We start from the raw sequence: 144,179 nt of genomic DNA, 5'->3' as shown, positions 1-144,179 counted from the left end.
CGGCCTTGGTGTTGTCAGGTTTCGGCTGTGTATGGAGCAGATTCCCCGGCCTTGGTGTTGTCAGGTTTTGGCTGTGTATGGAGCAGATTCCCCAGTCTTGGAGTTGTCAGGTTTCGGCTGTGTATGGAGCAGATTCCCCGGTCTCGGTGTTGTCAGGTTTGGTCTGTGTATGGAGCAGATTCCCCGGTCTCGGTGTTGTCAGGTTTCGGCTGTGTATGGAGCAGATTCACCGGCTTCGGTGTTGTCAGGTTTCGGCTGTTCATGGAGAAGATTCCCCGGTCTTGGTGTTGTCAGGTTTCGGCTGTGTATGGAGCAGATTCCCCGGTCTCGGCGTTGTCAGGTTTCGGCTGTGTATGGAGCAGATTCCCCGGTCTTGGTGTTGTCAGGTTTTGTCTGTGTATGGAGCAGATTCCCCGGTCTCGGTGTTGTCAGGTATCGGCAGTGTATGGAACAGATTCCCCGGTCTTGGTGTTGTCAGGTTTCGGCTGTGTATGGAGCAGATTCCCCGGCTTCGGTGTTGTCAGGTTTTGGCTGTGCATGGAGAAGATTCCCCGGTCTTGGTGATGTCAGGTTTCGGCTGTGTATGGAGCAGATTCCCCGGTCTCGGTGTTGTCAGGTTTCGGCTGTGTATGGAGCAGATTCCCCGGTCTCGGTGTTGTCAGGTTTCGGCTGTGCATGGAGAAGATTCCCCGGTCTTGGTGTTGTCAGGTTTCGGATGTGTATGTTGCAGATTCCCGGTCTCGGTGTTGTCAGGTTTGGTCTGTGTATGGAGCAGATTCCCCGGTTTCGGTGTTGTCAGTTTTCGGCTGTGTATGGAGCAGATTCCCCGGCTTCGGTGTTGTCAGGTTTCGGCTGTGTATGGAGCAGATTCCCCGGCCTCGGTGTTGTCAGGTTTCGGCTGTGTATGTTGCAGATTCCCCGGTCTCGGTGTTGTCAGGTTTTGGCCGTGTATGGAGCAGATTCCCCGGCCTTGGTTTTGTCAAGTTTCGGCTGTGTATGTTGCAGATTCCCCGGCCTCGGTGTTGTCAGGTTTCGGCTGTGTATGGAGCAGATTCCCCGGCCTCGGTGTTGTCAGGTTTTGGCTGTGTATGGAGTAGATTCCCCGGTCTCGGTGTTGTCAGGTTTCGGCTATGTATGGAGCAGATTCCCCGGCCTTGGTGTTGTCAGGTTTCGGCTGTTTTTGGAGCAGATTCCCCGGTCTCGGTGTTGTCAGGTATCGTCTGTGTATGGAGCAGATTCCCCGGTCTCGGTGTTGTCAGGTTTCGGCTGTGTATGGAGCAGATTCCCCGGCCTCGGTGTTGTCAGGTTTTGGCTGTGTATGGAGTAGATTCCCCGGTCTCGGTGTTGTCAGGTTTCGGCTATGTATGGAGCAGATTCCCCGGCCTTGGTGTTGTCAGGTTTCGGCTGTTTTTGGAGCAGATTCCCCGGTCTCGGTGTTGTCAGGTATCGTCTGTGTATGGAGCAGATTCCCCGGTCTCGGTGTTGTCAGGTTTCGGCTATGTATGGAGCAGATTCCCCGGCCTTGGTGTTGTCAGGTTTCGGCTGTGTATGGAGCAGATTCCCCGGCCTTGGTGTTGTCAGGTTTCGGCTGTGTATGGAGCAGATTCCCCAGTCTTGGTGTTGTCAGGTTTCGGCTGTGTATGGAGCAGATTCCCCGGTCTCGGTGTTGTCAGGTTTGCTCTGTGTATGGAGCAGATTCCCCAGTCTCGGTGTTGTCAGGTTTCGGCTGTGTATGGAGCAGATTCCCCGGCTTCGGTGTTGTTAGGTTTCGGCTGTGCATGGAAAAGATTCCCCGGTCTTGGTGTTGTCAGGTTTCGGCTGTGTATGTAGCAGATTCCCCGGTCTCGGCGTTGTCAGGTTTTGGCTGTGTATGGAGCAGATTCCCCGGTCTTGGTGTTGTCAGGTTTTGTCTGTGTATGGAGCAGATTCCCCGGTCTCGGTGTTGTCAGGTTTCGTCTGTGTATGGAGCAGAGTCCCCGGCCTTGGTGTTGTCAGGTTTCGGCTGTGTATGGAGCAGATTCCCTGGCCTCAGTGTTGTCAGGTTTCGGCTATATATGGAGCAGATTCCCTGGCATTGGTGTTGTCAGGTTTCGGCTGTGTATGGAGCAGATTCCCCGGTCTCGGTCTTGTCAGGTTTCGGCTATGTATGGAGCAGATTCCCTGGCTTTGGTGTTGTCAGGTTTCGGCTGTGTATGGAGCAGATTCCCCGGTCTCGGTGTTGTCAGGTTTCGGCTATGTATTGAGCAGATTCCCTGGCTTTGGTGTTGTCAGGTTTCGGCTGTGTATGGAGCAGATTCCCCGGTCTCGGTGTTGTCAGGTTTCGGCTATGTATGGAGCAGATTCCCCGGCCTTGGTGTTGTCAGGTTTCGGCTGTGTATGGAGCAGATTCCCCGGCCTTGGTGTTGTCAGGTTTCGGCTGTGTATGGAGCAGATTCCCTGGCCTCAGTGTTGTCAGGTTTCGGCTATATATGGAGCAGATTCCCTGGCATTGGTGTTGTCAGGTTTCGGCTGTGTATGGAGCAGATTCCCCGGTCTCGGTCTTGTCAGGTTTCGGCTATGTATGGAGCAGATTCCCTGGCTTTGGTGTTGTCAGGTTTCGGCTGTGTATGGAGCAGATTCCCCGGTCTCGGTGTTGTCAGGTTTCGGCTATGTATGGAGCAGATTCCCTGGCTTTGGTGTTGTCAGGTTTCGGCTGTGTATGGAGCAGATTCCCCGGTCTCGGTGTTGTCAGGTTTCGGCTATGTATGGAGCAGATTCCCCGGCCTTGGTGTTGTCAGGTTTCGGCTGTGTATGGAGCAGATTCCCCGGCCTTGGTGTTGTCAGGTTTCGGCTGTGTATGGAGCAGATTCCCCAGTCTTGGTGTTGTCAGGTTTCGGCTGTGTATGGAGCAGATTCCCCGGTCTCGGTGTTGTCAGGTTTGCTCTGTGTATGGAGCAGATTCCCCAGTCTCGGTGTTGTCAGGTTTCGGCTGTGTATGGAGCAGATTCCCCGGCTTCGGTGTTGTCAGGTTTCGGCTGTGCATGGAAAAGATTCCCCGGTCTTGGTGTTGTCAGGTTTCGGCTGTGTATGTAGCAAATTCCCCGGTCTCGGCGTTGTCAGGTTTTGGCTGTGTATGGAGCAGATTCCCCGGTCTTGGTGTTGTCAGGTTTTGTCTGTGTATGGAGCAGATTCCCCGGTCTCGGCGTTGTCAGGTTTCGGCTGTGTATGGAGCAGATTCCCCGGTCTCGGTGTTGTCAGGTTTGGCTGCGTATGGAGCAGATTCCCCGGTCTCGGTGTTGTCAGGTTTGCTCTGTGTATGGAGCAGATTCCCCGGCCTCGGTGTTGTCAGGCTTCGGGTGTGTATGTTGCAGATTCCCCGGCCTCGGTGTTGTCAGGTTTCGGCTGTGTATGGAGCAGATTCCCCGGTCTCGGTGTTGTCAGGTTTCGGCTGTGTATGGAGCAGATTCCCCGGTCTCGGTGTTGTCAGGTGTGGTCTGTGTATGGAGCAGATTCCCCGGTCTCGGTGTTGTCAGGTTTCGGCTGTGTATGGAGCAGATTCCCCGGTCTCGGTGTTGTCAGGTTTCGGCTGTGCATGGAGAAGATTCCCCGGTCTTGGTGTTGTCAGGTTTCGGCTGTGTATGGAGCAGATTCCCCGGTCTCGGTGTTGTCAGGTTTGCTCTGTGTATGGAGCAGATTCCCCAGTCTCGGTGTTGTCAGGTTTCGGCTGTGTATGGAGCAGATTCCCCGGCTTCGGTGTTGTCAGGTTTTGGCTGTGCATGGAGAAGATTCCCCGGTCTTGGTGTTGTCAGGTTTTGTCTGTGTATGGAGCAGATTCCCCGGTCTCGGCGTTGTCAGGTTTCGGCTGTGTATGGAGCAGATTCCCCGGTCTCGGTGTTGTCAGGTTTTGGCTGCGTATGGAGCAGATTCCCCGGTCTCGGTGTTGTCAGGTTTTGGCTGCGTATGGAGCAGATTCCCCGGTCTCGGTGTTGTCAGGTTTGCTCTGTGTATGGAGCAGATTCCCCGGCCTCGGTGTTGTCAGGTTTCGGCTGTGTATGGAGCAGATTCCCCGGTCTCGGTGTTGTCAGGTTTCGGCTGTGTATGGAGCAGATTCCCCGGTCTCGGTGTTGTCAGGTGTGGTCTGTGTATGGAGCAGATTCCCCGGTCTCGGTGTTGTCAGGTTTCGGCTATGTATGGAGCAGATTCCCCGGTCTCGGTGTTGTCAGGTTTCGTCTGTGTATGGAGCAGATTCCCCGGCCTCAGTGTTGTCAGGTTTCGGCTATGTATGGAGCAGATTACCCGGCCTTGGTGTTGTCAGGATTCGGCTGTGTATGGAGCAGATTCCCCGGCCTCGGTGTTGTCAGGTTTTGGCTGTGTATGGAGCAGATTCCCCGGTCTCGGTGTTGTCAGGTTTCGGCTGTGTATGGAGCAGATTCCCCGGTCTCGGTGTTGTCAGGTTTCGTCTGTGTATGGAGCAGATTGCCCGGCCTCAGTGTTGTCAGGTTTCGGCTATGTATGGAGCAGATTACCCGGCCTTGGTGTTGTCAGGATTCGGCTGTGTATGGAGCAGATTCCCCGGCCTCGGTGTTGTCAGGTTTTGGCTGTGTATGGAGCAGATTCCGCGGTCTCGGTGTTGTCAGGTTTCGGCTATGTATGGAGCAGATTCCCCGGCCTTGGTGTTGTCAGGTTTCGGCTGTGTAAGGAGCAGATTCCCCGGCCTCGGTGTTGTCAGGTTTTGGCTGTGTATGGAGCAGATTCCCCGGTCTCGGTGTTGTCAGGTTTCGGCTATGTATGGAGCAGATTCCCCGGTCTCGGTGTTGTCAGGTTTCGTCTGTGTATGGAGCAGATTCCCCGGCCTCAGTATTGTCAGGTTTCGGCTATGTATGGAGCAGATTACCCGGCCTTGGTGTTGTCAGGATTCGGCTGTGTATGGAGCAGATTCCCCGGCCTCGGTGTTGTCAGGTTTTGGCTGTGTATGGAGCAGATTCCCCGGTCTCGGTGTTGTCAGGTTTCGGCTGTGTATGGAGCAGATTCCCCGGTCTCGGTGTTGTCAGGTTTCGTCTGTGTATGGAGCAGATTGCCCGGCCTCAGTGTTGTCAGGTTTCGGCTATGTATGGAGCAGATTCCCCGGCCTCGGTGTTGTCAGGTTTTGTCTGTGTATGGAGCAGAGTCCCCGGCCTTGGTTTTGTCAGGTTTCGGCTGTGTATGGAGCAGATTCCCCGGCCTAGGTGTTGTCAGGTTTTGTCTGTGTATGGAGCAGAGTCTCCGGCCTTGGTGTTTTCAGGTTTCGGCTGTGTATGGAGCAGATTCCCTGGCCTCAGTGTTGTCAGGTTTCGGCTATGTATGGAGCAGATTCCCTGGCTTTGGTGTTGTCAGGTTTCGGCTGTGTATGGAGCAGATTCCCCGGTCTCGGTGTTGTCAGGTTTCGGCTATGTATGGAGCAGATTCCCCGGCCTTGGTGTTGTCAGGTTTCGGCTGTGTATGGAGCAGATTCCCCGGCCTTGGTGTTGTCAGGTTTTGGCTGTGTATGGAGCAGATTCCCCAGTCTTGGAGTTGTCAGGTTTCGGCTGTGTATGGAGCAGATTCCCCGGTCTCGGTGTTGTCAGGTTTGGTCTGTGTATGGAGCAGATTCCCCGGTCTCGGTGTTGTCAGGTTTCGGCTGTGTATGGAGCAGATTCCCCGGCTTCGGTGTTGTCAGGTTTCGGCTGTGCATGGAGAAGATTCCCCGGTCTTGGTGTTGTCAGGTTTCGGCTGTGTATGGAGCAGATTCCCCGGTCTCGGCGTTGTCAGGTTTCGGCTGTGTATGGAGCAGATTCCCCGGTCTTGGTGTTGTCAGGTTTTGTCTGTGTATGGAGCAGATTCCCCGGTCTCGGTGTTGTCAGGTATCGGCAGTGTATGGAACAGATTCCCCGGTCTTGGTGTTGTCAGGTTTCGGCTGTGTATGGAGCAGATTCCCCGGCTTCGGTGTTGTCAGGTTTTGGCTGTGCATGGAGAAGATTCCCCGGTCTTGGTGATGTCAGGTTTCGGCTGTGTATGGAGCAGATTCCCCGGTCTCGGTGTTGTCAGGTTTCGGCTGTGTATGGAGCAGATTCCCCGGTCTCGGTGTTGTCAGGTTTCGGCTGTGCATGGAGAAGATTCCCCGGTCTTGATGTTGTCAGGTTTCGGATGTGTATGTTGCAGATTCCCGGTCTCGGTGTTGTCAGGTTTGGTCTGTGTATGGAGCAGATTCCCCGGTTTCGGTGTTGTCAGTTTTCGGCTGTGTATGGAGCAGATTCCCCGGCTTCGGTGTTGTCAGGTTTCGGCTGTGTATGGAGCAGATTCCCCGGCCTCGGTGTTGTCAGGTTTCGGCTGTGTATGTTGCAGATTCCCCGGTCTCGGTGTTGTCAGGTTTTGGCCGTGTATGGAGCAGATTCCCCGGCCTTGGTTTTGTCAAGTTTCGGCTGTGTATGTTGCAGATTCCCCGGCCTCGGTGTTGTCAGGTTTCGGCTGTGTATGGAGCAGATTCCCCGGCCTCGGTGTTGTCAGGTTTTGGCTGTGTATGGAGTAGATTCCCCGGTCTCGGTGTTGTCAGGTTTCGGCTATGTATGGAGCAGATTCCCCGGCCTTGGTGTTGTCAGGTTTCGGCTGTTTTTGGAGCAGATTCCCCGGTCTCGGTGTTGTCAGGTATCGTCTGTGTATGGAGCAGATTCCCCGGTCTCGGTGTTGTCAGGTTTCGGCTGTGTATGGAGCAGATTCCCCGGCCTCGGTGTTGTCAGGTTTTGGCTGTGTATGGAGTAGATTCCCCGGTCTCGGTGTTGTCAGGTTTCGGCTATGTATGGAGCAGATTCCCCGGCCTTGGTGTTGTCAGGTTTTGGCTGTTTTTGGAGCAGATTCCCCGGTCTCGGTGTTGTCAGGTATCGTCTGTGTATGGAGCAGATTCCCCGGTCTCGGTGTTGTCAGGTTTCGGCTATGTATGGAGCAGATTCCCCGGCCTTGGTGTTGTCAGGTTTCGGCTGTGTATGGAGCAGATTCCCCGGCCTTGGTGTTGTCAGGTTTCGGCTGTGTATGGAGCAGATTCCCCAGTCTTGGTGTTGTCAGGTTTCGGCTGTGTATGGAGCAGATTCCCCGGTCTCGGTGTTGTCAGGTTTGCTCTGTGTATGGAGCAGATTCCCCAGTCTCGGTGTTGTCAGGTTTCGGCTGTGTATGGAGCAGATTCCCCGGCTTCGGTGTTGTCAGGTTTCGGCTGTGCATGGAAAAGATTCCCCGGTCTTGGTGTTGTCAGGTTTCGGCTGTGTATGTAGCAGATTCCCCGGTCTCGGCGTTGTCAGGTTTTGGCTGTGTATGGAGCAGATTCCCCGGTCTTGGTGTTGTCAGGTTTTGTCTGTGTATGGAGCAGATTCCCCGGTCTCGGCGTTGTCAGGTTTCGGCTGTGTATGGAGCAGATTCCCCGGTCTCGGTGTTGTCAGGTTTTGGCTGCGTATGGAGCAGATTCCCCGGTCTCGGTGTTGTCAGGTTTGCTCTGTGTATGGAGCAGATTCCCCGGCCTCGGTGTTGTCAGGCTTCGGGTGTGTATGTTGCAGATTCTCCGGCCTCGGTGTTGTCAGGTTTCGGCTGTGTATGGAGCAGATTCCCCGGTCTCGGTGTTGTCAGGTTTCGGCTGTGTATGGAGCAGATTCCCCGGTCTCGGTGTTGTCAGGTGTGGTCTGTGTATGGAGCAGATTCCCCGGTCTCGGTGTTGTCAGGTTTCGGCTGTGTATGGAGCAGATTCCCCGGTCTCGGTGTTGTTAGGTTTCGGCTGTGCATGGAGAAGATTCCCCGGTCTTGGTGTTGTCAGGTTTCGGCTGTGTATGGAGCAGATTCCCCGGTCTCGGTGTTGTCAGGTTTGCTCTGTGTATGGAGCAGATTCCCCAGTCTCGGTGTTGTCAGGTTTCGGCTGTGTATGGAGCAGATTCCCCGGCTTCGGTGTTGTCAGGTTTCGGCTGTGCATGGAGAAGATTCCCCGGTCTTGGTGTTGTCAGGTTTCGGCTGTGTATGGAGCAGATTCCCCGGTCTCGGCGTTGTCAGGTTTCGGCTGTGTATGGAGCAGATTCCCCGGTCTTGGTGTTGTCAGGTTTTGTCTGTGTATGGAGCAGATTCCCCGGTCTCGGTGTTGTCAGGTTTCGGCTGTGTATGGAGCAGATTCCCCGGTCTCGGTGTTGTCAGGTTTTGGCTGCGTATGGAGCAGATTCCCCGGTCTCGGTGTTGTCAGGTTTGCTCTGTGTATGGAGCAGATTCCCCGGCCTCGGTGTTGTCAGGCTTCGGGTGTGTATGTTGCAGATTCCCCGGCCTCGGTGTTGTCAGGTTTCGGCTGTGTATGGAGCAGATTCCCCGGTCTCGGTGTTGTCAGGTTTCGGCTGTGTATGGAGCAGATTCCCCGGTCTCGGTGTTGTCAGGTGTGGTCTGTGTATGGAGCAGATTCCCCGGTCTCGGTGTTGTCAGGTTTCGGCTGTGTATGGAGCAGATTCCCCGGTCTCGGTGTTGTCAGGTGTGGTCTGTGTATGGAGCAGATTCCCCGGTCTCGGTGTTGTTAGGTTTCGGCTGTGCATGGAGAAGATTCCCCGGTCTTGGTGTTGTCAGGTTTCGGCTGTGTATGGAGCAGATTCCCCGGTCTTGGTGTTGTCAGGTTTTGTCTGTGTATGGAGCAAATTCCCGGTCTCAGTGTTGTCAGGTTTGGTCTGTGTATGGAGCAGATTCCCCAGTCTCGGTGTTGTCAGGTTTCGGCTATGTATGGAGCAGATTCCCCGGGCTCGGTGTTGTCAGGTTTCGGTTGTTTATGGAGCAGATTCCCCGGCCTATGTGTTGTCAGGTTTCGGCTGTGTATGGAGCAGATTCCTCGGTCTCGGTGTTGTCAGGTTTTGTCTGTGTATGGAGAAGAGTCCCCGGCCTCGGTGTTGTCAGGTTTTGTCTGTGTATGGAGCAGATTCCCCGGTCTCGGTGTTGTCAGGTTTCGGCTGTGTATGGAGCAGATTCCCCGGTCTCGGTGTTGTCAGGTTTTGGCTGCGTATTTAGCAGATTCCCCGGTCTCGGTGTTGTCAGGTTTCGTCTGTGTATGGAGCAGATTGCCCGGCCTCAGTGTTGTCAGGTTTCGGCTATGTATGGAGCAGATTCCCCGGCCTCGGTGTTGTCAGGTTTTGTCTGTGTATGGAGCAGAGTCCCCGGCCTTGGTTTTGTCAGGTTTCGGCTGTGTATGGAGCAGATTCCCCGGCCTAGGTGTTGTCAGGTTTTGTCTGTGTATGGAGCAGAGTCTCCGGCCTTGGTGTTTTCAGGTTTCGGCTGTGTATGGAGCAGATTCCCTGGCCTCAGTGTTGTCAGGTTTCGGCTATGTATGGAGCAGATTCCCTGGCTTTGGTGTTGTCAGGTTTCGGCTGTGTATGGAGCAGATTCCCCGGTCTCGGTGTTGTCAGGTTTCGGCTATGTATGGAGCAGATTCCCCGGCCTTGGTGTTGTCAGGTTTCGGCTGTGTATGGAGCAGATTCCCCGGCCTTGGTGTTGTCAGGTTTTGGCTGTGTATGGAGCAGATTCCCCAGTCTTGGAGTTGTCAGGTTTCGGCTGTGTATGGAGCAGATTCCCCGGTCTCGGTGTTGTCAGGTTTGGTCTGTGTATGGAGCAGATTCCCCGGTCTCGGTGTTGTCAGGTTTCGGCTGTGTATGGAGCAGATTCCCCGGCTTCGGTGTTGTCAGGTTTCGGCTGTGCATGGAGAAGATTCCCCGGTCTTGGTGTTGTCAGGTTTCGGCTGTGTATGGAGCAGATTCCCCGGTCTCGGCGTTGTCAGGTTTCGGCTGTGTATGGAGCAGATTCCCCGGTCTTGGTGTTGTCAGGTTTTGTCTGTGTATGGAGCAGATTCCCTGTCCTCGGTGTTGTCAGGTATCGGCAGTGTATGGAACAGATTCCCCGGTCTTGGTGTTGTCAGGTTTGGTCTGTGTATGGAGCAGATTCCCCGGTCTCGGTGTTGTCAGGTTTCGGCTGTGTATGGAGCAGATTCCCCGGCTTCGTTGTTGTCAGGTTTTGGCTGTGCATGGAGAAGATTCCCCGGTCTTGGTGATGTCAGGTTTCGGCTGTGTATGGAGCAGATTCCCCGGTCTCGGTGTTGTCAGGTTTCGGCTGTGTATGGAGCAGATTCCCCGGTCTCGGTGTTGTCAGGTTTCGGCTGTGCATGGAGAAGATTCCCCGGTCTTGGTGTTGTCAGGTTTCGGATGTGTATGTTGCAGATTCCCGGTCTCGGTGTTGTCAGGTTTGGTCTGTGTATGGAGCAGATTCCCCGGTTTCGGTGTTGTCAGTTTTCGGCTGTGTATGGAGCAGATTCCCCGGCTTCGGTGTTGTCAGGTTTCGGCTGTGTATGGAGCAGATTCCCCGGCCTCGGTGTTGTCAGGTTTCGGCTGTGTATGTTGCAGATTCCCCGGTCTCGGTGTTGTCAGGTTTTGGCTGTGTATGGAGCAGATTCCCCGGCCTCGGTTTTGTCAAGTTTCGGCTGTGTATGTTGCAGATTCCCCGGCCTCGGTGTTGTCAGGTTTCGGCTGTGTATGGAGCAGATTCCCCGGCCTCGGTGTTGTCAGGTTTTGGCTGTGTATGGAGTAGATTCCCCGGTCTCGGTGTTGTCAGGTTTCGGCTATGTATGGAGCAGATTCCCCGGCCTTGGTGTTGTCAGGTTTCGGCTGTTTTTGGAGCAGATTCCCCGGTCTCGGTGTTGTAAGGTATCGTCTGTGTATGGAGCAGATTCCCCGGCCTCAGTGTTGTCAGGTTTCGGCTATGTATGGAGCAGATTCCCTGGCCTCGGTGTTGTCAGGTTTTGTCTGTGTATGGAGCAGAGTCTCCGGCCTTGGTGTTGTCAAGTTTCGTCTGTGTATGGAGCAGATTCCCTGGCCTCAGTGTTGTCAGGTTTCGGCTATGTATGGAGCAGATTCCCTGGCCTTGGTGTTGTCAGGTTTCGGCTGTGTATGGAGCAGATTCCCCGGTCTCGGTGTTGTCAGGTTTCGGCTATGTATGGAGCAGATTCCCCGGGCTCGGTGTTGTCAGGTTTCGGCTATGTATGGAGCAGATTCCCTGGCCTCGGTGTTGTCAGGTTTTTGTCTTTGTATGGAGCAGATTCCCCGGCCTCAGTGTTGTCAGGTTTCGGCTGTGTATGGAGCAGACTCCCTGGCCTTGGTGTTGTCAGGTTTTGTCTGTGTATGGAGCAGATTCCCCGGCCTTGGTGTTGTCAGGTTTTGGTTGTGTATGGAGCAGATTCCCCGGTCTCGGTGTTGTCAGGTTTTGTCTGTGTATGGAGCAGATTCCCCAGTCTCGGTGTTGTCAAGTTTTGTCTGTGTATGGAGCAGATTCCCTGGCCTCGGTGTTGTCAGGTTTCGGCTGTGTATGGAGCAGGTTCCCCGGCCTCGGTGTTGTCAGGTTTTGGCTGTGTATGCTGCAGATTCCCCAGTCTCGGTGTTGTCAGGTTTCGGCTGTGTATGGAGCAGATTCCCCGGCCTCGGTGTTGTCAGGTTTCGGCTGTGTATGGAGCAGGTTCCCCGGCCTCGGTGTTGTCAGGTTTTGGCTGTGTATGTTGCAGATTCCCCAGTCTCGGTGTTGTCAGGTTTCGGCTGTGTATGGAGCAGATTCCCCGGCCTCGGTGTTGTCAGGTTTCGGCTGTGTATGGAGCAGGTTCCCCGGCCTCGGTGTTGTCAGGTTTCGGCTGTGTATGGAGCAGATTCCCCGGCCTCGGTGTTGTCAGGTTTCGGCTGTGTATGGAGCAGATTCCCCGGCCTCGGTGTTGTCAGGTTTCGGCTGTGTATGGAGCAGGTTCCCCGGCCTCGGTGTTGTCAGGTTTTGGCTGTGTATGTTGCAGATTCCCCAGTCTCGGTGTTGTCAGGTTTCGGCTGTGTATGGAGCAGATTCCCCGGCCTCGGTGTTGTCAGGTTTCGGCTGTGTATGGAGCAGGTTCCCCGGCCTCGGTGTTGTCAGGTTTCGGCTGTGTATGGAGCAGATTCCCCGGCCTCGGTGTTGTCAGGTTTCGGCTGTGTATGGAGCAGATTCCCCGGCCTCGGTGTTGTCAGGTTTCGGCTGTGTATGGAGCAGGTTCCCCGGCCTCGGTGTTGTCAGGTTTCGGCTGTGTATGGAGCAGATTCCCCGGCCTCGGTGTTGTCAGGTTTCGGCTGTGTATGGAGCAGGTTCCCCGGCCTCGGAGTTGTCAGGTTTCGGCTGTGTATGTTGCAGATTCCCCAGTCTCGGTGTTGTCAGGTTTCGGCTGTGTATGGAGCAGATTCCCCGGCCTCGGTGTTGTCAGGTTTTGGCTGTGTATGGAGCAGATTCCCCGGTCTCGGTGTTGTCAGGTTTCGTCTGTGTATGGAGCAGATTGCCCGGCCTCAGTGTTGTCAGGTTTCGGCTATGTATGGAGCAGATTCCTTGGCCTCGGTGTTGTCAGGTTTTGTCTGTGTATGGAGCAGAGTCCCCGGCCTTGGTTTTGTCAGGTTTCGGCTGTGTATGGAGCAGATTCCCCGGCCTAGGTGTTGTCAGGTTTTGTCTGTGTATGGAGCAGAGTCTCCGGCCTTGGTGTTTTCAGGTTTCGGCTGTGTATGGAGCAGATTCCCTGGCCTCAGTGTTGTCAGGTTTCGGCTATGTATGGAGCAGATTCCCTGGCTTTGGTGTTGTCAGGTTTCGGCTGTGTATGGAGCAGATTCCCCGGTCTCGGTGTTGTCAGGTTTCGGCTATGTATGGAGCAGATTCCCCGGCCTTGGTGTTGTCAGGTTTCGGCTGTGTATGGAGCAGATTCCCCGGCCTAGGTGTTGTCAGGTTTTGGCTGTGTATGGAGCAGATTCCCCAGTCTTGGAGTTGTCAGGTTTCGGCTGTGTATGGAGCAGATTCCCCGGTCTCGGTGTTGTCAGGTTTGGTCTGTGTATGGAGCAGATTCCCCGGTCTCGGTGTTGTCAGGTTTCGGCTGTGTATGGAGCAGATTCCCCGGCTTCGGTGTTGTCAGGTTTCGGCTGTGCATGGAGAAGATTCCCCGGTCTTGGTGTTGTCAGGTTTCGGCTGTGTATGGAGCAGATTCCCCGGTCTCGGCGTTGTCAGGTTTCGGCTGTGTATGGAGCAGATTCCCCGGTCTTGGTGTTGTCAGGTTTTGTCTGTGTATGGAGCAGATTCCCCGGCCTCGGTGTTGTCAGGTATCGGCAGTGTATGGAACAGATTCCCCGGTCTTGGTGTTGTCAGGTTTCGGCTGTGTATGGAGCAGATTCCCCGGCTTCGGTGTTGTCAGGTTTTGGCTGTGCATGGAGAAGATTCCCCGGTCTTGGTGATGTCAGGTTTCGGCTGTGTATGGAGCAGATTCCCCGGTCTCGGTGTTGTCAGGTTTCGGCTGTGTATGGAGCAGATTCCCCGGTCTCGGTGTTGTCAGGTTTCGGCTGTGCATGGAGAAGATTCCCCGGTCTTGGTGTTGTCAGGTTTCGGATGTGTATGTTGCAGATTCCCGGTCTCGGTGTTGTCAGGTTTGGTCTGTGTATGGAGCAGATTCCCCGGTTTCGGTGTTGTCAGTTTTCGGCTGTGTATGGAGCAGATTCCCCGGCTTCGGTGTTGTCAGGTTTCGGCTGTGTATGGAGCAGATTCCCCGGCCTCGGTGTTGTCAGGTTTCGGCTGTGTATGTTGCAGATTCCCCGGTCTCGGTGTTGTCAGGTTTTGGCTGTGTATGGAGCAGATTCCCCGGCCTCGGTTTTGTCAAGTTTCGGCTGTGTATGTTGCAGATTCCCCGGCCTCGGTGTTGTCAGGTTTCGGCTGTGTATGGAGCAGATTCCCCGGCCTCGGTGTTGTCAGGTTTTGGCTGTGTATGGAGTAGATTCCCCGGTCTCGGTGTTGTCAGGTTTCGGCTATGTATGGAGCAGATTCCCCGGCCTTGGTGTTGTCAGGTTTCGGCTGTTTTTGGAGCAGATTCCCCGGTCTCGGTGTTGTAAGGTATCGTCTGTGTATGGAGCAGATTCCCCGGCCTCAGTGTTGTCAGGTTTCGGCTATGTATGGAGCAGATTCCCTGGATTCGGTGTTGTCAGGTTTTGTCTGTGTATGGAGCAGAGTCCCCGGCCTTGGTGTTGTCAAGTTTCGTCTGTGTATGGAGCAGATTCCCTGGCCTCAGTGTTGTCAGGTTTCGGCTATGTATGGAGCAGATTCCCTGGCCTTGGTGTTGTCAGGTTTCGGCTGTGTATGGAGCAGATTCCCCGGTCTCGGTGTTGTCAGGTTTCGGCTATGTATGGAGCAGATTCCCCGGGCTCGGTGTTGTCAGGTTTCGGCTATGTATGGAGCAGATTCCCTGGCCTCGGTGTTGTCAGGTTTTTGTCTGTGTATGGAGCAGATTCCCCGGCCTCAGTGTTGTCAGGTTTCGGCTGTGTATGGAGCAGACTCCCTGGCCTCGGTGTTGTCAGGTTTTGTCTGTGTATGGAGCAGATTCCCCGGCCTTGGTGTTGTCAGGTTTTGGTTGTGTATGGAGCAGATTCCCCGGTCTCGGCGTTGTCAGGTTTTGTCTGTGTATGGAGCAGATTCCCCAGTCTCGGTGTTGTCAATTTTTGTCTGTGTATGGAGCAGATTCCCTGGCCTCGGTGTTGTCAGGTTTCGGCTGTGTATGGAGCAGGTTCCCCGGCCTCGGTGTTGTCAGGTTTTGGCTGTGTATGTTGCAGATTCCCCAGTCTCGGTGTTGTTAGGTTTCGGCTGTGTATGGAGCAGATTCCCCGGCCATGGTGTTGTCAGGTTTTGGCTGTGTATGTTGCAGATTCCCCAGTCTCGGTGTTGTCAGGTTTCGGCTGTGTATGGAGCAGATTCCCCGGCCTCGGTGTTGTCAGGTTTCGGCTGTGTATGGAGCAGGTTCCCCGGCCTCGGTGTTGTCAGGTTTCGGCTGTGTATGGAGCAGATTCCCCGGCCTCGGTGTTGTCAGGTTTCGGCTGTGTATGGAGCAGATTCCCCGGCCTCGGTGTTGTCAGGTTTTGGCTGTGTATGGAGCAGGTTCCCCGGCCTCGGTGTTGTCAGGTTTCGGCTGTGTATGGAGCAGATTCCCCGGCCTCGGTGTTGTCAGGTTTCGGCTGTGTATGGAGCAGGTTCCCCGGCCTCGGAGTTGTCAGGTTTCGGCTGTGTATGTTGCAGATTCCCCAGTCTCGGTGTTGTCAGGTTTCGGCTGTGTATGGAGCAGATTCCCCGGCCTCGGTGTTGTCAGGTTTTGGCTGTGTATGGAGCAGATTCCCCGGTCTCGGTGTTGTCAGGTTTTGGCTGTGTATGGAGCAGATTCCTCGGTCTCGGTGTTGTCAGGTTTCGGCTGTGTATGGAGCAGATTCCCCAGTCTCGGTGTTGTCAGGTTTCGGCTGTGTATGGAGCAGATTCCCCGGCCTCAGTGTTGTCAGGTTTCGGCTGTGTATGGAGCGGATTCCCCGGCCTCGGTGTTGTCAGGTTTCGGCTGTGTATGGAGCAGGTTCCCCGGCCTCGGTGTTGTCAGGTTTCGGCTGTGTATGGAGCAGATTCCCCGGCCTCGGTGTTGTCAGGTTTCGGCTGTGTATGGAGCAGATTCCCCGGCCTCGGTGTTGTCAGGTTTCGGCTGTGTATGGAGCAGATTCCCCGGCCTCGGTGTTGTCAGGTTTTGGCTGTGTATGGAGCAGGTTCCCCGGCCTCGGTGTTGTCAGGTTTCGGCTGTGTATGGAGCAGATTCCCCGGCCTCGGTGTTGTCAGGTTTCGGCTGTGTATGGATCAGGTTCCCCGGCCTCGGAGTTGTCAGGTTTCGGCTGTGTATGTTGCAGATTCCCCAGTCTCGGTGTTGTCAGGTTTTGGCTGTGTATGGAGCAGATTCCTCGGTCTCGGTGTTGTCAGGTTTCGGCTGTGTATGGAGCAGATTCCCCAGTCTCGGTGTTGTCAGGTTTCGGCTGTGTATGGAGCAGATTCCCCGGCCTCAGTGTTGTCAGGTTTCGGCTGTGTATGGAGCGGATTCCCCGGCCTCGGTGTTGTCAGGTTTCGGCTGTGTATGGAGCAGGTTCCCCGGCCTCGGTGTTGTCAGGTTTCGGCTGTGTATGGAGCAGGTTCCCCGGCCTCGGTGTTGTCAGGTTTTGGCTGTGTATGGAGCAGATTCCCCGGCCTCGGTGTTGTCAGATTTTGGCTGTGTATGTTGCAGATTCCCCGGTCTCGGTGTTGTCAGGTTTCGGCTGTGTATGGAGCAGATTCCCCGGCCTCAGTGTTGTCAGGTTTCGGCTGTGTATGTTGCAGATTCCCCGGTCTCGGTGTTGTCAGGTTTCGGCTGTGTATGTTGCAGATTCCCCGGCCTCAGTGTTGTCAGGTTTCGGCTGTGTATGTTGCAGATTCCCCGGCCTCAGTGTTGTCAGGTTTCGGCTGTGTATGGAGCAGATTCCCTGGCCTCGGTGTTGTCAGGTTTCGGCTGTGTATGGAGCAGGTTCCCCGGCCTCGGAGTTGTCAGGTTTCGGCTGTGTATGTTGCAGATTCCCCAGTCTCGGTGTTGTCAGGTTTCGGCTGTGTATGGAGCAGATTCCCCGGCCTCGGTGTTGTCAGGTTTTGGCTGTGTATGGAGCAGATTCCCCGGTCTCGGTGTTGTCAGGTTTTGGCTGTGTATGGAGCAGATTCCTCGGTCTCGGTGTTGTCAGGTTTCGGCTGTGTATGGAGCAGATTCCCCAGTCTCGGTGTTGTCAGGTTTCGGCTGTGTATGGAGCAGATTCCCCGGCCTCAGTGTTGTCAGGTTTCGGCTGTGTATGGAGCGGATTCCCCGGCCTCGGTGTTGTCAGGTTTCGGCTGTGTATGGAGCAGGTTCCCCGGCCTCGGTGTTGTCAGGTTTCGGCTGTGTATGGAGCAGGTTCCCCGGCCTCGGTGTTGTCAGGTTTTGGCTGTGTATGGAGCAGATTCCCCGGCCTCGGTGTTGTCAGGTTTTGGCTGTGTATGTTGCAGATTCCCCGGTCTCGGTGTTGTCAGGTTTCGGCTGTGTATGGAGCAGATTCCCCGGCCTCAGTGTTGTCAGGTTTCGGCTGTGTATGGAGCAGGTTCCCCGGCCTCGGTGTTGTCAGGTTTCGGCTGTGTATGTTGCAGATTCCCCGGTCTCGGTGTTGTCAGGTTTCGGCTGTGTATGGAGCAGATTCCCCGGCCTCAGTGTTGTCAGGTTTCGGCTGTGTATGGAGCAGATTCCCCGGCCTCAGTGTTGTCAGGTTTCGGCTGTGTATGGAGCAGATTCCCCGGCCTCAGTGTTGTCAGGTTTCGGCTGTGTATGGAGCAGATTCCCCGGCCTCAGTGTTGTCAGGTTTCGGCTGTGTATGCTGCAGATTCCCCGGTCTCGGTGTTGTCAGGTTTTGGCTGTGTATGTTGCAGATTCCCCGGCCTCGGTGTTGTCAGGTTTCGGCTGTGTATGGAGCAGGTTCCCCGGCCTCGGTGTTGTCAGGTTTCGGCTGTGTATGGAGCAGATTCCCCGGCCTCGGTGTTGTCAGGTTTCGGCTGTGTATGGAGCAGATTCCCCGGCCTCGGTGTTGTCAGGTTTCGGCTGTGTATGGAGCAGGTTCCCCGGCCTCGGTGTTGTCAGGTTTCGGCTGTGTATGGAGCAGATTCCCCGGCCTCGGTGTTGTCAGGTTTCGGCTGTGTATGGAGCAGGTTCCCCGGCCTCGGAGTTGTCAGGTTTCGGCTGTGTATGTTGCAGATTCCCCAGTCTCGGTGTTGTCAGGTTTCGGCTGTGTATGGAGCAGATTCCCCGGCCTCGGTGTTGTCAGGTTTTGGCTGTGTATGGAGCAGATTCCCCGGTCTCGGTGTTGTCAGGTTTCGTCTGTGTATGGAGCAGATTGCCCGGCCTCAGTGTTGTCAGGTTTCGGCTATGTATGGAGCAGATTCCTTGGCCTCGGTGTTGTCAGGTTTTGTCTGTGTATGGAGCAGAGTCCCCGGCCTTGGTTTTGTCAGGTTTCGGCTGTGTATGGAGCAGATTCCCCGGCCTAGGTGTTGTCAGGTTTTGTCTGTGTATGGAGCAGAGTCTCCGGCCTTGGTGTTTTCAGGTTTCGGCTGTGTATGGAGCAGATTCCCTGGCCTCAGTGTTGTCAGGTTTCGGCTATGTATGGAGCAGATTCCCTGGCTTTGGTGTTGTCAGGTTTCGGCTGTGTATGGAGCAGATTCCCCGGTCTCGGTGTTGTCAGGTTTCGGCTATGTATGGAGCAGATTCCCCGGCCTTGGTGTTGTCAGGTTTCGGCTGTGTATGGAGCAGATTCCCCGGCCTAGGTGTTGTCAGGTTTTGGCTGTGTATGGAGCAGATTCCCCAGTCTTGGAGTTGTCAGGTTTCGGCTGTGTATGGAGCAGATTCCCCGGTCTCGGTGTTGTCAGGTTTGGTCTGTGTATGGAGCAGATTCCCCGGTCTCGGTGTTGTCAGGTTTCGGCTGTGTATGGAGCAGATTCCCCGGCTTCGGTGTTGTCAGGTTTCGGCTGTGCATGGAGAAGATTCCCCGGTCTTGGTGTTGTCAGGTTTCGGCTGTGTATGGAGCAGATTCCCCGGTCTCGGCGTTGTCAGGTTTCGGCTGTGTATGGAGCAGATTCCCCGGTCTTGGTGTTGTCAGGTTTTGTCTGTGTATGGAGCAGATTCCCCGGCCTCGGTGTTGTCAGGTATCGGCAGTGTATGGAACAGATTCCCCGGTCTTGGTGTTGTCAGGTTTCGGCTGTGTATGGAGCAGATTCCCCGGCTTCGGTGTTGTCAGGTTTTGGCTGTGCATGGAGAAGATTCCCCGGTCTTGGTGATGTCAGGTTTCGGCTGTGTATGGAGCAGATTCCCCGGTCTCGGTGTTGTCAGGTTTCGGCTGTGTATGGAGCAGATTCCCCGGTCTCGGTGTTGTCAGGTTTCGGCTGTGCATGGAGAAGATTCCCCGGTCTTGGTGTTGTCAGGTTTCGGATGTGTATGTTGCAGATTCCCGGTCTCGGTGTTGTCAGGTTTGGTCTGTGTATGGAGCAGATTCCCCGGTTTCGGTGTTGTCAGTTTTCGGCTGTGTATGGAGCAGATTCCCCGGCTTCGGTGTTGTCAGGTTTCGGCTGTGTATGGAGCAGATTCCCCGGCCTCGGTGTTGTCAGGTTTCGGCTGTGTATGTTGCAGATTCCCCGGTCTCGGTGTTGTCAGGTTTTGGCTGTGTATGGAGCAGATTCCCCGGCCTCGGTTTTGTCAAGTTTCGGCTGTGTATGTTGCAGATTCCCCGGCCTCGGTGTTGTCAGGTTTCGGCTGTGTATGGAGCAGATTCCCCGGCCTCGGTGTTGTCAGGTTTTGGCTGTGTATGGAGTAGATTCCCCGGTCTCGGTGTTGTCAGGTTTCGGCTATGTATGGAGCAGATTCCCCGGCCTTGGTGTTGTCAGGTTTCGGCTGTTTTTGGAGCAGATTCCCCGGTCTCGGTGTTGTAAGGTATCGTCTGTGTATGGAGCAGATTCCCCGGCCTCAGTGTTGTCAGGTTTCGGCTATGTATGGAGCAGATTCCCTGGATTCGGTGTTGTCAGGTTTTGTCTGTGTATGGAGCAGAGTCCCCGGCCTTGGTGTTGTCAAGTTTCGTCTGTGTATGGAGCAGATTCCCTGGCCTCAGTGTTGTCAGGTTTCGGCTATGTATGGAGCAGATTCCCTGGCCTTGGTGTTGTCAGGTTTCGGCTGTGTATGGAGCAGATTCCCCGGTCTCGGTGTTGTCAGGTTTTGGCTATGTATGGAGCAGATTCCCCGGGCTCGGTGTTGTCAGGTTTCGGCTATGTATGGAGCAGATTCCCTGGCCTCGGTGTTGTCAGGTTTTTGTCTGTGTATGGAGCAGATTCCCCGGCCTCAGTGTTGTCAGGTTTCGGCTGTGTATGGAGCAGACTCCCTGGCCTCGGTGTTGTCAGGTTTTGTCTGTGTATGGAGCAGATTCCCCGGCCTTGGTGTTGTCAGGTTTTGGTTGTGTATGGAGCAGATTCCCCGGTCTCGGCGTTGTCAGGTTTTGTCTGTGTATGGAGCAGATTCCCCGGTCTCGGCGTTGTCAGGTTTTGTCTGTGTATGGAGCAGATTCCCCAGTCTCGGTGTTGTCAATTTTTGTCTGTGTATGGAGCAGATTCCCTGGCCTCGGTGTTGTCAGGTTTCGGCTGTGTATGGAGCAGGTTCCCCGGCCTCGGTGTTGTCAGGTTTTGGCTGTGTATGTTGCAGATTCCCCAGTCTCGGTGTTGTTAGGTTTCGGCTGTGTATGGAGCAGATTCCCCGGCCATGGTGTTGTCAGGTTTTGGCTGTGTATGTTGCAGATTCCCCAGTCTCGGTGTTGTCAGGTTTCGGCTGTGTATGGAGCAGATTCCCCGGCCTCGGTGTTGTCAGGTTTCGGCTGTGTATGGAGCAGGTTCCCCGGCCTCGGTGTTGTCAGGTTTCGGCTGTGTATGGAGCAGATTCCCCGGCCTCGGTGTTGTCAGGTTTCGGCTGTGTATGGAGCAGATTCCCCGGCCTCGGTGTTGTCAGGTTTTGGCTGTGTATGGAGCAGGTTCCCCGGCCTCGGTGTTGTCAGGTTTCGGCTGTGTATGGAGCAGATTCCCCGGCCTCGGTGTTGTCAGGTTTCGGCTGTGTATGGAGCAGGTTCCCCGGCCTCGGAGTTGTCAGGTTTCGGCTGTGTATGTTGCAGATTCCCCAGTCTCGGTGTTGTCAGGTTTCGGCTGTGTATGGAGCAGATTCCCCGGCCTCGGTGTTGTCAGGTTTTGGCTGTGTATGGAGCAGATTCCCCGGTCTCGGTGTTGTCAGGTTTTGGCTGTGTATGGAGCAGATTCCTCGGTCTCGGTGTTGTCAGGTTTCGGCTGTGTATGGAGCAGATTCCCCAGTCTCGGTGTTGTCAGGTTTCGGCTGTGTATGGAGCAGATTCCCCGGCCTCAGTGTTGTCAGGTTTCGGCTGTGTATGGAGCGGATTCCCCGGCCTCGGTGTTGTCAGGTTTCGGCTGTGTATGGAGCAGGTTCCCCGGCCTCGGTGTTGTCAGGTTTCGGCTGTGTATGGAGCAGATTCCCCGGCCTCGGTGTTGTCAGGTTTCGGCTGTGTATGGAGCAGATTCCCCGGCCTCGGTGTTGTCAGGTTTCGGCTGTGTATGGAGCAGATTCCCCGGCCTCGGTGTTGTCAGGTTTTGGCTGTGTATGGAGCAGGTTCCCCGGCCTCGGTGTTGTCAGGTTTCGGCTGTGTATGGAGCAGATTCCCCGGCCTCGGTGTTGTCAGGTTTCGGCTGTGTATGGATCAGGTTCCCCGGCCTCGGAGTTGTCAGGTTTCGGCTGTGTATGTTGCAGATTCCCCAGTCTCGGTGTTGTCAGGTTTTGGCTGTGTATGGAGCAGATTCCTCGGTCTCGGTGTTGTCAGGTTTCGGCTGTGTATGGAGCAGATTCCCCAGTCTCGGTGTTGTCAGGTTTCGGCTGTGTATGGAGCAGATTCCCCGGCCTCAGTGTTGTCAGGTTTCGGCTGTGTATGGAGCGGATTCCCCGGCCTCGGTGTTGTCAGGTTTCGGCTGTGTATGGAGCAGGTTCCCCGGCCTCGGTGTTGTCAGGTTTCGGCTGTGTATGGAGCAGGTTCCCCGGCCTCGGTGTTGTCAGGTTTTGGCTGTGTATGGAGCAGATTCCCCGGCCTCGGTGTTGTCAGGTTTTGGCTGTGTATGTTGCAGATTCCCCGGTCTCGGTGTTGTCAGGTTTCGGCTGTGTATGGAGCAGATTCCCCGGCCTCAGTGTTGTCAGGTTTCGGCTGTGTATGTTGCAGATTCCCCGGTCTCGGTGTTGTCAGGTTTCGGCTGTGTATGTTGCAGATTCCCCGGCCTCAGTGTTGTCAGGTTTCGGCTGTGTATGTTGCAGATTCCCCGGCCTCAGTGTTGTCAGGTTTCGGCTGTGTATGGAGCAGATTCCCTGGCCTCGGTGTTGTCAGGTTTCGGCTGTGTATGGAGCAGGTTCCCCGGCCTCGGAGTTGTCAGGTTTCGGCTGTGTATGTTGCAGATTCCCCAGTCTCGGTGTTGTCAGGTTTCGGCTGTGTATGGAGCAGATTCCCCGGCCTCGGTGTTGTCAGGTTTTGGCTGTGTATGGAGCAGATTCCCCGGTCTCGGTGTTGTCAGGTTTTGGCTGTGTATGGAGCAGATTCCTCGGTCTCGGTGTTGTCAGGTTTCGGCTGTGTATGGAGCAGATTCCCCAGTCTCGGTGTTGTCAGGTTTCGGCTGTGTATGGAGCAGATTCCCCGGCCTCAGTGTTGTCAGGTTTCGGCTGTGTATGGAGCGGATTCCCCGGCCTCGGTGTTGTCAGGTTTCGGCTGTGTATGGAGCAGGTTCCCCGGCCTCGGTGTTGTCAGGTTTCGGCTGTGTATGGAGCAGGTTCCCCGGCCTCGGTGTTGTCAGGTTTTGGCTGTGTATGGAGCAGATTCCCCGGCCTCGGTGTTGTCAGGTTTTGGCTGTGTATGTTGCAGATTCCCCGGTCTCGGTGTTGTCAGGTTTCGGCTGTGTATGGAGCAGATTCCCCGGCCTCAGTGTTGTCAGGTTTCGGCTGTGTATGGAGCAGGTTCCCCGGCCTCGGTGTTGTCAGGTTTCGGCTGTGTATGTTGCAGATTCCCCGGTCTCGGTGTTGTCAGGTTTCGGCTGTGTATGGAGCAGATTCCCCGGCCTCAGTGTTGTAAGGTTTCGGCTGTGTATGGAGCAGATTCCCCGGCCTCAGTGTTGTCAGGTTTCGGCTGTGTATGGAGCAGATTCCCCGGCCTCAGTGTTGTCAGGTTTCGGCTGTGTATGGAGCAGATTCCCCGGCCTCAGTGTTGTCAGGTTTCGGCTGTGTATGCTGCAGATTCCCCGGTCTCGGTGTTGTCAGGTTTTGGCTGTGTATGTTGCAGATTCCTCGGTCTCGGTGTTGTCAGGCATATTGTAATGACTTTCCCCAGCACCATCATTAGTCGCCGCTCTCTCCGAGCCCTGAATATCTGCTGCTCTCTGCTCTGCATCCATTGATTTTCCACTCTGGACAGACTTAGTTGCTGGTAATGAAAACTGAGAAGAAAATTGGACATTACAGGGAAAAAAACTTTGAAATGAAAATAAAATAGAGTAATTTGCTTAGACAGAAGCAGAATGGAAAGAAATAAGTGTTTCTGTGCCTGAGTGAACAGCGATTCCCTGTCTAAGATAAATGTTACCGGCAGTCAGGGTGACCCCAAGGCTCCCGTCGCAGGGGGGGCTGTACATGGGAGGGCGCCTCCTGCTGTTAGGAATCAGGAGAGGTGACTTGTAGTGTCTTTCCTAGCATATAAACCTCATTAACCCCTTCCCACCACTGCATTTTTTTATTTTCAAACCCCATAACTTTTTATTTTTCCATTCATAGAGCCATATGAGGGCTTAATTTTTGCAGGACAAATCGTACTTTATAATGGTACCATTTAGTATTCAGTTCAATGTACTGGGAAGGTAGAAAGAAAATTCAGAACAGGGTAAAATTGGAGGAAAACTGCATGTGTGCGACTTTCTTACGGGCTTCATTTCTATGACATTTATTGTGCAGCCAAAATAACATGTCACCTGTATTCTATGGGCCGGTACGATTCCAGGGCCAGGCCGGATGTAATTTTTAGTTATATTTTGGGTTTTCCCTATTGCTTTGATCACTTTTTATTAAAATTTTTAATAAGGGCAAAACTCACGTTTGGCTAATTTTTTTCCCCCACTGTGTTCACCACATGGGAACACAGAGATACCTAATTTTACGTGTTTCACTGTATTTTTTATAGGAGGGGGGGGTGAATAAATTTTTTAATTATTTATTTTTTAATGTAATTATTAGACCCCCTAGGAGGTCTTGAACCCCAGAGGTCTGATCACTAATGCAATGCATTGCAAGTTTAATGCATTACAAATGACAGGCACTTCTATTACAAGCTGCTTAGAGCAGCCTGTAATACATGTAAATGCCAGATAAGCCTAAAAGCCTTCAATAGGCTCCCAGATGTCATAGCAATGGACTGCGGGCCCCTGATTTAATTCCAGGCTTGTCGATCCTCCCCAAAATTTCAGTGCCTCAAAATTCTTTTGTTCTTACATGTCAGACTTCTCTGTATTCCTAAATCAATATTCACTAGGAAATCTTTACTGAAGTCCATCTTGGCTCACTAAAGTGTCAAATTACATCTCACAATAGAAGTCTATGGAGAAGAGAGTTGTGGAGGAAGGCTGAAGTGAAAGATAAAAAGAGAAGTTTGCTAAAACTAATAGTACATTTTGGATCTTTGTTCGTAGCTGTCCAGTACGTCTCTATCATTTCCTACATGTTTTTTTTCTTTAAATGTAGACTGTGAGCCCCATATAGGGATCACAATGTATATATTCTTTTTCCTATCAGTATGTCTTTGTAGAGTGGGAGGAGATCCAAACACGGGGAGAACATACAAACTCCTTGCAGATGTTGTTCCTGGCGGGATTCGAACGCAGGACTCCAGCGCTGCAGTGCTAACCACTGAGCCACCGTGTTTCCCCGCTCCCTCTATGATGTTTTTGAGTGATAATTAGGGAGCCAGATCTGCTGGTTTCTCCATGTGCGTCTATGGGAGACCTCATATCTCCACCCACCAGCTCTGGGACAACTGATACTTAATAAATGTTTCCTGCAGAGGGGAAAACTGCTAAAAAAAATCTGAATATAATGGCCATAACTAGTGTTACCCTTCATGTACACGTGAGAAGTTATTGGAGAGGTTCGCTACGCTCTAACTTTCCTGAGTTTTATCCCTTTGTCTGGATTTCCCAGCATTTAACCCCATCCTGCCTGCACCGTCTCTCATCCACATGTGGAGACAATTTCCTCCCCAGCAGGGTAAAATCTGTTTTCCTTGCTGTAATTTGCATGAAATGATGGGACTGAATGTCGTGCAGCTAATAATCGTCCCGCCGTCCTCCCTTCATTTGTTTAATCTGATCACACGGCGAGAGTTTACTTATCATCCGATAATCATCAGGCTCATGCCGAGACGCGGGAAACGTGGTCACTGAGATCTGCAAATTACTCTCCCCCAAGGAGGGACCCGGGATAATCAGGCTCCAGGAACGTCGCTGATACATTCTCGGAACGCTGGATGCCACCAAGTATGGCTGATATCTGCTGCTTCTGACCGACAATCAGGTTCATGGTTCACAGAAGATTTTACAGTTCTTTTGTTTTGTGCCTAAGCGAGAAATTTGTCTGGAAGGCAGAGCAATATCTGTAACTCTACAAAGGCACCGAAGAATTCATGGCCATAAGCCACAAACACAGACTATCCTGGGCTCCAGGCCTGGCAGTAAGTGCGGTCCACCGGCATAACATTGGGTCCATCAGTCGGTCCAAGCTCTAGCACAATAATGGTAGTAGACACCCAAATTTCCTATTCCTATCTTCTAGGAGTTGTTGAAGGGTGGGCCCCTAGAATCTGGTGGTCTCAAGGAACCTCAGTCTGACACCGGTCCTATGTATAGATAGACCCATCAACATGCTACTGGCAAAGCTCGGCCATAGTTGCTTCATCCAAGCAATACATCCTGTATTATACTCCAGAGCTGCGCTCACTATTCTGCTGGTACAGTCACTGTGTACATACATTACATTACTTATCCTGTACTGATCCTGAGTTACATCCTGTATTATACTCCAGAGCTGCGCTCACTATTCTGCTGGTACAGTCACTGTGTACATACATTACATTACTTATCCTGTATTATACTCCAGAGCTGCACTCACTATTCTGCTGGTACAGTCACTGTGTACATACATTACATTACTTATCTTGTACTGATCCTGAGTTACATCCTGTATTATACTCCAGAGCTGCACTCACTATTCTGCTGGTGCAGTCACTGTGTACATACATTACATTACTTATCCTGTATTATACTCCAGAGCTGCACTCACTATTCTGCTGGTACAGTCACTGTGTACATACATTACATTACTTATCCTGTACTGATCCTGAGTTACATCCTGTATTATACTCCAGAGCTGCACTCACTATTCTGCTGGTACAGTCACTGTGTACATACATTACATTACTTATCCTGTACTGATCCTGAGTTACATCCTGTATTATACTCCAGAGCTGCGCTCACTATTCTGCTGGTACAGTCACTGTGTACATACATTACATTACTTATCCTGTACTGATCTTGAGTTACATGTATTATACTCCAGAGCTGCACTCACTATTCTGCTGGTGCAGTCACTGTGTACATACATTACATTACTTATCCTGTACTGATCCTGAGTTACATCCTTTATTATACTCCAGAGCTGTGCTCACTATTCTGCTGGTGCAGTCACTGTGTACATACATTACATTACTTATCCTATATTGATCCTGAGTTACATCCTGTATTATACTCCAGAGCTGCACTCACTATTCTGCAGGCACATTCACTGTGTACATACATTACATTACTTATCCTGTACTGATCCTGAGTTACATCCTGTATTATACTCCAGAGCTGCGCTCACTATTCTGCTGGTGCAGTCACTGTGTACATACATTACATTACTTATCCTGTATTATACTCCAGAGCTGCGCTCACTATTCTGCTGGTACAGTCACTGTGTACATACATTACATTACTTATCCTGTACTGATCCTGAGTTACATCCTGTATTATACTCCAGAGCTGCGCTCACTATTCTGCTTGTACAGTCACTGTGTACATACATTACATTACTTATCCTGTACTGATCCTGAGTTACATCCTGTATTATACTCCAGAGCTGCGCTCACTATTCTGCTGGTACAGTCACTGTGTACATACATTACATTACTTATCCTGTACTGATCCTGAGTTACATCCTGTATTGTACTCCAGAGCTGCACTCACTATTCTGCTGGTACAGTCACTGTGTACATACATTACATTACTTATCCTGTACTGATCCTGAGTTACATCCTGTATTATACTACAGAGCTGCGCTCACTATTCTGCTGGTGCAGTCACTGTGTACATACATTACATTACATATCCTGTACTGATCCTGAGTTACATCCTGTATTATACTCCAGAGCTGCGCTCATTATTCTGCTGGTACAGTCACTGTGTACATACATTACATTACTAATCCTGTACTGATCCTGAGTTACATCCTGTATTATACTCCAGAGCTGCACTCACTATTCTGCTGGTACAGTCAGGGCCGCCGATAGGCCAGTACTACTGCTACTGGCGTCAGGGGCCCGGCCAAATTTTAAAATTGGGGGGGCCCGGGCCCCCTGGCGCCGGCAGCAGTCATTGTATGTCCTGTTTCAACTCAGATCTGCGTCCAGAGGACGCAGATCTGAGTTGAGCACATACGCGGCTGAAGCGAGGAGCTGACACAGGTCAGCTCCTCACTTCGCTGCTGCCGCCTCTCTCACTGACACGTATGCGGCTGAAGCGAGGAGCTGACCTGTGTCAGCTCCTCTCTTCGCCGCTGCCGCCTCTCTTGGTGACACATATGCGGCTGAGCCGGAACCCGCATACGTGTCAGCGTCAGCGAGAGAGGCGGCAGCGGCGAAGCGAGGAGCTGACACAGGTCAGCTCCTCGCTTCAGCCGCATACGTGTCAGCGAGAGAGACACCCAGTGGCGAAGCGTGGAGCTGACCTGTGTCAGCTCCTTCCTTCAGCCGCATGTGTCAGCGAGAGAGACGCGCAGAGAGCGGCGAGGGAGCGGAGGAGAAGGTAAGTTTAATGTGGAGGTGGAACGTGAATCTGGGGGCAGATGAAAGAGAGGACGGCATGACACTGTGGGGACATGAATCTGGGGGCAGAGATGGAGAGGACATGAATCTGGGGGCAGAGATGGGGGACATGAATCTGGGGGAAGAGATGGGGGACATGAATCTGGGGGAAGAGATGGGGGACATGAATCTGGGGGCAGAGATGGAGAGGACATGAATCTGGGGGCAGAGATGGGGGACATGAATCTGGGGCAGAAATGGGGGACATGAATCTGGGGGCAGAGATGGGGGGACATGAATCTGGGGGCAGAGATGGGGGGACATGAATCTGGGGGCAGAGATGGGGGGACATGAATCTGGGGGCAGAGATGGAGGGGGGACATGAATCTGGGGGCAGAGATGGAGGGGGGACATGAATCGGGGCAGAGATGGAGGGGGGACATGAATCTGGGGGCAGAGATGGAGGGGGGACATGAATCTGGGGGCAGAGATGGAGGGGGGACATGAATCTGGGGGGACATGAATCTGGAGGCAGAGATGGAGGGACATGAATCTGGGGGCAGAGATGGAGGGACATGAATCTAGGGGCAGAGATGGAAGGGGGACATGAAACTGGGGGCAGATGAAGGGTGTATAAAACTGGGGGAGAGATAGAGGGGGGACATATAATTTATGGGTGACTGTAGGAGGATTATACTGTGTGCGGGCACATGAAAAATTAACGAGTGGGCGGAGTCAACAAAAAAGTGGGCGGGGCTAAATTTGCCACGGCGCGCTGAGCGCGCCGCACATTTTGTCCCTCTTTTAGTTCTTCAAAATTTGGGAGATATGGAGATGGGGGGACATGAATCTGGGGGCAGAGATGGAGGGACATGAATCTGGGGGCAGAGATGTGGGGACATGAATCTGGGGGCAGAAATGGAGGGGACATGAATCTGGGGGCAGAGATGTGGGGACATGAATCTGGGGGCAGATGAAGGGTGTATATGAAGCTGGGGGAGAGACGGAGGGGGGACATATAATTTACGGGTAACTGTAGGAGGATTATACAGTGTGCGGGCAAATGGAAAATTAATGAGTGGGCGGAGTCAACATAACAGTGGGTGTGGCTAAATTTCCCGCAGCGCGCAAAGCAAAAATGGCGGGGGGGGGGGGCAGACACTTAGGCTGTATGGGACCCCAAAATTCCTGATGGCGGCCCTGGGTACAGTCACTGTGTACATACATTACATTACTTATCCTGTACTGATCCTGAGTTACATCCTGTATTATACTCCAGAGCTGCACTCATCATTCTGCTGGTACAGTCACTGGTTACATACATTACATTACTAATCCTGTACTGATCCTGAGTTACATCCTGTATTATACTCCAGAGCTGCACTCACTATTCTGCTGGTACAGTCACTGTGTACATACATTACATTACTTATCCTGTACTGATCCTGAGTTACATCCTTTATTATACTCCAGAGCTGTGCTCACTATTCTGCTGGTGCAGTCACTGTGTACATACATTACATTACATTACTTATCCTATACTGATCCTGAGTTACATCCTGTATTATACTCCAGAGCTGCACTCACTATTCTGCAGGTACATTCACTGTGTACATACATTACATTACTTATCCTGTACTGATCCTGAGTTACATCCTGTATTATACTCCAGAGCTGCGCTCACTATTCTGCTGGTGCAGTCACTGTGTACATACATTACATTACTTATCCTGTACTGATCCTGAGTTACATCCTGTATTATACTCCAGAGCTGCGCTCACTATTCTGCTGGTGCAGTCACTGTGTACATACATTACATTACATTACTTATCCTATACTGATCCTGAGTTACATCCTGTATTATACTCCAGAGCTGCGCTCACTATTCTGCTGGTACAGTCACTGTGTACATACATTACATTACTTATCCTGTACTGATCCTGAGTTACATCCTGTATTATACTCCAGAGCTGCGCTCACTATTCTGCTGGTACAGTCACTGTGTACATACATACATTACTTATCCTGTACTGATCCTGAGTTACATCCTGTATTATACTCCAGAGCTGCGCTCACTATTATGCTGATAGTCACTGTGTACATATATTATGAGAAATTATCCATGAGAGCAATGCATTGCACTGCTGATCACATACAGACGGTATCAGACCCACAGCCTCATGCCCGCGATTTCCACAAGACACAATAAGATGGAGGAGTTTCTTTAGGACAATATTTTATTCCCATGAGAAAATGTGAAGGTCTGTAGTCAGGTCATGAAGGGCGACATGTACAGCGGTTCATCCTGGGAAGCACATAGAGATGTACAGTAAACAGCACATGGCATTGAGGTTGTTCATACAAAAACAGCTTCCATAGGAAGAAATGACCAATATATAATATATCGAGAGTTATCGATGCGTAGAAAATGAAACCCTCCCACGAAATTCAAGCTCAAGTTTAGCCGGATGTGTAGTGGTTCTGAGTATTGTGTGCTCCTATGTACATGGCGAGCAGTATGTCGGTATTATTGTCCTGGTGCAGGTTACAGCAGCAAAATATCCTGGTCCTCACTCCAGATACAGCGCCATCTCATGGTAAACAGTGGATCCAATATCATTCTCAGAATCCTTGGGTCTTATCTAAGGACAGCCCAAACATGGCTGACCCACAGTCTCTACAACACACTTCACCCCGCTAGCTCACACCCTAAAATGTAACACCCTACAATGTATCTCTCAACACAATCCCATATCTCTGCTGGAGATAGTAGAGTTGGGGTATGTTCACATGGTGGAATCAGCGGGGTAATTTGAGTCGATCTTCTACATCAAAATCCTCTCCAAACACAGGACCAGTGGCAGAAAGTGGAAACCGGGCCTTCCGAATCTGCCTATCTTTCAAAGACATTTTTTTCTAACACGTTGGAATAGCCTTAAGAAATGCTATTCTTCTCCTACCTTTCGTTGTCTTCTCCGCACCGCCGGTATATAAATGAGTTCTCTCGCAGCACTGGGGGCGTCCCCAATGCTGCCAGAGAACTTTCCAGCACCGCCTTCATCTTCTGGAATGAGATCTTAACAGCGTCTTCTTCCGGTGGCGGGCCCCAGCGTCTTCTCTCGCAGCACTGGGGGTGGGCCCCAGCGCTCAAACACCACTGGGGGCGTCCCCAATGCTGCCAGAGAACTCTCCAGCGCTGCCTCCATCTTCGTCTGGAACGAGGTCTTCACCGCGTCTTCTTCCGGTGGTGTCCTCTAACTTCTAGGCCTTGGGCCTAGGGCAAGCCAACAGCACATGCTCGCGGCCACAAGAAAAATGCCCGCTTACACAGTATTGGAAGTGGCCATTCTCTTGTGGCAAGCGGGCATGTGCAGTCGGCTTGCCCTAGGCCTAGAAGTTAGAAGCCGCCACCAGAAGAAGACACAGTAAAGACCTCGGTCCAGAAGAAGATGTAGGTGGCGCTAGAGAGTTCTCTGGCAGCATTGGGGACACCCCCAGTGCTGTTTGAGCGCTGGGGTCTGCCCCCAGTGCTGCGAGAGAACTCATTTCTAGGCCTTGGGCCTAGGGCAAGCCAACAGCACATGCTCGCGGCCACAAGAAAAATGCCCGCTTACACAGTATTGGAAGTGGCCATTCTCTTGTGGCAAGCGGGCATGTGCAGTCGGCTTGCCCTAGGCCTAGAAGTTAGAAGCCGCCACCAGAAGAAGACACAGTAAAGACCTCGGTCCAGAAGAAGATGTAGGTGGCGCTAGAGAGTTCTCTGGCAGCATTGGGGACACCCCCAGTGCTGTTTGAGCGCTGGGGTCTGCCCCCAGTGCTGCGAGAGAACTCATTTACATACCGACAAAAAACGGAATTTCAAGCGAACGGCGGCGCGGAGAAGACAATGAAAGGTAGGAGAAGAATATCATTTCTTAGGGCTATTCCGACGTGCTAGTTAGAAAAAAATGTCTTTGAAAGATAGGATCCCTTTAAAATCAGCTCCGAATTCCTCAGTGAACCTACCCCTACCGAAGAGCAATACTCTCCAGCAAGAAGACTCACGATAGGTGTCATATTTGGTGTCAGATATTGGGATGTTACGATTTAGGGTGGTCCAGTAATATAGAAAATGTTATTTCATCCCTAATGGTAAATTTTCATAAATTTTGGGATTTTAACCAAACAGATCCACAGCTTAGTTTACAGACATTTTACAATTTTTTTTTTTTTTACAATTTATGATGACTTGTTAAAAGTACATTAAATTTGTGAAAATAAATCTATTCAGACCCAAAATAAACTGCGGGAGGCTGAATTCCAGCAGCCACATGTATGTACGTGGACACAAGGCCTGAATCTCGTGAGCAGTCTGCAGCCCCGGAGTTGGCGGGTAAGTCCATCGCCAGTGCCAGAAACGTCCGAGACAAAAGCACATCTGTAACACCGGGCTCAGCGGATGGCGCGCTCTGCCAGATCCTCGGTCCTTTTCAGTTAATATTTAACCCCCTATTGCTGAACTGCACAGATAAGATTGTGGAGGTAAACACTGAAGAAAACTGTCCAAGATCTTCCCTCCAGGACCGAGACGCCAAGAGGCAGCAGGGCCTCCGGCAAGCCATTCTCTGCTACTCGACTTTGAGGAGTCCTGACCAAGGACCCGTAATCCTTCTCCTCTTGACTTTCGGGGATCTATTCTATTGAGAAATTGCTAAGCTTCCCTTTATTGTTCCCCATTCTTGGTAGCAGCATGAAAGTCGGGGTGAAAATCATCAGAGAACGGGACCGGGTTACAAATCATCACGACATTGATAGGGAAACATTGAGAATTGAGTCCTTGTGTGTCCATTGCCTCAGAAGAGTCATCGTTGAAGATATCCAGCAGTTTATACTATTTCACCTTCGGTCACATGATTGTTACTCAGCGGGGAGACTGTGTCCGAGGTGCATGAGACCCGTGTATTCCGGTAGTATTAGGTGCCCCGTAGCTTGAGGCCATTGTGTTCCCGCCATCTGTCCTTCCATTCAGCAGCAGCTTTGGTGTGGAGAGATAAAGTGACACTCCGCTCAACTTTGTGCGTTTCAACAGCATGACCAACACCCTCGCCATAATGTTCAAGCTCACTATACCTTCATCAGAGATGTACAGAGAAGATGGCGCCCACACGACCCTGGCCTCCTCTCCCAGTCATCCGGAGTCTATGTATGATCTACTTAATGATTTTCACAACCTCATCCAACTCCAATAGGTGCCATTTAACAGATATCAGAGCATTTGGAATTTTTTTTTTCTCTAGTCCCCATCCTTCCTGAGCAATAAGTTTGGTTAGTTTGGCACAATTTTGCTGATTGCTGTCAATTGGGCGGAGCCAAAGAGAAACAGACAGCCTAAGACCACCCACCTGACAGCTGAGAAACTAATTGATCTGAAACTATGATTCCTTGGGAATGGTGGAAGCTAGAGAAGAAAATTCTAAAGCGGAGGAGCACCATTTGAAGCCTAGAAAGAGTTGGAGTTGGTGGAAGAGGTTAAAGTTCATCTTTAACCTATGACTTTAGAGAAGAGTGATTATCTGGAATGAATCCATCTTTTACCTGGATGGAAATTGTAGGCTCTAATAGGAGAGACTCCTCCGAGCTCCGGGCCGCAACGCATCAGCTCCTCTGCACTGGAATTAGAGGCTAATGAAGCTTTCTCTGCATTTCTGTGGGTATCGACTCCATCAGCTCGATCCTTTCACAATTATCTGAATATTTCTTTATCAAACCAGCAGGTCACAGTCATTACTAAAACGGAGAGACCAAATTGTCAAGATTTCATCATCTGCTTGTCAGTATCAATTTGGGCTATAGGAGACTCTCTCTAAGGTGACCTATATGAAGTCATCCACTTGGCCAAGACCACGTGAGGTCTACAAGCCTCTGGAGAACCGTCTATATGTCTTCTAAGTGTAGGAAAATAGTCATCTAAATAAAATCCAAAGCTTTGATCGTGACCATATAGAAATAAACCCTTTGCTTACTATTACATCTACTACGTATTGCACACTTGCCTCTCTAGTGCATAGAGCTCCAGATTCCCTCTTGGGTGATCTCACGATATATATGATCAAAATACAACTATGTTTGGATTAAAGTGCAATAATGCCATCAGAGACGGTTACCATGATGGACCAATACCCTAACCCGTTATCCAGTCCCAAAAACTCTTCCTCACCCACTAATAGACACAATATATAAAGCTCCCTATATCTGTACTATATAACTATGTGAAGAATTCTCTGTGTGCCGGCCATATTCCAAAACATACCACACCACCGTTCACGTTCTCCTCCATTCTAGACAAAATATGATGGTCACTATTCAAGGATTTGTCTGTACGCCAAGAATAAGCTTAACACCAACCAGGTGTCAAAATCTCTGTAGAAAATGTGCAATTCTATCAGTAGTAAACTTCAATATCCGAAACGAGGAACCAACTACATGTATGAAGACGTCAAGGATTTGCTCCCACTGCCGATTTGGTGAGTCATATCCCAAGCCTCAACTAGCTTGAGATTTTACGTTCCTACATGTAGAGTCCTCTCTATAACTCTATATAAACACAACATGAGGACTAAGTACTATACAACATCTTCCCATGGTCACTTTGGTCACAAACCTCACCATTTCCTTCTAGACATTCAGACCATGGTCACTGGAGATAAAGGTGGTGAGACCACCCAACAAAAGGTCTTCTGCTCTCCTATTTCCAACTGAAGTAACATTTTGGTCCGTGGATTTGTACATAGCGAAGAGGTTTTGAGTAACAACCAGAATGTGACATCATTTGTGAAGCAGAAGTGATAGTCACGTAGACTTCTTCAGAATTGTCCATTGGAGATATCAGGCCCACGCGCACAGGTGAGGTACAAGGCCGAGTTCTACCCTGTATTCAGAAAGCACCCTGTATATATTACACTGTACTATTGCTATAATAAGACTGCAGCACTAAGAGATATCTATGTAAACACAGCACACAGGGAACCCGAAACAAGATGTCTGGAATGAGTCCATAGAAAAAGCCCGATCCTACACTTGTTCTGTTCCAGGTGTGGACCTCTGCAGAGGGACCCAGCCTCAAGCAGAGGGTCCATTCTCCATGTTCAGTCCTCCTTATCTTGTGGCTTCTTTACAGTCAGTGGTGGTCCTCTGGTGGACTCCATCACAAATGCATTCTAGGTCCTAATGTGTTGATGAGATGAGCCCTCATGATCTGGATGCTGGTTAAGATCTTCTTTTGATGTCCTATTAATGAGATGCCCAGCCTTCTGATGTCACTGTGGAGACAGAGTTCGAGAGTTAATAATGTCCTTTTAGATATCGCCTTGTTATAATAGAGACATAATGGATAGAATATCAAGAAAAAATGAGGTTCCCTCTTTGTGTTAGTGGCTCCCACAATATCTACCAGTGTACTTACTCTATATTCATCCTCATGACCATCCCTAGTGAGCGGTATCCACCCATCAAAAAGTTGTCCTTATATTGCCCCAACTTGATGGAATCCAGCCAGTCATCCACAGTGGCACAGCTGGCAAAATCAAACACTCCCCTGTCCAGTCGTGGTTGGGCGATTCTAGAAGCAGAAGAGAGGTCAACTGTATTCTGGAGCAATGTTAGGCATAACCCAGAACAGAAGAACTGTGAGAGTGATCTGGTTTTTGGCTAGTTCTCAGGCATACATTTACATCTAATAAATGGTTCATACCCCCCGATGGACTGTCCCTTCCTCAAGTGTACAATAGGTAAGTAATAGTGGTGGTCCCAAAACGCGTTGTGTTGAAGATTGAATAAAGAATTCCAATAATAAATCGCTCCCCCATCCAAGGTCACGTGCTGCTGTGATGTTTCATTTGCTGGCTGGACTGCTTACAGGGAGGGGTAGTGAGCTTGCAACCAATACGTCACAGCTGAGGTCAATGACTTGAAAATAAATCAGATAAATGGTGCTGAATTTATACAAGATATATATTAGGAAGTGTTTTGTATTGATGCATCCTGTTATTTGGCCTATATTTTTGAAACTGGGTAACCCTTTTAAGGATTTGATTTTATAAACAATTGTGTCCCCAGAACACCATCAAAAATGTATAAAAAAAACTTGATTTAAACAGTAGGTTCATGTTGGGAAAGGGGTCATTCACCAGTGAGCCATAGGTATATGAAGTGCGCCCTGTCCTACATGAAGATGTAGCTTCTCGGTGTCCATGTATTGTTGTGTTACATGTGGACCTACTCTCTGACATGTTCATTGTACCTGTTAACAGTGGCGCTCAGTTTCAGGTGCTCTGGGTTACGGATAAGTTTATCCAGAATACTGACAATGAGGGAAAACCGAGGCCTCTCGTTGCGGTCCCTTTGCCAGCAGTCCAGCATGAGCTGGTGTAATGCTGTTGGGCAGCCCATAGGCGCAGGTAAGCGATAGCCTTCTTCAACCGAATTTATCACCTAAATAAAAAAAAATGTGGATATATCATGGTGGCATCTTATTGTCTCCATCCCGTCCCTGTGTATGGATCTGTTCTAACAAAAAAAAGGTCACTTTTAGGGTTGAGCCGATCTTGAGATAACCTCCGATCTCGATCCCGCTGGAAAAGATCGGGTGGGAATTCCGATTGCGATCGTGAAATTTACTCAATCACCGATCGAAATCCGATCTTTTCCGATCCCAATCGCTCAACCCTAGTCACCTACTTACTAGCCATCTAAGAGCTAACATAAGCCCAATACTGGAGCACATTGTCGCCACTTAGGCCCCCCCTTCCCTTTTCTTTCCAGCTAAATCTTGCCCCTTGTCAACCCAGTCGGAGAAATTAGGATGAGACATTTTTCTCTAAAATTGTGGCAGCCAATATGATAGAATTCCGAAAGCATGGCCAAAAGTAGAAAATTATAGGGATATTATCCCCATAGTTATCACATTCACTTCTTCACTTGCTATTAGGGTTGAGCGATCGAGATTGGGAAAGATCAGATCCCGATCGACAATCGAGCAAATTTCACAATCCCGATCGGGATCAGCTGGAAAAAGATCAAAAATCGGATTTTAAAAATGATCCTGAAATCTCAAGATCGGTTCAACCCCATTCATGTATATATCATTAATAGGGTTGAGCGATCGGGATCGGGAAAGATCATATACCGATTGGCAATTGAGCAAATTTCTCGATCACGATTGGCTGGAAAATGACCAAAAATTGGATTTTAAAAACGATTGCTATAGATGACCCTCTAATGTATAGAATAGGACATGACCAATTGGAAGACTGGTCATTAGAATGATAGAAGTGACCCTTGACCTTACATGTTATTACCCCCATGTGTATGTATACAGCCATTGCGTTCTGGACAGTACAGCCCGATAAAGTGGTTCCTTCTCCTCCCAAATGGTACTAAAATGCTACTTCTTGCATGACTGAAGCTTCTGTTCCTCGCTGTCTGGTAGTGAATTCCATACCTTTCCGTTCTCATTTTTCACTTTCCACATGACTTACATGACAGATATCATCTGATGTGTCACTTAACCGCAGACGTTTTACAATATGTCCCTACTTCTGCTCGAAAGAAAATGTCCCTTTGTCAGCATCTGTCAATCAAAGTGCATGGCTTCTTGTCTACGTGGCCACCGCTGTGGTGGTCATTTACATAGGAGCCGTGAGAACATGATGGAGACGTTCTACCTAGGAAGCCAGAGGGAGCTTAGTCCGGTCCTGGATCAAGTTGGGTAGACATAGTAGGTAGAATGAAAGGTGGATATATACATAGAGGTCCCTTATATTGGGCTTACGTTGGGGAGCAGACTACGAGCCCTATATATACTCCTGTAATAACCAATTGGATCGATTTTACTCTTACAGACCACGTTTGGACCACAAATACATAGAAGTGGATGGCATACATACATCTCGATTGGTCATATTCCAGTAGGGCCTCTCTCCATAAGCCAAGACCTCCCACATGACAATGCCGTAACTCCACACATCGCTGGCGGAGGAGAATTTACGGTAGGTGATGGCTTCTGGTGCCGTCCAGCGGATGGGGATTTTTCCTCCCTAAAATGGCAGAATAGTTATTGTGTCATATTGTTTCATGTAAAAACTTAATAAAATTGTCCTGTGTGGCCGCCTTGAACTGTGTTAGTTTCTTGTTATCGACCTTTGAGTCGGGATATCATTGCAGGATCTTTATATTATATAAAATTCATGTACCTGGAAAATGAATCAATATAACGCGTAACTAAACTTTTTGTCCCCTAAATCCACAATGCTGGTGAAGATAACACACTTTATATACTCTTTCTTCAGTTATATGACTCCTCCTGTACCATCGAAGTCTATGGAGAGGGGACAGGGAGGAGAACGCTTCATAGCAAAGAGGAGTGTACACTACGTGTGGGACGTGTAGGTTATCAAGAAGAAAGGTATCCGGCCTTCTGCTGACAGAAATGACCCATTCAGTGCTGCAGACTACTTCATAATATCTCTGTGATTCTCATTCTTCTCCTCCTCCCCCTCACCTCTCCATAGACTTCATTGTAAACTGACAGTTTGTTGGAGCAAATTACTCCTGGTGCATTTTGTGTATTAAATATCCCCTGATGGGTCCAGATAACAATCTGACTGGAGGACAATGGGGCATAAGGAAAACTGCCTTATTTTCCAATAGCAACCAATCACAGCACAGATTTCATTCGGGATTCTGAGAGTTGTTAATTTATTAAATCTGCCCCATTGTGGCTAAAAATGATATGATCAGATTACAAAGTGACCAAAACAGAATGGACAAGAGGACAATGGGAGCAGGAATCCACGTTACCATAAAACAATGATTCGTAGAACAATGGAGACTAGATCAATGTGACCAGAAAACAATGGACCAGAGAATAAAGGAATTAAGATCAGAAGACAAAAGAATAATGGACCAGCGTAATTTGATTATAAAACAATGGACCAAAGAACAAAGAACTAGAGATCAATGTGATTAGAACACAATGGACAAGAGAACAATGGACCGAAGCTTAATGTGACGATAAAACAATGGACCAGAGAACAATGGACTAGACAACAAAGGAGCAGAGAGTACAATGGAAGAGAAACCCGTGTGACTGGAAAATAATGGGAATAATGTGAGTAGAGAACGATACACCTGAAAACAGCAGAGCCGAGAACAATGGCGCAAACAGCGATGTGACCAGAAAACAAGGAATCAGAAAGACATGGACCAAAGATCAAAAGATCAGGTGAGTAGAAAACAAAGTGACCAGAGAATAATATAATCTGGGAACAATGTACAAAAGAACAATGGGATCAGACAAGAGAACAACACTGGGGGAGATAAATGAAAACAAATATATCAGGATTCCGGTATAATTTGGCAAATTATGGTAAAAATGTCAATGCTTTACACCTCATTTTCTATGTGTTTTAGACATGTTGTAATAGTTTCTGCCCCCCGACCAACATGTGGGCAGGACTTGCTATAAATGGGCAGAGAATTATATGCAAAATGGTGAAAATTGATTCTGGACAATGTCTCAAAAATTGTGCCAACATTCTGAACAATTTGCCAAAATTTTGCACCACAATTTTGTCAAAACAGGAATCGATTCATGAGCGGTGTAAAGTTAGGACTGACTCTTTGTAGTCTAACATTGCACTCCCTAAAAGACAGACTGTATTAGTTTATCTGCCCCAATACAGGGCAATCTGGGGACTAAATCTGCCTCAGTGTATCAGAGAACATGTAACTGAAAACAACAGACCAAAGCAATGTGCCCAAGAAAACAATGGGCCAAAGAACAATGTTACCAAAAAACATGACTACTGAACAATGTGAGCAGAAGACAATCGTAGAACAATGTGACAGAACAATAGACCAAAGAACAATATGATATAGAACAATAGCTCGGAGAACAATGTAACATTGAACAATGAATAATAGATCACAGAGTAATGTGACCAGAGAATAATGGAATAGAAAACAATGAATCGGAACACAAAGGATTAGTTAACAATATACCAGAGAACAATGGACCAAAAAACATGATGAAAGAACAATGTGACCAGGGGACAACGTGGTCAGATAACAATGTCACCAGCGAACAATGGGACAGATAGTAAAATGACTACAGACAACAATGCGAAGAACAACAGACCAAAGAGTTATGTGACTTGAGATCAATGGGACCACAGATCAACACACAGAACGCTATTTGAAAGTGATTAGACACATGACTGATAACATGATCTAGCATTAAAGTGGACCTCCAATTATAAAACATGTTTTTACAAATGAATAGTACAGGTGAATGTAAGAAATTTTGTAATACATCTGATTAAAGAAACATGTTTCTATCTCCATTTAGAAGTCCATAGAAGTCTATGGAGAGGAGATGGTGCTGAAAAAGACACACACATATGCAAGCTAAGTTCTGCTGCACTTAGAAACTTTCACCCTCTACCCAGTGGAGTAATGACCACCGTAACAGCAGAGGCAGCTGCCACAGGGCACGGGACATTAGGGGCCCAGCGACTGCCGCTACCGCTGCGTTTTTTTTAAATAGGCTGTTACCGGCTGGATTTACTACAGCCAGTAACGGGCCCTATTTACTTACTGATCCTGGCAGCGGCTGGGATCGGTAAGTGACGGCGCGGGCCCCACAAGCACTATTATACTTGGGGGTCTTTTCGGACCCCTGAGTATAACGATCGGAGGCCGGGGAGAGGCAAGAGAACATAAAAAACTGTGTTACTTACCTCTCCAGGCTCCGGGCAGGCTTCGGCATACTTGCGTGACGTCATATGGCCCGCGACGCAGGGCCCTGGTCACATGACGTCCCGGAAGATGGCCGACAGCAACAGAGAATGCAGGGGAGTCGGGAGATAGGTAAGTAACAGTAGTTTGTTGTTTGTATCCCCTCTGGGTCTCCGATTATTATACTCTGGGGTCTGAAAAGACCCCAGAGTATAATAATTACTCATGGGTGTCCACAATGGGGCATAATACTGTGTGCAGGGGTCACTAAGGGACATAATACTGTGTACTGGGGCCACTATGGGGATATAATACTGTGTACTGGGGCCAGTATGGGGACATAATACTGTGTACTGGGGCCACTATAGGGATATAATACTGTGTAATGGGGCCAGTATGGGGACATAATACTGTGTACTGGGGCCAGTATGGGGACATAATACTGTGTACTGGGGCCACTATGGGGACATAATACTGTGTGCAAGGGCCACAATAGGATATTATAGTGTGCGCAGAAATGCGCGCGGGAGGGGGCAGCGTTAGGGGTCAGTTGGTCGAGGTCTTCAGTGTCGGTCGGGGGGGGGCATGTCAAAAGTTCGCTATGGGGCCCCGCCATTCCTAGTTATGCCACTGCCTCTACCAGTCCAGTTCTTAGCATCTAGAAGGCAGAGCTACAGTGATTCTGGCACAGTTGGATTTTTTTTCTCTAGCCCCCACCATTTCCAAGCAATCACTTCTGTTATTTTTGGTCCCTGATATGTTATATCTCTGTACTGCCAGAAGGGCGATGTCAGACAGGGGCTGTGATTCTGAGCCCCGACACTGGCTGCCTCTGATTGGTGCTCTGATTCACGCCCCCTGCCTGACTCCAACCGTCTGACATTACAGAGCTGAAATAGCACATCAGGCACCACAACTACTTGCACTTGTTGCTCAGGAATGGAGAGGGCTAGAGAGAAAATCCTAACTGTCCTGGAATCAGTACAGCAGAGCGTCTTAACAGATGCTAAGAACTAGAACTGGTGGAGATAGTAAAAGGTCCTCTTTAGCGCCACTATATCTTATAAGATAATGCTCTACCGCTGACCAGAATGAGGCAATAAAACTGTAACAACCAGTAAACTATCAGTACGAAGAGCAGATAAAAAACCATCCAATCCGTATGTGATATGACATGCAAAGCAAAGTTGATAGAGAATCATAGGGACATCTCCCAGCCACACATGCAGATATCTCACCGTTGTTGTGTATGCCGCGTCTGGGTCATCCTCCAGTATCCGCGACAAACCAAAGTCTGACACTTTACACACCAGGTTGCTGTTTACCAAAATGTTGCGAGCTGCTAAATCCCGGTGAACGTAGCCCAAGTCAGAAAGGTATTTCATTCCGGAAGCAATTCCTCTTAACATGCCGACCAGTTGGATTATAGTGAAGTGGCCATCACGGCTCTGGAATACACATATGTGTTACATTCTCTGCACATACCATGGTCTCCAACACAACCTCCTCCATGATAATTCTATACTTTATACATGCAGATGGATCAACTTGTTTCTAGAATATATCAAACATCTTGTTCTAGAGCAGAACTTTTTCTTTTGTAGGACAAGGTCTAGATGTTTATGGGCTTCTACCCATGCTTCATGAGCTACAAGTGACAACCATTGCTCTCAGATGTTCTTACTGTCTACGTACCCTGAGGAAGGAGTCCAAAGAGCCGTTCTCCATATACTCTGTTACAATCATTGTTAGTTTACCTGTAGAACAGAGGAGTAGACATGATCAAAACGTGATCTTGATACATAAAATATGTTGATGCTTCTAGATATGAGATATATATTTTGGAATGTTTCATTTTGGTAAGGTCCCTTTAAAAAAATCTAAATTCTGAAGTTCTTCCAGCATTATGTTTCGGCATAATACTACAACACACCACATGTCATGCTGTCATTCCCTTTCATTCCCTACTATTGTCTAGAAGAATACATTTCAATACATACTCCTGGTCACCACACCCTCCAAGTGAATGACATTTGGGTGGTCAAACTGGGCCATGATGCTGGCTTCACTGAGAAAGTCCCGTCTCTGCTTCTCATTATATCCGACTTTTAAGGTCTTGATGGCCACTGAGATCTCACGTTTCCCTGGTAGCTTCAACCGCCCATAGCAAACTTCTCCAAACTCTCCTGCAAGAGACAAAAGTCACGAGATACAAGACAAATGAAACTAATGTGAGATATGAGAAACAGAAGAAGTAATCAGTGATGGTATAAGAAGTGGACCAGGGATAGGAGACAACACAAGTAAGGGTCCACTACACCCTAAACCACTGTGTGACTACAAAGTACCAGAATAGCCCCACCACCATAGGTGATACGACAATAGATGTCTAATGAGAAGGAAGACTCTAGAAGAGAAGGCAAGCCCCAAGTATTCCAAAAGTCAATAGGTATTATCGAACGAGAAGGAGAAGACTCTAGAGGAGAAAGATGGCCAAACAAGAAGGCTGGCAATAGGTAGTCAGAAGCTCAATTGGTATCACCTAATGAGAAAGCCAAGACTTTAGAGGAGAAGACTGGCCATACTCTGAAGGTCAATAGGTATAACTTAATGAAGAAGAGAAGACTCTAGAGTTGGAGGTTGCCCACATGACAAGGCCGGCTATAGCCACTTAGGGGTTACCGGAATAGGTATCACCTAATGAGAAGGAGAAGACTTCTCATCAGAAGGTGATACCTATTCTGACCACAATGGGGATCAGTCTAGGAGAAAGAGAAGACTCTAGAAGAGAAGTCAGGTGACAGGTACTCTGGAGATACCAAAATAAGTATCTCCTAATGTGAAGTAGAAGACTCTGGAGGAAAATATGGGTCACACAAGAAGATTGGTCTCAGGTACTCAGGAGGTATCACCTAGTGTGAATGAGAAGACTGATAGCTGCTCACATGGTAAGGCAAGGCATAGGTACTACTGAAGAAGTATCACCTAATGCAAAGGAGAAGACTCTAGAAGAAAACGCTGGCCATATAAAAAGGCCAGCCACAGGAACTCTGGAGGTCAAACAAATTTAGCCTGAAACGTTTCATTAAGTAGCAGAAAATTGCACAAACCTGATCCAATTATCTTCTCAATCTTGATTCTAGAAGCCTCAATTTCCCGAGCAAACTCATGGACAGCCTGGCAGGGATCTTCATATGTATGAGGGTCAACATACAGCTTAGACTCTGCCAAGGTGACTGCAAGACAAAGACCCCAGACAGTCTATGACGCATCCTACAACCCCAAGTAAACCAATGCACCCAGCCGCCACCATGCCTCCCCTTCCTCCCAGACCTTCATAAAACCCAGAGTTGTAATAAAGTTTTAATTGTCCCAATTCCTCCTCTAGTTAAACTCAACCCCGTGATTATCACAGTACAGACTGGCGTCAATTTAATTTCAAAGGATTTTTCTAGCTTGTTCTGGAGATTAAAGCAGAAGTTGAGATACATTATTTCATCTTTTGCTTCTGTGATTTTAATTCCTCAGCATGATAATAACTTCCAGCGTTAGAAGCAACTAATGACATTAACTGCTTTATCTTCTCCTCCCGCTGACTGCAACTTACTTTGTCCATTCTGATAATGCATTTTCTCCTCGTCAGAGTCCTGGAAAGCCTTGCTGTATCCACAGTGCCTGCAGAATGGAGGGACACCCAAAGAGACAGATTGGACAACACTCGAGGAAGCTCAAATGCCGTATCAGATGAAGAGCGGAGAGATGACTGAGAGCTTCGAGGGGTCACCGACAAACATACAGTAACCCTCACCGCTTCTTCACATGCTCACCTTTTTTTGCAGATCAGCACAGCCAGGAGAATAACAAGTCCGGTGATAAGTGTCAGACAGATCCAGACAATGGTCATGGTGTCATATCTCAGGGCCACTAAAGCACATGGACAATGAACATAAATTAAATATTATGTCACGTCAGTATCATCTGAATATCTACGAGGGGGATGAAACAGGACAGACCCCGAAGTATGGTTAATAGATATCAGTATGTTGCAGTATCTCATGGGGCCCAGCTCAATACTAGGGTTGAGCGATCAGGATCGAGAAAGATCGTATCCCGATCGGCGATCAAGCAAATTTCACGATCGTGATCGGGTTCAGCTGGAAAATGATCGAAAATCAGATTTTAATAACGATCCTGAAATCTCAAGATCGGCTCAACCCCACTCAATAGATATATGAGATTGAGAAGTATGATATTAGATAACTCATATAGTGGTCTATAGGGATTCTATTTCTATATACCGTATATACTCGAGTATAAGCCAAATTTTTCAGCCCAGTTTTTGTGCTGAAAAAGCTGCCCTCGGCTTATACTCGAGTCAGCAAAAATTATTTATTTATTTATTTATTTTTAGGAGGGGGGTCTATGACCAGCCACAATATTAATGTATAGAATCTCCCATAAAATAGTGCAAAAAAAATTAAAAAATTAAAAAAATAAAAGTTGTAAATCCCTCCTTTCCCTAGAATACATATAAAAGTAGAAAATGACTGTGACACACATACACATTAGGTATCCCTGTGTCTGATAGTGCCCAGTCTACTGAATATAGGGGATCTGCAGTGCTCCTGTTCCGTCGGGAAGGGGTTAATAGGAGCACCGCAGATATCCTATATTCAGCCAGGCTGAACTCCAAGTGGGGGAAGAAAAACAGTCCTCAAGCTCAGGGAAGGGGCAGACAGACAACCAAAACACCCCCTCCCCTCCCCTTCCCCAGCAACTACTGCACCCAAAAACTCTGACATTTTAATTTTTGTAATTTTCCAGTAGCTGCTGCATTTCCCCCCCTCGGCTTATACTCGAGTCAATAAGTTTTCACAGTTTTTTTGTGGTAAAATTAGGGGCCTCGGCTTATATTCGAGTCGGCTTATACTCGAGTATATACGGTATGTTACATTTACATTCCTATTTAAGGGGAGTCTGTCACCGAAACCCATCATATAAGCCCCTCAGAAGGTTGGTTCTGTTGTTGTCAACATGAGGTCTTTGGAGCAATGAGGACGTTTCCATTGCACCAAAGAGGTAAGCAGCGATGCCCTCATTGCTTGGTAATAGAGGCAGTAACTCTACGGTAAATCACAGATTGAGGTGACCCTATCCTATCTACTTGCTGGGTTCTGGTGACAGACTCCCGATAAGTCAATAATGTCACTTCTATAGCATGCGCCTCCTAATATTATGTCCTAATCTGTATTGTCACTTACTTTCTTTACTAGTCTCAACCTCTACTGTTTGACTAAACCTGCCACAGCCAGCGGAGGTGCGGGCCCGGACCTGGAAGACATAGCGAGTGGATGGCTTGAGTCCAGTCACTATAGCTCGAGTATCCTTAGACTTCAGTGTAGAATAGCTCTGCATCTCCTTGTCCTGGGAGACAAAAAGGAATAATGTCCTGATGAAAACAGGATGCTCATAATACGGAGAGGAACCCAACCCCGACCACTAGGGTGACCCAGTGAGCCTTTCTACTGTGAGCTATGGAATTATTATGGTGTTAGATTTCTCCAATATGGAAAGATTGAGCTTGAAATATGGAAATGTACCCACTGGTGACTCGCCAGCTACGCTCTTGAGATTCGCTCATCTCTAGTGAGTAAATTGTGGACAATACTGGCAATTCTGATCAATGTCCATTCTCATGGATGTCCAGTGACATATGATGTAGATCAGTTCATAGATGGTTTCAGATGGATATACCTTTTCGAAGTATTTGATCTCGTATTCCAGGATGATGCCATTGGGCTGGTCAGGTTCTTGCCATATTAGGGTAACGCTGTTCTGTGCCGTCTTCTCTTTACGAATGACCACAACCTGAGAAGGGGCTGACAGATGACGGAGAAGCTGCTATCATTTCATTATTGATGGATTCTACTAAATACATTGCTTTATGAATACATTGATCATACTTTCCCATTACACTCATATAAAGCCATCATTGACAATGAATCCTTTCCCTCAGTGACCACTCTCTACCCATGATCCCTCTTCTTCAGCAATAACACTTCATCAATGACTTCACATTCTCAAGGACTTCTCTACTTCAGTGACTACTTGTATGAATAAACTACTGAGCAACGTATTACTGTCACCTACTGATTAGTCCAAAGTGGTAGACAGTCCGAAGGGCTTGTAAACTGGAGACAACAGCAGCAGTGAAAATATCCAGCACCCCCAAGGGGAGAAGCAAATGAGAAGAATGACCAATGGATGGAAGGACACTGCGCTACTCCATAGACTTTAGAATAAACACGCACTTTATTGAGGTTTCGTAATAAAGTGCGTGTTTATTCTAAAGTCTATGGAGTAGCGCAGTGTCCTTCCATCCATTGGTCATAATACTTTGTATGAATGTCCCCTCTACCTCTGCAGTCACTTTTCACCAGTACACTTCTTCAATGACTCCTCTCCATGAGTGATACAATTCCCGCAGTGAATGCTCTCCCGCAGTGAATGCATCAATGATCCCTCTTCCTCAAGGACCTCTGTCTATCAATGACTCCTGTTCCTCAGTGACTACTCTTTATTAATGACTCCTCTCTTCGTGACCACTCTTCCTTTTATGACCTCTCTTTCAATGACTCCTCTCCCTCAGTGATTGCTCTCCATCAATGACTCCACTTTCTTAGTGACTGCTCTCTATCAATGACTCTACTCTCTCAGTATGAGCCTTCCATTAAAGATTGCCCTTCCTCAGTGGCTTCTCTCCATCAATGACTCCACTTTCTTAGTGACTACTGTTTATCAATAACTCCTCTCTCCGTGACCACTCTTCCTTTTATGACTTCTCTCTTTCAATGGCTCCCCTACCTTAGACACTACTCTCTGTCAATTACTCCACTTTCTTAGTGACTACTCTCCATCATTGACTCCTCTCCTTCAGTAACTACTCTCCATCAATGACTCCACTTTCTTATTCACTACTCTCCATCATTGACTCCTCTCCTTCAGTAACTACTCTCCATCATTGACTCCTCTCCTTCAGTAACTACTCTCCATCAATGACTCCTCTTCCTCAGTGCCTACTCTCCATCAATGACTCCTCTTCCTCACTGACTACTCCCCATCAATGACTCCACTTTCTTAGTGACTACTCTCCATCAATGACTCCTCTTCTTCAGTAACTACTCTCCATCAATGACTTCTATCCTTCAGTGACTGCTCTCCATCAATGACTCTACTCTCTCAGCAAGAACTCTCTGTTAAGGATTCCTCTCCCTCAGTGGCTTCTCTCCATCAATAACTCATTTTTTCAGTATTCACTCTTTGTCTACGATTCCCCTTCTCAGTGACAATACTCCATTAAAGTCTCCTCTCACTTAGTGCCCACTCACCATCAATAACATCTCTTCCTCGGTGACAACTCTCCATCAGTTCCTCTCCTGCATGACCAGTCTCTAACAACGACTCCTCTCCATCAGTGACTGCTTTCCCATAGAAACAACTGTTCATCAATGGCTCTTCTTGCTTAGTGTTTATTCACCCTCAATGACTCTTCATGACTGACAAGTCTCCATCAATTACTCCCCTGCAGTGACTACTCTCCATCAATGAGTCCTTGACCTCTGCGACCACTCTCCATAAATGACTCCTCTTCCTCAATGAGTCCTTGACTTCAGCGACCACTCTCCATCAATGACTGCTTGACCTCCACGACTACTCTCAATCAATGATTCCTCTTCCTCAATGACTCCTTCTTGACTGTTCTCCATCAATAACTCCTTTTCCTCAATGACTCCCTCAAGCACTCCCTTTCTACATCTCCTTTCTCGGTATTGTCACGTCACTTATTACTGATATGAGGACTAGCATTTTTACTATTATTTAAGAATGTAATAATCATTGTATATAACATCTTTCTGAGGTTCATGTTCTGGAGTAGAGGTGTGATATCTAGTTCTGGATTCTTGGAGATTGAACCTATATGTGTTTGTCTCTGTGACATCTTGTCTCGGTCTCTTTGTCTGTGGATCTGCTGGAGTACTTCAAGGAATTTATTAGTTTTCCTAGTGTTTTTGAAGGCCTCTTTGGAGACAACCCTTGACCTTTCTTTTGCCCCATATTTCTATATTTCTACTACACATTATAACATCAATTTTTTTGAATGTTTATCCTTATTTTTAGAGCCATTTCAAGGGATCCGATGCATTCACTTCAAACACCCTAACAACTTTCAACCTGAGGAATAGCATAAAGCCATGTTGATATCTAGACAAGCTGGGATGAGGATGATAATAATGATATTACACTTTGGTTATACTACAGAACATCATGGCCCCAGTTACAGAACACACGGGTTTTGCAGAGGGTCCTACCTGCCTGGTTCGTAGTTATATTCACTGTGGAGAACATCCGTTGCTCCAAGCTAAAGTCGGACACCCCGTTGACGGCCTCCACCCAGAAGGTATAGTTCATGTGGGCCTGGAGATTTGCCACTGTAAGGGAGGTCTTTGCGAGGCTCATCTGCTGGGGGGTGTAACGAACACCTCCCCCACAGGGCTCACATTGACCCGCATCCCAAGCACAGCGCCGGCAAATGACATTGTATGTGACATCTCTGCGCCCACCTGTGTCCCTTGGTGGGTTCCACTCCAAGGTTACTGTGGTGCCATTAACACTGGAGATAAGATTGACTGGAGCAGAAGGTGGACCTGGCAGGAAAACATAGAAAAAGGGTCAACAGTGATCACGAACACCACCATTAGACATGGTGGAATTCGGAGAGGAATTTGAAATGGTCTTCTACCTTAAAATCCTCTCCAAAAATGGCCCAAAAATGAAGGATTCATATTAAGTTTGCTGTGGTTTCCGTAACACCTCGTGATCCATTAGTTTCAGTGTATATTTTGCTTTCTGCTGCAGGTTCCACATGGCCAGTTTTTGGAGAGGACTTTACAATGGATGTTCTCTTCAGATTCCTCTCCAATTTCCATCATGTGAACAGTCAGACCTGCTTCTCGTAAGAGGTCCCACTATAAGGTCAAGAGCTCCCAAACCTGCAATCTCCACCAAAATTGCTATGTGGGTCCACTAGGAAGATGAGAAGTCTTTAAGCTTATCTTGACGTAATCCTGGAGGACCTCAGTCTAAGGCCGGGCTTCTTGTCTTATCTTATACTCACGTGTGCAGGCTGTGGAAGGTGGATCGGCAGCAGATCGGTAATAGTTGGTATCACATTCACACATCTGGGAAGCCAAGGTGTCTGAATGACTAAATGGCGGGCACTTTGAGCACAGCTGATCTCCTGGTGAAGACTTATAATATCCAAGATCACAAGCTGCAAGACAATAAAGATATAAAAAAAAATCTAATGAAAAATATCAAATACAAGTTAAAGGGATCCTATCATTTAGACAAAATTTTTCTAAGTACCATGTCGGAATAGCCTTAAGAAAGGCTATTCTTCTCCTACCTTTCGTTGTCTTCTCCGTGCCGCCATTCGCCTACAATCCCGGTTCTTGTCGGTATGTAAATTAGCTCTCTGTCAGTACTGGGGGTGGGTCCCAGCGCTCCGACAGCACTGGGGGTGGCCCCAATGCTGCGAGAGAACTCTCTCCAGTGCCGCCTCCTCTTCTTCAGCAATGTCATCTTCAGCTTCTTCTTCTGGCGGTGGCTTGTAACTTCTAAGGCTTCCGGCCTTGGGCAGAGCAGACTGCGTATGCCCATTGCCCACGAGAAAATGGTCGCTTTCATAGTATTGTAAGCAGCCATTTTCTCGGGGCCTGTGGGCATGCACAGTCTGCTCTGCCCAAGGCCTAGAAGTAAGAAAACACCGCCAGAAGATGAGAATGAAGAGGCCGTTCCTGACAAAGATGGAGGCAGTGCTGGAGAGAGTTCTCTCGCAGCATTGGGGCCGCCCCCAGTGCTGTCTGAGCGCTGGGGCCCGCCCCCAGTGCTGCAAGAGAGCTAATTTACATACCGACAAGAACCGGGATTGTAGGCGAACGGCGGCACGGAGAAGACAACGAAAGGTAGGAAAAGAATAGCCTGGAGGAAGAATTGCTATTCCGACGTGGTACTTAGAAAAAAATGTCGTCTGAATGATAGAATCCCTTTAAGGTGAAGTGGTCTTGGTAGTGGAACTTGTAAGTCAAGACAAACGTGGCCACAAAATAATTGTGAATATTCAACTTTTATAGGTTTTCTTCTGGTGGCACCCACCACTATAACACATGGAGTATCATGTAATAAACCCCATATAATACTGTCCTAATAATCACACTTGTAACTTATAAGTTTGTGTCAAATAAATAAAACTGCTATACAATGTCATTGCCACCATACAATGTCAAAATTTTGTAGTGAATATCAGTGGCAAACAAAGCCTCAGTCTCACCATGCCGGAATATAGACCGTCATGAACCAAGACATACAAAGAGAGAGCAAAGAACAAAAAAATGCTGCCCTATAGTTAATATTCCTCCTGGTGGTCTACAGTATCACTTAAGGCTGAGGCTCCAAGTTGCGGGAGTGCAGCTTTTTTTGTTGCAGATTTTGCTGCGGTTTTTGAGCCAAAGCCAAGAATGGCTACAAGAGGAATGGGAAATATATAGGAAGTTCTTATACTTCTACCTTCTGATCAATCCACTCCTGGATTTGGCTTAAAAAAAATGCAACAAAGAAAGTGTTTCCGCAACGTGGGGCCTTAGCCTAAATGTATTATTCAGACACTGTGGGGTTTTTTCTTTTAATTTTTGCTGTGGCATTCTGAAAACCATAATTTGTAATTTTTCAATTAATATTAAGTGTTATGGCACTTGGTTTTTGCCTCTTCAGTTCTATTTTTCAATGGCAACATTTTGCAGTTTTTGGACCGCACTTCGGTTTTTATTTTTTGCTAATTTCTCCACAATAAAGCAAGCTAGCCCTATAGTACAGGCCATTATGGAGGCAGTGATACCAAATACGTATTTTTTTTTTTTTTTTAATTGATTTGACTTATTTTTCACATATTTAAACTTTTCACACAGAAAAATTGTGATTTTTAGAAATATATTAAACATTTTATTTTACTTAACTTTTCCGTGCCAGATGGGAAATAGACTGCACGATTGTCTGCTCTAATGTAGTGTAACACATTCTGGCTGTTCGCAGATACGCAGCACTTAATAATAGAGGAGGAGGGGGGCGATGCAGGAGATTTCATTGCGGGGCACCCTTTAGATGCTGCTGTTGCTATTGACTGTGGCATTTAAAGGGTTAAACAGCTGAAATCTGGATATTTTAAGTAAATATTCATGGAAAACCGTTCTACTAGGCCATTAAAATAATATATTATTGAATACATAATCTTGTCTTTCTTTAGCAGTGATCACAGAGAGATAAAGCTGCTGAATGAGACAGTAAAGCTGTCTCAGTTTACTGCGCTGCTGCAAGTAACCTCATTAGAATGGTAGGTGGAGAGGATTGACAGCTCCATTATACTCTGGATAGGCCCCGGAAAGATGGCGTAGAGCAACAAGAACACTGACAATCATGAATAGAACTTCCAAGCCAGCAGTTTATACTGACAAGGTAACAAGTATAAATGAGCAGAGTATAAAAGAAGTCTCTATATGAAGAATATGTGTTAGCATTCCATAGGCAGGTTATGAGGTCCTAAATGGAGGTTATGTGCTGAGGTCCTACATGGAGGTTATGTGCTGAGGTCCTACATGGAGGTTATATGCTAAGGTCCTACATAGAGGTCATGTGCTGAGGTCCTACATAGAGGTTATATGCTGAGGTCCTACATGGAGGTTATATGCTGAGGTCCTACATGGAGGTTATGTGCTGAGGTCCTACATGGAGGTTATGTGCTGAGGTCCTACATGGAGGATATATGCTGAGGTCCTACATGGAGGTTATATGCTGAGGTCCTACATAGAGGTTATGTACTGAGGTCCTACATAGAGGTTATGTGCTAAGGTCCTACATGGAGGTTATATGCTAAGGTCCTACATGGAGGTTATGTGCTAAGGTCCTACATGGAGGTTATGTGCTAAGGTCCTACATGGAGGTTATTTGCTAAGGTCCTACATGGAGGTTATGTGCTGAGGTCCTAAATAGAGGTTATGTGCTGAGGTCCTACATAGAGGTTATGTGCTAAGGTCCTACATGGAGGTTATATGCTAAGGTCCTACATGGAGGTTATGTGCTAAGGTCCTACATGGAGGTTATGTGCTGAGGTCCTACATAGAGGTTATGTGCTGAGGTCCTACATGGAGGTTATATGCTAATGTCCTACATGGAGGTTATGTACTGAGGTCCTACATAGAGGTTATGTGCTGAGGTCCTACATGGAGGTTATATGCTAATGTCTTACATGGAGGTTATGTACTGAGGTCCTACATAGAGGTTATGTGCTGAGGTCCTACATGGAGGTTATATGCTAAGGTCCTACATGGAGGTTGTGTGCTGAGGTCCTACATGGAGGTCATGTGCTGAGGTCCTACATAGAGGTTATATGGTGAGGTGAGGTCCTACATGGAGGTTATATGCTGAGGTCCTACATGGAGGTTATGTGCTGAGGTCATACATGGAGACTATGTGCCGAGGTCCTACATGGAGGTTATATGCTGAGGTCCTACATGGAGGTTATATGCTGAGGTCCTACATGGAGGTTATATGCTGAGGTCCTACATGGAGGTTATGTGCTGAGGTCCTACATAGAGGTTATATGCTGAGGTGAGGTCCTACATGGAGGTTATATGATGAGGTCCTACATGGAGGTTATATGATGAGGTCCTACATGGAGGTTATGTGCTGAGGTCCTACATGGAGGTTATATGCTGAGGTCCTACATGGAGGTTATATGCTGAGGTCCTACATGGAGGTTATGTGCTGAGGTCCTACATGGAGGTTATATGCTGAGGTCCTACATGGAGGTTATGTGCTGAGGTCCTAAATGGCAGTTATGTGCTAAGGTCCTCTAAATAGAAGTTTTGTGTGGAGGTCCTACATGGAGGTTATGTGCTGAGGTCCTACATGGACGTTATGCGCTGAGGTCCTATATGAAGGTTATGTGCTCAGTTCTTATATAGCGGTTATGTGCTTAAGTCTTTTACGTAGAATATGTTGTATGACTCTATATGAATTTGATATTCTGAGGTCCTATATGGATTGTGTGTATAGTATGTAGTGTGGCCCTATTTCATAGTTCTATGATGTGCTAATGACCCACATTGAGGTTATTTGCTGAGGTCCTACAAAGAGGTAATGTCAACAGGTCCTCTGTTGAAGTTCTTTTTTGGAAATCCTACATGGAGGTTATGTGTTAAGCCAGGTCATGTGCTAAGGTTTTACATGAAGGTTACATGGTGAGGTTCTACATGTGCTAAGGTCCTGCACATATGTCCTACATGGCAGTTATGTGCTAAGGTCCTCTACATAGAAGTTATGTGTTGAGGTCATACATGGAGACTATGTGCTGAGGTCCTGAATGGAGGTTATGTGCTGAGGTCCTGAATGGAGGTTATGTGCTGAGGCCCTGAATGGAGGTTATGTGCTGAGGCCCTGAATGGAGGTTATGTGCTGAGGCCCTGAATGGAGGTTATGTGCTGAGGTCCTACATGGAGGTTATGTGCTGAGGTCCTACATGGAGGTTATGTGCTGAGGTCCTACATGGAGGTTATGTGCTGAGGTCCTACATGGAGGTTATGTGCTGAGGTCCTACATGGAGGTTATGTGTTGAGGTCATACATGGAGACTATGTGCTGAGGTCCTACATGGAGGTTATGTGCTGAGGTCCTGAATGGAGGTTATGTGCTGAGGTCCTGAATGGAGGTTATGTGCTGAGGTCCTGAATGGAGGTTATGTGATGAGGTCCTGAATCATACCTCCCAACCGTCCCGATTTCCGCGGGACAGTCCCGATTTGGGTGACATGTCCCGCGGTCCCGGTTGGAGGGAGGTATGTCCCGATTTCAACTCAGATCTGCGTCCAGAGGACGCACATCTGAGTTGAACACATACGCGGCTGAAGCAAGGAGCTGACCCAGATTCATGTCCCCTCCATCTCTGCCCCCAGATTCATGTCCCCACATCTCTGCCCCCAGATTCATGTCCTCTCCATCTCTGCCCCCAGTGTCATGCCGTCCTCTCCATCTCTGCCCCCAGATTCACGTTCCTCCTCCACATTAAACTTACCTTCTCCTCCGCTCCCTCGCCGCTCTCTGCCCGCCTCTCTCGCTGACACATGCGGCTGAAGGAAGGAGCTGACAAAGGTCAGCTCCTGGCTTCGCCGCTGCCCGCCTCTCTCCCTGACACGTGCGGCTGAAGCTGCTCGCGTGCTCGCTTCGCCGCTGCGTCTCTCTCTCTCTCGCTGACACATGCGGCTGAAGCGAGGAGCTGACCTGTGTCAGCTCCTCGCTTCGCTGCTGCCGCCGGCTCCTGGCTTGTAGACGCGATGTACAAGCCAGGAGCCGGCGGCAGCAGCTAAGCGAGGAGCTGACACAGGTCAGCTCCTCGCTTCAGCCGCATGTGTCAGCGAGAGAGAGAGAGACGCAGCGGCGAAGCGAGCACGCGAGCAGCTTCAGCCACACGTGTCAGGGAGAGAGGCGGGCAGCGGCGAAGCCAGGAGCTGACCTTTGTCAGCTCCTTCCTTCAGCCGCATGTGTCAGCGAGAGAGGCGGGCAGAGAGCGGCGAGGGAGCGGAGGAGAAGGTAAGTTTAATGTGGAGGAGGAACGTGAATCTGGGGGCAGAGATGGAGAGGACGGCATGACACTGGGGGCAGAGATGGAGAGGACATGAATCTGGGGGCAGAGATGTGGGGACATGAATCTGGGGGCAGAGATGGAGGGGACATGAATCTGGGGGCAGAGATGGAGGGACATGAAACTGGGGGCAGAGATGTGGGGACATGAATCTGGGGGCAGAGATGGAGGGACATGAATCTGGGGGCAGAGATGTGGGGACATGAATCTGGGGGCAGAGATGGAGTGGACATGAAACTGGGGGCAGAGATGTGGGGACATGAATCTGGGGGCAGAGATGGAGGGGACATGAATCTGAGGGCAGAGATGGAGAGGACATGAATCTGAGGGCAGAGATGGGGGACATGAATCTGGGGGCAGAGATGGGGGACATGAATCTGGGGGCAGAGATGGAGAGGACATGAATCTGGGGGCAGAGATGGAGGGGACATGAATCTGAGGGCAGAGATGGAGAGGACATGAATCTGAGGGCAGAGATGGGGGACATGAATCTGGGGGCAGAGATGGGGGACATGAATCTGGGGGCAGAGATGGAGGGACATGAATCTGGGGGCAGAGATGGAGGGACATGAATCTGGGGGCAGAGATGTGGGACATGAATCTGGGGGCAGAGATGTGGGGACATGAATCTGGGGTCAGAGATGGAGAGGACATGAATCTGGGGGCAGAGATGGAAGAGGGACATGAATCTGGGGGCAGAGATGGAAGAGGGACATGAATCTGGGGGCAGAGATGGAGAGGACATGAATCTGGGGGCAGAGATGGAAGAGGGACATGAATCTGGGGGCAGAGATGGAGAGGACAGGAATCTGGGGGCAGAGATGGAAGAGGGACATGAAACTGGGGGCAGATGAAGGGTGTATATGAAACTGGGGGAGAGATAGAGGGGGGACATATAATTTATGGGTGACTGTAGGAGGATTATACTGTGTGCGGGCACATGAAAAATTAACGAGTGGGCGGAGTCAACACAAAGTGGGTGGGGCTAAATTTGCCGCGGCATGCATAGCGCGCCGCACATTTTGTCTCTCTTTCGGTTCTTCAAAAGTTGGGAGGTATGCCTGAATGGAGGTTATGTGCTGAGGTTCTGAATGGAGGTTATGTGCTGAGGTCCTACATGGAGGTTATGTGTTGAGGTCATACATGGAGATTATGTGCTGAGGTCCTGAATGGAGTTTATGTGTTGATGTACTACATGGAGGTTATGTGTTGTGGTTCTATATGAAGATTATCTGCAGAGATTTGGTTCTAGGGTCCTACATGAGGTCCTGTGCTGAGGTCCTGCATGGAGGATATGTGCTCAAGTCCTACATGAAGGTTATACATTGAGGACCTACATGGGGTTATATGTTGAAGACCATCATTGGAGGTTATGTGCTAAGCTCCTACATGAAGGATATATGTTGAGGACCTACATGAAGCTTACACACCAAGGTTCAGCTCGGTACATACCATAGAGACAATAGTAGTATATTGTGCTTATACATCTCCATACTAATTCTTATCTTGGCATTTTCTCAAGGGGAATAGTCCCCATCTTCCCCTCCATCCACACATTCGCCAGGTAATCTTATAAATACGCTTGTCGCAAAAAGTCATCTGATGACACCTATACCTCACCAATGTAGGTGCAGGGAACTATGTGAACACATCAATTACCCCCCAATTCACTCATTGAGGGCAATAATCTGTGGTGTCAGAGCGCTCATCTCCTATCCATGGGCACCTCTATCATAGCCGGCTCTTTGCTCACTTGTCATTGAAGAGGTCATTGTCTCTGTGATCTGTAAAGGCCCAACACACGTGTGGTTGGCGTGTGATCTGCCGGTTCTGGCCACGTATGTGTCTTACCCTCAATTTACCGGCATTAGCCTATTGTTCCTTACAGCTATACGATTACTGTTCTGTGAATGCAAGACGGGCGAGATTGCTGCAGATTGGAAGGTGTTCCCACAGCTAAGTCATTAAAATGAAGCCAAAGTAATTAAGGCAAAAGTTAATTAGCTCATTAACATGGAAGGTTAGGGAAGATTATAAAACGAAGGCAAATTGTGGATTTCTCTTCATTTATTGTCAGCGCTGTTGTATTACAAGACAAGAGACAGCGGGGAAACGTAGCAAGCCACAGATGTCCAGACTCATATACTGTGTGAAGAAAACGGTCAAGTGGGAGGGGCCATGACAACCTCAACTCCTGTTGAAACGGAGGCAAAGATCATAATGGTGGAAATGTCTATCAATCAGTAAACGTCATTGTGAGTACATGAAGCTCTGGTACCTTGTGAGGTTTTACACCATATTTTACACTGTAGCACTGCTCCATTATGGAAAACCTCTGCTCCATCAGCGCATAGCTTTTACTTGCCAACTTTTGGCAAGTGGGAATATTGGAGAATGGCATATAAAGTGCACAGTGAAATTTTTTTGGATTGACCTTGTTCCCTTTTGACAAGGCCACACCCCTTTTTGGAAATCCTCCCCCACTTTTTGTAAGGCTCAGTGGTTAGCATTGCAGCCTTGCACCGCTGGAGTCCTGGGATGGAATCCTGTCAAGGACAACACCTGCAAGGAGTTTGTGTGTTCTCCCTGTTTGCGTGGATTTTCTCCCGCACTCCAAAGACATACGTATAGAGAAAATGTAGATTGTGAGCCCTATATGGCCTCATCATCTACAAAAAAATAAATGCCATAAAAATAACCCAATAGGAAAATAGTGCAGTTGCAATTTTTTTCCAGTTCCATTATGAATTATTTTTCAACTTCCTAGTGCACTAAACAGAATACTAAATGGGTCATTGGGAAGTTCAATAGGTCCCACAAAAACTAAGCCCTGATATGGCTCTTTGAACAGAAAAATAAAGAAAGGGTTTTGAAGGCGGGGAGTAAAAAACACAAATGCAAAAAATAGATTTGGCCCGATCCTGAAGGGGTCAAGTAAAAAAACAATGTGGCCTCAAAAAATGATGTGATAAACAATCTTATGTCAAAATGACACAAGTAGTACCGATATCTGATTTGTTTTCTAGTTTTTTTTATGATTTGTCTTTGGTTTTTTTAGTTTTTTGAATTTTTTGGGGGGAGGGAAGGCGAAATGTCCCAGCAAAGTGTCCCTGCTTGCATAACAATACAATGACTGATGTGTTGTTAGTGTAGGTAGAACCTAGCAAATGGGAGGGTGTGATTGTGTGATTGGGTTGAGCAATTGGGATCGGGAAAGATCGGATCCTGATCGGCCATCGAGCAAATTTCACGATCGGGATCGGCTGGAAAATGATTGGAAATTAGATTTTAAAATCGATCCTGAAATCTCAAGATCGGCTCAACCCTAACTGGCAGTCGGAAAGGCACAGCCTTCCCATCACAGCCATTATTAAATTTTTAGTTAGGCCTTCCAAAAACCTTAACTTTTAATTTTTTTTATTCACAGAACCGCATGAACGCTTCATTTTTGGAGGGACATATTTGACTTCATAATGGTTCCATTTAATATTCCACACGATATACTGGGAAGCTGGAAAAAATTTCAGAATGGGGTGATATTGGAAAAAAACTGCGTTTGTGGAACTTTCTTAAGGTCTTTGTTTTAACAGTATTCATTGCACTCCCAAAATGACACATCACCTGTATTCTGTGGGTCGGTATGATTCCGGGGATAACAAATTTATATAGTTTTTTTGTACATTTTAACCCCTTAAAAAAAATCCAAAACTTTGCCAAAAAATTAACAAATTTCTACGGGGCTGTATATGGCCTCTTTTTTTGTGGGACCAGATGTACTTTTTATTTATACCATTTTGGGGAATGTCTGGTGTTTTTATTGCTTTTTGTTAATTTTTTTTTTTGTTAAAAAAACCCCGGCAATTTAGCGGTTTTGATTTTTTTTTCCCCCACTATGGCGGTCACCATACAGGAAAAATATTTTTAGAATTTTCTGGACATGTGTATATGCATTTCAATTTATTTATTTTTATATGTGCTCTAGGGAAATGGGGGGTAATTATAATTTTCACTTTTTACATTTTTTTTAACCTGACTTTTATTTTTAGACACCCTGAGGGGAAGGGGGGGGGTGATTACTAATTCAATATACTACAATGCAATGCATTATAAGGGTCCATACACACAATGTAACGCGGCGCTCATTCTGACACGTAAACTCATGTCAGAGTCAGCACTTCAAAACAGGATCTCATTGAGTTCAATGGGTTCCATCTTGTGCACGCTACACGTTGAAATCAATGGGAGGCTTTTTAACCCATTGATTTCAATGTCTTACGCGCATTAAACGGAACCCATTGAAGTCAATGGGATTCTGTTTTGAAGCGCTGACTCTGACACGAGTTTACGTGTCAGAATGAGCGCCGCGTTACATCGTGTGCACGGGCCCTAATGTAGTGAGAAATCTCTAGACTTATATTACAGGCTGCCTAGTTCCTGAGTAGCCGCCATATTTAAATGTCCAACATCTGGCAAATGTTGGGAAAGGGATAAAGGGGTTGTCCAGGGAGTTTAAATTCACTTCCCTGATCTGGATGATAATGGACCCATGTGTTCTGGCTTTTATTATGGTCAGCCAACCCCCATAGTATGGAAGGAAGGAGGGGGTGGAAGGACCTGCGTGTGGAGCCGCCCTGTGTCGGAGAGCTGCTTCCGACCACATGAGCAAAGGGTTGTGATGAGACCTGAACCCTGGGTCCATCATCATCTCCTGGATCAGGTAAGTGAATTTAAACTCCCCAGACAACCTCACGTTGCGAAAAAGTTGCATTCAATATGAGCAGCAAAGAAAATGGGATTCTGGCTAATCCCATCCAAACACTGTTCTGCAACCTACATCGGAAATATTGCAATTTCAAAAACATCACATTTTTGTAAATCGAAGCATGTCGCTGGCGTTTTCCATAGTAGAGGCAAAAAATTTGTAGAGGAAAACTCTGGAGGTACGTTAGACTGCCGGAGCGGGAAATCACGTGACACGAAAAAAACACATTAAAATTGACAGCTGCATCACAAAAATAAACCTTACTTCTTCCGGGCCCCGTGACCTGCCTGTTACTATGACCCGATAGGAGGGGCCCCTGTTTATAGCTCCGATCCCGCTGATGCGAAGGTTCCTGTTTCTTTCTATAGAGAATCTGAAGTCCCTCGGTATTTATAGAAAGATTATTAGCTTGCAGAAAGTGATTTATCTCCCCACGTGCAGATAAAAACCTCGACATGAGCGACAGCAGCTGGATCTCGGCTCCACCGCCTGACAATTAAAAGTGCTAATTTCTTATTCCAACAGATCCGCTTGGCTTGTAAATCTCTCTGGTGAAGTGGCTTTTGCTGGGGAAAAAAAATGACATTTCTGTAGGTGTCGCACATAAGAAAGCGCCGCGGCCTGAAGTGTTTATTTCTGGCGAGTAATATGCAGATCTCCGGCTTCTATCGGCGCTAAAGCCTTTGTGCCGCTTCCATCTCGTGTGAACACATACAGTGAATAACCTCGACGTGACCCCCAGCGCTTCCCTATGGTGGGATACACATTTATTGCCTTTATATAGTCATATTAAAATACAATGACAAGACAAAATGCGTCACCATGTGTGGGCCCCCCAGCTCCTCGGGCCCCCCCATCCCACTGCCATCTGTAAATTAGAATCATACATGTTTTATTCTGTGTGTTCATCGGATTACACACCAGACATGGATGCACCCGATTTCTTCGCATTACATATAAAAAGCCATGTAGTAGGTATGTGCTTACGTGTTTCGAGTCACTCATGGCTGATCCTAATTACATCATGGAAGTCAAATTTGCATATTCTTCCCATGTTCCTTTGCAGTGGAGCGCTCATGGCTTAATAAGACTCCACACACCTATATGGTGGTCTCTCCCTAGGGAGTGACGATATCCCCTCAACCCTAAGAGGAGCCTCATAATTGAGCTATGAATAAGAGGCTATAGTGCCTCAAAACGCGTAAAGCGTATACCTACCAACAGGGATCTTTACATTAAAGAAATGTCATATCGTTTTTGGTTTCCTCTGCCGCCCAAGGCGTTGTTCCGAGCATTGGAATGGAAGATACAAGGTCTACACATCAACCGGTAGAAAGATTTCCAATGGCGACGTTGAGTGGTGTCTTGTTCCTCCTAATGTCATAGATGCACCTCCCCAACATACAAAATTTTTGGGTAGAGGAAGTCAATTCTACTCTTCTGATCTCAATAAAACACAGGATATTGCCCCCCGTTGAGAACCAACACATTTCCAACAGCTGGAAATTGGTGGATCTTTCTATAGGATCTCGGTTGGCCATGGAGGTTCGAATAGTTGCTGCACTATTGATGTTATTGGGAAAAATCAAGTCAATTTTACTTTTCTTGCCCCCACTGAGCTCCAGTACCTGTACAACATCTGGAAATTGATGGATTTTCTATCGGATATCTCGGCTGGCCATGGAGGGTCGAATAGTTGCTACCTCAGTGTAGGGATGTTCATCAATGTTATTGGGAAAAATACGATCAAGTCAATTTTACTTTTCAGGTCTCAGGAAAACGGAGGACATTGCCGCCATTGAGATCCAGCGCCTGTGCAACATCTGGAAATTGATGGATCGTTCTACGGGATAATAACTCAACCGTACATGGATCAGATCCGTTGCTGGGTAGAGTAGCTGTCGTATTATCCCAGTGCAGAGATCTTCGTAAATATAAGACCTCCAGCAGACGACCATGTGCAATGTAAGGTTCAGTAACTGATGATGGATGGATTGGTATCCGCGTGTTATCTGCAGACCCATATATTGAAAATGAATTGACAGAGCCGCAGGTAGGCACAGGTATAGGAACCACTCCACATTTTGCGGTTCCTCAATTCAGCGCGGACATACGGCGGTAGTTTTTGGGTGCATTGAAATATAGGAGTCTGTATTTTTGCATATAAAATTCACGGTCGCGTACACAACACTTTAGAGAATAATTGGGAAAAATATGATCAAGTCAAATCTACTCCTCCATCTCGGGATATCTGAGGATATTGCCCCCCACCGAGATCCAGCCCCTTTGCGACAGCTGGAAATTGATGGATGGTTCTACAGGATAATGTCTCGACCGGCCATGGATCAGACGACTGTCTGCTGGGTCAAGTAGTTGCTGTATTATCCCAGTACGGGGAGCCTACAGACACAAAGGCGGCAGCTGGCGGACAGCAGACAGCCTGCTCCACGTTCCGACTTCCTGGATTAAGTCAATATTTTCCAGATAATTAGTGCTGAAATAATTAATGAAAGGTTTGATAACAGCCATCAGCATTTAACCTTGAATAAAGTTCTGCAGAAAGATGTCCGGGGAGACAGCGACGATCCTGGCAAACATCATTTTCATGTTTGAAGAAGAGGACACCTTTCCACTAAGTACCCATTATAGAGCCGACCAAACAAATAACCCTCTAAAGAGTCTCCCTGGGACCCCAGATCGTCCATTTATATCAACAGTCTACTGCGAAATGACTGGATGGAGTCAGATGTCCGTCAGGCGCGCCAATCTATCAGCGTTTGCACAGTTGGAACCTGGGTGGCGAGAGCTTTATGAGTCTGGAAATGTAATGTTCCCTCACTCCAGTTTCCTACGGGAGCCCGACGAATAGAAATAGAATTTTCTGAACGTGCGTCGTGGGGAAAGTGAGAAACATCTCAGCAGATAATTAGAAATAATTGCTGTCCATATAAAGGAAACCAAAAAAGGCATTAACCGCGTCCTGACCGGTCACCGCCAGGCTCCAGAGATTCTACAGAAGATGATCGACTAGACCCAAGAGGTGGAGTCATAATAATAATCCAATCATGGCACCAGAAGAGCGCAGCTCTTGACAAAATTCTTCCTGGGATGTGTTACCCTGGAGTCGGCCAAGGGTGTGATGAAGAGGACATATATCATCCGGGGCGTATTACTGATGGATTTCGGGTGGAAATGTGGAGAACCTGCATTACTTTCCCCCTAAACCTCTGGCATTTCCTTACACAAGGACATTGGAGGAGATTTATCATGAAGGGAATTTTTAAAGTCAGTCTGTGTTGGCAGAATTTGCTCCAAATCTATTAAATGTTGCATGATGTTTGATAAATTAGTCAAAACTATATCTGAGACATCGTCTTGAAATGTAAAGCAAAACCTGACAGGAACAAGTTGTGACAGCTCCATCCAACCTCCTTTTTCCTCTGTAGGTCCCTCAAATACTTCTGCAGATCTCATTTATACCTCATCTAAGGGACCAGAAGAGCCGTATTCTAACAGATGAGTTTGTACAAAGTTTAGTTGCAGAATTATGAAACTTCCCTGACTTACATTGTTCATACTGTGTGAGTGCTGTATGCAGAATCTCCAGTGTATTTCTATTATGTAGATTTATACTGATCTCCCTGCCTCCTGCTTGTTAGAGCAGATAGAGAGAAATATATCAAAAGCAGGAGACAGGGATGACATTTCCCTTAGCATATGATGATACTCCTCTGTGACAAGCCAAAGTCATGATGGGAAATGTAGGCTGCATTATGGGAACTATATCTGAGCGAAACAATCAATATGGCAGAGAACCCATAACAGGTACATCAACTAAAGCAATTCTATCACAAGTCATACATAAGAGCCTGTTCATTATTCATTGACTACTTGTCTACTCTACACTATAGATGCAGAGTGCTTCTTTAAGTGTTACTGTGTTAGACCTGAGAAGGGATCACCCCGGTCAAGCAAGAATTTAATTGATTTGCGTAAAATGTTTAATTAGAAACACCTCCAAGGAATATAATCCCTGATCTAGTCTTCAGTCTCCATGCACTGCCTGGGATCTGTCTCCTGTGATTCTTTTTGTTTCTCCCTTCACGATGTGTAGTGACGTTCCTCCCCCGGGTGACTACACTGTATCTTCTAGATCTTCCTTTGTACCCCCTTCTATTCTTCGAGCCTTCTGTCTGTTCCTTGCTCTACATGTTCTTACTCGGCTTCTAGAACTTTCTTACTATAGAATAAAGTCCTGGGCTGAGGTCACATTGCACAATTTTCCCTTCTTTGTTCTATGGACACTTCTGTTCAGTTCTCCTCTCTGTCTTCTTCAATCTGGTAGATTCTATGAATATTAACCCCTTAAGGACCCCATAATATGCCTCAATAACACATCAATTTTTTTTTTTTTTTTTTTTTTTTTAATCTTAGCATATTCAATATATGGGGGATACATAGGATTTATTGCTTGGGAAATCCAAAAAAAAAAAAAAAAAAAAATTAAAAGTAACGTTAATGTATTCTATGGGATGATACAAATGTAACAATATATAATACTTTTACAATATAAAAACATATTTTATAGAATTTTTTTTTTAATAAAACTCAAATATATATATATATATATATATATATATATATATATATATATATCTTGAGAAGGAAAGTACTAAAAGAGGGCAGGGGGTATATAAAAGAGCATTACCTGGGTGTAGTATTTTGGATCAATAGACCGAACTGCTATCATTGGTATATTCACAGCACAACACATATTCACATTTTGTTTTTCTATTACAAGCAAAAAACTAGAACCTGCAGCCACGGTGTCTGCCAAACAACCTCATCCACAAAGGACCTTGGTACCGCTGAAACAGATATGCACCCTGGTGCTTGTATGAAACAAAAAAAATGCTCTTAAAAATGTATTTACTAAAACAAAAAAAATAAAAAAAAATTGTCTTAAAAATATTTAAGAGAGTACTCTAATAATTTTTATTAAAATAAAAAAATGATAAAAACACAATTAAATACAATACAAAAAATAAAAATTTTATCGAGTCTTTATTAATTTTTTGTATATTATGTTATTATTAATAATAATAATAATAATAATAATTATTATTATTATTATTATTATTATTACTAATATTAATATTATTATTATTATCAATGTACGGGTGTTTTTGGAATATTTTGTGGTGTGTTGTTCCTATATAATTGTTTTATAAATAAAACATATTTTCCTGTGGCTGCTATAACTTTTTTTTTATTTCCTGTGTGGAATGAGTTGCAGTTTTTATCGGCACCATTTTGGGTTATATATTATTTACTAATTACATTACTAATTTTTATTTTAAAATTTTTTTTTTTTTTGAGTGAATATAAAAAAAAAGCATATCAGCAATTTTATTCATGCCACGTATCAGGTAGCACAATTATTAAATCGTATAGATTTCTAAATAAAATCTATTTTTATAAAACGAGAGGTTTTATTATTTATTGGAAGGGGGACTTTTTAAATAAAAATTTATTGAAGAAAATTTGATTCATTTTTTGTTTCACTGTGTAAGTTGCAGCAACAATCCATTGATCTAAGGTAAAACATAATGGGAAGAATCACTTTATGAGAGATTTACTAAGCAAAATCATGTAGTTTGCACCAAAAAAAAAAATAAAAAAAAATGCATGTACAAACTATATACATAGACGACTGGTCAGAAATAGGGGAGAATCTTTGCTTGAAAGGCGTTACAAAGTGTGCCAAAGTTTATGCCAAATTTTTGCAAAGGTTTTGGAATAAGCTACCGTATATACTCGAGTATAAGCCGACCCGAATATAAGCCGAGGCCCCTAATTTTACCACAAAAAAAACTGGGAAAACTTATTGACTCAAGTATAAGCCGAGGGGGGAAATGCAGCAGCTACTGGAAAATTTCAAAAATTAAAATGGTCAGAGTTTTTTGGTGCAGTAGGTGCTGGGTGATGGGAAAGGGGAGGGGGTGTTTTGGTTGTCTGTCTGCCCCTTCCCTGAGCTTGAGGGCTGCTTTTTTTTCCCCCACTTGGAATTCAGCCTGGCTGACTATAGGGGATCTGCAGTGCTCCTATTAACCCCTTCCCGACGGAACAGGAGCACTGCAGATCCCCTATATTCAGTAGACTGGGCACTGTCAGACACAGGGATACCTAATGTGTTTGTGTCTCACAGTAATTTTCTACTTTTGTGTCTATTCTAGGGAAAAGCGGGATTTACAACTTTAAATTTTTTTTTTTTTTTAAAGGTTCTTTTTTTCCCCCCACTATTTTATGGGAGATTCTATACATTGATATTGCTGCTGGTCATAGACCTCTCCCCCCTAAAAAAGAAAAAATAAAAAAAATAAAAAAATAATTTTTTTTTTGCTGACTCGAGTATAAGCTGAGGGGGGCTTTTTCAGCACAAAAACTGTGCTGAAAAATTCAGCTTATTCCCGTGTATATACGGTAATCCACCTAGTAGGAGCTGTAGATCTAGACTAGACAGTCTAATATTGTGACCGATTTATTAAACAGCATTAGACACTGTGATAAATCTGGTGCAGTATAAAACAGTCTAGTGTAAGATTACACTGTATAAAAGAGTATTAGTAAATCTTCCCCATTGTGTTTAAAAGCATTATATCCTGTTAGTTTTTCAATCAAAGGCAACCTATTAGGCCCTGCCAGATTCTGAGGCCTATTGTCTCAGACACGGGGACTCTGCCCCCAGCTACTATGGTAATCCATTAGCAACCCACTATGGGCTAACAAATTGCACATCCTACTTTTGTCTAAAACCTTACCTGCCTTGACAATCTGCATCCACGGCATCTAAAGGGTTGAATTTCCAGGATCACAGTTGTCTCTGATCCCGATAGCTGCAGCAGGACCATGACTGTGTATTACAGTCACAATGTTGTGGGTACACTATGAGCGAGAGTGTTATGCACCACTTATGTATGATACATATATATGTTATTATTTTATTTTTATTAAAGGGATGTGTAATATCCTAAAAATAAGGTGGCTTGGTGCATGTGTCAACCATATAAGTGATAGAATACCAACCCCATATCATGTAATGCCTGCCACTTCCCACAAATATCCCAAAGAACAATTTGTGGACCCATTATCCCCAACCGTCCGGACATAGAACAGTTTTTTGGCCTCCCACAACTTCTACCACACACTCCATTAAAGAACATGGAAGACTTAATATCATTTATACAGAATGTTAGGACAAATTTTGTCCAATTTTTCCAACTTACCTACACAAGAGTCGCTACGTTCCTCAAAACCAGCACTGCACACACACTTCCCGATGGGAACAAGCCATTCTCCTTCTGCACTGCAGTACATTTTTGGGGTGTCCCTCTCCTCCGAGTGCCCTACACACTCTCCTCGTACTTCCACCAAGGAAGATGAGTCGGCTCCAGTAACTGCTTCTGAGAAGGCAGCCAAGTTCCGCACCATTGATGGACACTTCTTATAATATACTCGTACTGATACGATGGCGATACAAGCTCCGATGTCCTGGAAGGCCAAATAAAACCCACGTCTATTCAGGGGTCCCACACCACGGACTTCTGTATTAAGCTTGAGTCTGCGTACTCCAAGATCAACACTGGTGAAGCTCTCATCTGCGGCTATTGTGTCGATCTTCATGAACTGACTCTCTCGAGTGCTGGTGCCAAGGTCCCGGTCACTCTCCATGTAGTACAAGTTGAAGGTCTCTTTACAAGTCCCCAGGACCCCTGGCATACTATTACAATCTCTTAGGGTGAACTTTATCTCTGCATACACCCGGCGGGCACCATCTCTTTGTACCCAGTTTGTCCGCAGCCAGTTGTTCTGGTTTGGAGACATGACGTTGCATACTTGGTATGTATGGATTGGGCTGAAAAACTCATCCATTTCATTGATGGAGTCCCACTGTGAGAAGATAGAAGAATCACACTGTTAGTTTATGGGGAATCTCATATCAACTAAACATAAATCTATGTGTTACCTAAGCTCACCACTAGAACATGTCTCCTTCACCATTCACACAAATATAAAATAAAAAAGCATACAAAATATATAAGAACCTACTCTTGCCTTTCCAATCCCTACTGCTTTGAGTCTGAGGCCACCTACTAGGTCCTTGCTGGTCTCCACTTCCTGTTCCTTGCTGGTCAGAGCAGGAAATGGCTGGGGATGTCCAATCAGCCAATCACTGGGTAAGTTGAGTCACTCCTCTGACCAGTGATTGGCTGAGCAGACTTCCCAGTCACTTCCTGTTATGTCAAGATGGGAGCAGGAAGTGACTGGAAAGCCTGCTCAGCCAATCACTGGTCAGAGGGGGTGACCCAACTTACCCAGGATATAAGAGTTGGTTGGATTGGATTACTAAGGTAAGTATTGTTGTTTTTATTTATTAATTATTATTATTATTATTATTATTATTATTATTATTATTATAACCCATTCTGAGCTCACTGCCGCCAATCTTTCTCCGCCTGGAAAACCCCAATAAGTTCATCTTGACAACTTGGACTTCTAATGTCCTGACAGCCGGACCCCTCTAGGCGTGACCTCCAATCCACCTACTCTGTTCTCCTTAGAGGTTGCTGCAGGCAAAACAAATTTATTATAAGATCTATGTTGTATATATATGTTTTAGAAACTGGCAGTATGAAATGAAAGAGGATATTTATGAGTTTGGTGAAGGGGCCCTATGATATAAGAAGTACCAATAGCAAAATGTGTAATAAGGATCACCACAACATGACTAGCTTTAGTAGTCAGCTAAATATAATCCAAATAATGATATATGACTGTACAAGGACAATGGTCACAATGATGTCACAATGCAAGGATAATACGTGATGTCACATTACAGGGACAATAAACAGGAATAATTACACACAGTGATGTCACAGTACAGGGATAATACAGGGATGTCACAGTACAGGGATAATACAGGGATGTCACAGTACAGGGATAATACACACAGTGATGTCACAATGCAGAGATATTGCACACAGTGATGTCACAGTACAGGGATAATACGCACAGTGATGTCACAGTACAGGGATAATACACACAGTGATGTCACAGTACAGAGATAATACACACAGTGATGTCACAGTACAGGGATAATACACACAGTGATGTCACAGTACAGGGATAATACACACAGTGATGTCACAGTACAGAGATAATACGCACAGTGATGTCACAGTACAGGGATAATACACACAGTGATGTCACAGTACAGAGATAATACACACAGTGATGTCACAGTACAGGGATAATACACACAGTGATGTCACAGTACAGGGATAATACACACAGTGATGTCACAGTACAGGATAATACACACAGTGATGTCACAGTACAGGGATAATACGCACAGTGATGTCACAGTACCGGGATAATACACACAGTGATGTCACAGTACAGGGATAATACGCACAGTGATGTCACAGTACAGGGATAATACACACAGTGATGTCACAGTACAGAGATAATACACACAGTGATGTCACAGTACAGGGATAATACACACAGTGATGTCACAGTACAGGGATAATACACACAGTGATGTCACAGTACAGAGATAATACGCACAGTGATGTCACAGTACAGAGATAATACACACAATGATGTCACAGTACAGAGATAATACACACAGTATTGTCACAGTACAGGGATAATACACACAGTGATGTCACAGTACAGGGATAATACGCACAGTGATGTCACAGTACAGGGATAATACACACAGTGATGTCACAATACGGGGATAATACACACAGTGATGTCACAGTACAGGGATAATATACACAGTGATGTCACAGTACAGAGATAATACACACAGTGATGTCACAGTACAGGGATAATACACACAGTGATGTCACAGTACAGGGATAATACACACAGTGATGTCACAGTACAGGGATAATATACACAGTGTACAGAGAAGAAAACAGCAGTTGACCCTCCTCACCAGGTTCCAACACCAGCCCTGCCTTTGCATATAATAAATTCACCTTAATAGATGTGAGGTCAATGGGTAGAGGAGGAGACTATAATGAGGTCTGCCAAATTTCCGTCCAAAAAATGTGGAGTGAAATATCCTGCTTGCAGGAGTCGGGGATAGAATCCCCAAATGGAGAGAGAGTGCTGGTGTGAATCCAGGCTTACAATGTAAGAAAAGTCTTCTACTTTTATCTACTGCTCCTTTCCTGTGTCATGTCTGGATGGTAGATATTTGAATGGAATAAGTACCTGCATGTATCTGCCCTATCTTTGCAGTACAATGTTCCTGGATTTCCTATACGATGGTCAATTGAGTTTTTCTGAGCTATTTCTTTGCTCTTGTACAGTTACTCCTGGCAGAATTACATGTACACAAACCATACTAGTCATAATGGATAGGGGATTGAGGCAGACTGCTGGTTATTTTACTTTCCCCTGACTCAGGGACAAATGTAAAATGTGCTGCAGCCATAATGGGGATATTAGTAGAAATAACATGATAGGGCACCATCTATGAAAGCTTATACAGCAAGAGAATAGACTTCCCAGCAAGAACCTTCAGATATTTAAACTTTTCATGAAAACTCAGGTACCCTATAAGGGATGTTACACGCGTATCCAATATCCATAGTCATCACCAATTTTCTCTTATGTCTAATTGATAATGGTCCGGGCCACGTAATTCCTGCTGTACATGCCACCCTGCTAGTTACGTCCATGCCTGCCTTCGCACGTCAGGACTGGAAACACTTCCACATGTGAAGATAATAGTCCCAGTTGCACCGGGGCATTGATCCCTTCACTATAGCCTGCCAGGATAACTTTTACTTTCAGGAGGACATTTCAAGGTTCCTGAATTGTCTTGGCATCATCTCAGCAAAGCAAATCAGACGACGAGAATGGATGATGAAGATTGTGCAGCAGAAGGTTGGTCTATGTATATGGAAGAGGAAGGACAGCAAACACTTGTCAGCATTACTAATGGAAGTGCTGACCCGGCGGGTGTTTGTACTAATATACATGTCTTTTATGCTTCTCCCAGTGACGGCCTCATGACTCGAAGGATCCAGCGAAGAAGGGATTTATAAGAAACATCACTAATTGAGGCTTCAATCTCAGAGCCATTATCTCAGACAAAACAAATGTCCTGGGGCCCGGGAGCCGTCTCTGCTCAGCAGGCTCTGCTATACCGGTGTCCACCACGCATGATTGACGCTGCTTCACCGCTTTCTATTGTTTCCCTGTGAATGAAGCTATTTTTACCAGCATCTGCAAATCACAAACTTCTTCTCTGTCTCGGAGACAGGGCTAGCTCTAGGTGTACGTGGGCCATTGGGCAACAGAGTAACAGTAGGCCCCCCCGTATGTCATAACCTTATCACCTAGAGTCAATATGTACTATCACAAGTAAGCAGGGGTGAACCTACCTTTTCTGCCGCCCGAGGCGGATGACAGAAAGCCGCCCCCCCACCCCCCGGGAGGAGGGGGTGGGGAGGAGCGAAGGGGGTGGGGCGGAGCAAAGGGGGCGTTAGCAGGCAGAGAGCAGGCAGGGAGAGGACCTGCTCTCTGCCTGAGCGTGAGGGGAGGCCGCTGGAGCAGCGCTGCTCCAGCGGCCTCCCCAATCCACCACTCGGTGACGGTGACGCTAAGCCAGTCCAGGACGGCTTGTCCTGGACTGGCTTAGGTAAGCAAAAATGCCGCCCTCCCCGGGGCCCTGGTTGCCTCATGGGAGGTGTGGCGCTGCAAGTAAGGTAAGTGAATGAGACTGGAGAGGCGACCACTCAAATTTTGCATTGATTGACTTTTTTTTGACAAGGGGAATGAAAGTTGCAACAACTTTAGCATTACAAAATCACTGTAGCCTCCGCCTAATTGACACCAATAATGGCCCAGATTGGGATTTTTGTGATTTTTTTTATTTTATTTTTAAGACTTGAATATATTTTCCTGTTACTTCTATCACCTCCCCCACCCAAAAAAATCTGCCATTTTTATTTTCCTTTTATTTTTTAATGTTTGCAGAACAGATTGTATTTCGGAACGGTACCATTTATTGTTCCATACAATGTAATAGGAACCTGGAAAAAAATCAGAATGGGGTAGAATTGGAGAAAAACTGCATTTGTGTGACTTTCTTACAAGCTTCATTTTTACGGCATTCAATGTGCAGCCAAAATGACGTCACCTGTTTTCTATGGATTAGTAAAATTTTAGGGATACTACATTTATATAGTTTTATTTACGTTTTAACCCCCAAAATCCAAAAATTTCTTGGAGTCGCCATATTCTGACAGCCATATATTTCTGTATAAGGGGTCAGATGTACTCTCTAACTATACATTTTTGGGGAATGTCTATTGCTTTTATGGTTTTTTATTTAAATTTGTATGAGAGATGAGACAGCCCAAAAAATGGTGGTTCAGCTCTTTTGATTTTTTTTCCTCACTATGACATTCACTGTTTTCATAAGTTTGTAGACTAGGCTATTTACTGTTTACTTCTATATATTTTCTAGGGAAAGGGGGGGGGGGGGGTAGTATTTTGAATTTCATGTATTTTTTTACAGTATTTATTAGACCCCCTAGTGGTCTCGAACTCCAGGGTGTCTTATCACTAATGCTATGCATTACGATGCTAATGCACTGCGATGTACTGCAAAATATCAGCATTTCTATTACAGGCTGCATAGAGCATAGAGGAGCCTGTAATACAAATGAATGCCTAAAGGCTACTACTGGCTGTCATGGAAACTGATCTCCGACCCCTTCAGATCTGACTGAGGCAGCGGAGGCCTTAATGCAGATAATCAGTGTGGACACTGATCACGGGTATTAGTGCCGGGTCTCTGCTGTATAATATAGTAGAGACCCGTTTGCTATTGCAGCTGCTTAGCATTTGAGCCACCATATTTAAATACTCGATATCCACCGTAATAGTATGACAAATATTGGGAAGGGGTTAAAGAAGAATCCAATGGAAGGTTAGGCTGAGAAAAACCTCCCATAATTGACACTTCTGTCTATAACTCACTGTTAGTATTATTGCCTCCCTTGCGGTAGGTCATGGATTCCAGCCCAGACAGCGATCATACAAGAACAATCTCAGAATTCCTTATATTACGTCTTCTCCTAGATGTGCGGATGAGGACCCCTTCCCCAATAACCTGTTTCAGAGGAAAATCTACATACATACCACCATACCTCTGTCTGTGTAGATTTTCCTGGTTCATATACAGAGAAGAAAACAACAGTTGACCCTCCTCACCAGGTGCCATATAATAAATTTAGGGTAAGGGTCTCCCTCTGAGAGATGTCCACACCTATAGAATATCACACTGCTACCGTATATAGGTAACAGAGGCTGTGACCCTGGGATTGGGTTCTACATATAAAGGGGATGTTCAGCAAGTGGAAAACAAAGAGAAATTTGAGGCAGACATTCACCTCAGATTCCTCTTAAATTTAACAGCCCTCTGGCTTTTCCTCTATTAATCAGTCATGGAATCCGTAGCATGACCTCTGACCTAGTCAAACAGGGCCCTACTCTGCATGGGTGAGGGGCAACAATCTTGAAACTTCTGCCTGCAGATGGATATTATTTCTTGGTGAAAATTTTTGGCTTTGACCTATATCTCAAATGATGTTCTAAGGCTTCTTGAAATTCAGGCATTGATTTATTGGGAGCTACCTTCTGGTAGTTGGAGCTAGAGGCAGTTCATCTTTTTCCAGCTAATAAAATGTATATGCATACTTTTTCCCACCATGTTGTATCAGATCTCCAACTCCCAGAGTAAGATCCAGATGCCTTTTAAGGTTTCCCAGACAAGTCACAACTGGGCTTCTATTACGGGCTGTCATAATCAATGACTATTACAATATACTGCAATACAAAAGCTTTGCAGTATATTGTATAGGTGATCAGATCCCCTAGGGTTCCAATCCGTAAAATTGTAAAACTTCTAATCACCGCTTTTCACTAGATCGGACATAAAAATTATCATAAACACTTTAAGGAACCCCAAGAGTAATTTTTGGTCTCATACTAGTACCAGTATAATGCAATAAAATGCAGTGAGAGTGTCAAATGATCACCAAAATGGTGCGAATAAAAACTACAACTTACCCTGCCAAAAAAAGCCCCATGTATGAAAATATAGAAATCTTACAGTTGTGGTGACTCCAAGAATTTTTTTTATTTTTAACTCTGGATTTTTGTAAGGTTATTAAAACATAAAAAAATATATGCAAATTTAATATCATTATCATCACACTGACACACGTACTATAGGTAACATGTCATTTTTGCTGCGCACCGTAAAAACAAAACCCGTAAGAAAATGGCACAAATTCTTGTTTTTTTTGTTTTTTTCTTAACCTCTTCCAGGCTGCAGGGTGATTTAGAGTTTTTTTGTCAGATTTTTAAAAGTTTGTTAAACTTTTTGCAAAAATGTATGGTTGTCCTAGGTGATCTGAACATGTGATCGCGTGATTGTTTCTATGATCTGCTATTATCATTATGTACTGCAGGAACAGTAAGAATACTAATATAGCAAGCCTTGAGGAGTTTCATTAGACTCCTTGTCTGCCATGACCATCACTAGACATCTGCTATTAGGTGATATAAGGGCATACTGGGGGACAGCGGGAGACCCCAACCTGTGCACAACTGATTGCAAGGGGTTAATCAGCCAGTTATAGCCATCCATGACCACTGAAGGTGGGTGACAGCTGTATAACACAGCCCGCTACCCTGTATGCCCTTGTAAGGCAGATGTCTCTAAGAGGTTAGTTGCTGAAGATAATTCTAGATCCTGAGGACACTACTGGAACTTGTCATTCTAATATTTCTAGAGTTTGGCCTGGTTTTGACCCAGTGTCCTGATGATAATACTGGAAATTGTTATAATATTTCTAAGTTTGTCCTGGTGATAACCTGGTAATTTGCTGTAACAATAACCCTGGATCTTGCCCTGAGGATGATTCTAGAGCTTGTCCTACTGATACTACTGGAACGTATTACTATATTTTTAGTGTTTCTCCCTCTGGAGCTTGTCTTGACAAGGGCTCTGAGTCTAGCCCTGAAGACAATTCTACAGCTAGTCTTCATTGTTCTATTGTAACTTATTGTAATATTTCTAGATTTGTCCTTGTGATGGTTCTAGACCTTGTTATAACACTAGTCCTGGGGCTTTTCCTGACATAGGTTATGGATCTTGTCGTGAAAAGGATTCTAGAGCTAGCCTTGATTTTTCTACTGTAACATGTTATTGTAATATTTCTAGCATTTATCCTGGTGATGGTCCTGGACCTTGCTAGAACACTAGTCTAGGAGCTTGTCCTGACATGGGTTCTGTATCTTGTCCTGAAGAGGGTTCTAGAGCTAGTCTTGATTTTTCTATGGTATCTGTTTTTGTAATATTTTTAGCATTTGTCCTGGAGCTTGCTGTAACACTAGTCCTGGAGCTTGTCCTGACATAGGTTCTGGATCCTGTCCTGAAGAGGATTCTAGAGCTAATCTTGATTTTTCTACCATTACATGTTAATGTAATATTTCTAGCATTTGTCCTGTAACTTTCTATAACACTATCCCGGAGCTTGTCCTGACACTGGTTCTGTATCTTGTCCTGAAGAGGACTCTAGAGCTAGTCTTGATTTTTTTTACTGTAACATGTTATTGTAATATTTCTAGCATTTGTCCTGGGACTTTCTATAACACTATTCCAGAGCTTGTCCTGACACGGGTTCTGTATCTTGTCCCGAAGAGGATTCTAGAACTAGTCTTGATTTTTCTATTGTATCTTGTTTTTGTAATATTTCTAGCATTTGTCCTGGAGCTTGCTGTAACACTAGTCCTGGAGCTTGTCCTGACATAGGTTCTGGATCCTGTCCTGAAGAGGATTCTAGAGCTAATCTTGATTTTTCTACCATTACATGTTAATGTAATATTTCTAGCATTTGTCCTGTTACTTTCTATAACACTATCCCGGAGCTTGTCCTGACACTGGTTCTGTATCTTGTCCTGAAGAGGACTCTAGAGCTAGTCTTGATTTTTTTACTGTAACATGTTATTGTAATATTTCTAGCATTTGTCCTGGGACTTTCTATAACACTATTCCAGAGCTTGTCCTGACACGGGTTCAGTATCTTGTCCCGAAGAGGATTCTAGAACTAGTCTTGATTTTTCTACTGTAACATGTTATTGTAATATTTCTAGCATTTGTCCTGGTGATGGTCCTGGAGCTTGCCATAACACCAGTACTGGAGCTTGTCCTGACATGGGTTCTGTATCTTGTCCTGAAGAGGATTCTAGAGCTAGTCTTGATTTTTCTATTGTATCTTGTTTTTGTAATATTTCTAGCATTTGTCCTGGAGCTTGCTGTAACACTAGTCCTGGAGCTTGTCCTGACATAGGTTCTGGATCCTGTCGTGAAGAGGATTCTAGAGCTAGTCTTGATTTTTCTACCATTACATGTTATTGTAATATTTCTAGCATTTGTCCTGGAACTTTCTATAACACTATTCCAAGGCTTGTCCTAACACGGGTTCTGTATCTTGTCCTGAAGAGGGTTCTAGAGCTAGTCTTGATTTTTCTATTGTATCTTGTTTTTGTAATATTTCTAGCATTTGTCCTGGAACTTTCTGTAACACTAGTCCTGGACCTTGCTATAACACCAGTTCTGGAGCTTGTCCAGACATAGGTTCTGGATCCTGTCGTGAAGAGGATTCTAGAGCTAGTCTTGATTTTTCTACCATTACATGTTATTGTAATATTTCTAGCATTTGTCCTGGTAATGGTCCTGGACCTTGCTATAACACCAGTCCTGGAGCTTGTCCTGACACGGGTTCTGTATCTTGTCCTGAAGAGGATTCTAGAACTAGTCTTGATTTTTCTATTGTAACTTGTTATTGTAATATTTCTAGCATTTGTCCATGTAATGGTCCTGGACCTTGCTATAACACCAATCCTGGAGCTTGTCCTGGCACCGGTTCTGTATCTTGTCCTGAACAGGATTCTAGAACCATTCTTGATTTTTCTATTGTAACTTGTTACTGTAATATTTCTAGCATTTCTCCTGGAACTTTCTATATCGCTATCCCGGAGCTTGTCCTGACACGGGTTCTGTAGATAGTTTTATAGTTTGTCCAGACAGTGATTTCTGAGTTTCTGTTGATAACAGGGATTGAGAGCATGCTAGCAATATTTCTAGAGGCTAAAATGGCTCAGACTTCTCTGAGATTGTCCTAATAACTGCTGTGGAGCAAATCCTGAAAATATTACTTTATAATGAAAACCCCTGGATGTACAAAGATGCTTTCGAAGCTCAATTCCTCTGCAATGTCCTCTCTGTGTACAGCAGACTGAGTCATCGTTCCTCCATTTATATAACAGACATCAAGCCCACTCTGGATGAAAGATTCAATCCCCTCATTGTCTGTCGGTCATGCACGCCGTTCCCATGTAGGCGCCATCTCGCAGTGAACCCTCTTTTCTGTCTTCCGGGACATTTTATTCTTTTCTCTACAACTAGTGATTTCTGATCCTAATATGGAGTATTTTTCTGTGTCTGTCATGATGCTTCTGGAACGGAGCAGATGAGAGGTGCTCTCCGCCGGCACAGCTTGAGTGACAGCTTTTCTATCTTTCCTGCGGTGCGGCGGAGAGACGATAGCTGAGGGACACCTTCACGTTATTAAGAGGAACTTCCCAATATCAAAGTAATTAATGGTTAGCGCTGAGGTCTCAGCCGCAACAACTGGTGGAAGCCCAAGTGAACACGACGACGTGGTGCCAAGGTCTGGTCATACGCGTCCAGCCAGGATATTGTCATCCATTTATGCTGAAATATTGTCATGTACAGCACTGGGAAAAGGAACTAGGCAGGTGTGGTAAAAAATGCGGCAGAGGAAGAATGCTTCCAGGAATAGAAGGGTTAATAGTTTATTTTATATCAATTATCCAAATGAAGTGAATTGTAAATCCCATCAATATTTGGTGTGACCTTTGCCCATTGGTGGAGGAGTCGTGGAAATGATGACATAGTCCTCAACATCATCCAGTCTGTCTTGGATGACATGAAGGGATAGAAGGATTGGAGCAAGCAACATCCACAGAAGATCTGGGCTTAGTTCTCCAAGATGGCGGGAACAACCTCCCTGCCCAGTTCCTTCACAATCTGTCTGTAAGTACCAAGAAGAATTGATGGAAGCCAAAGGGTGCCCATACCAAATATGCTGCTAAGAATCCTGCCATCTTGGAGAACTAAACCCAGATCTTCTGTGGATGTTGCTTGCTCCAATCCGTCTGTCTCTTCATGTCATCCCAGGCAGACTGGACGATGATGAGATCAGGGCTATATCTGCGGGGGCCATATTATCATCTTCAGGACTCCTCCTCAAAAGAGCAAAGGTCACACCAAATATTGATGGGATTTACATTTCTCTTTTCTTCATTCACTTGATTATGTTAATTGACAAAAAAAAAAGTATTAACCCTTCCATTTCTGAAACCATTCTGACTCTACGGCATTTTTATTCCTAAAACCTTTGCACAAGCCTTGCGAGGTTCTCAGAAAGGATCTGAGGAACGGTTACTCTCCGGGGCCATTTGGGAGCCATTGTGGTCTCTGGGAGGGAGTAGAAGCCTGGAGTTTGGCTTTGTCAATATTATCTTTAGCAGTAGGGTCACTTGGGCCATTAAGGGGGTGTGTAGATGGTGCTGGGGCGGACATCTCTACGGATTAATCATGGTCTGACTGTTCGCTCAATCCTTGTATAATGATATGCTTATTTCGTAGCATCAGCCTCGCCGTAAATGCCTTGTTTTGGAAATGAAATGAGCTTGGAACAGCAGGAACGGATCTTAAGCCTATAAACAGGGAGCGAGCAGTCGGGCTTATGTAGCGCAGCTTGTGCAGGCAGTAAATAGGTATGTGTCTCCCACCGCTGAATCGGTGATATCAATCTGCCTTATTAAGTGAGATGCTGATAGGATGGGCCTGTCTGCAAGTACTGGGGTAGGGGGGGAGGGATAGACCCTGCAAAGATTTGCACATGTTTAATACATTAATTGTAGCGCCTGGAGCAAAACGCCTATTAACATTTTATCCTTGAAAAGAAAAAGCTCCGAACATTTACAAAAACAAATAGCACAAAGAAATCTTCTCATGTGCTCTACGGGAGGAGAGGATGCTGCTATCGAGAACTAGGCCAAGGATACGGCGAGCTCGCAAGAGCTTGGGCGACCTCCTTGGGACAACTTTAGACTGAGGAGTGGGAAGAAAGTCAGGGAAAGAGACAAATATTTGGCTGCCGAGATTTACGAGGAAATTACTTTCTCTTCCATGAAACATGGGATTAAACCTCCGCAGAAAATGATCAAATACGGACAAATGTGGCTGGGAGTAAAGGGAACATCACTGGATCATAGAAATGGTAAAATACTCCTGGTTCTGAGCCCTGTTGCTGTACAGCTGGTTGGGGTGAGTTCTTCAAGGTCTACAATATAAACCCAGATCGTTCTGTCATCCATTGTCTGAGTGTTAGTGTACAGGATACAGAATTATTGATATTCTATATGTCCGCTGTCCTTGTGAACACGGCAGTAAACACTCTTGTTCCAAATCTGTTCCTGACTTCTTCACTCCTGGATACTATGTTTGCTTCCAAAGTTCTTCTCCTTGGTTCTTTTCTAGACTATGTGCCCATGCTATGGCCATGTACCATGGCCACAATCCTGTACTGTGTCCATGTTCCTGACTATGTTCCTGTTTGGTGAACATGTTCCTGTGTCTTGCTCAATCTCCACATCTGTGTGCTGCAAACTCATTCAATTACTGGCTCCCCAATACAATCCTTGTTTCATGTTCTAATCCTAACTTCATGGTCAAGTCCTAACTTCATGTTCCAGTGCTAGCTTCATGATCCAATCCTAACTCATGTCCCATTCCTAGCTTTATGGTCCAGTCCTAGCTTCATGCTCCAGTCCTAGATTCATGCTCCAGTCCCAACTTCATATTCCAATCCAAACTTCATGTTTCAGTCCCAGCTTCATGTTCCAGTTCTAACATCATGTTATACTTCTAGTTTCATGTTGCAGTGTTAACTTCATGGTCCAGTCCTAGCTTCATGTTCCAGCCCTAGCTTCATGCTCTAGTCATAGCTTCATGTTCCAGTCCCAACTTCATGTTCCAGTCCTAGCTTCATGTTTCAGTCCTAACTTCATGGTCCAGCCTTAGCTTTATGTTCCAGTCCCAGCTTCATGTTCTAGCTTCATGTTCTAGTCCTAGTTTCATGTTGCAGTTCTAGCTTCATGGACCACTCCTAATTCTCAATTCAGCCAGGCTCCTTATTCCACTTTTCTTTCCTATCAAGACCCCGTTCCCCTATTTTTTTTGCTCAACAATCCTCTTCCATGCCCACATCTAGTCTTATTACTTTCCTGTCATGATCGCTATAACTGACTTCCAGTTTTGGGACTGTGAACTGGGGATCATCCTGCAGCACAACAGACACCCCTTTGCAAGGGTTAAGAGTAACTCCCATTTTATTTTGTGATACAAAGAAGAGGAAACACAGGGTACTCCCTTTTTCTTACCTTGGTTTTTCATCTTTGGTCTCTGCTGTATTATACAGCGGAGACCCGGTGCTAATGCTCATGATCAGCGCTATTTTGCCGGGGATCACTGGTACCCGGAGCAATATCCAGGGCCGCTGCCCCATTACAATGACAGCTGGGAGCCTTATTGAAGGCTCACAGGCTTGTCTGCCATTAGTTTGTATGACAGTTTGCACTATGCAGTCTATCATACTAATGCCTATATTTTGCAATGCATTGCAGTGCTCAGACTCCCAAGGATTCAAGACCCCATAGGGGAGTCTAATCAATGCAATTTAAAAAAAAGGAGTTAAAAGTTCGAATCACCCCCCCCCCCTTTCTCTAGAATACATGTAAAAGTTATAAATCACTGTAAAACACCTACATATTAGGTATCTCTGTGTCCAGAAATGCACCATCTACAAACGTATAAAAAAAAGAATGGAAGAACTAAAAAGTACATCTGGCCCCACAAAAAAGATGCCCTATACCCATACACAGAAATATAAAAAAAAGTTACGGGTGTCAGAATATGGAGACCTTTAAAAAAAAATTTTTTTTTGCAAAATTTTAGATTTTTGTTAAGGGGTTAAAATGTTAATAAAACTATATAAATTTGGTATCCACGGAATTGTACCAAAACATAGAATACAGGTGACTGCAGAGTGAACGCCATAAAAACGAAACCCCGTAATTGTACAAATGCAGTTTTTCTCCAATTCCACCCCATTCTGGATTTTTTTTTCCAGTGTCCCAGTACATTATACAGAATAATAAAGGATACCATTATGAAGAACAATTTGTCTCGCAAACATTAAGCCCCATATAGCTCTGTGAATAGAAAAATAAAAAGTTATGAGGATTAAAAAAAGGGAAGGAGGCAAAAACGAAGATCGAAAAATTCCTCTGGAGGGAAAGGGTTAGAAGGAAGTTAGATAGGTTTATTAAGTATATTGGAAAATGTTCACTATTGGTGTATTATAGGCAGCTTGGAAAGAGATTGGGCCACCACGGTAGTGTATCCACCATGGAGTGTGCTGAATGCTGGAGCTGCCATATTACCACCATCCCAGTACTGGCAACCATTGACTCTAACCAAATAGTCTTAATAGGATGGCATTTCCCGATCAAGATCATGATCTAGATTTTGAGTTGTATCTCTACTAGGGTTGAGCCGATCTTTAGATTTCAGGATCAATTTTAAAATCCGATTTCCGATCATTTTCCAGCCGATCACGATCGTGAAATTTGCTCGATTGCCGATCGGAATCCGATCTTTTCCGATCACTGAACCCTAGTCAATGCTTCTCTATGGGAAAAGTCACTTTTAGGGTTGAGCCGATCTTGAGATTTCAAAATCCGATTTCCGATCATTTTCCAGATCGTGAAATTTGCTCGATCGTTGATTGGAATCCAATCTTTTCCGATCCCGATCACTCAACACTAATCTCTACTGTCCTAGATGGAAAACCTTTCTTACACAGAATGGGTGAAACCTCTAGACAGTGGGCTCCAATGTACCCAGCCACAAGAGCGAGCTCCTGAGCCTCCCATCAGCCCATGGGTCAAGTCATTAGAATTAGAAGCACAGAGCAGACGTCTGGAAATCATCCAGTCCTATTTATCTGCAGCTGCAATATTGTGCGGATCCCTCAGAAAAGTTCTTATCTGTTATTAGATTCATGAAACTAATTTGATTCACATATTTTACAGGTGAATTCTCCTAAAATGTATTATGAAATGAAGCCGTGCAGCCGGACACTGGGGCTAATTGGAGCTGAGAAGACTTCACCACCGTCACACATTGCCGCCGGCAGAAAAATAATCACATATTTAATACCAACCCACAAACAAGCACAACAGAAAGTCGTGTGGAGCCCACACATCGGGAGTCACAGCCGAGCGGCCAGCGCTCCAAGCATTCTCCTCACACGCCACCACCTGATAATAATTAGAAATGAACCAAGCGCGGGGCAAAGATGATACTCGGGGCAACGTCGCGTTATTTGTCCTAGATGACTAGCCATTGACTTGACTGGAATGTTCAAAGACTCAGAGAAGCCGTATGAGGTGGATACGGTCAGGCCTACGTTTATATTTCTTCCTCCCAAATGTAGTCCCGAAGGCTTCATAATAGAGACAGAACTGAGAGAAGATGAAGACTCTATCTAGGTGGCTCAGTGTGGACATCAAATATAATCCATCAAGTTCATTTTTTATCCAGGGAAGGGAAATGGCGCCCTATAAATGGTAGAGAATCATTTTACAATAAACTAGCTCTGCTCTTGTAGGCCACCGGACAGATCCCTGGGCCACATTGTACATTAAAGGAGTTTTCCAGATGGGATAGAAGTAAAGTATCTCTGCTTGGGCGCTGGTGACTACTCATAAGTTACAGATAACCAACATGTAGCCGGGTTATGGGGATAATGTCACTCCTTAGGGAGAGATCACCATGTAGGTGTGTGGAGTCATACAGAGCCCTTTTCACTCCACTGTGGGGGATTATGGGAAGAATATGCAAATATGTTTCCCAAGACGTAAATAGGGAAACACTGCCTCTGTATGCTGCCCTCTATGGGAAGCTCTCTTGAACATCATGCCCGACTTTCCAACAAACCTTTATTACAATGATGCATGATTTTGCCAAGTCAGTATCATCCCAACTGTGGACGATCCGATTGGATCTCATCAGCACAGTCTAGGGAGTACTGACTCCACACACCTACATGGTGGTCTCTCCCTAAAGGTGACCATATCCCCATAATCTGGTCTAAAAGTCTCTCACCTCTGCCAAGTCAGTTCTCCCTAGACTGTGCTGATGAGATCCAATCAGATTGAAACAGTGCTGTCCACAGTTGAGATGATACTGACTTGGCAAAATCCCGTATCATTGCAAAAAAGGCTTGTTGGAAAGTCAGGCATGATATTCAAGGGAGCTTCCCATAGAGGGCAGCATACAGAGGCAGTGTTTCCCTATTTACATCTTGGGAAACATATTTGCATATTCTTCCCAACGTGTAGCCAGTAATTGACCTTAATTGTCACCTGAGCCACTTCATCTCTGCCCCGACCAGTGCAGGTGGGTGGTGGAACAGGGAACCCAACACCAGGAATAGGTGACATGTTCATTTGTCCCGTGGACTATTTGCGGCTCTGTCCCATTAAAGTGATCGGAGCTTAGCTGTAATACCAAGCATAGTCATGAAGGGGCCACAGATCTCACCTGAACGTTGCAGTCTCCCTAGTGCCCCCCCCAACAGATATTGATTGTATACAGAACATAGTAGATTATCAATATTGAACTCGAATAAAACCTCTTTATTGTGATGATAGCGCTGGGGCCCTGGGTTCTAATCTGGCCATGGGCAATATCTGCATGGAGACTGTATGTTCTCCATGTTTGAATGAAGTCTTTCGAAGCCTCCGGGGCTCATGTTATTAGTATTACCACCTGGGGTTTCATGTAAAGATGTAAAATATTAAGAAGATCCTTGGAAAGGACAAGTTCAAGTGGTTTAATGAAGCCTGTAGTAGAAATATGCCAATCTGCGTAGATGTGTGTGCCATAAATGATTCATGTGAGCGCAGTTACTGGAGGCTAAGCGCCGCACTAAACACTACCTGCCCGCGGTCGAGTGACAATCATTAATCGTGACTGCATGGGACTGGATGAGCTCGGCTGTTCCTATACATTGTAAGGAAAATATACAACCCCCTCTCCCCATAATATCCAGAGAGGTGACATCTAACAAACCGTGTACAACCTCAGTAGAGTATTTATGTATCAGCTGAGCATGAAAATGTGAATTTCCCAGGGAGCGGGCACTCATCCGGTGACTCGGAGAACCGCATGGAAGGGTCTTTTGATGTGTTACTCTTCACTGTAAAATAAAACATAATAAAAAAAAAACTAATTAATGGGTTTCAAAAAGCCCTTCACGTCCTGATGGGAGAGTCGCCGAGAATTTCCTTTTGGCTGAAATGAGCCATCTTCTCAACGCAACGGAAAAGGTGAGATTTTGATCAGCCTCATATCTGCAGCCCAAATACCTGGTCTCTCTGGCGTTCTTTCATCCACAATTCCTCACTGTTAGTTTGAAGTGTTTTTTAATAAATGAGGTTCAGTCTGTCTCGTCTGCTGCCATCGTGATAACATCCCCTAGCGAGACGTAAATGAGGACATATTAATTAACAAGGGGAGGTTCTGATTCCTTCGGCATCAAGGATCTTCGTATGGCTTCAATTAATGTCAACGTGCAAGATGGAAGTAACAAAGAAGCTGCTCCGAGGGCTTGGCAAAGATTCTGGAAGACCAGGATGGAATACTTGGAGAATTGGAGGTTGCATGGGTGGAGAAGCTTTAAGATGGACATATATATATGGAAATAAGGAACAACCAATGAGCGAGTGACAACCTCACACATATTGGTCCATATTGGCTCTTCCAGTTCCAAAGCCGCCATAGATTTGTAATGTAATGTTCTGGGAACATTTTACCGTACTTCATGGACTATCAACTATTGAACAGAAATTTGATATATGGCTATGACCATATCCAATTGGCTAAAACAATCCTTACGCCCAATGAAGTTGACCACATACATGTATCAAATGAACCCACCAATTTCAGCAACCACCTAACTTGTATTGACTCCAAACTCTTTGCCCAACATTGGTTACCCAATCCTTAGGTTTTGAAGAGAGATACACCAAGGTAAGAGGTGTCTGGTAGTGACTTTCTCTCCTCTCCCCATGGAGAACCTATACAAGCATAGTCCGGCCAGTTGTGCATATGTATAGGGGTCGGTATACATAGCTGTCAGAAGAATGCTGCCAAATCTAATGTGTATGGCCAGCCTAAGACCAGACGCTAACAGGCTTTCTTTCTCATCAGCCTTATCTCCAGTTCCTACCTCCAGTCTACTGCTGCTATGTTTGTTCTTCCAGATAGAGCGGACATCTTCATTCTTTGTGTTTGGACGTGACACAATGTCTCTCCGACAAGGCCAATTCTTTCCTTGATGCGTCTCCTCATCCAGCCAATCTCTATTGTTTCTGTCATCAGCTCTCTAGCATCTGTTTCATTATTCATTAGAGCTATTATTATGCTGGGACCCGATGTCATCTTCAACATGACAGTGAAGGCTGCAAAAATCATCCCGAGTCCCGTGTGCCTGATGTATGTTGGGGAACACGGTAAACGTTTCTTAATGTTCCTGCTCTGGCAGATACTCTGCTTATATTTCTCCACCATAAGGGGATCATTACCTACCTCATCACCTGTCATTGAGCTGCGGAAAGATGTCCCCGTTGTATTCACGAAAGAATCCAAACACGAAAATGTGAAGTTGCACGGATCAGAAGAACAAGAAATGGACTTCACTTTAAAGCCACAACCTGAGGATTTCTCCGCAGTGGAGAATATCCACTATGTATATATGGCTCCGGTTTCGTAGGAGTTATATATGGAGTTGGTACGCTTTCCAGTATTAACCCAATATCTACATCACTAATGCAGGTTTTAGGGTTTCTTTGGAGAATTTCTACTTCGACTCAATTGGATTCTTCTTGTAAATGGACATGAAGGCGTCACGTGTATCTTGTAGAATGGAACCCTATGGGTTAACCCTTTCATGGCAGTATTGCAAGTCACCGATGAGTGAGATACATACTGGTGGACTTCTCATAGTACTATGGATGCAGGAGGAATAAGGATAGATAAACAGCTCAGAGTCATACACACGGTACCAGTGTCCATCATACAGTGCGGTATATCCCTCTAGACATTGTACAGTATTGTCCTGTCACCTGGTGACAACCCTAAAAACACGGGGCACTCATCAGACCTGACATATGATAAGACAGCATCACTACAGTGATTCCTTGTGCCTGCAGCGTGCTGCCTGCTGTGTCCTGCGAGGTCACCGACTCCTGGGGCTGCATTGTGCAGGGGATGAGAGGTCTCGTTGCTGTCACTTCTTTGTGATATCTTTCTGAATCGCTCAAGAGTCAGTGATGGTTTCGACCAGGGTCTCCCATGAGGAGGATGAAGGGGTCAGGACTATAGTCAGTGACCCTCTCTCCCTCCCGCAGGCTGCACACAGACACCACAATTACTCTCCTCACACAAACTCTACTCCTATTTTACAGCCAATTACACCTGAAGTGTTATGAGCAATTCCACCGGAGCTCTCACAATCCTTGTCCATTACCGGCACACGCCGGGCGGCTGCACATGACACCAAGATACTGCTCTATAATGACATTACAGTAGGAAACAGGAAGGCTTCACAGACAGATGCAGGAGGTGCTGATGGGATGATGGTACTTACCCCATGAGGGGGGTAGGTCAGCCAGCCCCAGTCCCCAGGAATTGTCGCTGTGTCTAATAAATTCACTAGAAAGAAAACAAAAGATGACATTATTGTGCGTGCATCAACAAACATGGCAGCTATAGGTAACAAAATATTTACTAACAAGAAGGGGTAGGAGGATCTGTTGGGAGAAGATCTGGAAAAAAACATTTATTGGCAGGGAAAGGTATCAGGATCTGTCAGCAATAGACTCACCAACTACAGCAGAATATTTACTGACAGAGACAGGTATCATGAACTGTCAGCAGAAGTCTCATCCACTACAGAGGGCAAAATATTTACAGACAGAGTGAGGCAACAGGATCCGTCAGCAGAAGACATATTAACTACAGAGGGCAAAATATTTACTGCCAGAGACAGGTATCAGAATCTGTCAGCAGAACACACATCCACCATAGAGGTGAAAATATTTAATGACAGAGTGAGGCAACAGGATCCGTCAGCAGAAGACATATTAACTACAGAGGGCAAAATATTTACTGCCAGAGACAGGTATCAAAATCTGTCAGCAGAAGACACATCAACCATAGAGGACAAAAGATTTACGGACAGAGTGAGGCAACAGGATCCGTCAGCAGAAGACACATTAACTACAGAGGGCAAAATATTTACTGACAGAGACAGGTATCAAAATCTGTCAGCAGAACACACCATAGAGGACAAAATATTTAATGACAGAGAGAGATCAGGAACTGTCAGCAGAAGACTCATCAACTAAAGATAGCAGAATATTCACTGACAGGAAGAGGAATGAAAATCTGTTGGGAGGAAAAAACTATAACTGGTATCAGCAAAAGACTTACCAACTACACATGGTAAAATATTTACTGACACTGGCAGGTATCATCAACTACAAAGGGTGAAATATTTACAGATAGGAGTGAGGCATCAAGATCTGTCAGCAGAAAACACATCAACTACAGATGGCAAAATATTTACTGCTAGAGACAGATATTAAAATCTGTGAGCAGACGACAGATGAACTTGAGTGAAAAAAATTAAAAAATTTAAAGACAGAGAGAGGGTTCAGGATCTGTCAGCAGAAGCCAAGTCAACCACAGAGGGCAAAATATTCTCTGACAAGGTGAGGCACCAGGACTTGTCAGCAAAAGACACCATTTACCTCAGATGGCAAAATATTTACTTACAAGGTGAGACAACACAATCTGTAAGTAGAAGGCACATCAATTACAGAAGACAACATTTTTACTGACAAGGAGAGGAATCAGGATCTGTAAGCAGAAGACACATAAACTATAGAGGACAAAATATTTAATGAGAGGGAGAAGGATCAAGATCTGTCAGCAGAAAACACCAACTGGAAAAGGCATTGCAAAAGATAGAAAAACACCAAGCACACTTTATAGTGTAGATAGTCGATTCACCTTTTTGGATAATTGTAATGAATGTATCAGACCTGGTGGCCTCTCACCTGGTTTGGTTGTGACAGCGTTCACAACTCCGTACTAAGGTGTATATGATACCAGGTATGGGGAGCAGCACGTCTCAAAGGCACCAGTTGTGTCAACCGGGGAAACAGCAGTGGAAAAGGGCAGGACGGCGCTCACAGGTCCAATAGATTTTATTAATAAGAAGAATTGCACTTGCAATTCTTCTTATTAATAAAATCTATTGGACCTGTGAGCACCGTCCTGCCCTTTTCCACAACTGGAAAAGGCAAACTGACAATGTCAGACATCAGTATCTATCAGTAGAAGACACACCAACTACCGAGAGCAAAATATTTCCTGACATCAGAATTTGTCATTAGAAGATACATAAAAAACAGAGGGTAAAATATTTAATGACAAGGTGAGGCACGGGATATGTCCGCATACGACATATCAATTACAATTAATTACATTAATATATTTTTTTTTTTGCCAGGGAGAGGTAGCAGGATGTGTGAGCAAAAGACTCATTGACTAAGGGAGAGGCATCAGGATCTGTCAGCAGACTGCACATGAACTACAAAGGTTAAATTATTTACTAACAATTATTTACCTTATATCACTTTACCTTATATCATTTAACTTATATCACTACCTGTCAGAAGACTGCTCACTTACATAGGCCTATACTCAGTGGCTCCTGCAGGCTGCACACAGACACCACAATTAATCTCCTCACTCAAATTCACCCCTACTTTACTATCAATTATACCTGTCAGCAGAAGACACATAAACTACAGAGGGTAAACTATTCTCTGACAAGGTGAGGTATCAGGATCTGTCAGCAGAAGACACATTAATTACAGAGGACAAAATCTTTACTGACAGGGTGAAGTATCAGTATCTGTCAGCAGAAGACACCTCACTTACATATGTCATATATTTACAGAAAGAGAGGCATCATGATCTGTAAGCAGAAGCCACATCATCTACAGAGACAATATTTATGGACAAAAAAATCATCAGGATCTGTCAGCAAAAGATAAATTAGGAAATATTTACACAAGGAAAGGCATTAGATATGTCAGCAGAAAACCTGTCAACTACAGAGGTAAAAAATATTTACTGATAAGGAAAAGTGTAAGGGTCTGTCAGTAAAAGACATATTCATTACCTATACAGGGCAAATCGTACAGGAATCAGGGTCTGTCAGCAGAAAACTCAATACTTACAGAGGGCAAAATATCTACACTAGGGGGAAGTATCAGGATCTGCCAGCAGAAGAACCATACTCTAATAGAGGACAAAAAATGTACTTACAAGGAAAGGTAGTAGGATCTGTCAGCAGAAGATCTATCACCTACAGTGGTGCTCAGCGCACACACTCAGCTCTGCTTCATCTTTGGATGTAGTAGAGCTCAGCGAACACTCAGCTCTGCTACATCTCTGGATGTAGCAGAGCTCAGCGCACACTCAGCTCTGCTACATCTCCGGTGTAGCAGAGCTCAGCGCACAGCCAGCTCTGCTACATCTCCGGTGTAGCAGAGCTGTGCGCTCAACACTGCTACATCTGAGGTTGGACCAGAATGGAGACTGCTGTGGACCGATCTTAGACTCTGCCTCCTCCGGCAGAACCAGCATTGACTGGCCAAATGCTTATTATTATTATTATTATTATTATTATTATTAATTTATATAGCACCATTAATTCCATGGAGCTGGACATTATTCTAATAAATTCCATGGTGCTGTACATTATTATATTAATTCCATGGTGCTGTACATTATTATATTACTTTCTTGGTGCTGGACATTACTATATTAATTCCATGGGGCTGTACATTATTATAGTAATTCCATGGTTCTGGACATTATTATAATTCCATGGTGCTGGACATTATTATAATTCCATGGTGCTGTAGATTAGTATATTAATTCCATGGTGCTGGACATTATTATATTAATTCCATGGTGCTTTGCATTATTATATTAATTCCATGGTGCTGTACATTATTATATTAATTCCATGGTGTTGTGCATTATTATATTAATTCCATGGTGCTGTACATTACTATATTAATTCTATGGTGCTGTACATTGTTATATTAATTCCATGGTGCTGTACATTATTATATTAATTCCATGGTGCTGTACATTATTATAACTCCATGGTGCTGGACATTATTATAATTCCATGGTGCTGTAGATTAGTATATTAAGTCCATGGTGCTGTTCATTATTATATTACCGTATTTTACGGACTATAAGGCGCACTGGACTATAAGGCGCATTGCCCATGAGCGCCTTATAGTCCGTCTCGGTCCATATATAAGGCGCACCGGACTATAAGCCGCAGTCCGGTGCGCATTATATGTTATTGAAAGCGGCGGCAGGCAGACTTTGCCAGCGGCCGCTTAACCCCCCGCGTGCCAGCCGCTTCTATTGGAAGCGCTCGGCAGGCAAGGAGGGGCTCTATCAGCAAAATCATGCTGATAGAGCCCAACCGTAAAAGATAGATTAAACAACCCCCCCGTTTTAAAATAAAAGCCTGAAACAGAATGTGAAACTTACCGAGCGGTGCAGGGTGGGCGGGCATTCAGGCCTCCTCTTCCTCCGATGTTCCGTCCTCCTCCTCCGCCGCTCGCTAACTGATAATGGCCTGGGCGCATGCGCAGTAGCCGTAGTAGAAGCATTATGATATTGCGCATGCGCCCAGGCCATTATCAGATTGCGAGCGCCGGAGGAAGTGGTCAGGACATCGGAGGAAGAGGAGGCCTGAATGCCCGCCCGCCCGCCCTGCACCGCTCGGTAAGTTTCACGTTCTGTTTCAGGCTGGCGTGACAGCAGGGCTGCCGGACACTTCCCATTCATTTCTATGGGAGCCGGCATGCCAGCGCTCCCCATAGAAATGAATGGACTGCTTTTTTCCATTCATTTCTATAGGGAGCGCTCGCATGCCGGCTCCCATAGAAATGAATAGGAAGTGTCCGGCAGCCCTGCTGTAACGCCGGCGTGTACGGCTGTGATACACGCCGGCGTTCCGTAGTGTGAATGCCCCCTTACGGTGCCTTTTATGTATGTATGGAAGCGGCACGCAGACTTTGCTGCCGCTTCCATCCATATATAAGGCGCACCGGACTATAAGCCGCACTTACGATTTCTGAGGAAATCGTAGGTTTTTATGTGCGCCTTATAGTCCGGAAAATACGGTACTTCCATGGTGTTGTACATTATTATATTAATTCCATGGTGCTGTACATTATTATATTAATTCCATGGTGCTGTACATTATTATATTAATTCCATGGTGCTTTACATTAATATATTAATTCCATGGTACTGTACATTAGTATATTAATTAAATGGTGCTCTGTACATTACTATATTAATTCCATGGTGTTGTACATTATTATATTAATTCCATGGTGCTCTGTACATTATTATATTAATTCCATGGTGCTGGACATTATTATATTAATTCCATGGTACTTTACATTAGTATATTAATTCCATGGTGCTGTACATTATTATATTAATTCCATGGTGCTGTACATTAGTATATTAATCGCATGGTGCGTATATTAATTCCATGGTGCTCTGTACATTATTATATTAATTCCATGGTGCTCTGTACAATATTATATTAATTCCATGGTGCTGTACATTATTATATTAATTCCATGGTGTTGTACATTATTATATTAATTCCATGGTGCTGTACATTATTATATTAATTCCATGGTGCTTTACATTAGTATATTAATTCCATGATGCTGTACATTATTATATTAATTCCATGGTGCTGTACATTATTATATTAATTCCATGGTGCTTTACATTAGTATATTAATTCCATGATGCTGTACATTATTATATTAATTCCATGGTGCTGTACATTAGTATATTAATTCCATGGTGCTGTACATTATTATATTAATTCCATGATTGTGTACATTAGTATATTAATTCCATGAGGCTGTACATTATTATATTAATTCCATGGTGCTGTACATTAGTATATTAATTCCATGGTGCTTTACATTAGTATATTAATTCCATAGTACTGTACATTATTATATTAATTCCATGGTGTTGTACATTATTATATTAATTCCATGATTGTGTACATTAGTATATTAATTCCATGGTGCTGTACATTATTATATTAATTCCATGGTGCTGTACATTACTATATTAATTCCACGGTGCTCTCCATTAGTATATTAATCCCATGGTGCTGTACATTATTATATTAATTCCATGGTGCTGTACATTATTATATTACTTTCATGGTGTTGTACATTATTATATTAATTCCATGGTGCTGGACATTATTATATTAATTCCATGGTGCTGTACATTATTATATTGATTCCATGGTGCTGTACATTATTATATTAATTCCATGGTGCTGTACATTAGTATATTAATTCCATAGTGCTGTACATTATTATATTAATTCCATGGTGCTGTACATTATTCTGTTAATTCCATGATGGTGTACATTAGTATATTAATTCCATGATGCTGTACATTAGTATATTAATTCCATGGTGCTGGACGTTTGAGGTTTTACATACAGTACACAAAATATATAAAAGAATATAATACTAACAATGACGGACTGGCACAGTGGGGTAGAGGGCCCTGCCCGCGAGGGCTTACAGTCTATGAATGTATGGTTACTTTTCTTCCTTCATGAAGCAAAAGTAGGTGAAGAGATTGGAGATCGGAGCGTCTCCTACAGTGAATGTTCCTCACTGCATGGGCACATCCTACTCACTGGACTTGTACATAGATCTGTCTGTGCCATGCTGATTTAATGACTGGACTATGGGAATGTACCAGCTGAGAATGTGTCTGACTGTCTGTTATATATGTATCTATCTATGGGTCTATCTTTCTACTGATCTATGTATCTATTATCTATTTATGCATCTGTCTTTCTGCCCATCTATTATCTCTCTCTCTCTCTCTCTCTCTCTCTCTCTCTCTCTCTCTGGGTCTATCTATCATCTTATTGTTCTAGTAATCAATATTTCTGTCTATCTAAATATCTGGCTATCTATTTCTTTGGTTGTTTATCTATTATCTATCTATCTACCTGTGTATCAATCTGTGTGCTTGTCAATGTATCTGTCTAATTATCTATGTATTTCTTTGGTTATCTATCTCCTATCTATCTATCTATCTATCTATCTATCTATCTATCTATCTATCTATCTATCTATCCTGTTATAAGGTATCAATCTATTATCCATATATAATCTATCTATCTAGTTATAAGATATTGATCTATTATCTATCTATCTAAACATGTCTATCTATCTATCAATCATATCTATCTATCTATCCATCTATCCATCTATCTCCTATTTATCTATCTATCTATCTCCTATCTATCTATCTATCTATCTAATATCTATCTATCTATCTATCATCTATCTATCTATCTATCTATCTCCTATCTATCAATCTATCTATCTATCTATCTATCTATCTATCTATCTATCTATCTATCTCCTATCTATCTATCTATCTATCTATCTATCTATCTATCTAATATCTATCTATCTATCTATCTATCTATCTCCTATCTATCTATCTATCTATCTATCTATCTATCTATCTATCTATCCTGTTATAAGGTATCAATATTATCCATATATAATCTATCGATCTAGTTATAAGATATTGATCTATTATCTGTCTATCTAAACATGTCTATCTATCTATCTATCTATCAATCATATCTATCTATCTATCTATCATATCTATCTATCTATCTATCTCCTATTTATCTATCTATCTATCTATCTATCTATCTATCTATCTCCTATCTATCTATCTATCTATCTATCTATCATGTCTATCTATCTATCTATCTATCTATCTATCTATCTATCTATCATGTCTATCTATCTATCTATCTATCTATCTATCTATCTCCTATCTATCTATCTATCTATCTATCTATCTAATATCTATCTATCTATCTATCTATCTATCATCTATCTATCTATCTATCTCCTATCTATCTATCTATCTATCTCCTATCTATCTATCTATCTATCTATCTCCTATCTATCTATCTATCTATCTAATATCTATCTATCTATCTATCTATCTATCTATCTATTATCTATCTATCTATCTATCTATCTATCTATCTATCTCCTATCTATCTATCTATCTATCTATCTATCTCCTATCTATCTATCTATCTATCTATCTATCTATCTATCATCTATCTATCTAATATCTATCTATCTATCTATCTCCTATCTATCTATCTATCTATCTATCTATCTATCTATCTATCTATCTATCCTGTTATAAGGTATCAATCTATTATCCATATATAATCTATCTATCTAGTTATAAGATATTGATCTATTATCTATCTATCTAAACATGTCTATCTATCTATCTATCAATCATATCTATCTATCTATCTATCATATCATATCTATCTATCTCCCATTTATCTATCTATCTATCTATCTATCTATCTATCTATCTCCTATCTATCTATCTCCTATCTATCTATCTATCTATCTATCATGTCTATCTATCTATCTATCTATCTATCTATCATGTCTATCTATCTATCTATCTATCTATCTATCTATCTATCTATCTATCTATCTATCTATCTATCTATCATGTCTATCTATCTATCTATCTATCTATCTATCTATCTATCCATCCATCTATCTATCTATCTCCTATCTATCTATCTATCTATCTATCTATCTATCTATCTATCTATCTATCCATCCATCCATCCATCCATCCATCTATCTATCTATCTATCTATCTATCTATCTATCTATCTATCCATCCATCCATCTATCTATCTATCTATCTATCTATCTATCTATCTATCATGTCTATCTATCTATCTATCTATCTATCTATCTATCTATCATGTCTATCTATCTATCTATCTATCTATCTATCTATCTATCTATCTATCTATCTATCTATCTATCTATCTATCTATCATGTCTATCTATCTATCTATCTATCTATCTATCTATCTATCTATCTATCTATCTATCTATCTATCATGTCTATCTATCTATCTATCTATCTATCTATCTATCTATCTATCTATCTATCCATCCATCCATCCATCCATCCATCCATCCATCTATCTATCTATCTATCTATCTATCTATCTATCCATCCATCCATCCATCCATCCATCCATCCATCCATCTATCTATCTATCTATCTATCTATCTATCTATCCATCTATCTATCTATCTCCTATCTATCTATCTATCTATCTATCTATCTATCTATCTCCTATCTATCTATCTATCTATCTATCTATCTATCTATCTCCTATCTATCTATCTATCTATCTATCTATCTATCTATCTATCTATCTATCTATCTATCTCCTATCTATCTATCTACCTATCTATCTATCCATTCATCCATCCCACTATAATGGCTGATATAGGATATAGTCCGAGCTCACGTATGTGTAATTATAGCATCTTCACAACCGGCAGCTTGACGGTCAATGATGTAGGAACTGTCCCCTCCGGCTACAATTGCTCACGATTAAAACTTCAAAGGGTTCCCAAGAGATTTCTTGGCCGTCTCCAATTCCTTTGGAACAATTCCCTTCACATTGATAATTAAACCCTTATCGGCCCGTGTTCCAGGAATAATGCAGAATATGAATGCGGAACTTTCCCTCCCAGTGACCGAGTTCACATCGGGTTCATCTATGATGTCAGCAACGTTTATGGAGGCGAATCCTTCTACACTGAGGTGACCTGGAAACACGCTGTGTGCACGGCCATCATGTGGACCCAGTATGGCCCAGGCCTCCCATGGCCCCGTGGCCCTGCAGTCTCAGCTTGTACAGTTATAACAGCATCAAGGTGTATGATGGGAATAAGTGGTGGGGGGCTCAGGGCCGGGGCAGACCCTCGGGGGGCCATGAGGGGAGTCAGGAGTGATAATATACATGGGATCTCTGTGCCATACAGTATAGTAGATGTACGGATACAATGATACTAAGAAGGATGATGATGATGGTAACAATTATAATAATGAGCAGGATGATGATGGTGATGATGATGATGATGATGAGGATAACAATTATAATAATGAGCAGGATGATGATGATGGTGATACTCATATTAATGATAAGGATGATAGTAATAATGATATATATGATAATAAGCAGGATGATGAGGGTGATGATGAGGGTGATGATGATTATAAAGATATTGTTGATAGTCATGTTGATGATGTGGATGATGGTAATGATGATGATAAAGATAAACGAGGATGATACTAATGATAAGGCTGATGATGATGATAAGGATAAAAAGGATCAGGATGATGAAGATGATGATGATTATAAAGATGATAAAGATGGTTATACTGATGATAAGGATGATAGTAATAATGATGATGATGATGACAATAACAATGAAGATGATAATAATGATTCTAATAATGGTGATAAACATAAATGAGGTGGATGATAATAAAGATGACGAGGATGATGAAGATGATATGGATAATGATTGTAGTAATGATGATGATAAAGATAATGAGAATGATGGTAATAATGATAATAATAATGATGGAGATGATGAAAATAATGATGATGATAAGTCATATTGGTAATGAGGATGATAGTAATGATGATGATGGTGCTGAGAATATTGATTAGAATGATACAGATATTGATGATGAGGATGATGGTAACAATGATAATGCTGCTGAGAATTATAAAGATGAATATGACAAAGAATCTAAGAATGATAATGATCACTATAATGATGGTAACGATGAGGATAATTAAAATGATGAGGATTATTATGACAATGATGATAATAATGATAAGTATAACAATGATGATGATGATGATGATGATGATGATCACTATAGAAATAATGCAGATGAAAAATCTAATAAAGATGATGATAAAGATAACATTGATGAGTTAAAATAATACACATGATGATACTGATGGTGGTGATGATAGTGATGATGATGGGATTGATGACCTTGGTGGTAATGATGAGGATACTATTAAAGATTAATTATATATTAATTACATATTAATATTATGATGATATTTTATCAGTGATGATGATATTGAAAATGCTGATGAATGATGAATGATGATGGTGATGATAATCATATTGGGATAATGGCGACGATGATGATAATAATGATTGTAATGGTGATGATGGGAGTGATGATGTTAATAATAATAATGATGATGATGATGAGAATAGAAATTATCCCAAAAATAATATTGACTTTGAAATGACAGGGGTGAGTCTGCGCCTTATCTGGGGCGTAATCCTGACGGCTCAATCACGACTTTACCCTGAATTCTCAAAGATCAAGAGGACAATGCTGGGGAGTTTCTGCTTTATCTCCCCGGTTCCTTATTCTCGTCTCCTACCACCGGTCTCCGGCATGTCCCATAATTCCATCCTTCTCTGTTCGCCTGTAAGTGTTTGGGCCCCAGAGCCGTGATTCTCCCCGGTCCTATCCTCACAGTCCAGGCTGAGGACAATGAGGACAATGCTCCTTACACGGGATTCAAGTAAAAAATAATCACAAACATATTTTCTGTTTATTTCGGCTACAAACATACTCAAAGAGAAACACAGAGGCATCTGCACGCCGCCATATCTGTAATTTAACTCTTTCATTGCCGGAGAATGTTGTGCCTTCTCTCCTTTTTTTTTATCTTGGTGTCAGTATCACTATATGAGGTCTTGTTTTTTGTGATATGGCTGCACTTTTCTTATGCACCAGTCTACCGTACAGTAAGTAATAAGCCTTCCATTTATATTGCCTTTTGTTTATGTAATTATATGTATAACGCTAATCCTTCATGTAGATGTAACCCTTATCTAGACGTCTCCTGACCCTAACCCCAATTGTAATAATAACCCTAACCCGACTTATAACGTTAAGCCTAGATATTATCAGACACTAACCCCAATTGTAATAATAACCCTAACCCGACATGTATCTTTAACCCTAGATACTATCAGATATTAACCCTCATTGTAATAGTAAGGATAACCCTAGACTTGACCTAACCCCAACCCCAATTGTAATAATAATCTCGCTAACCCTACTTGTAACCTAACCGTAGATATAACCTGACACTAGCCCGAATTGTATAGATACTCAGTCCATGCCCTGCTCCAGTTCTGTCTTCGGGGGTTTTTACAAGGGGAGATCAATGCTCAGTGTTTGGGGGTCAGATAGTAAAATACCGCTCACAAGTGTGCATTAGGTATAGTATATAGAGTATAGCGCCTTGATGGCAAACCTAGGGCACAGGTACAAGAGGTGGCACTCAGAGCCCTCTCTGTGGGCAGTCATCTGTGGAACAGATTATACTGTAAAGGGCCACTGTGGAGCAGATTGGACTGTGTGGGGGTCACTGTGGAGCAGATTGGACTGTATGGGGGCCTCTGTGAAGCAGGCTGGACTGTGTGAGGGTCACTGTGGAGCAGATTGGACTTAGTGGGCACCCTTCACTAGTTATATCATGCAGTATGTGTTTTATAGCAGACATAATAACACGGCACATTAATTGTTCAAAAACTATACCAAATGCAGTACAAAGTCCCTTATGAAGCCCCTATAATCTATCATTGACCCCTCTAGACTGATTCAACTCTACTATTTCCTATATACAGGGACTCAGCGTTGCACACAATATCCCATTTATTACTGAACTCATCTCTACACCTCTCCAGCTGTACTATATATATCTCTATAATCTCTATATTATAAAAGGAATTCCTGTCTGTCTGTCTGTTCTCTATGCGCGACCAAACGACTGGACTAATCGTCACCAAATTTGGCACACAGATACTTCAGATGTCCGGGAAGGTTTAAGACGAGAATCCAACTCACTCGGACATACCGTTCCAGAGATACAGCTTTCCCAAAACCCTGACCCCCACATTAGCCAAAACAAACCTGTAAGTCTTTCACTCATATTCCAACTGCAATACACACGTTCACTCCACATGTACAATCCAACACTGATATCCAAGCTGAGATACACGGATCAGAGGATTAGATACACAGGTCAGCACACAGTATCACATCAGGGGATTAGATATACGCGTCTGCACACAGTTCCACAAGCCAAAGGATTAGATACGCGCATCTGCATACAGTTCCTCATGCCAGAGGATTAGATACCCACGTCTGAACACAGTTCCACATGCAAGAGGATTAGATATGCAGGTCAACACACATTATCACATGCCAGAGGATTAGATATGCACATCTGCACACAGTTCCGCACACCGCAGGATGGATTAGATACTCGCGTCTGCACACAATACCTCACAATGGTGGATTAGATACGCACACTGCACTGCACACACTACTACACGGTGGAGGATTAGATACGCACGTCTGCACACAATCCCACACGGGGAGGCTTACATACACACGTGGGAGGATTAGATATGTGCATCTGTACACATTATCACACTCTGGAGGATTAGATACACAAGTCAGCACACAGTACCACATGCCGGAAGACTAGATATGTGCGTCTGCACACAGTTCCACATGCCAGAGGATTAGATACACACATCTACACACAGTACCACACGCTGGAGGATTAGATACACAAGTGAGCACACAGTACCACATGCCAGAGGATTAAATACACAAGTCAGCACACAGTATCACACACCAGAGGATTAGATACACACGTTTTCACACAGTACCACACACCAGCCGGAGGATTAGATATGTACGTCTGCACACAGTACCACATGCTGGAGGATTAGATACGCACCACTGCACACAATACCACATGCAGGAGGATTAGATACGCACATCTGCACACAGTTCCACACTCCGCAGGATTAGATATGCACATCTACACACAATTCCACATGCCAGAGGATTAGATACGCAAGTCTGTACACAATTCCACACGCCAGAGGATTAGATACACACCTCAACACATTGTGGCACACGTCAGAGGATTAGATACGCCTGTCTTCACACAGCTTTACACGCCAGATGATTAGATATGTGCGTCTACACACGGTTACACATGCTGCAGCATTAGATACGTACATCTTTTCACAATACCACATTCTGCAGGATTAGATATGACCGTCTGCGCACAGTTCCACACGCCGGAGGATTAGATACGCACGTCTTTACACAATACCACACAATGGAGGATTAGATATGCGCCACTGCAAACAATACCACACGGTGGAGGGTTAGATACACGTGTCTGCACACAGTACCACATGCCAGATGATTAGATACGCATGTCAGCACACAGTTTTACACGCCAGATGATTAGATATGTGCGTCTATACACAGTTACACATGCCGCAGGATTAGATACGTACATCTTTACAAAATACCACATTCTGCAGGATTAGATACGTACGTCTTTACACAATACCACACGATGGAGGATTAGATACGTGCCACTGCACACAATACTACACACCGAAGGATTAGATACACGCTACTGTGCACAATACCACACGGGGAGGGTTAGATACACACATCTGCTCATAGTACCAAGCGACAAAGGATTAGATACGTGTGTCTGCACACAGTGCCACACGCCGGAGGATTGGATACACGGCTCTGCACAGAGTACCACATATTAGAGTTTTACTCCAGGTTTCGATAACAACCCAGCCATTTTTATTCACTGCTTTATATCAGCTTTAAAGGTGCAGGGCACTGTGGATGACACTGTTACGCAAGGTCACATACACACAGCTTTACTCCAGGTCTCCATAACAACAGATTGTAGGTTTTTCACTGATATCCGAAATGAGATGCTTATAGACACACACGATATACAAAATACACCAATGCAAAACTGGACAATTCTTATGGGGCCACTACACAAACAAAAAAATTAAATATACCCGCGCAAAGCTGCTAGTATATATTGTATATATATATATATATACACAGGAGCCCAGTACTGTACACAGTTTCCTGCTGTACGCGGCTTCAGCTCAGCTATTTCCTATATACAGGTGCTTACTATTGTACACAATATCCCACTTATCACTGAACTCCTCTCCACACCACTCCAGCTCTGCTATATATACACAGGAGCCCAGTAGTGTGCACAGTTTCTGAGATTCATCTTTTCTACACCACTCCAGCTCTGCTATGTCTTATACACAAGCGCTCAGTATTATACATGATATTCCATCTATTACTATGATCCTCTCATCTACACTGTTCCAGCTCTGCTATGTCTTATGCACAGGCAATCGGTATTAAATACCAAATTCATTGTATTATTGTGGTAATCTCCTTTACACCTCTCCAGCTCTGCTATACTGTACACACAATTGGCTATCTATAATATTCCATGTATTAGTGTGATCCTCTCATCCATACCTCTCCAGCTCTGCTATGTCTAATACAAAGGCACTCAGTACTATACGCGGTATACAGTCCTATGAAAAAGTTTGGGCACCCCTATTAATCTTAATCATTTTTAGTTCTAAATATTTTGGTGTTTATAACAGCCATTTCAGTTTGATATATCTAATAACTGATGGACACAGTAATATTTCAGGATTGAAATGAGGTTTATTGTACTAACAGAAAATGTGCAATATGCATTAAACCAAAATTTGACCGGTGCAAAAATATGGGCACCTCAACAGAAAAGTGACATTAATATTTAGTAGATCCTCCTTTTGGAAAGATAACAGCCTCTAGTCGCTTCCTGTAGCTTTTAATCAGTTCCTGGATCCTGGATAAAGGTATTTTGGACAAACAATTCAAGTTCAGTTAAGTTAGATGGTCGCCGAGCATGGACAGCCCGCTTCAAATCATCCCACAGATGTTCAATGATATTCAGGTCTGGGGACTGGGATGGCCATTCCAGAACATTGTAATTGTTCCTCTGCATGAATGCCTGAGGATTTGGAGCGGTGTTTTGGATCATTGTCTTGCTGAAATATCCATCCCCGGCGTAACTTCAACTTCGTCACTGATTCTTGAACATTATTCTCAAGAATCTGCTGATACTGAGTGGAATCCATGCGACTCTCAACTTTAACAAGATTCCCGGTGCCGGCATTGGCCACACAGCCCCAAAGCATGATGGAACCTCCACCAAATTTTACAGTGGGTAGCAAGTGTTTTTCTTGGAATGCTGTTTCTTTTTGGACGCCATGCATAACGCCTTTTTTTATAACCAAACAACTCAATTTTTGTTTCCAAAATGAAGCTGCCTTGTCCAAATGTGCTTTTTCATACCTCAGGCAACTCTATTTGTGGCGTACGTGCAGAAACGGCTTCTTTCTCATCACTCTCCCATACAGCTTCTATTTGTGCAAAGTGCGCTGTATAGTTGACCGATGCACAGTGACACCATCTGCAGCAAGATGATGCTGCAGCTCTTTGGAGGTGTCTGTGGATTGTCCTTGACTGCTCTCACCATTCTTCTTCTCTGCCTTTCTGATATTTTTCTTGGCCTGCCACTTCTGGGCTTAACAAGAACTGTCCCTGTGGTCTTCCATTTCCTTACTATGTTCCTCACAGTGGAAACTGACAGGTTAAATCTCTGAGACAGCTTTTTGTATCCTTCCCCTGAACAACTATGTTGAACAATCTTTGTTTTCAGATCATTTGAGAGTTGTTTTGAGTAGCCCATGATGCCACTCTTCAGAGGAGATTCAAATAGGAGAACAACTTGCAATTGGCCACCTTAAATACCTTTACTCATGATTGGATACATCTGGCTATGAAGTTCAAAGCTCACTGAGGTTACAAAACCAATTTTGTGCTTCAGTAAGTCAGTAAAAAGTAGTTAGGGGAATTCAAATCAATAAAATGATAAGGGTGCCCATACTTTTGCACCGGTCAAATTTTGGTTTAATGCATATTGCACATTTTCTGTTAGTACAATAAACCTCATTTCAATCCTGAAATATTACTGTGTCCATCAGTTATTAGATATATCAAACTGAAATGGCTGTTGCAAACACCAAAATATTTAGAACAAAAAATGATTAAGATTAATAGGGGTGCCCAAACTTTTTCATAGGACTGTATAATGTATCGCTGTGGTTGTCTCGTCCGCACTACAACAGCATTGCTATGTCATCTACACAGGTGCCGAGTACTGTACATAACACTCAATGTATTGCTGAGGTCTCCTTATTGCTCCAGCTCTGTACATAAAACTACATTTGTGATCTACACCTTTGATGGCGCGCACACCAATCCATCACTAGTCAGAGACATTCGCAAGAACCCTTAAAATCTAGACAGCATCCCTGACAACATTCTGACAATACCTGCGGAGTGGAAAATTCCTGGTCTATAAATACAGTAAACCCTATCTTTTCAACCTTAACCTTCTAACCCTAACCCCGTGACGCCTCTCCAGAATCCTCTACACGCAAGGTTCCTCTTCCCCCCTCCAGACACCTCTGCCCCGCTCCAGACTCTTCTGTCTTCTCCAAGACTTCTCTTCTTCCAAACCCTCCTCTTGTTCTGTTCCAACCCATGCGTTCCCTCCATACCCTTTTGCTCTGTCTAGTTCCCTTTTTACCCCCCTGACTCCACTGACCCCTTTGCTAACCATTTTGTCCTGTCTAGAGACATCTGTCTCTTTTAGATCCCTCTATCCCCTTCTATACCCCTCTATTATCTCCATACTAAAGTGTTCCTTCCAGACTCATCTGTCTTCTCCAGGTTTCTCCATATTTTCCCACTTTAGACTCTTCTGGTCCCTCTAGGCACCCTTGTGGCCTTCAGACTTCGGATTCCCCTCCAGACTCATCTGGCCCCTTTCCTGACACATCTGTCCCCTTCCGGACCCCTCTATTCTCTCCAGACTAATATGTATCTTCTAGACTCATCTGTCTTCTCCAGGCTTCTCCATATTTTCCCACTTTAGACTCTTCTGGTCCCTCCAGGAACCCTTGTGACCTTCAGACTTCGGATTCCCCTCCCGACTCCTCTGACCCCTTTCCTGACACATCTGTCCCCTTCCAGACCCCTCGATTCTCTCCAGACTAATATGTATCTTCTAGACTCATCTGTCTTCTCCAGCCTTCTCTGTCCGCTCCGAATCCAATTTTCCCCCATGAGTCTCTTCTGGTCCTTCCAGCCTCCTTTGTCCCCCTCAGACACCTCTTAGACTTTTGGGCCTCCTTCTGACTTCTTATCCCCTCCACTCCAGACTACTTTGTCAGCAGATTACCTCCCTTAAAAACAGGCTTCCTACTTGCCGCCGACATGTACCATCCGGCTTCAGAGTCGGTAGACCCCCCATACACAGATGACCATTGGCCCATTAGCCCAGATGACCCATTGTCTACCATGCAGGGAAAACCTTATGCTTATATAGGGTGTCAGTCAAGAAATGTCCATCAGACCAAGCTGAGAGGGTCTATAGGAGGCCTAGTGCTGGGACTGACCAGGATATCCGTCTCCCCCCATATCCTATGGTGATCCCTGAACATGTGGACATCCCAGATGGGGCGGCAATGGAACAAGAGAAGAAATGTCACCATAGAAAAGCACATGGTCATACACTGAGATATACTGGCAGTGCCAGGCAGCTGCTGCCAAGAACCAGGAGTCGAGGGAGGCATCAAGATGTGTATGCTGAGAACATAGCCTCGCCGCTACGTCAGCCGCGGTCAGATCGCACATGCAGCCTCGTGGACGTAGCAGAGCTGGCGCGGTTCAGAGGTGACAAAAGTAATTAAGAGAAGGGAGGATTATAGAAAAAATCATTTAATTAGACGAGAAAAGGTTATCCGACGTCAAGACTGGGTGTACATCACATGTACTGCTCATACACGTACACATATGTACACACAGCACTGCACAAGCAATATAACACACTGCTCATACACGTACACATATGTACACACAGCACTGCACAAGCAATATAACACACTGCTCATACACGTACACATATGTACACACAGCACTGCACAAGCAATATAACACACTGCTCATACACGTACACATATGTACACACAGCACTGCACAAGCAATATAACACACTGATCATACACGTACACATATGTACACACAGCACTGCACAAGCAATATAACACACTGCTCATACACGTACACATATGTACACACAGCACTGCACAAGCAATATAACACACTGCTCATACACGTACACATATGTACACACAGCACTGCACAAGCAATATAACACACTGCTCATACACGTACACATATGTACACACAGCACTGCACAAGCAATATAACACACTGCTCATACACGTACACATATGTACACAGCACTGCACAAGCAATATAACACACTGCTCATACACGTACACATATGTACACACAGCACTGCACAAGCAATATAACACACTGATCATACACGTACACATATGTACACACAGCACTGCACAAGCAATATAACACACTGCTCATACACGTACACATATGTACACACAGCACTGCACAAGCAATATAACACACTGCTCATACACGTACACATATGTACACACAGCACTGCACAAGCAATATAACACACTGCTCATACACGTACACATATGTACACACTGCACAAGCAAGCAATATAACACATTGCTCATACACGTACACATATGTACACACTGCACTGCACAAGCAATATAACACACTGCTCATACATGTACATATATACACACATTGCACAATCAATATAACACACTGCTCATACACGTACATATATGTACACACTGCACTGCACAAGCAATATAACACACTGCTCATACACGTACATATATGTACACACTGCACTGCACAAGCAATATAACACACTGCTCATACATGTGCATATATGTACACACTGCACAAGCAATATAACACACTGCTCATACACGTACATATACATACGCACTGCACAATCAATATAACACACTGCTCATACACGTACATATATGTACACACAGTACTGCACAAGCAATATAACATGCTGCTTATACACGCACATATATATTTACACACAGTGCTGAACAACCAATATAACACACTAATCATACACGTACATATATGTACACACAGCACTGCACAAGCAAATATAACACACTGCAAATGATACATAGATCCATACATTATAACACATAACACATTTGTACATCACCCCACATATACATGTGTGTACAACACACCGCATATTACAATACATATCTCATATATCACATATAACTCATGTATGTGCAACACTTGACATACAACCCATAGATGTATGATATCCTGTACACAACTGGTATGTACAACACATTCACACATTGCAGTCCGCAGTATGCAACTAGTCCCGGCGTTATAAAACGCAACAGCTTCTCCCCCCCATTACCTGCCTCCCTGTTCAAGCCTAGTTTCCCTTGGACATAGTAGGGGGGGGGGGGGGGGTAATTATGGAGTATATTATGAGGACCGGTCGCCCTTAATCCATCATCCTCACTATTCTCATCATCACCTTCATCTTCCTCATCTCACATCCTTGTCATTGTCGTCTCTGGTTCTTTACTGAAATTCGATGACGTACAGAAATACTTTTGGGCAGTGGTAAATAAATAATAAAGGTGAGCCCATGTCCATGTCTGGAGGGGATGGGGGGCAATAGGGTGGGTCGGACACTGATTATTTTACTATTGCCCTGTCATATTCTGCCTGCGCACTGCTAAGTACATGACTGTCCAGGACGTGAGTGGCCAGACGCCAGCATTGTCTATTCTGTCTGATGGTGATGGAAGGAGTTTGGTGAATCCTCTAAACCTGGGGCAATACAAGGCCTAGGCAGGAAGATCCAGGAAGCCAGAAGAAAGGGAAAAATCAGGGGAAAAATACATTAGAATATGTGTAAGTGATATATACAAGGTGGTTCAGAGAAGGGCAGATACATGATATGACCAGGACCTCCCCCTAAAGGGCAATACATGACCAGGACCATCACCTACTGGGCAATACATGACCAGGACCTCCACCTACAGGGCAATACATGACCAGGACCTCCACCTACAGGGCAATACATGACCAGGACCTCCACCTACAGGGCAATACATGACCAGAACCTCCAACTACAGGGCAATACATGACCAGGACCTCCACCTACAGGGCAATACATGACCAGGACCTCCACCTACAGGGCAATACATGACCAGGACCATCACCTACTGGGCAATACATGACCAGGACCTCCACCTACAGGGCAATACATGACCAGGACCTCCACCTACAGGGCAATACATGACCAGGACCTCCACCTACAGGGCAATACATGACCAGGACCTCCACCTACAGGGCAATACATGACCAGGACCTCCACCTACAGGGCAATACATGACCAGGACCTCCACCTACAGGGCAATACATGACCAGGACCTCCACCTACAGGGCAATACATGACCAGAACCTCCAACTACAGGGCAATACATGACCAGGACCTCCACCTACAGGGCAATACATGACCAGAAGCTCCACCTACAGGGCAATAAATGACCAGGACCTCCACCTACATGGCAATACATGACCAGGACCTCCACCTACAGGGCAATACATGACCAGGACCTCCACCTACAGGGCAATACATGATCAGGGCCTCCACCTACAGGGCAATACATGACCAGGGCCTCCACCTACAGGGCAAAACATAACCAGGACCTCCACCTACAGGGCAATACATGACCAGGACCTCCACCTACAGGGCAATACATGACCAGGACCTCCACCTACAGGGCAATACATGACTAGGACCTCCACCTACAGGGCAATACATGATTAGGACCTCTACCTATAGGGCAATACATGACCAGAATCTCCACCTACAGGAAATATTTGACCAGGACCTCCACTTACAGGGCAATACACAAGGAATATTACATGACCGAGATCTCCACACTTAGGACTTTACATGACTGAGACCTACTCACATACAACATAACTGAGACTTCTGCAAATTAGACATTTTACAACTGAAACATCTGCATTAGACATCACGTGACTGAGACACCCACACAAAAGACATTATGTGACTGAGACCACAACACATAGGACATTACATGGCTGAGACTTACACGCACAACAAAATTGAGACTTCAACGTATTAGACATTATGCGACTGAGACATCTGCATTAGACATCAGGTGACTGAAACACCCACGCAAAAGACATTACGTGACTGAGACCTCCACACGTAGGACATTACATGGCCGAGACCACCACACACAGGGCGTTACAAGATGAGGCCTCCATATTACAAGACAGAAATATTCATATGTAGGACTTAACTTGACCAAGACCATGATACTGGAGGTCTTTCATGACTCTGAAACCACCTATAGTACAACACCTGAATGAGACCTCCATACGCAGGATATTACATGATCAAAGTCTCCACGTATAGGGTATTACATGACGGAGACCACCACATCCAGCGTATTACATGATGGAGACCACCAAGCACAAGACTCTATATGGCAGAAGACTCCACACACAGGATATTAAGATGGCCCAGAACTATAGACTAGACATTATATGCCCAAGGCTTCCACACACAGGTCATTACATGATGATGACCCCAGACACAGAACATAATCACAAAGGACACACAGTTTCTGGTCATGTGACAAATTTAGGACCTGTAAGTACAGGACTACACTCATACTGATCATGTTTTGGTCATGTCTGTGAAACAGAGTCATGTCTGGAGTATGGGAGGATCTACATCTCTATACGCCGACTGACCTTTGAGATAAGTCTAAATTTACAAAAGGTGTCCATGATGGGATAAGACAACTATTTAAGGATTATGAAGATGTCCCAACTGTTCCCACATGGCAGAGAAAGAAGGATCAGCCATGTTGGATGTTAACATGCCCGATCCTTGGTTTCCACAAAAGAGAAGTCACTACCAGAAGGGTCAGGAGAGGACAGAGGGGTCTGGACCCAACAGATACGTCTAGGTCTAGGAAAGATAGAAGCCTCTGAAGAGGAGAAATGAGTCTTCTAGTGAGAAAGATGTCTAGAGTTGCCCAGCAGATTCTAGAGTAAACAGAGGGATCTCGTGGGAAAGAGCTGTCTGGAGGAGAAGATGGAAGTCTAGAGGGGAGGCACAGAAGTTTGGAAGAAACAGAGGAGTCTAAAGGTGTCTGCAAGTGTGAGAGTTGTCTAGAGGGGGACAGAGGACTAGTGCGGACAGAGGGATCAGGAGGACAGGGAAGTCTAGAATACAGGATGGAAGTCTAGAGGAGAGACAGAGGGGTTTGGAAGGATTAGAGGAGTTTGGAGGGGAAGAAAAGTGTCTGCAAGTGAGATAGGTGCCTAGAGGGGACAGAGGACTATGATGGGGACAGGGGAATCTAAAGAGGAACAGAGGAGTGTAAAGGGGACATTAGGTCTTGGAGAGGTTTCAAAGGTAGAGGGAATAGAGGTGTATGTAGGGAACAATAGGATCTGGAAGGGGATGGAGATATTTAGAAAGGACAAAGGAGTCTGGGCAGGGACAGAGTCATCTTAAGGGTGTGAAAAGGGCCTTGAGAGGACAGAGGGGTCTGGAATGGGCAGTGAAGTTTGGTAGCAACATATTTCCTTTTGCCAATTGAAAACACATGCATGCTTGGCCAAGCTGAGCGAGCATGTATTTGGGGAATTGGGAGGAATAGCTGTCAGGCAAACAAGCGCTTACCTGACAGCTATCTAAGATGCACACGCAGCTTAAGAGCTAGACATGTTGATCAGCTAGAGATGCGTGCGAGGCAATGATAATACATAGAGATCCATCAGTCTTTACTATATCCTTCTCCAAATAAAAATCGACAGACAAGTGGGGGTCTTAATAGTAAATCTCTGATTGTGAGGAGACATGGAAGGCAGGCACTACGGGAAGGGAAATTCTAGATGTCGGTGGCAGTGGGTGAAAACCAGCAGTATGCGTGATCTCTGGGGTTTTATTCATGCATTGCACATGGCACAAGGGGCAACCTTCATTGGACTGGGTGCAGACATGATGGTGGATCAGACACTTTCCCCCTCCATCACCAATGATATCTGCTGGAGGTTCATGATGTAGGATGGGGTTTATTGGCATCTAGTACCGGATGTTGGGGGTTGTGATCCACGGTTCATTTTCTCCTTGTCTATGTATAAAGCCGGCCATACATTTTAGATGGCCGTCAGCAGACTGCGTGTTTGGCCGACAGCTATCTGTCCCGATTCTGGCATCAACAAGCGCAGTCTGTTCGGCTGAGCATGCATGTTTACTGCCATGGGGAGATAAGCGGCTGCAGACATCTCTCATGCTGCGTATCTCCCGGGGAAGTAAAATATCCAACATGACCGGAGCTTGTCAGGGCTGCGAACCTAAACATTAGATTATCAGGCGACCCCATCGCACCCACGACAGCGGTCTAACACGTATGGCCATATGGATTAGTTAGATGGACGTCATCTTCAGGTCTAAGTGTCCTATATGTGGGTATAATCCTCCACGCTACGTGATGTTTTATCCTGGCAGTGCATTCGACTGAGACCAATGTACCGTAAAACGATAACATAGCCGCCATCCGTCTCACATTTACCTGGCTGACACGGCTTTTTCTGACTTGAAATAAGTTGGATGTGGCAGAGGGGGAACGACACGGAGAACTGTGCGTGTAACTCGGCACAGCTGTGATAGCTGCTGATAGTGTCAGGCGTCTGATAGAGATATCAAGTTTGGCAGCTCCCCAGCCATTGTCCACACTTCAAAGGACCTGTCCCACCTTGTCGCCCCAGGCGAAGAACGAGCCGGCATTGTCTGGAGGACCTCAGAGTATTTTATGCACCTTCAAAGCAACCCAGGATCAATGACAGCTGCAACTTTAGAATCGCAGAGCATTCTCCCTATCCCCTGGCATGGTCTGCGGGATTTTGGCAGCTTCTTAATAGATGAAATATGCGGTAAATAAAGAGTTCTTCGTCCGAATGGAATAAAAGCAAAAAAATAATCTGTATGGAATATAACATAGTAGTAGTGGTGAAGCGATGAAAGTGTCAGACCGGAGCAAACTGAGTCTTACCTTCACTGCCACCAGCAGAGACATAGGAGACCACAGAAAACCCGATGCACAGCATGCAAGCAATCCGAGGTGCCTGTGCCATTGGAAGCGAGCACTCCTGCCTGGATCTTTGGCCGTCTCTCTCTTTAGAAGCTCACAGGATCACTGCGATACAGACGCCAGCAAATCCTAGAGCACTTTAAATCCATTTTCTCACATACACATAGGCAGGCTGCAAGGAGGAGGAGGAGGCAGACTGCCCGTCAAATCCTAGCAGCCAATTGTACCGAAACCCCCTTCTCCATCCCACATCTGCTGCACCCCCCCACTCACACACAACACAGCCTAGCAGACACTTTCTCACCTCTCAGAAACCGGAGCGTGTATGATAACATTGAGTCTCAGCGTGGACCGAACATGGACCAAGCAGGAGGGTGAAGCGCTACGGCCAAAACCCCTGACCTCCAAAATATTTGATACTGTACCAAGCCCCATAAAAGGTCGGTACATAACATAGGAATATGGTTACTAATGGGCCATTCTCAGATTGGGTCACGGGTACTAGTGGGGTACCACAGGGGGCAGTATTGGGCCCAATTATCCTTTCATGACCTTGTAGAGGGGGTCTATACTAATCTATGTAAGGTAATGAACATAAAATATGGCTGCTGCAAATGGCTCGAGCAAAAAAGTGAGAACTGAAGTCTAACACAGATAAATGGAAAGTTATAGGATCGGGAAGAGGAAAAAAAATGGCGCCGTTACATAAAGAAACGGGAAAAATCTGGACAAGGAAAAGGATGATGGAATTTTAGTTCACATTACACTTAATGGGGTTGTCGGACCGCTAGAAGTGAAATACAAGTTACCCCCATCCACAGCATAAAGGGTAAATTGCTAATGGGTGGATGTCCCACCAAAGGGGGCGCCCCACTGATTATGAAAACTGGGGTGTTTTGCACCCCAGTTTTAAATAGAGCGGATGGTTGGACAGTGTGTGCCACTGCATTCATTTCAGCGCGACACCATGGAAAGATGCGCTGTACAATCACCCGCTCCATTCAAAACTAGGGGGCAAAACGCCCCCTTTACTGATCAGCAAGTTACCCCTATACTGTGGAGATAGGGTCAATTGGTTTTCACCTCTAGTGACCGGATAACGCCTTTAACTGTAGTAACCAATGTCAGACAGCCACTGCCAAGGCAAGTAAGATTATCGAGAGGTTTGAGGATGCAAATATAGTTAGGAAACTACTGGCCAGACCCCATGCGGAATATTGTATACAGTATATAGCACCAGAGAACAAGAAAGACAAAGTAGAGATTTATTGGGTTCAAAAGTGGGCAACCAAAGTAATAGAAGGAATGGGTGGACGACAGTACCCAGAAAGATGATCAATACTAGGAAAAACGAAGACTGAGCGGTGACCTAATAACTAGGTATATACCACAGATCAGTACACTGTCAAGTACTGTAGTGAACTACACCTGTAACAGAGAGTGCTGACCTGAGCTGTACCTGACAGGTGAGAGGTTTACTACAGTGCTGTACCTGACAGGTGAGTGGTTTACTGCAGCGCTGTACCTGACAGGTGAGAGGTTTACTACAGTGCTGTACCTGACAGGTGAGTGGTTTACTGCAGCGTTGTACCTGACAGGTGAGAGGTTTACTACAGTGCTGTACCTGACAGGTGAGTGGTTTACTGCAGCGCTGTACCTGACAGGTGAGAGGTTTACTACAGTGCTGTACCTGACAGGTGAGTGGTTTAAAGCAGCGCTGTACCTGACAGGTGAGTGGTTTACTACAGTGCTGTACCTGACAGGTGAGCGGTTTACTACAGTGCTGTACCTGACAGGTGAGTGCTTTACTACAGTGCTGTACCTGACAGGTGAGTGGTTTACTACAGTGCTGTACTTGACAGGTGAGTGCTTTACTACAGTGCTGTACCTGACAGGTGAGTGCTTTACTACAGTGCTGTACTTGACAGGTGAGTGCTTTACTACAGTGCTGTACCTGACAGGTGAGAGCTTTACTACAGTGCTGTACCTGACAGGTGAGCAGTTTACTGGAGCACTGTACCTGACAGGTGAGTGGTTTACTAGAGTGCTGTACCTGACAGGTGAGTGGTTTACTGCAGCGCTGTACCTGACAGGTGAGTGGTTTACTAGAGTGCTGTACCTGACAGGTGAGCGGTTTACTACAGCGCTGTACCTGACAGGTGAGTGGTTTACTACAGCGCTGTACCTGACAGGTGAGTGGTTTACTACAGCGCTGTACCTGACAGGTGAGTGGTTTACTACAGTGCTGTAAATGACAGGTGAGTGGTTTACTACAGTGCTGTACATAACAGGTGAGTGGTTTACTACAGTGCTGTACCTGACAGGTGAGTGGTTTACTACAGTGCTGTACTTGACAGGTGAGTGCTTTACTACAGTGCTGTACCTGGCAAGTGAGTGGTTTACTATAGTGCTGTACTTGACAGGTGAGTGCTTTACTACAGTGTTGTACCTGCAGGTGAGTGGTTTACTACAGTGCTGTACCTGACAGGTGAGAGCTTTACTACAGTGCTGTACCTGACAGGTGAGTGGTTTACTACAGTGCTGTACCTGACAGGTGTGAGCTTTACTACAGTGCTGTACCAGACAGGTGAGTGCTTTACTACAGTGCCGTACCTGACAGGTGAGTGGTTTACTACAGTGCTGTACCTGACAGGTGATTGCTTTACTACAGTGCTGTACCTGACAGGATTGAGCTTTACTACAGTGCTGTACCTGACAGGTGAGTGGTTTACTACAGTGCTGTACCTGACAGGTGAGAGCTTTACTACAGTGCTGTACCTGACAGGTGAGTGGTTTACTACAGTGCTGTAAATGACAGGTGAGTGGTTTACTACAGTGCTGTAAATGACAGGTGAGTGGTTTACTACAGTGCTGTACCTGACAGGTGAGTGGTTTACTACAGTGCTGTACTTGACAGGTGAGTGCTTTACTACAGTGCTGTACCTGGCAAGTGAGTGGTTTACTATAGTGCTGTACTTGACAGGTGAGTGCTTTACTACAGTGCTGTACCTGACAGGTGAGTGCTTTACTACAGTGCTGTACCTGGCAAGTGGGTGGTTTACTACAGTGCTGTACATGACAGGTGAGTGGTTTACTACAGTGCTGTACATGACAGGTGAGTGGTTTACTACAGTGCTGTACCTGACAGGTGAGTGCTTTACTACAGTGCTGTACCTGACAGGTGAGTGGTTTACTACAGTGCTGTATTTGACAGGTGAGTGATTTACTACAGTGCTGTACCTGACAGGTGAGCGGTTTACTACAGCGCTGTACCTGACAGGTGAGCGGTTTACTACAGCGCTGTACCTGAGAAGTGAGCGGTTTACTACAGCGCTGTACCTGAGAAGTGAGCGGTTTACTACAGCGCTGTACCTGAGAAGTGAGCGGTTTACTACAGCGCTGTACCTGAGAAGTGAGCGGTTTACTACAGCGCTGTACCTGACAGGTGAGCGCTTTACTACAGCGCTGTACATGACAGGTGAGCGCTTTACTACAGTGCTGTACCTTTTGAGTGAATTCTATACTACAGACTGTACAAATATTTCTCTTGCCCTCAACTGTGTTTTCACATTGCTTTAGCGATGAAGATGCACCAGCCTGTCTGTCTATTCAGTTCATAGGGCAGGAGGAAAGTTATAAAATATATATATATATATATATATATATATATATATATATATATATATATATATATATGTCTGTTTAGTGTAGGTTCCCATCTAGATGGCAAGTGGGCTGCATAGTGTTTGATCGAATATGTATAACAAAGATCCTCTATATTGTATAGCACATTAGGTGTTTTTATAATACTAGTATTGCCCTTCAGGGTTTTCATACGCCCCTGTGCTGTGTGTGGAGTGCCCTGCATTTTTGTGTGTGTGTATATATATATATATATATATATATATATATATATATTTTTTTTTTTTTTTATAGGACTAGTGGGTATGTTTATGTGTATAATGTGTATTGGTGTTCTTCTTTGTTGTAAAAGTAGGAGCGCCAACCACCCCCCAGTCCTGCTCGTATTTAGCCTGGCTGGGCTTAGGTTGAATGTGAGAGAGGTCCTGCTGACTTTACTTCATGAGACAACCCCTTAGGTGGGTGACCACAGATGGCCATATACAATGTCCCTGCCCAAGACAGGTTAGTGGCATATTACGGTATTCACTCAATGTTGTCCATATTTGGAGGCAGGGCAGGAGGACTTATTTTTGCATGTCCTGTGGTAGCTACAGAAGATCCGCCATCACACCTTTTTAGGGTCAGTCAATGTGGAGACTGGAGAACAGTTTGTGTCCAGAGTCCGTCTAGTCGGTGGTCAATCTACATCATCCCAGGAAGCAGCTACTGCTTTATGAAATAGCCAGAGGCTTAGTCCATGAGTGCGGAAAGGAACGTTGCCTGTGACAAAAAAAGGGACGCCTGTTGCCTTATGTACATTATACCGATGCCTTTAGTGACTGAAGAGTTTGTTTACTTCACCAACAGTGTATATGAGGCACGACTAGCAGGAATCTGACTGCCATGTGTTGGGTACAACAATATCATGACCTAAAAACCTCATGTTCCAAACTCTTTCTTGCTTCATGTACTAAGATCCTCCATCATCTTACGTGGTGGAAACCTCCATCATTGTGTGCGGAAAACCTCCTTTATCTCATATGCTAAAAGTCTTACTCATCTCATTCGCCGGAATCTCCCTTCATTTCATGTGCCAGAAGCCTTCATCATGTCATGTACACGGAGCCATCATCTCATCATCATCCCATGTGCCAGGAGCTTCATCATCTGATGTCCTGGAACCTACATCATTTTATATTCTGAGAACCTATCTCACGTGTTGGAAATTGGGTTGAGCGATCGGAAAAGATTGGATCCTGATCGGCGATCGAGCAAATTTCACGATCGGGATCGGCTGGAAAATGATTGGAAATCGGATTTTGAAATTTCGAGATCGGCTCAACCGCAAGGGAGCATTCACACGGAGTAACGCCGGGCGTGTATCACAGCCGTACACGCCGGCGCTACGGCAGGCTGCCGAACACTTCCCATTCACTTCAATGGGAGCGCTCGCAACGCCGCTGTTACGAGCACTCCCATTGAAGTGAATGGGAAGTGTTCGGCAGCCTGCCGTAGCGCCGGCGTATACGGCTGTGATACACGCCCGACGTTACTCCGTGTGAATGCTCCCTAAAAGTGATATTTCCCATAGAGAAGCATTGACTAGGGTTGAGTGATCAGGATCGGAAAAGATAGGTTCCCGATCGGCGATTGAGCAAATTTCACGATTGCGATCAGGATCGGCTGGAAAATGATTGTAAATCAGATTTTAAAATCCATCCTGAAATCTCAAGATTGACTCAACCCTTTGGGCCAAATCTATCCATCATATTACTTTCTGGAAACCTTTGCCATTTTTTGTACTAAAGCTCATGTTCTGGAGCCTCCATCATGTCATGCTCCAGAAAACTCCACATCCCATATTCTGGGATCTTCCATAATTGTATTCAGCTCTGTCAGAATTATCAAAGCTCAACAGTACTCTGATCATGAGAAGTTACATAGGGTAATTGTATGTGTCAAAGTTCCTGGCCCTATACCTGGCCTCATCTCTGCATGGGTGGGAGGTCGGGTCCATATATCTGGATCCACGGATCACAAGAAGCCGCATTCATTTTCCTCTTAGCATACGTTTACTGTCATTTAAATTCTCATCCAGCAGTCGATGGCTCTCAGCCGACTTCCAGAGCGAACTTTGAGCATGAAGTAAATCCCAGGTTTCCAGATCGGATCCAGTCCTTTGTCACGTAGCCATGTGATATCCAACGCCTAGCCGGATATTAAAAAGAGGATTGTCCATTAGCAGCTGGAGGTTGGAGAACACACGAGCGTTACCTCTGAGCATTGTCATAATGAGCAGGAGCAGACACTTCCCAGACAGGAACCGTCTCATCTTGTTCTCTGAATAACTCACTGACTAATAACTTAAAGGAGAGCACCGAAAAATGAAAACAGTCATTAAGATGCAGGTCACAGACCGTAGAGGCTTAGGGGATGCGGCTCTGCAATTGTCCCACTGACTTGTTATAGACGAGAGGCTGGAGGGACACAGAATCATTGCTATGACATCACGGCGCTAGTAAGCAACCCACAACCTCCATGCGTGTTATCCGGCGACATATTAATAACCCGTGTATAGGTCTGCACTATACAAAAATAGACTTATTTATCCTGTATGGTGTCATACTGTACATACCGAAAATTGGTACCAATAAAAACAAGAATTTGCCCTTAAAGACCATGAACAAGACTGGAAAAAAGTTATAGACGTCAGAAAAATTCCGTTTCATTCAGTAATAGTGGTTATACATATGAAACCCAATACTAATATGGTGTCGCCAAAATCGTAATGACCCACCAAACAAAGTGACCACCATAAATCAAATCAAAATGCAAAATTAATGATAAAATTGTAGGATTATTCAAATGAACCCCCATAAAACATTAAAGGTGTTTCCAGATTCCAAAAATTATCTGCAAAAATATCCCCAGCAGTGCTCGTAGATATTCACAGTTCCCTTGTGCAGACTTTGCTTGGCTTTATTTTACTTGCTGCTCCTTGTATTACTGTTATTTACATGCAGTGAATCTGTGGACAAACTACATTTCCCAGGATGCATCTGCCTGCTCTTACTCTGTGTGTGTTTCTCCCTCCTCCGCTCTCCCCTGCAATGAAATAATATCTCTATGTTATAAAAATGAGTTTCTTTCTGTCTGTTCTGTATGCGCGACCAAACGACTGGACCGATCTTCACCAGATTTGGCACACAGATACTTTAGGTGTTGGGAAGGATTAAAACAAGACCTCAACTTGCTCGGATGTACTGTTCTGGAGATACAGCTTTCCCAAAACACTGACACCTATTAACCAATACAAACCTGCAAGTCTTTCACTTATATTCCAACTGCCGTACACACAGTCGCTCCACATGTACAATCTAACACTGATATCCAAACTGAGATACACACATCAGAGGATTAGATGCATGGCTTAACACACTTTACCACACGCCGGAGGATTAGATACACATGTCTGCACACAGTACCACACGCCGGAACGTGGCTCTGCACACATTACCACACGCTAGAGGATTAGATAAGCACGTGCGCACACAGTACCACACACTGGAGGATTAGATACGTGACTTTGCATACAGTACCACACTCCGGAGGATTAGATACGTGGCTCTGCACACAGTACTGTACCACACACCGGAGGAATAGATACGTGACTCTGTACACAGTACCACACTCCAAAGGATTAGATACGTGTCTCTGCACACAGTACCACACTCTGGAGGATTAGATACGTGGCTCTGCACACAGTACCACACTCCAGAGGATTAGATACGTGGCTCTGCACAAAGTTCCACATGCTGGAGGATTTAGATACGCGCATCTGCACACAGTTCCATATGCATTAGAGCTTTACTCCAGGCTTCAATTAGCAACTGCTGCAGGTCAGCTTTAAAGGGGCAGGCGCTGTGGATGACACTGTTACACAAGGTCACATTTACACAGCTTTACTCCAGGTACCCATAACAAACAATCTCAGGTTTTTCACTACGATACACACGATCACATGATGCTTATGAACACAAACGCAAAGGACATATAAAATACACCAGTGCAAAACTGGGCAATTCTTATGGGGCCACTACACAAACTAAAAATATAATATACTCGAGCGAAGCCGGGTCCTCCTCCCACATCTGAGGTCATGCGCCGCTGTGATATTTTTTGCTTGCAGGCTGAACTGTTCACAGGGTTTGAGTTTGCAAATGAAACGTCAGAGCTGAGGTTAATGACCTTAAAATAGATCAGATAAATGGTGCTGAATTTGTACAAGATTTATTAGGAAATGTTTTGTGTTGATGCATCCTGTTATTTGGCTTATATTTTTTTTTAAAAAAACTGGATAATCCCTTTAACTGCTTCATTTCCAGGCCAATTTCTCTGGTTCAGGACCATACACATTTTGGTGTTTTTTCGTATATGCAGTTTTGAGGATTATAACATTTTTATCATTTGGGTTATTTAATTAATTTTTGCCTCTTTTTCAGGGACATATGGGGCTTTATTTTTTTTATGTTATTTTACATTTTTACTCTTTTTTTTTTTTTTTTTTTAAATAAAATATATTTTTTATATCTAGGAAAACATAAACTGAGGAGAGAAAATGTGTTTGTTTTTCACGTTGATCTTTTATTAATAGCAAAATGTGCTACTAAAAAACTTTTTAAAAGAGTTTTCCCTCTCCATTATGGTATTTTTTATACTATACTAGCTGGTACCCGCGACTTCGTCTGCGGTGATTGTAGAAGTGTGTAAATACAGGCACGGGTAAGGTTTTCGTACTGTGTATAAGGGATGGGTTATGAAATGTAACTTTGTATCTTGTTTTTGCTGTAATTCTGAGAGCACATGAGACTTTTGTGTTGAATGTAATTTGTATTTCAGCTGCTATACGGTGTTGGTATAAACTGTACATAGTGTGTTTGGGACAGAGGTATTTCAGGTTAATATACTTCAATATACGACATTGTATGATTTGTTATTTTTTTCCGCCAATACATGTCAGTTTTGGGCACAGGATACTCGCGAGCAGCCACATAAAGTCTGGCCCTGTGCATGACAGTTTAGTAACTCCATGCGCCTCTTAGTAATAGCAATTAACCCCATCATGTCCCTCACATTAACCCTTGTGTAAGAGTTACTGATATGTGAGAGACTTGGAGGTAATAGTTAAGTATCTTCATTATTGAGGTTTTTTATTAGTACCTCCATATGTCTCACATATTAGTAACCCTTATATGGGGCCCACAGGGGTTAATATGAGGGACATGATGGGGTTTATTCCTATTAATATGAGGCACACAGGGGTTAATATGAGGGACATGATGGGGTTTATTCCTATTAATATGAGGCACACAGGGGTTAATATGAGGGACATGATGGGGTTTATTCCTATTAATGTGAGGCACATGGAGTTACTAACACTAAACTAATAACCCCAAATGCCGGACATTAATGAGAACAGTAATCCTATGTACCTGTGTGTTTTTCAGTTTCACTTTACTAGCAGCTCCTTTCCTCCTCGGGGAATGTTTGCAGGATGTAGACCACTATAGCAGGCAGGCACAGACCTGAGCGATTAAGCTCCACCCCCTGGGTTTCCTGCACCCCTCTCAAAGGGGAGTGTCCTTATGCTTGAGCTCTAGTAGAGCACTGAAGAGACTCGGACTTCATTTAACTCTTGCAGGTCCTGGGCTGCTGGTGTGCCAGTGAAATATGGCAGGAGTGCCACTCTTGGCACGTGTGCCAGGGGTTGCTGACCTCTGCTGTAGAGGGTAATATGAATTTTGTGGCTTGCTATGGTCCAAAGTGTGTGAGATTGCAGAAATAGTGATGTGAGTTTGGGTTTTGTAGGGGTCCTGGGAAAAACGTATGTGCGCTATTGTGACGAATAGTAGCCTATTGCGCAATCGAGTGTAGTGACTATATTTGTGGCAAATTTCAGCCAAATCGTATGGTCGAAAGTGTGTGAGATTGCAGAGATGGTGGTGTGAGTTTGGGTTTTGTGGGGGTCCTGGGAAAAACGTATGTGTACTATTGTGACGAAAAGTAGCCTATTGCGCAATCGAGTGTAGTGACTATGTTTGTGGAAAATTTCAGCCAAATCGGTGGAGCGGGTTTTGCGTGATTGAGGAACAAACATCCAAACACACAAACCCACAAACATCCAAACTCACAAACTTTCACCTTTATAATATTAATAGGATTGTGTCTTCGGGGGTGGGGCTAGAACCTGTGATGTGGGCGTGGTATTAGCATATTTTTATTTTAGTTTTTAAATTACTTTAATTTTACTTCGGGCTTTTCTATTTTTTTTTTTTTTTCATAATAGACCTTTGGGGGCATCTGAACACAATTTTTTGGGGTGGGAGGGCCAATTTCCCCTGTAACTGTGGTAGATACCTATAGCCCCAGTTACAGGAGGTATACATGCTCCTGCCCATGACTGCTGAGCTGATCTGGTTCCTATAGGACACAGCAGTCTTTACAGTCTTTGATTCCCAGATGTTTTTCATGACTGCCGGTTCAGAGGGGAGATGCATTATGGCGACTCCTATAGCTGTGTATACAGCGATTGGGAAGACAGGGATGGTGTTAGGATTGGGTCCCGCAGGGTTCAGTCTCTGCGCACAGCGCCACCTGCGAGTCAATCTAAGCCTTGCCCTCGGCCTCATGTAGTGAGGTGTCTGGAGTGTAAGTCCAGCTTTCGGCCTACTGAGCATGCTCATACCTATTGGAGCCGCTCACAGGCTAAGTGCCATTTCTCACCCACTGGGCATGAGCGGTGAGGTCACTACCACCGCCCTTACTGGGCGGGGACTTCCCTTTAAAAAGTGTGAGCCGACGCCTGTCCGGCGCTCACACTTTGAATCAGAATCTCTGAGGTTGGTAAAGACAGTAGTTCAGGGCTAGCTGCAGTTTTCAGGCAGGTGCCAGAATAGGCCTCTGTGTGGGGTTTTCCTTGTGACTATCCGCTCTGTAGTTCAGTACCTGTAAAATCCTGAACTATCAGCCCTACTCCAGACTAGGAGCCGTGGACTCTGTTCCAACCTGAGGCTCTGATAGCAGGTGTGGTTTCTCAGATAGCTTCCTTTATTGTCTAACTACCTTTGTTACTCCTGGCTGTTGCAGGAGCTGCTGTGGTTGCTGACCTGGGGTGAATTAACCCTTGGCAGGCTTGTTTGTTTTCAGCTGTACTGTGCACCGGTCCAGTGAGGTTAACTGGCAGGGCACTGTTGCAGCTTGTTCACATTGTGTACTGCGCCGCATGTCTGCCAGTGCAGCTTAACTGGTAGCACACTATTCAGACGTACAGCCACCCATTATTGGGCCTGTGGACCTCACTGCAGTGCCTTGCAGACTAGGTTCTGTCATTTAAAAATATAATTTTTTAATAAATACACAGAAGCGTAACAGATGGTTTGTCTATGATACACAGACGCAAGTGTCAATCATAGGCCTCAAGGTCCCTTAAGTCATTCAGGAGGCCAGAAGAATCCCAAAGAGGAAGCGCCACTGCGCAGGGAAGGTGAGTAACACTGTTTGTTCGCATGATATACCCTGAGACCTTTCAAGACCCGAGAGTATAATATCGCCAGTTCCGTTTATACGTGTTTAGTTTGAGCGAAACTACCATTTGAATCTAGACGAATTTTGTGAGGTTCGCCCAACAAGTACTCACCTCCAGTAGACTCCTGTGGTCCGCCACACCAGTAATCAAGTACTGTATATTGGCAGGCACTGATGGGTCCCCCTACAGCCACACCTATCACATATATTATAATCCGCCCCGTCTACACAGATTACTGCTGATAACTTGTTTCCAGGAGATCTTGCGGACTAACCAGGTGTAAGCGGTCTTTTCCCGCTCTCTCTGGATGTTTTTGTTTCCACAACTTCATCAACTAATCGTACAGCCGCAGTAAATTCAGGTCGGATTCATCGCGGCCGCGCATGGCTCTTTCCTCGGAAGCGACCAGTCTGGCTTATATATCGTCTCATCACATCGAGGACAATGATTCAGAATTGGAATTCAGTGCACCCCTCGAGCCAACAAGGTGCCGCCTGAAGAGGAGTCTATGTTTTTAAAGACTTTGGTTATCTGCTAGGATATGAAATGTATTGAAATGCTAAACAGCCCTTTACCATCTGGGCACTTCTCATTAGAAGGAGGCGCAGGGAGACGGCGCTATTTCATGACTGATTGTCGGATATTAAAGGGATTCATGTTCTTTTATCCGTTAAACCTGAGAAGTTCTTTTCAGATGGTGTCTCCTCTGTCACTGATGCCGAAATGAGATCCTTTATTAGCCAAAGGCAAAGGGGGCTGCCGGTCGGGTGTCATTGCGGGGGCGGGGAAGGTTGGAAAGACTTGTCGTCCTTCTCAGCTAATTGTGCTGATCGCAGCCGTGATGTGGAAGGATTCTTATTCCCATGCGTTTCCGCAATGTGTGGCCTCAGTCTAACACTATGTTTACATCTGTGGCGGTGTTTCTGTTGGAGGACCAGAACAATGGACTAATCAACCACTAAACACGTGGATAGACTGAGGAGGTCCATCGGGTCTCCATTGCCAGATGATAAAAGTCATATGTACAGGGATCTTTCACCCAGCGACTTTGGCAGATGAAGTGACAGGGTTTCTTGAATGGAGACTCCAAGGGCCCGTTCACACGGAGTAAGGGTGCATGCACACTACGTAACGCCGGGCGTGTATGAGAGCCGTACACGCCGGCGTTACAGCAGGGCTGCCGAACACTTCCCATTCACTTCAATGGGAGCGCTCGTAAACGCCGCTGTTACGAGCGCTCCCATTGAAGTGAATGGGAAGTGTTCGGCAGTCTGCCGTAATGCCGGCGTGTACGGCTCTCATACACGCCCGGCGTTACGTAGTGTGCATGCACCCTTAACGCGCGTGTATTTTGGCAAAATACACGTGTAAAAATAAGACTCCCATTGACTTCAATGACATTTTACATGTGTATTTTGACGTGTTTTTTTTACATGTGTAAAAAAAAAAGTCATTGAAGTCAATGGGAGTCTTATTTTTACACGTGTATTTTTTACACATGTATTTTGCCAAAATACACGCGCATTTACTCCGTGTGAATGGGCCCTCCCATAGACTTGAACATATCCTGACCATGTAGCCTCATTAACTCCTTCACCACTGCACATGAGTGGTCACTGACACAGTAACCATCTAGCATATTACTGGAGGGTTATAAAGTAAAGCACTGTTATACTGTATATGAAGAGTTATAATGTACAGTGTGTTATATGGTTATAATTAGAGATGAGCGAACAGTGAAATATCGAACCCCATTATAGTCTATGGGAAAAAAGCATTGTTTCAGGGAAAACCACTCTTCGACTCAGGAGAGTCACCAAGTCCACTATGACACCTCAGAAAATGATGCCAACACCCTGGAATGCAACTGGGACAGCAGGGGAAGCATGTCTGGGGGCATATAACATGCCCAATTCCCTGTATTACACCACTAATAATGCGGGAGCTGACTTTTTCCCATAGGAATGCATTGACCAACGTTGATTGGCCGAATGCCATACAGAGTACAGCATTCGGCCAATCAACACTGGTTCTGCCGGAGGCTCGTCTGTGAGGAGGCGGAGTCTGAGATCGGTACACAGCAGTCTCCATTGTGGTCAGATCTCTAGTATAGCAGAGTTGACACAGCTCTGCTACACCTGAGATGCAGCAGAGCTGGCCATGCGCTAAGCTCTGCTACACCAGAGATGCAGCAGAGCTGGCTGTGCACTGAGTTCTGCTACACCAGAGATGCAGTAGAGCTGAGATGTAGCAGCATTGAGCGCACAGCACTGCTACATCTAAGGTGTAGCAGAGCACAGTGCATGGCCAGCTCTGCTGCATCTCAGGTGTAGCATAGCTGTGTCAACTCTGCTATACCTGAAATCGGACCACAATGGAGACTGCTGTGGACTGATCTTAGACTCCGCCTCCCCGGAAGAACCAGCATTGATTGGCCGAATGTTGTACATTGTATGGCATTCGGCCAATCAACGCTGGTCAATTCATTCCTATGGGAATAAGTCAGCTCCTGCATATCGCAAGCTGACAGGGATCCCGACGAGATAGAGCCCCAAAGAGCTGTGTGAGTGACATTCCCACCCTAATAAAGGTAATTCCTAGCTATCCCTGGCTGTACATCTGTCCCTGTCTCACAGTCACATAGTTCACAGTCTCATATGAACCGAATCTGAAATCCACCATTCGTATAAATTGGAGGTCACCTGATTTCGGCCGCCAATTACTTTTTCTGATTTTTTTTCGATGCCTACGTTGTCGTAGTTCCTGTCCCACCTCCCCTGCACAGTTATTGGTGCAAAAAAAGCTCCAGGGATGGTAGGAGGGGATACAAATTTTTAGTGCATTTGCTTTGTGGTATTCGATTGGAATCTAATACCTCGAGCAGCCTGATATTCGATCAAATACCAATTTGCTCATCTCTAGTTATAATGTGCAGTGATGTTATACTATATATGAAAGATTATAATGTGAAGTAATGAAAGGAAAAGTTATGTACAGTGTGTTTCCATATGAAAGTTATAATGTATAGAAATATTATACTATATACGTACAACACGGTGGCTCAGTGGTTAGCACTGCAGCCTTGCAGAGCTGGAATCCTGGGTTCGAATCCCACCAGGAACAACATCTGTAAGGAGTTTGTATGTTCTCCCTGTGTTTGCTTGGATTTCTTCCCATTCTACAAAGACATACTGATAGGAAAAAAATGTACATAGTGATCCCTATATGGGGCTCACAATCTACATTAAAAAAAAAAAAGTATACTATATATGAAGGGTTATAATGTTCAGTAATGTTTTATATAAACAGTGTGAGGAAGTTAGCTTGGTAGAAGCAGCGGTGCGGACCCAAACAGTCAAGACAGGGACATAAAATGCAGCAAATGATTTATTTAGAAAAACAGGAAAATAAATAAATCTTGACTTCAGGCACAAAATGAGCAAAACAAAATACAGCCTTAACTTCAGGCAAAAACAAAATAAAATCCTGCTCGTCTGAGCAACTAACTAGACAGAACTGATAACCTAGCTATACATGTGGCTTACTTCCAGCCACACAAACAAAACAGGAACAATATAGTCTCACCGGACTCAGGGTTACAGGACAGAACCACACACCTCCTTTCACCTCATGGAACTGCCCTGGTATGCAATGCGGGAGCTGCAGCCTTTTTCTAGACCATTAATGAGCCAAGGATCTACACCTGGGCTGAGGCCTACTTCAGATCCGCCCTGGACCACACATATGTCAGAGACCTGGGGCTGATTATAATTGTTATAATGTACAGTAGTGTAAGGGCCCTTTCACACGGGCACAGAGGGGGTGGATTATGGCACATAATCCGCCCCCTCACAATGGTGGTCTGTGGAGACCCCTAACGTTCTTTTTTCCGCTAGCGGCATGATGTCGCTAATGGAATAAAGAAGTGAGCTGCCCTTTCTTCAGGCAGACTCCGCGGCTCGTTAAGCCGCGGCGTCCGCCTAGTGTCTTCCAGAGTCTGCCCATTCATTTGAGCCAACTCCGGAGGGGAAGCCGTGACTGCGACAGTCGTGGCAGGCGGGTTTTGACTCGTGAGTGACGCGGCTCCCCGCGTCACTCTCGATGCCAAAATCCACCCCACCACCCCCCGTGTGAACTTAGCCTTATGTGTTTATGAAATGTTATTATACATTGTGTTCCATATGGACAGTTATAATGTGCAATGTGTTATATGTTGAGGATCATCATAATATACAGTGTGATATACTCCATAGGAATGTGTTATATATGAATGGTTATAATATAAAGTAATGGTATACTGTATATGAAGGGTTATTTACAGTGTTAGAATGCACAGCATTTAAATGGCATTCGGGTGCGTTGTTTTGCACTCCGTGCCTGTCCTTAAGTGTCTGTTTGTAAAGATGTCCAACTGTTCAAGCGGACAGCAAAACCCGACATGTAGGTTTTTTCTGTCCGCTTGAAAAGTCGGACATCTTTACGAACAGACACTTAAGGACGGGCACGGAGTGTAAAACAACGCACCCGAACGCCATTTAAATGAATGAAAAGTGTCACGGACACAGCTAGTGTCCGCTCCTAATGTCCGTGCCAGATTTTGAACGGACACTAGCAGCGGACACTACCTGTCGGACACTGACAGTAGTGTGAACGCTCCCTTACTTATGAAGGGTAATAATGCGCTCTGTGTTAGTTATAGATGATTATATGGAACAGTAGTTTATTATATGAGTGTTATAATGTACAGTGTGCAATACAGTATATGGAGGGTTATAATGTATAGGGCAATTATGGGGGTTATAATGCATAGCAGTGTATTATATGAGGGTTATAATGTATAGTGTGTTATACAGTATATGAAGAGTTATAATGTACAGTGTGGTATACAGTATATGGAGTTATAAGGTATAGTGTACTATTTAGGGATTGTAATAAGGTATTGTATGGAGGATTACAATGTACAGTGTGTTCTGTATGAAAGGTTATAATACACAATTGGGTTACGTATAGACAGTTATAATGTACAGTCATGTTATACAGTATATGGAGTGTTATAATATACAGTAGTGTTATAAGGTATACAGAGTGTTATAATATAGTCGTGTTATACGGTATATAGAGTGTTATAATACACAGTCACAGTATACGGAGTGTTATAATACACAGTCATGTTATACGGTATACAGAGTGTTAGAATACACAGTCGTGGTATACGGAGTGTTATAGTACACAGTCGTGTTATACGGTGTGTTATAGTACACAGTCATGTTATACGGTATACGGTGTGTTATAGTACACAGTCGTGTTATATGGTATACAGAGTGTTATAATACACAGTGGTGTTATACTGTATACAGAGTGTTATAGTACGCCGTCGTGTTATATGGTATGCGGTGTGTTATAATACACAGTAGTGTTATACGGTATACAGTGTTATAATACACAGTCGTGTTATACGGTATACGGTGTGTTATAGTACACAGCCGTGTTATACGGCATACGGAGTGTTATAGTACACAGTTGTGTTATACGGTATACGGTGTGTTATAGTACACAGTCGTGTTATATGGTATACAGAGTGTTATAATACACAGTGGTGTTATACTGTATACAGAATGTTATAGTACGCCGTCGTGTTATATGGTATGCGGTGTGTTATAATACACAGTAGTGTTATACGGTATACAGTGTTATAATACACAGTCGTGTTATACGGTATATGGTGTGTTATAGTACACAGTCATGTTATACGGTATACAGAGTGTTATAGTACACAGCCGTGTTATACGGTATACGGTGTGTTATAGTACACAGTCGTGTTATATGGTATACAGAGTGTTATAATACACAGTGGTGTTATACTGTATACAGAGTGTTATAGTACGCCGTCGTGTTATATGGTATGCGGTGTGTTATAATACACAGTAGTGTTATACGGTATACAGTGTTATAATACACAGTCGTGTTATACGGTATATGGTGTGTTATAGTACACAGTCATGTTATACGGTATACAGAGTGTTATAGTACACAGCCGTGTTATACGGCATACGGAGTGTTATAGTACACAGTTGTGTTATACGGTATACGGAGTGTTATAGAACACTGTCGTGTTATACGGAGTGTTATAATACACAGTCGTGTCATATCATTGTCATATCATTTTCTGCTTATAATCGTTGTATCTGTCTGACATTGTAATATCCAGATTTGAGCCATTATAGCGCTATCTAAGTCTTTTCCCAGCTTTATTTTCCAAGTGTCAGAAGTTTGTGAACCCCTGGGAATGACTTGACAGCAGCATTGAAGTGGGATGAAGCTGTGCGCCTGTGCCCACCTGGGACCCCTCTCCAGAGTAAAGGTCACGCTCCTTGGCCCCAGGAAGGCGGCTGGAGGCGGCTGCCATCTCCCTCTTCTCTCACAGCTGAGACATTATTTGATGTCATTTTCCTTCATCTTGCAGAACAAATACTGAATCTTACAAGACGTGGAAAAGACTTGGCAAACAAATCTAAACCCAGAACATGTCTCCCTGTAGAGCGGCTTCTGCCTGGCATAAAGGGGGCAAGTCCTGCAGCCCACTCCTATGGGCACTTTATGGCGACCACCAACAGAGACGCTCAATGCCGGGCTGGAGATAACACCAATCCCTGCAGAGTAACCCTGCGGTGTCTAAATTGTTTGGGAGGGGACGCCTCTCTCGCAACCCCTTGGCCCCCTTGAAAAGCGATTACGGGATGTCGAAGGGTTGTCATGGCAGCCAGAGGCCTAACAATGACCTACAGGCCTGCCCGAGGAAGGGTTTAGCAGGCTAATGCTGCGACGCTGTATACACTGCACTAGCCAAGTGCTGTAATGTCATCTTCAAGTCCCCTTATGGGACTGCGCAAAATAAAAGTAAAAATAAATATATTAACCCCTTCCTGCCGCGGCCATTTTTCGTTTATTTCCCGTCTTCCAAAAACCCTGACTGTTCACAGAGTCATACGACGACTCCATTTTGCGGGACAAATTGTCCTTCGCCATGGTACCATTTATTATTCCGTACTCCGGCCTCTTCATAGATACAGATCGCTGTAGACGTCTGGCATGACTAAAGCCAGAAAATTGTCACGAATTTGTAGAGCTGAGGTATCCCCGCCCGCCACCAGAAAACGGCCACAGATGTGTAGAACTTACTGTATGCTACGTATAGTACATCAGCATTCTTACTATGGCGCGGCCTGGTCATCCTCATCATGAGGTCTAGGACAAGAGGTGAGACAATGGCCCCGGACGTCGCTGCCCTCAACCCAATAAATGGCCTTTCCAATCCATACCTCATTAGGATTACAGCCTTTACAGGTTTAGGGCTAGGTTCACATGTGCACCGTTAGGGACTCGGTCATAGAGACTGCAAAAAATTGATGGAGAGAAAATCCTGCAGTTTCAAAACAGTGGACACCAGGCGAAACCCATTATAGCCAATGGGGTCTGATGGGCTCTGTGTGTAAAGAGGGTCCCCTGATGGACCTGGACGACAGAGATCTTGGTGCTACTACAAACCTAACATAAGATGTCTTTATGTGGACTTTCCGTATCTTGGAGCTGTGCGGGGTTGAAGTGTCCAAGTCTCAAGAATCTGTAGGAGAAGAGCACTTGGCTCTCAGGGCCCCATAGCTGGGGAGCTACAGGACAGGCTCTTGTAAGTTCACGCCATCACTTTTATAGGATCAGAGCAATAGACATTGAAAGCAGTATAATGACGGATGCAGATGACACCTCCTCCCTCTGTATCCATTCCCATTGACTGTAATGTAAAAAACACGAGACCCTTTCTTCCGCCATGTTTCTATAGCCTTGTAATGGAATAAAAAGTCCTATATGCCTTAGGGCTAGTTCACACGTGGGCAAAGGGGAGGTTTTTGACAGCGGAATTCGCTTCAAAAACCTCTCCTTTAACATGGTGGTCTATGAAGACCACTAGCCTTTTTTTTCCTCCTAGCGTTTTCCGCCTGAAGAAGCGACATGACCTTTCTTCAGGCGGAAAACGCCTGAAGAATTGCATAGAAGTGAATGGGAGGCGAAAACCGCGCGGTAAAAAACCGCGCGGTTTTTTGCACACAAAACCGCGCGGTTTTTTGCAAAAAACCGCGCGGTTTTTGGCCTGCAGTTTCTATAGCACATATAGGAAAAAAAAAACCCTAGCGAAAACCGCTAGCGAAAACCGTGTCAAAAACCTCGTCAAAAACCGCGTGGAATGCAAAAAACAGCGTCAAAAAAACTCCTCGAGGTTTTTTACCTCGCACAAATAAGCTAGGCGGTTTTCACGTGTGAACTGACCCTTAATATTTCTTCCGTCAGGAAAGCAAAACTCATAACGTAAGAAAGTTTCCATCATGTCTTTTTTTTCTTCTATCTGCCTCTGTTGACTAATATCTGTTGCTCGCGTCCGGTGATGGATAAGAGCAATGGACATTAAATAACAATAATGTGATGACCAAGTGTATTCTGTGATGTACTTACCTCTATGGGGGCAGCACAGGACCAGAACGGAATAGACCATTAGATGCCCCCTCAGACATTATTAGGAGGAATTCTCAGTTTTGCATATCAGTGGTCTAGCTTTCTAGAGGTCCTGATCTGTCTGTATATACAGTAGGGACATATATCATGTAGCGAAGACCTTACTGCTATATTATATATGTTACGTCTACCTTGTGACCTCATTGTATGTGGCGTCGTGTGACGATGCTAGAAACGATTGTCCAGTGAACCATAGTCTTGGAAAAAACTTAAAGTTTGTCTGCTGGTGCCATTATGTGGCGGAGGCGGCTACATGCGATAATCTGGCCGCTTGGTCATGTGACTGGCTAGCTGCTGATGACTAGTCCTCATTTTCTTGTGGTTGCCTCCAGCGTGGATCTGTGTAAGGCCAATGATTCTTATCACGGCAGGTAATCAGCGGCTCATTCGCCGCTATTATCACTCGTCCACTTTCAGTCTCTTGTACTCAGTGGGGTGTCCTATTGATTTCTGTATTTTGTAGCTAAGACTCCGGAGGCTCCATCTGGAAGACGAGAGTAGAAGGACACGGAGCAGGGATGGGGCCGAATCCTCTACAAGATGTTTACAGACAGAGGACGAATCCAGAGACTTGCTATGTCCTTGAAGTGAGACCAAACGTTAGATGTATATCCACATCACACACAGGACCCCTGCAGTCCGCAAGTGTTACATAGGACTGCAGGTAACCTGCTTTATCTGTACTCAGGGAGTTATCACTGTGTTATCTGTAGTGTTACATAGGACTGCAGGTGACATCTACTACATTATCTGTACTCAGAGAGTTATCACTGTGTTATCTGTGGTGTTACATAGGACTGCAGGTGACATCTACTACATTATCTGTACTCAGAGAGTTATCACTGTGTTATCTGTGGTGTTACATAGGACTGCAGGTGACATCTACTACATTACCTGTACTCAGAGAGTTATCACTGTGTTATCTGTGGTGTTACATAGGACTGCAGGTGACATCTACTACATTACCTGTACTCAGAGAGTTATCACTGTGTTATCTGTGGTGTTACATAGGACTGCAGGTGACATCTACTACATTATCTGTACTCAGAGAGTTATCACTGTGTTATCTGTGGTGTTACATAGGACTGCAGGTGACATCTACTACATTACCTGTACTCAGAGAGTTATCACTGTGTTATCTGTAGTGTTACATAGGACTGCAGGTGACATCTACTACATTATCTGTACTCAGAGAGTTATCGCTGTGTTATCTGTGGTGTTACATAGGACTGCAGGTGACATCTACTACATTATCTGTACTCAGGGAGTTATCACTGTGTTATCTGTAGTGTTACATAGGACTGCAGGTGACATCTACTACATTATCTGTACTCAGGGAGTTATCACTGTGTTATCTGTGGTGTTACATAGGACTGCAGGTGACATCTACTACATTATCTGTACTCAGAGAGTTATCACTGTGTTATCTGTGGTGTTACATAGGACTGCCGGTGACATCTACTACATTATCTGTACTCAGAGAGTTATCACTGTTATCTGTGGTGTTACATAGGACTGCAGGTGACATCTACTACATTATCTGTACTCAGAGAGTTATCACTGTGTTATCTGTGGTGTTACATAGGACTGCAGGTGACATCTACTACATTATCTGTACTCAGAGAGTTATCACTGTGTTATCTGTGGTGTTACATAGGACTGCAGGTGACATCTACTACATTACCTGTATATAGAGAGTTATCGCTGTGTTATCTATGGTGTTACATAGGACTGCAGGTGACATCTACTACATTACCTGTACTCAGAGAGTTATCACTGTGTTATCTGTGGTCTTACATAGGACTGCAGGTGACATCTACTACATTATCTGTACTCAGAGAGTTATCACTGTGTTATCTGTGGTGTTACATAGGACTGCAGGTGACATCTACTACATTACCTGTACTCAGAGACTTATCACTGTGTGTTATCTGTGGTGTTACATAGGACTGCAGGTGACATCTACTACATTATCTGTATATAGAGAGTTATCGCTGTGTTATCTATGGTGTTACATAGGACTGCAGGTGACATCTACTACATTATCTGTACTCAGAGAGTTATCACTGTGTTATCTGTGGTGTTACATAGGACTGCCGGTGACATCTACTACATTATCTGTACTCAGAGAGTTATCACTGTGTTATCTGTGGTGTTACATAGGACTGCCGGTGACATCTACTACATTATCTGTACTCAGAGAGTTATCACTGTATGTTTTCTGAGGACTCTCTTCTATATGTGTTGGGTGAATGTGCTTTCTCCTTATATATTTGTGACTATATCCTTACAACTGCTTCCCTCTCCTATTTAGGCTGAGGTCATCCTTTACGGAAACACAGAATTCTTGGCCATTTTGGAAATACAGCGGGAAAAAAAATATCAGCTTTTTACAGTCCCAGCAAAGAGAATAAAATTTTGCTTAATTTCATCCCCACAATTATAGTCTATGGGATCCGTGTGCTTTCACTGCACAAGGTGAGCCTTAGAGGACCAGTAAGTTGGTGGAAATTAGAGATGGGCGAATCGAGTTGGTTTCAACCTGATTATTTTCAAACTATATGGTCATAAAGGTGAGTATTAAGCACCAGAGGCCGCCAGATACCTGTGTACAGCAGTCCTGGGATTATACAACTGTAGTCCTTAAAAAAAATTGCTAATTTTTGTGCAGAACCCTGACTGCCACAAAAAATGGCAAGTCTTCAAGCAACTAGTGCACAAGGCATATTAAATCTTCCTTAATGTCTTAGTTCTAGAATTAATGGTAACTACAGGCGCATGGTCAGGGTCATAGCTCGGGGTCTTCTTCAGCTGGTCCACTTTATCTTCCCGCTCTCAGGTGGCTCCTGCTCTCTGGTTAGGGGATCCTTGTTCTCCAGTAGCTCAGCCTATATCAACCCTCTATGTCTCTAACAATCCACTCGTAATCTTTAATTCTTTACCATAGGCATTTACTTACAATCTAATAGACAGTAGAAATTTGTTGTTAAGCTGGTCGGGCCCCCCTGATCTGCTGGGCCCCTGTGTGGTTGCACCAATGGTATGTCTGTCCCAGGTTGCATGCTCCCATATTGCCATATCTGCTTCCTAACCCCTGTTTTCTTGGACTTTGCTGAGATGAGAGACTCCCTCTTCTACCACATGCTTAGTTGTCAGCGGGCCTGGTCTGTGGCCTAGTCTTTAGGCCTCGGCTGCCATGTTACCTGTGTTACAGACTTATCATCTGCATGCTGGTGGTTGCTTCTGTAGCCATCTGCAGAGTCAGCAGCCATCTCATCTTCTGTTCTCATCAGGCAGACTACTGCAGGAGTAAATCTCCCCCTCCTCGTGAGCACTTGCACGATGGCGAACAACTCGCCGCAGTCATCTCTAGCTCAGGTTGTTGCTGCGGTATCTTTGGAAATTTATTTGGGCAACCGTCATCTCTCCCTAGGCAGGAACGTCGGTTCAGGCGTGGTCTACTTAGGTCCGATGTCAAAGGTTGACCTTCCGCCACTACACTTTAGGCTATGTATGGTGTAAGGACCTCATGCTCTACCTCTCTGCGGCACCAGTTTTGCACTGGTCCGAAAAGGGGAATAAGTGCCCTACTCTACCTGGGCACGCGTCCTGACTAAACAACATGGCGGGGGCCTGTCCTTTTCTCCAACATAAGGGTGGATATTAGAATGGATTGGGCAAAGTCAGGTGTTGATATGCCGTGGATCCAGTAGGTGGCACTGCCTCCTGTCACTGTTAGTATGAGGCGCCACCTGCTGTTTACACATCAAACAAGGTTAGCGTTGCATATAGGAGAGACATAGTTAGCCTCTAATTCCACAATGCAACACCCGAAAATGTGGAAGCTGTGATGGGTTAGTGAGAGGACAACTCCCAAAGTCACCTACTGGATCCACATCACTCCATTCTAGACTCAACCACAACATAAGCAGTTTGCTTGAGGACCTGAACATGTAACCAAGAGGTCCTTTGCACATAACAGCCGGCAAATCATTCTTCAATTTGGCCACTAGAAGGCAGCACTGCACTAAAATTACCACTAAGTTCCATAGGCAGACACAGTAAAATGTATTCCCCTGGGCACACTTTATAGGTCAAAGGTTAGAACCCCCAATAATTTGCGACCCATCACTCCATCATCGTGCAGAATATTAGTAGACTCCATTACTGCCATCCTTACGATATTACGCCTACAGCCGCTCCGTTCTCTCATTTGGGTTTTCTTACGAGATGAAACTTCCTGGGCTTCTGCCAACGTTTAAAGTGACAGCGGGCTAGTGGGGAAGACACATAGGATCGCTTACTCTAATGGTGACAGACAATAGTTTGGCTTGTGATCAGAGGATGAGCCCCTATGTCTCGCCTCTCGGCTGTGCCGCTACGAGGTTGTCAAGCACTTCAAAGAGGGACCTTAAAGAGGGAGAAGACCTGCCAGTGATTGTCATTTAGCACGCCAAGAGCCGGTCATGTTATCAGCTCCCATCATACACCAGGGCTCCCGGCTGTACGGGAAATCATTCCAGCTCACGGTAAAATCTGGCGCGGATTTATTCTGAGACGTTGATAAATGAGAGAATACAAGGTGACGTCTGACAACCAACTAATCGTATGATAAATCAGCCAATCAATCAGATAGACAATCAATTAACCAATCAATCAATCAATCCATTAACCATCCAATCAATCAATCAACCAATCTCCTCAACAGTTACATTCAGATGGGTAAACCCAGTTTTTCATTGTAGATTCCACAGAGTATAATGGGGAACAAGATCTGTCACAGAACCAATCACTAGGTTCAGGGTCTTGTTAAAGGGATTTACATATGATTGACCTCTCTATAGGTAAGGTCATCAGTATCTGATCAGCGGGGGTCTGATACCGTGCCAGGAAATGGCTTGAAGCAACAATGGAGCTCAGGTGAGCACATCCATTATATCACAGGCTTGCGGTGTCACCTGTCACATGGTTTGTGTGCAGCTCAGTCCCATTCAAGTGAATAGTACTGAGAATCGGAGACCCTACACGAAGTCACAAAGTAAGGTGATCTGCTTAGTATTCAGAGAAGAGCGCTCGTCCATATACTGCCGTCTCCTCAAACTAATCTGATCTTGATGACTTATTCTAAGAATAGGTTATAGATTATCGATATTACAGTCCTGGAATAACCTCAGTAATACGTATACACTGTGACATACAGAATAAATACACACACACATATACACCGTGATAGATACAGAATAAATACATACACATATATGCTGTGACACATATAGAATACACACATATACGCTGTCACACACAAAGAATAAATACATACACACATATATGCTGTCACACATATACACATATACAATGTGACGCACATAAACACATACAAATATATACAATGTGACAAGTAGAATAAATACATACACACAATATACACTATGGAAGCAAATATGCATGCATTCACAATAATTATACATAGTATGATTTGTAGATACATAATATATGCATATATTCACACACATATAAAGACTTTAACATATACAGATATATATACTTATACAAACACACAAATATACATACACTGTGATATATATATATATATATATATATACACACACACACACATCAGATACATACAGTATATATACATACATCCACACTGTGATATATACATCCATCCCCACACTGTATACATACTGGAGGCACGACCTCACATCTGACACTTCTGCCTCTAGTCTGCACTATTCCTATCTCTCTCCTCAGCTGGTGTTCGCTGTAGCTGGATATTGATTTTAGTAAAGCAGAGCTAGTCGGAGAATCCTATGAAGGTCTCTGTAATGTCCGCTTCTCCTATACGTCCCCCATGACGCTTCCTTGATCCCAATTAGAGTAGTTGCTTATTCCTGGCTCAGCCTATATTAGGGCAGAACTGTGGTCTGATGTCTCCTCGCACCCCCTCGGGTCCCCTATAACTAATCTGCCCTATTTACAAAGCCTGTGCGTGGTGTGCTCTGGGCACTGAGGGGTATTGTGTATCTTCAGCACTTCTTCCCTGGGCACTGAGGGGTATTGCGTATCTTCAGCACTTCTTCCCTGGGCACTGAGGGGTATTACGTATCTTCAGCACTTCTTCCTTGGGCGCTGAGGGGTATTATGTATCTTCAGCACTTCTTCCCTGGGCACTGAGGGGTATTACGTATCTTCAGCACTTCTTCCCTGGGCTCTGAGGGGTATTATGTATCTTCAGCACTTCTTCCCTGGGCACTGAGGGTTATTGTGTATCTTCAGCACTTCTTCCCTGGGTACTGAGGAGTATTACATATCTTCAGCACTTCTTCCCTGGGCACTGAGGGGTATTACGTATCTTCAGCACTTCTTCCCTGGGCACTGAGGGGTATTGCGTATCTTCAGCACTTCTTCCCTGGGCACTGAGGGGTATTGCGTATCTTCAGCACTTCTTCCCTGGGCACTGAGGGGTATTGCGTATCTTCAGCACTTCTTCCCTGGGCACTGAGGGGTATTGCGTATCTTCAGCACTTCTTCCTTGGGCACTGAGGGGTATTATGTATCTTCAGCACTTCTTCCCTGGGCACTGAGGGGTATTATGTATCTTCAGCACTTCTTCCCTGGGCACTGAGGGGTGTTGTGTATCTTCAGCACTTCTTCCCTGGGCACTGAGGGGTATTGCGTATCTTCAGCACTTCTTCCCTGGGCACTGAGGGGTATTACGTATCTTCAGCACTTCTTCCCTGGGCACTGAGGGGTATTATGTATCTTCAGCACTTCTTCCCTGGGCACTGAGAGGTATTGCGTATCTTCAGCACTTCTTCCCTGGGCACTGAGGGGTGTTGTGTATCTTCAGCACCTTTTCCCTGGGCACTGAGGGGTATTGCGTATCTTCAGCACTTCTTCCCTGGGCACTGAGGGGTATTACGTATCTTCAGCACTTCTTCCTTGGGCGCTGAGGGGTATTATGTATCTTCAGCACTTCTTCCTTGGGCGCTGAGGGGTATTACGTATCTTCAGCACTTCTTCCTTGGGCGCTGAGGGGTATTACGTATCTTCAGCACTTCTTACCTGGACACTGAGGGGTATTATGTATCCTCAGCACTTCTTCCCTGGGCACTGAGGGGTATTACGCGTCTTCAGCACTTCTTCCCTGGGCAGTGAGGGGTATTACGTATCTTCAGCACTTCTTCCCTGGGCACTGAGGGGTATTACGTATCTTCAGCACTTCTTCCCTGGGCGCTGAGGGGTATTACGCGTCTTTAGCACTTCTTCCCTGGGCACTGAGGGGTATTACGTATCTTCAGCACTTCTTTCCTGGGCAGTGAGGGGTATTACGTATCTTCAGCACTTCTTCCCTGGGCACTGAGGGGTATTACGTATCTTCAGCACTTCTTCCCTGGGCGCTGAGGGGTATTACGCGTCTTTAGCACTTCTTCCCTGGGCACTGAGGGGTATTACGTATCTTCAGCACTTCTTTCCTGGGCAGTGAGGGGTATTACGTATCCTCTCCGGACTCTCCTTCTAATGTATACTCAGTCTCTGTTAAAAGTTAATTTTGGATGGATTTTGCAGATACTGGCGGTTTCGCTGTGCTGGGTCATCCTATTGAGGGTTTTTTTCTGCCCCTAACCATAACCTATGTTTTCCTATGCTATGGGGCCGCGGTTACCTTTTTTATATGCTGTGTGGATAGGTGTCACAGTGGCCGACTTATGGACTCATGTGCTGTAACATATCTCACTATTTAGTGCAGCAAAGGTTGTGGGAAAGAGCTAAAAGTAATCCACTACACCCTATAAGGCTGGGTTCACATCTACCACAGATTCCACCTAAAAACGGTTTGTATAAAATCGGAGGATACCCAATGGACAGCCATTATAGTCTATGGGGTCCACGGGTGTCCGCAGGTAACCACTTTTTAATTGGACAGGCTCTCTGTCTTTCGGGTCCCCATGCAGACCTGAACGATGGAGAGCAGAACGATTTTAGTGTGAGCCTAAAGTTAGGCCAATAGGACTAAAACAACAGAGCCAAGGGGACCCAATGTTACCTGCATCAAGGTGGTTAAACTTCTTTGATCTATTTTCCAATAGTAGTTATTGGGGATGCAAAGATTTGCCCTTATTCCTGGGGGGCATAAAGTTCCCTTTGCCTTATAAATGTGGCATGATATGGGAATGGGGCCCAATTACAAATTTTGCACTGGGGCCCAGGAGCTTTGAGTTACACCTCTGGATCTAATTTCTTCCAATGGTACACGGGGCCTTATTAGTATTAGGGAGCCCTATTTAGGAAGTAGAGATGGGAGAACCAATTTGTTTAGAATCAGATTTGACCCAAACTTTGTACAAGTTTCATACTGGTCCGACCTCACAACATTTATACTGTGGGGTCTCCTCAGACCCGAAGGTATAATAAGTAGCAGGGGAGGTGAGTAAAAATAGCAAACACTTATCCTCACCTTACCTCACCTCTCCCGGGTGTCCAGTGGTCCTACAGCGTCCTCGCCATGACATTACACGGTCTGAGGTCACCGCTGAGGCCTGTGATTAGACTGGATGTTGATGCACCCCACATGACCAATGAGGCCCAATCACAGGTCTCAGTGGTAACCCTGGGGAGTGTGACATCAGCTGGAGGCTGGAAGAGGCCTGTGGAGGATACAGGGACACCGCTGGACTACGAGTGCCTAGGAGAGATGAGGAAAGGTAAGTATAACAGTTTATACTCACCTCACCTCCACTAGGCCTCCACTTATTATACTCTGGGGGCCGAATATTATGAGGTTCGTCCATCTCTAGTATGAAGCCTGGGCTGTAGGGTGATGGTGCGATATATTCTTCATCGTTCTCTGCTGCATGAGATAGACACCATCACAGGGGTCTCAAATATGGCCAAACTTCCTGGCGAGCAGTCAATATTTTTTTCATATACTCTATAGTGCCCACACGGACATGTATCTTCTCTGATGGCTTCCTTTTCGTGGTGGGCACAGTAGGATAGGACTGTTAATGCCGGCAATAATTTGGAGCTAAATCTCTTCCATTCCCTCCTCTCCTTGGTGATTTATACTGATGTCGACCATCTGCTGGTGAAAGGTGAACATCTCCCATGTCGCGCTCTCCCTTAGCATGAACCGCCAGCCATATAAGAGAATAAGAGCAAAGAGGACGGAACTAGGAGGTGCTGATAAGACTTCCGGTCTAGAGCACCCCAACAATGTGATCCCCAGGAAATGGTCCATAAAGATCCCAAATGGTGCAATGTATTGACTTCATGTTCCCAGGCCTGTGTAATGGGGCCATATAAGGTACTGTATAAATCTCTGTGTCTTGCTGCAAAGATCTAGTCAAAGGGTTAAACGTTCTGCTTGACTTGGAATCTGTCGGCTCCGTGTCTGGAGGACTTCATCAAGACAATGCAGGGGGCAGGGAAATGTAATTACAAGCACCTATCTATGGACAAGCAGCGGCCACCGGCGGCGTGCCTCTAGGACTGGGCATGACACTTGTCAACATCTCCGAGCATCTCCTGTTGACTGGTCGCTCCAGGGAACTTAAGTGTGTTTAAGGCTCCTGTCTGTTCTGACCACTGACACCCTGTCCAAACAGTGCTGAGGCCGCAGCTACCTGACTGCTCATGTCCGCCTGTGTGACAGCTGCTCCTGTTCTCTAGCCAGGAGCTGTCTGTCACAAGGGTTATTTTTAAGGCTTCTCCGTTCTACAAAGGACCTTGATAAGAAGTCACGCGGCCTCCGAGTCATCGCTAAGTCAACAATTATTCTTTAGAAGCAACAGTCCCCAAAAATGTTTTTTGGCGATGAGCAGAGGACAGAACCCAAGCGTCCATCCCAGATCGGCCTCGGCCACGAAGAAGCTTAGAGGACGGACTGGAAACAGGGCAGGGAGATGGAAGATAAAATGTCCACAGTCACCGACCTATAGTTATATGAAGCGGCAGCGTGTCCCTCATTCTTGCTGAGACTACCATGACTACTGCGGCCTACCACCGGGGACGTTACTACCGATATACAGTATTGTACACACCCATAGTGGTCATGGGAGCCGCAGCAACCCCATCCCACTGCAGCACCGGAGGGAATGGGGAACGCGCTGGAAATTGGGGGAGGGGTGTAAAGCTGCCTTTTATTTCATTGTAGACCGCCCCCGGTTGGTGCCAGGTCCTCTTCGAAAACCTCACGCGATTTGTCTATAGCAGAAACACTGCAGCGGTGCTGCAAAATGGATGGGATTCTGGCTAATTCCATCCACATATTGGAGATGGAGAACTCTGCGGACCTTCTGTGAAAAGTGAAGCGCAGTACTTTTTGGCCTCGGCTTGCTATGTGGGGTCTTCGCCTAAATCTGCGTCTGGGTAATGTATGGCATATATATCTCAGAGACATTTGTTACAGCATTTCCGACATGTTGAACACAATTACCTCCGTCCTATATGATATATGCATCATGTATGACCTTCATGTATCATGTATGATGTCCTCAAAGACGAAGCTTGGTTCCTTAAGTGCATAGTAAGCAAAAGGGAGTAAACAGAAGGTGTGAATGCTGTATTTACATAGGGCACACATAGGGCATTGTCTACACTACCTCGGATCCTCCTTACCTGAGATATAGACGTCTCCCCCCCCCCCCCTTAGCTTAAATTTGTTTAAGGACTCCAATTTTTTAAGGTAAGTTCACTACAATGTCATCATTTACTAGCAAAAACTCTGATAGGCTGCAGTTCAGAACACTACCACTAGGTGGTGCACATAAGATCTCATGAATGAACATTGAGAAATCATATTGTTTTGAAAAGCTGATCATATTGGGGATATGTCAAGTCCAGAGTAAAGGTAAGACAGGATAAGTCTGTACCAAATCTATGACGGATTGGATGGGACTTCTTATCGAAGTCCAATAAGACAACACATTAAATAAAACTAAAATCTGCAGAGAAGTGATCTCTAAAGAACAGGGAGTCTATTGCAACGATCAAAGGTCAATATGAAATTTAAAAATATTTAAAAAGTCTGAAATATATATATATATATATATATATATATATATATATATATATATATATCATAAAAAATTCTGGCAGTATTTTCCCTTTAAAGCCTCACATGTACATGTAACCTTACATTACAATACAAGACAATGATCAATCAGAAACATCTTCAAATCCATGTCCTTATGTAAGACATAACTGTAATCTCCTTAAGGACTAGATGTGAGGCTTGGCTGTGGTAAGGCTACCGTAATGGGGTAACCAACATCAAGTGGACGGTCAGAGATGGAAACAAGGGTCATAAAAGAAAGACGTCTCAACATCTTCAGCTTTTCCTTGCATATAGTCAGTGTTGCAATGCTGCCCTCTAGTGTTACATCACAGATATAGTAATGTACAGAATAATTGGCAATGCTGCCCTCTAGTGTTGCATCACCTATATAAGACAGATTGCAAGCTTTGGAGACTACTTAGGCTTCTTCGTCAGGCATGGTCTGAAAAGGACCTAGTGGTCTCCAAAGCTTGCAATCCGTCATCATTTTAGTTATCCATTAAAAAAAAGGTAACGACTACTGAAGACTCTCAATTTTTTATATTTCATATCCACTGGCTCTATATTTTTCCTTACACATATATAAAGTAGTGTACAGAATAATTGTCAATGCTGCCTTCTAGATATATACAGCAGATATATACATGTATATATCATACTAGCTTCTGCCCGCGACTTTGTCTGCAGGCTGTTGTTGGCAATGAGCCGCTTATAATTAGACAAATGTGGTTAGCGGTGATCTGCCTGCGTTCGCGTGTCAGCTCTGCTACATCTGTGCATCCACGCAGCAGCCCCAGCTGTATGCACATCCGTATGGAGAGCAGAGCAACCTCGCTGCTGGTGAAATTTGACACCGTTCACCCTTCCCCCCCCCTCCAGCTCAGTCCGAAGAGCATATGCCCTTGTGTTATGCACACAAACTGCAAGCGCGCTGCCTCAGCTCTGCTACATCTGCTAATTTGGATTAAAGGGCTTGTGTTGTGTGAGACTGTCTGCTGAGCAGCTTCTGTGTTAGACGACACGGCTGAACAGATGTTGCTGAAATGTGCAACAGTTCTTCCCCCTCCCCCATCCTACTTACTGAAACTCTACAGCCGATATACTTCTTTTGTCCAGATACAGCCTGTATGTTCTGTAGTCTCCTGATCTTCCATGAGACTCCATTTTCTTCAGCTTTCACACTGTTCGGCTCCCTCCTGTTTAGCTCTGCCCCCAAATTAGCATGTAGCTCCGCCCACCACATAGCATGATCCTATGGGACGGCTGAAGGGCCTGTGATGACGACATCAAAGGTCCTCAAACGTAGTTTGTGTCTAAATTCATGCTTAACAGTCATGTAGTGACATAATTTACCGGGATAAAAAGTAGCCTATGTTTTAATCGGGGTTCCTATCTATGTATGTGCCAAATTTCAGCCAAATACGTTCAGCCGATTTTGCATGATTGAGTAACAAACATCCAAGCTTTCACATTTATAATATAATAATAATAATAATAATAATAAAAAATATATTTATAATATATTAAAATATTAAATTAATATAATATTAAATATTAATATTATGATATATATTGTTATAATTATATTATATATTATATATAGTAGGAAGGATATATACATGTGTATATCATATATCTATTTATCTATCTATTGCACAGAATAATTGGCTGCCCTCTGCTGTTACATCACATATGTATAGTAATGTACAGAATAATTGGCAATGCTGCCCTCTGGTGTTACAGTAAGAGCAGCTCTGTATATAAATTACAGTGACACTGCTGCCCCCTAGTGGTCCTTCAGCAACTCATATATAAAGTACAGTCAGATGCTAATGCTGCCCCTTAGTGTTACATCTGTATATAAACTACAGGACAGTAGGATACAGAAGTGAACTAAGTGCAGAAATAATATAATCTCCAGTTATATTTGAAGAATATAAATTGTATAAGGTTTTGGCCCAGATTTACT

At 45.0% G+C, this 144,179-nt stretch overlaps 1 protein-coding gene across 2 annotated transcripts; it reads right to left on the bottom strand.

Moving 5' to 3' along the window:
* Positions 1 to 33,965: 33,965 nt before the first annotated feature.
* On the bottom strand, positions 33,966 to 111,480 carry EPHA8 (EPH receptor A8). 2 transcript variants are annotated; one of them, XM_075277749.1, is made up of 17 exons: positions 111,336 to 111,480; positions 86,834 to 86,898; positions 67,151 to 67,814; positions 49,531 to 49,686; positions 48,725 to 49,060; positions 46,110 to 46,234; positions 45,617 to 45,779; positions 44,183 to 44,279; positions 43,963 to 44,030; positions 43,466 to 43,591; positions 42,356 to 42,541; positions 42,051 to 42,112; positions 41,594 to 41,803; positions 37,505 to 37,654; positions 35,860 to 36,050; positions 35,023 to 35,178; positions 33,966 to 34,879 (listed from the first exon to the last, which is right to left on the bottom strand). In XM_075277749.1, exons 1-17 carry the CDS (start codon positions 111,415 to 111,417, stop codon positions 34,765 to 34,767), a joined length of 2,952 nt encoding a protein of 983 aa, XP_075133850.1. In that variant the 5' UTR covers positions 111,418 to 111,480; the 3' UTR covers positions 33,966 to 34,764. The 2 variants fall into 2 exon arrangements, with proteins under 2 accessions (XP_075133850.1, XP_075133852.1); XM_075277751.1 differs by lacking the exon at positions 35,023 to 35,178.
* Positions 111,481 to 144,179: the final 32,699 nt, after the last annotated feature.

The sequence above is a fragment of the Leptodactylus fuscus genome, chromosome 6, assembly GCF_031893055.1.
Source record: "Leptodactylus fuscus isolate aLepFus1 chromosome 6, aLepFus1.hap2, whole genome shotgun sequence".
NCBI lineage: Eukaryota > Metazoa > Chordata > Amphibia > Anura > Leptodactylidae > Leptodactylus > Leptodactylus fuscus.
The sequence above is the reverse complement of the archived record's forward strand: the minus strand, read 5'-3'. Positions and strand labels throughout refer to the sequence as shown.

What these genes read in the sequence shown, in the direction of transcription:
- EPHA8 (XM_075277749.1), bottom strand. Translation starts at nt 111,417, where the DNA reads ATGGCACAGGCACCTCGGATTGCTTGCATGCTGTGCATCGGGTTTTCT. An exon ending in AGATCAAATACTTCGAAAAG is followed by an intron (nt 45,780 to 46,109) that starts GTATATCCATCT and finishes TTTGTCTCCCAG; the next exon opens with GACAAGGAGATGCAGAGCTA. An exon ending in GCATTATCAGAATGGACAAA is followed by an intron (nt 43,592 to 43,962) that starts GTAAGTTGCAGT and finishes TTTGTCTTGCAG; the next exon opens with TCACCTTGGCAGAGTCTAAG.